A 143,032-nucleotide genomic window follows, 5' to 3' on the forward strand; every position below is an offset into this window, starting at 1 on the left:
GAGTACCAATATCACCCCCTGCTGGGGGAAAGCAGTTACTGCCTTGTGATTTGTCCCACACAACATAGAAGTGTATAGTGGTAGCAAACACCTCACAATACAATTGAAGCTGTAAAGAAAATAACTGAAACTAAATCCCTCTGAAGAACAGGTTTTAACAAAACTGACCAAAACTTATTGCAATGCACTGGCATTGCAGTTGTTTTGCCAACATGCTGTTGCAGAATACTAGAAAAGCAAGGAAAGTTACACTTTGGTTGGATTAACCCACTATGGATTCTTGCAGCAGAAATAGGCTTTTGGGGACACTCAAACTTTTTTTCTCCCTCTCTCTCTCTGAGCCTCTTGGCAAGGTGATGTCTGAAAACGGATTATGGTAGACTTACCCTGTAGTTTTCTGATTTCAATTGCTTTCAGAAGGTCTGAGGATCGAAATGAGTGCAAGTGATCTACCATGTGCAGGGTTTTTCACTTGCACAGGAGTTTTGATCAAAGTTTCTATCAGACTTGCTGGTGTTTAAGTCACATACATATTCTCTCTGGACCTCCAGCTTTTATAAGCCCATATGACTTATCACCAAATCTATAAAACTTAAAAACATTTAGAATATTTAGGAGATATATTGCAAGTATTTGACAGTTATTTTATCTTTTCAATTAAATAGATTATATTCAGGCAACAAAACTATCATCTTAGAAGCAACATTGTTCCTACATACTTTAAAACTTAAGGCTTCATTCAAATGAGGTTTTATGGCCAATTTTGATCTCCCTTTGCATAATAAAACCCAACTGAAAGTTTAAAGCACTGTTTGAAAGCTATCCATGTAAGATGAATTATAAAACATACTTGCCCTAAGCACAAAGCAGCAGCAACGTCTGCAATAAGGAGAACACTGTATATACTAAAGTATAAAAAAATGATACTCTATCAAGCTGTTGTTTTTTCAGCTAAAACCTTTTTCCAAAGCTGGCTGACAGTTCCCTTGTTCAGTTTTAGAGGACATCCATCAAAATCAAAAGTTACAGAATATTACAGAACATAAGGTCATAGAAAACAGCTGATATATACGCTCTACACAACTTTAGATTGAAACCATCTTTGTGAGGACATTTTGATCACAGCTTCAAAGGGTTGCTGGGTTAAGGTTTGAGACTTGGTTTGAGGACTAAGGTTAACACTTAAGGTTAGGTTATCAGGGAATGCATTATGCCAGTAAGCATCCTCTCATCTTCATGAGGACAGGGATGTAGCAACAAATGTGTGTTGGTATGTGCAAATTAGAGAGAGGCGCATCCATGAGTGTGTGTGTGTGAGACAAAAACAAAAGAACAGTGAAGAGTAGGATCATGTGAGAATTTGAGAAGAAGCAGTGTTTGTGTGCGGAGTTTGTCCACAGGCAGCCAGGCTGCTCTCTCAATGAATGTTGCCTGAGGTGTGCCGGGCCTCCCGCTGCTCCCCGACACTCCAGGCGTCGGTGAGCAGGGAGGTAATTTGCTGACACTGTGTCGCTTGTGATAATTGGGGAACGTCAGAGTGCTCGCTCACCTGTCTCTGCACAGGTGCTAGGATGTCATCGCCCACTGGAGAGGAACAACTCTCCTTCCTCTATCTCTCACCATCCAAGCAGCTGCTGTTGATTGTGATGTGAGGAAGAGGAACAGGACGAAGAAAAACATTTAAAGGTATGTTTAGTTATTTATTGTGTTCACCATCTATCTGAGAGTGGCGGGGAAAGAGGTGCATTTAAATTGAGCCATCATAAAAAAAAAAGTTATTTAAAACAAATGTCAGATTAGTCAAGTTAAACATGAAGTGAGGGGGCCACCTGCAGAACAAGGCAAAAAAGAGCAGCAGACAAACCACTTGGGACTAATGGTTCGTCAGGCTAATATTTCCTGTCTCCGCTGAACCCTGAAGGAGAGGGGGATTGGTTGGGGGCTCACTTGTCGGTGTGACGCTGGGGAGAGGAGGAAGACAGGGGAGGGTCACCTGTAATGGTAGAGCTCTACATTGTGGCCATTCCACACTTATTACACCATTTACAATTACTGCTACCTATCACCCACTCCCCCACCTCCCCAAGAGGCCAGTCTTAACCATTAGCACCACAACTCAAATGAAGTGGATAATTGTGTCTCTCTGTGGCATATCATGAGACAAGAGAATCAGACAAGAGGGAGGAAAGAGAGGCACCAAATGAGAGAAACAGGGAGAGAGAAGTGTAGACACAAAAAGAAGTACAAAATTTAAAAGTTGTGGTGTAATCACAATAGTTTAGACTATCAACATTTAGGTTTGATAGTTTTACTTTAGTTCAGATTTTTGTAACTAATGAGTTTTTGTGTTAAGGAACAATTAAATGACAGCACTTAGCAATTGATGCCTGAAAATGCCTTTCCTTCAAGACTCTAAGGCAGGTGTCTCCAACCCTGGTCCTCGAACACTGCTGTCCTGCTTGTTTTCCAGATATCCCTGCCCTGCTCATTATCAGAGTCAGGTGTGTTCAGCCAATCAGAAACTCAAAGGGCAGGAATAGTTGGAAAACCTGCAAGACAGTAGCGTTTGAGGACCTGGGCTGCTTTAAGAAGAGACTACCTGACAGAATACCCTGATATCCAGTTTATTGCATCTTGCTCTTTTCAATGACAGCCTTTAAGTGCTGCTCTTCAGGACATTTGTACTAATGGTTTTGCTTTTATACTGCTCAAATGGTTATCGGTACACAAAAGGTGGGTAAGCACTTCTATCAAAGCCCAGCATTCATGTTAAATGATGTTTTGCCACATCATTGGGCCCCACAATGTGTATAAAGCTGTGCCATAATGCATCTGCTGGCCTCATGACAAACAACAGCATTCTCTAAACCTGACAGTGACCTTAACATAAGGCAAAGTGTCAATTAAGAACAAAAGTCTAAATGTTTAATAGTAACTACTAAATATATAAATGTTAAATAGCCAGTAACCTTGTCCTTACTGAAGTGATAGGACCAAGACTGCTGTACCACACTGTTTTCAAAGGCTATGCACCATGTCAATCAAATTTTTGTCTACAGTATCATAAGTTATTATTCAAAGTTGTGTATTTATCTTTGCCAGTCACTCACTTTTTTTTCCTAACACACAACAATTCAGTAGAACTGGCTACTGTGTCAGCCATGTTTTTAAACATGTTTTAGGCTCGACTCTTTTATACCCAGGACAGTTAACAGGGACAAGACTGACCTAGCAGCAAAAACAAACACATTCCTCAGCTGCCCATAGTGTGTATCCCAGCTTTTACTTCTCATAAGTCATTTCCAAAAAAAAAATGCCAGTGTCATGATACCTAAATTATGATTTTAACAGCCAAACCTGTTTAAGTATCTCGATAGTAATGATAAAATGATACCAATGCAAAAAACGAAACCATCTGGAAAAGTAATGGATTTATAGATGACATTACATGGAACATAATAAACATAAAACAAAAAACACTTAGACAATGTCAATGCCATGGAGAATTTGGAGACCATAAAACAACAAAAGTGATTTATGTTAGTAACATTAACAGCTTAAAAGATATAGTTAAATTTGGTGATGGTGAAAACGTTTGTCACAAAAATCTAAATAAATAAATTAAAAAATTCAGGCACATCTGTCAGCAAGGTGCTTTGCCAAGTTGGACGTGTTGGCTCCTTTGGTTTGCATTAGGTTTGAAATGTTTTGTACCAGCTTTACAGTGTCCAGTGTTTATACTTGCGGTGATAGCCAGCAGAATAGGCCAATATTACCTGCTGGTACAAAAGTGGTCTACTACATACAACAAACAAAATACATGTGACCTATTTCACACATACAAGCTGCTAACCCCCCCTCCATCTATCTACATGTGAAGAGTAAGGTAAAGTAAAAAAATTAAAAACATCTTTGGCATACAAAGATAGCACTCTTTGTTAGAGCGGTTAATCCTCCTGGGTTTTTCAAAGAGCTCCAATGTGAATATAGTGCTGAGTCATTTATTGATATTCACAAACATGCAGCTAGGTGCCCCCCATTCAATCTCTTTTCTCAGGTTAGTTTTGACCTGACAAACATGAAAAACAGTGATTTAAATAAAGTATACTCGATCTTTGATATTTGACTGAAAATCTGATATTTGACCCAAAATATTGTATTTTTAGTGTATAACTATATTTCACTTACCTTCTTCATAGTTGAAAACAAATCTTTCTCACAGTTAATGGGAATGTGGGTGACTAGACCTGCCGCAGAAAGGATGTAGAGGTTTGGGTACATTTTGGCCATTTCATTTTTTTACACTGGAGCTACATGATCTGAGCTCATGTCTTGTCCTTCAGAGATTAGCCAAGTCAGGGCAAAAGAGCATACAAGGCACTGACACATTTGATGTCATAATAAAATTCAAACTGCCAAGACAGATCATACAGAAATCAATTCAGGTAATTTTCCACCTTAAAAGATTCTCAACCATGCTTGGTAAGGTAGAGTCAAAGCTTGAAGTCTGGGATTTGGAGCAAGTCTGGGTTCCATCTTGACTTGCAATGCTGGAAATCTGAAGATGACGCATTGATATTACATTGGGGCCTGCTGCTCTTCAGCACTCTCACTACTTGGCCAGTACTTGACCAACTGGAAATCAGACATAAAGCTTGAATCTAGTTTGATCTTTGTTTCATTTTGTTGTTCTTTGTTTCTCTTGACTACCACTGTAATTTTACCTGAAATTAACTTAGTGGAATTAGCAATGCATAATGCTTTGTCTCCACCAAAGTCAGAGAACAATGAAACAATGGGAAAAGGAATTACTATACCCTGTAGTTGCAGCTATACTTCTTTTTTTTACCATGAAAGCTGCCTGCAGCTTCCAGAAAGAAGCATGAGAACAAAAACCAGTTAACATGCCCACTCAGCCTGAAGTAGAAGCACACATACATAGCACTGCCTGGTGTTGCATAGCAGGGTAACTTCAGTTACTAAAACTGTTGTTAAAAGTATTGATACTTAAGGTATTGTACTTTTTTCAACAGCTGGGCATTGCAATACCTTTATAGCATTGGTATAATGTGCAAAATACACAACATGCTCTTCTGACCACAGCACAAGAGCCAATCTGAGATAGTGAGCATTTTCCTCATTGGTCAGTCCAATCCTGTCATTAGCTGACCTGGCCATTTACAGATGCTTGGTTCCATCTTCATAAAAAAAAACAAAATCAATCTTGTATCTTTCTACCTATCTGGTTATGTCTCCAGGTGCATTGCCCTCAAGACAGGCTTGTGTTACACTTAGAGAACATGCCAAGTGAAGCTGTTACTAAACACAAAGAACATCTGAGACCCTCACAAGTTACTACCACCATGAATCTAATCTTGCCTGCTTTAATGACATAGATTTTGCACCAAATAAGTTACTGATCCTTTTTCTTGCACTGTTGTCCCTCAGGTACTACAGCAGAAGGGCAGTGGGGCCAACAACCTGATGCATATTGTCCCTGGGGATGCCCAAGTGGCTTCAGGGTCTAAATGGGTCTAAGGACTTGTGGATCGCAAGAGCAGCTTCCAAAGCCTGACCTGTTACCATCTTCAAATGGGAAGCCTGCCACTGTGCATCCTCATTCAAAATGGAACACTTCTTATATTTTGCACTTAGGGTGGGAAGAAGAATTCATTAATACAAAAATGAACCAAAAAAAAGAGATCCATCTCATTGTGTCTCTTGAATGCTAAATATATGATGAAGGCCAAGGATTTTAGGGCAAGCTCAGACAGACTTGTCAAACTTTATGTCATTACTATGTTTTGCCTTAGCACAGTTGTCATGTACAGCCTGTACCCATATAAAATATTAATTCTGCATAATAACATTCAAAGGGGAATAAAGCACAGAGTTAATTATTAGTAATGTGTATTCAAGACATCCCTCTTTTTTCAGATGCACCAAAATATTCCCTGACAGTTGCCACTTGAAGGAAGTGAATCCCCATAATGCTGTGTTAAAATAGCAATGACAATCACCAAACAGTGATGCAAGTTCCACGAAACATCTAACCTACATTTTAGAGCTATCAATGGCAAATCCACTTGTACTCTCCACTTTAACTTTTCCTTAGCTTAGAAAACTGTAACCCCTCGTGCACTTTGATTTTGGCAGACACTAAACCACATCAAAAATTAGCATGAAAATGGTCCTAAAAGTATATCTTGAAAGCATCTAGCATTACGTGGGTCAGTTTCTCCAGTCCAATATTGTCATTTTTCCTTGATAAACGCTTAAAGACTTTAGGGCAGTGGGAGATGAATGTCTCAACTAAGAATGTCATAAATATATTATCATTAAAAAGATTTTATAACCAACTTGTTAGCAAACACTTGCATACTTACACATTTAGCAGGCAGAGTGTAACATAAAACAAAAATGAGCTGAAAGACTAAAACGCTCCATAAAGCTAAGGTAAACTGCACAACTGACTTTAAATCCTTTGTGTACTTTAATGCTGCTGATTCCCTTCACAACAGTCATTTAATCTATATTTATCAACATGCTGAGTAGTGAAGCCTTAGGCAGCTGTCACTCAGCTCAAATGCCACTTTTGAGAATTAAGGAACCATATAACTCAGTTTTATTGTCAAACTATACACTATACATTGAAAAATGTGTATGGCCTATATATATGTTCATAGTTACAGTGTGTCTCCATATGTGCAGGCAGACAGCAACACCAAGGTCAGTTAATTTGGAGTGGTTATGTTATAAACCCATCAGGCGTCAGTCGGAGGGGGAAACCAAGCTTGCCTCTCTGATGAGGAGAAATGCTATCTACTAGACAATAGATATCTCATTTACTACATTTCTGTCCCATTTCAGCACACTTTGCCCAGAGGCTACTAATATGCATGTTATCCGACTGCACTGAAGGGGCATATGGAGTTTGTGGTGTTGGGGGTGTGAGAGCTTTAAACGGAGGGAGGGAGGCTGAGGCGAGACGGACCATTTCAGTGTCAATTTACAGCAATTCCCGCCGTCAAAAGTGAGAGGGGAAAAAGTGAGAGTACTTCCCATTTCTAACCCAGATCTTTTAGTTTAATTCAATTGAACCTTTCAATACCTTATTTATGACACACAGGAAGCATTTGCCCTATTGCATTATGGGGAGTGGTTAGGGATAAAGAGGTTGATTCTTTAAAGCTCTTTAGCACAAAAGGAGCTAAAAGCAGATAAAAAGAGGAGTGTGTTTTTCATTTTGTTCTGTTCTGTATGGGAGGAAAGGATTAACTCACTTCATACTGCTGCATGTATGTGTTCAAGAGGCAAAACAAACGCCAGCATTTAACAAAACTCTGACCAAGGCTATATTTGTCTTTTTTCATTCTGTCAAAATACCAAAATATATACCTTACACTTAAAAGTTATCAGGTCTGTTAATCAGTGGATCAAACAGTTTTAACTCTTTAGATATACAAAAAGTTATACATTAAAGCCTAGGTCCTCAACCCATTCTTTAATCTTAGAGAATTTAATAGGCATGTTGTGATAATAAAGAAACTGGTGGAAGTGATCATTTCTCTACAGAGATGAATGTAACCGCCTGAAAAGGTAGAGAATAATCAATAAAACAGAAGAAGTCACATACATGAATAACAGGTTAAATGTGATTGAACAGTTCCATGGCCAGTAATGACAAGTCTGCATATCTCTTTTCCAGGAATCTCAATCAATGAGCAGTCACTAATGAGTGAGAAGCCTGAGTCTGAGTGGTATATATATATATATATATATGTATATGAGAGATTAAATAGTGACTACTAGTGTCTCTAAACCCAGTGTTCCAGATCAGATTATGCACTCCCTACACAGGCCTATCACCCAGCAAAACAATGAAACATTTTCTTACTGAGTAGCACCGCCATGATGGCTCCAGGCACTACCTTTGTCTCCATCACAGTGCAGCGATGACTAAAATCTAGCATTGTAAAGCAATACCCTTGATTTCATGCAATGTGCCGGATTATGGATATGAATTGTACGCTCAACTCTTTTTTTTTTTTTTTTTTTTTTTGTGTTCCAATTTCCAAATTAGGATTTTCTGCCTTCGTAATGACAAAGTATTCTCTTAGTTAAATCAATGGCTGCTATTTATATAAGCAATAATCCTTCACCCAGTACTGAACTGCCAGAAAAGAAGGATGATTTTTAAAGTAATGTTGCAAAACAAAAGGAGACACTAAATGAACACAAATTGGCCTCTCTGTCTTTCTCAGTGTACATCTTTGAGAACATGGTTCAGCTGGTCATGAAGAGGAAATGAAACAGCTGTTTAAGACAGCTCATTTGGTAAATAACCCATAACACCACATTCACTACCAGTTAAGCTTAAAATAAAATGTTCAAATAACCACCCCTCCCTTCCCCAAGTAGCAGCTTATTCCTCCCTGTCTTGCATTTCAACAGAACAGGGCATAAATGCCTGACAAGTAGGCTATCATCCAAGAGATCATTAAGCACAAGGGTTGAAGTGCCATCTTCAGTGCCATGGCAACAGGGTTGAGAGATGAGATAAAAACAATGCAAGGCAGGAGGCGGGGCGGGTGCTCAATCGCCACTGATCGATGGATTTCTCTCTCTTGCTCCCTTTAGAGGCCAAGCACAGGAAGGGGAGGCCAGAACAGGGAGGACAGCAAGAGAGAGGAGGGGAAAAGGCCAAGCAGCTTTAGTACTTCATAGGTGCTCTAACAGTGGGAACTGTCTCCTTTCAAAGTACAGATCGTTTTCTTCACAAGGGTCTAATTGAACATGTCAAAGACTGCATTTGCATGGGAATGATTATTTTTACTTTATAGCAAGGCTGAGCCAGAGGCCTCGCATCTCTACCAAAGAATAGCCTCTCAACACTCACGCAGGGCAGAGAAGGGGATACAGTGTGGATGAGTGAAGGCGTTCTGAATGAAGTTACAGATTCTGAATCAAAACAATAGACTGATAGTTTTACAAAATGTTTTTTTAAAAAAAACGTTCAGGATCTTACAAATTTGGGTGCATCTGACAGCTTCTGTGTTGCAATCCAAATAGATGAGCCTCACTGTACTGTAGGTTTTTGAAGCATAAGCACTTTTGTGTGTGTATGCATACACTATCTATTTACCTCTTTCTACATAACAGCCGTTTTGAGTGTGATAGAGGTGAGCTGAGAGGAGCGAGTGTATTATCTTTTGCAGCTGTCAGCACTGTATGCGGTTTTGTGCCGAAGCTCCATGGGGCTCCCACTAAATGCCATCAGGTTATGACTGTGGTTGTTTGCTTTTTTAATTATAGCAAGAATGCTTTTTGAAGCGTGCGATAAGCACTCCATGACTCCCCCTCACATTAGGGTTGCGTGCATACACAGAAACACTACTGTGCACAGACAGACACACACACAAACATGCAAAACACAAACACGCCCGGTTTGGGAAGTTGTCTGTCTCTCAACATGTGCTAATCAATCTGTTGAGAGCAATCTGTCAGGAAATCTTTAGCTTTAAACAACCCAGTGTGAATAGGGATGAGGCCCTTTCCATGGGGCAGGGCACTGCAGGGACTTAGCACTAGCTGTCTTTACGCATCCCAGAGTGTCAATAAGGATTATGAGAGCGAGCTTTTATCTCTTCGAACACACAGACCAGTCACTCATTTAAATGGATGAACAATTCAGGTCTGCTCAATAAATTAAAAAAATATATACTTCCATAAATGCATTCAAATCCAAACTCCATTCAAATTCCACCACCATATGCTTAATTTAAGATCTAATCTCCCTTTTTCTATTTCCACCTATTCATAGAAGGCAAATCTTTGTACACGTAGTTGTTTAAGACCTCAAAGGATAAACACAGACTACCTATTGTTGATGGCAATGCACCTTTATCCTCAACTTAAGACCCACAGTTCCTTTGAGAGTGCTCCTGGCAGATGCCGTATGCAAAGCAGGTGCACTGAGGGAAACATGCCCAACAAAAGAGACATTATTGCATTTCACAACCTCCCAAAAAAGATGAGCAGAATATTAAAGGTGACACAACTGTATTTACACATCATTTCAATAGACCTAAAATAACCTAATTTCTATCTTGCTCTATCAAATAAAAGGAGGCAATAAAATCTGCCAAGAGAAGAACAAATAAAAGCAAATTTTGACATTTTGCTTTTTGACGCCTTCCATTTATAGGTCAGAGGAAACACCAGCCGACCTCTCATTGTTTTTTAAATGCCATTTTGTAAGGCTGGGAAGCAGGAATTAATTAATGCGTGGGTAGCTGCCACTGTCAAGAGGCAGCACATTAAAATCAATGATTAATAAATTCAAAACACACAACAAACTCAGCTGGGAGATGAAAATAGTATTGTGCGCTCCATAGGAAGCAGCCCCAGTGCGTGTCCTCCCACTGAACAAGGCGTCCACTCAGATGGCTAATGGAAAGTAGCCAGTGCCAGCTGTGTGCCTGTGAATAAAATCACTTTAATTAAAGGAATTACAATGGAAAAGGAACCAGGGATGTGTGGAGTAGCATCGACAGGAAACGGCCTCTCATGATACACACATATACACTCATATTCAAACACAAACACACACACATACACACACACACACGTGCACATGATGAAATCCCATAAAGACTTAAAAGAACAGAGTGCCTTTGTGCTCGCATTATTAACTGGGCCTAATCCACGTATGCTCTATTGTACCAAAAGCTCAAAGATGTACTCCAAATATGCCCCGCTCAGTCTACATTATAAGGCAAGATACAGATGCTTCAGTAATGTCTGGGAGTGTGATACCCACTGAAGAACAAAAACAAATGGCTTGAACAAATAAATCCCTAAATACAATTTCATAAGGTATTTGTTTGCTTAAGCAAGGACAACAAAATTAATGACAGGCAAATATTAGATCCTGCTGGTTTGCCTGGGGGAAAATGGTAATAAGACCAGTTTTATTTAACTTTTTATCAAGCGTGACATGCGAATGAAGCACTTTGCCAAGGATTTTTAGAAGTTCGGGGTCTGCCACAAAACCATTTTCAGATCAAGATGCAATTCACAAATGGCTTTCAGCTGACCGTTATTGGAAAACCAAAATGTGTGACTTCATTAGCACCAAGAATCAATGTCATACAGTACGCAATGTGTCTTTCCCTGCAGTGGGTGGTTGCTCAGTGACTGAGCAAAGTGACAACATTTTGGTACATAGAATACGTAATGTAATGTAAAATTGTAATTGCAGTGTCTGTTTTCTGTCTCTATGTAAACAAATTGCTGTACTCCAGCAATATTCACAAACCTGTGTCCCTGAAATACATGTACAATACGAAAATATTTCCCCCAATGAATGAATGAATAAAGTGCTACACTTTTGAATTCTCCAAGAGGTGACTGAGGTGGCTGGAAGGCTTAGAAAGTGCAGGACTGCAGAGACTATGTCTCACAACCAGACTCCCACCTATGGTTAGGTTTAGGCCACAAAAGGTTGGCTAACGTTTGGAAAAGATCGTGACTTTTGTTTAATGCAAATCAACACTGAATATCATGTCAATGAGAAAGAGACATATTTCTTTAGCCTTAACCAAGTGAAACTGTACTGTAAAACTGGATATTTAGGTTAAAAATGTATGTTGTCTGAATATTTTATTCATTTAATATGAACATTTGGCCAATGGCCAAATTGACAAAATCAACATTTCTTTGTTTAATATTTCCTGTTGCAAATTTGTTGAATATAAGCATACTTTCTAGAAGACAGGGTTGTGCAATAATTTATCATAACTTAGTATCCTTTATCATCCTAAGCTGTGATCAAATTTTATGTCCACTGCCATATAAATTTACATAATAATGAGGGAAAATTGAGTGATATTTGGGCAGCTGGTGATGGTATGAAGTTGCCTGAAGGAAGAAAAAAAAAGCACCTCGAATCAAGTTAACCACGAAGCTAGTAGTCAGTGATTCAGACATTGCTGATACCATGTAAAAGGAAAAATTAGTTGCACAAATCCTCAACGATAAAATGCTGATGTTTACCATAAATAATGTTTATCATTTCATTTTAGGCGAGGATGTTGGGAATACTAGTTTTGTAGGCATTTGGTCATAAACCAAAGACTGTACAGAATAGATTTTTGAACTCATTATGGTTGATAACAGTAAGAAATAACAAATCCCCTAAGTTTTTATACCTCATCCTGAAGACTATAGATGTTTGTACAAAATATGTTAGCAATCCATCCAACATTTGTAGAGATATTTCAGTCTGGATCAAAGTGATAGGTCTACTACAGTGACAGTGAAGGTGTTAAGTTCTCATGAATGAAGCACAGAAATATATGAGCAACACAGATACCTTAGTTTGTGGATAAACTTAATGGTTATTCAGATGCACCCTATCACTATAGTGTGCATCTGATATGTATCGCAATCGAGTTTGCAGGCTTCACTTCATTAGTTGAGAGCAGGTGACAAACTCAGGTGTTTACAGAAAAATACAAGCACTTTGCTTTCTTTCTAGATGAAAGTATGTCATTTCTATGGTGTACAAGTTTTGGTAGACTCCACAACTAGGCCTTTGGAGAGATTACTAAAACAAAAATGCTAAGAGATATGGCTTACTGCAATGTGAATTTGAAGAAAAAAAAAGAATATCCCCAAAAAACAGAGGTGGACATTAACAGTTTAATTAAAGGCATCCACTAAATCTATAACAAAACAATATACAATACAATACAATACAGGCAGGTATAACTGGCCTTAAGATATTACTTGAAAGGATATTATCTGGTATTGTATACTACCATAGCATATTTGAACTACACAATACAGAGACATATTCAGACTGAAGAATATGATTATGAACAGAACAAAGTAGAGTCATTTTATTCCCAGCTGTTATATTATAATTTGTGACATTGTTTTTTAAAAAAAAAAATAATAAGGTTCCAAATTTGGATTTGATTCGAACTGAGCATATCACTTTAATTGAATACCTTTTTCTATTTTCATTTACTGAATTTATGCCCAGACTGTGCAATAGAAGAATGATTTACTCACAGATAAAATCCTCATACTTTACATTAATTACAGACTATGTACAACCTGAATCACAGCCTGTGTTTTAACTTAAAATAATGCACAAACATAAATTTTGTTCAAATTATTATGTTTAGGCAAGTGAGGCTCCTACTAGTGGCTGGACAAAGCTGGACTGAAAGACCACACAAATGCACTCATCATGGCAGCAAAAGAACAAGCCCCAACTACAAAGTGAATAGAGGCTGGGGTCTATCACATTATGAAGGGCCCCACATGCAGACTGTACAAAGAGGGCCCTGAGACATTTCAGGATATAACAGTACGGTGTACAATGCTAGCAGGCAGGGTGAACATATAATGCCACAACCAAGTGTACAGAAACACCTGTACCTAGTATGGGCTGGAGGCCCTGAAGTCAAAATGGGAAACACCCCCAAACATGATTAAGAATGACCAGGCTAAAACCCTGTGGGTCTTCCAGATTAGGGATGCAACAAGCAACTAATTTAATAATCGATTAATCAGTCAATTATGGCCTCGATTGATCAGATTTTTACAAACATAGCATTGGTGGACAAACAGAAGAACAAAGGCGCAGTTAGTGATAGATGTAGCAATCCCAAGCGATAGCAACATTTGGGAGAAGGAACATGAGAAACTTGAGAAATACCAAGGGCTGTAGGAAGAGCTCGAAAAGATGTAGAAGGTGAAGGAAACATGAAGTCAGCATATTATGCTGTTAGATTCGGGTGGATTTCCTTTCCATTATAGTTTATTTGCTGCTTTTGTTTTAAATTACATAAACTAGTTGTAAATACACAAACATATATAAAACTATTAAATAACAGTAACTGCATTGATTAAAATATATTAAATATATGATAATCTACATTTACCTCTTGTTCATCTGAGACAACCCTGGTGGTAAGGGTTATGCTTGCTCTGCCATACCTTGTCCTCTACTTTTGTGAGCATTAATGTCCAAGTCTTAGGTGTGACTGGAGAGAGTGGGTGTGTGAATATTTCTCAGGTGGTGACTGGTCACTGGCGTGGAAACATGATGTTATAAGCTAACACCTCTCCTCCCCAACGTGGGGGCTTCCTTCTTTCCAGTTTTCAAGAACCAGTGGCTAGCATGTGTGCACTTCAGTGTCAACTATGTTTCTGTAAATAGCTCTTGGTGGTACAAGTTTAACAGCCGGAGGGGGGACGTCAACCTTTTTATTTCGATGCCTATTTTCTCATGCTTTTTCTTTGATCAGGAGATGTCAACTTTGTCAACACGAAAGCAAAGAAAAGAACTTGTGCCTATATGTTTTGGTTCTCTCTGGTACCCAAGCTTCAGCAGAGAGGCTATTTTCACACTGCTGTAGATACAACTGAGCACTGTGCTGCAGTCTGCTGCTTTCCCCTTATCTCTCCACAACACACAACTTCTTTTATTTTTTTAAAGACATTTAACCAGGGTGTTGGTCACTAAATTACACTATCATCTTCAAAAACAGCACTTTTACATAATACATGTAATATTTAAAATAATGCTTTTAATCTTGCATTAAAAAAAAAAAAAAAAAACAACTTTTAAAAATGTCTTTCCTATTGCTGTTTATAGCCATCATCAGAACCAGTTCGCTTTACTATTATTTCATTTGCAGCCCAGTAGACAAACAACAGGAATTGTTGAGCTATTGTTTGAGAAACAGAGAACTGGTGTAAGATCCACAATGTATTGTCCTCTTTTTTTTAATAAAAAGAATTGTTGTGGATAGAAAATTACCACCTCTAAATTTTATACAGCATACATTTTGACTTAGCAAAAGAAAGCAAATATTAAGTACAATAGCACATAACATTAACACGTTCTCATATCATGATAACTAGGTTAAGACCATTTTGATGTGCTGTGTGTTCTTATTTAACAGTAAACTACTAAAGAGGTACTATATGTAAAACTTCGTCTGAAACAGACTTTAAGACAATATGAGTGCTCACCAAACCAATCCAAGCACGACTAATACACAAAAAAAGGAAGTGAGAGAAGTTTGAGTTTTTACTGCAACACTTTATACCACTTAGGATCAACACATCAACAATTAGTTGTTTTGTTTACCATGTAATACTGTTTTATTTTCTGATTTTAAATATTAAGTCACTGACCTAAGTGGAAACATAAATGTCATGCAAAAATGGTAAACTTGTGGGGCATATTCACAACCACATTACTCATTTAGATTTTAAGCTCAGCTGGGAAACATATTTTATGCAAGAGGATCAGTTGTAATTGCTAGGCAGAAAACTAAGCAATGACTGTCAAAAAAAGGAAACAAAAATCAACCACCATTTCTGAATCCTGAGTGAGTCCATTTCTTACCTTTGTCAGATAAGATAATTAAACACCTAAATTATCTTAAATCATACATTTCTCTCAGAATTGGACTACTACAAATGTGTTTTGTTTTTTGTTTGGTTTTTGTCCACTCAGAAAAGAGACCATGAGACACCTTACAAGTGATTGGTGTTTCAAGCGGCCCTGTATTTAATTAGAAAAGCCACAAGAGGGAGGCAGTTGCACATTTAAAACAGCAAGACAGACGTATCAGCATGTACGCAAGGAGTCCCTGGGCATTTCACCACAGATATGTTTCTCACAATCTAAGGAAGCTTCACTTTTTCTAGAGGCTTCTTAATAATCCTCCTTTCAGAAATTCATAATGATAAGAGATTTCCATACACCTCCATGTCTCTCGTCTAATTTCGGGGTGGAAATAGTCCCATGTCTGAGTGCAGAGCTGGTTCATTGAGGCTAATAAGTTCTAATACAAGAAGAGTAGTTAAATCTGGCTTTAAGTCTGTCATTAAAACCACTAACCTGGTCCATATCATCATTTACTGGTCATCCAGGTGCTCTGCTTTTCCTGTGGAGAATTCCCATTATATTGGGGATGTGCTGATCCAGCTGTAGCATGAACCTTGAGATCAACTGAAACTTGGTGATGCAATTAAACTCTGCCTCCACCTACAAACATATTGTATTTATTTAGTATTACATATTTACTTTGTTTCTTCAATGTAGATATATACAGTAATCATACATGACAATATGACAAACTATGTGCATAATCTACAACAAATGTAAACAGCTTTGGCAGACCATTTGCCATCAACCTCACAGACTGAAGGCATACAATTCGATTCAGTTCAATTTATTTGTATAGCTCCAAATCACAATAGAATCCTCTCAAGGCACTTTACATAGAACCAAACAAGAGATGTTAAATTCCTTTTTTTCTCTCTTGGTCTGCTACAGCATCTATGTCTGCATGCATGTCTTGCACTCTCTTAATGTAACATTACCCAAGAACATATTTTGAAAATCTTGTCCTACATCATCCTCCAAACCTGCTTGAAAAGCCCAAAAAACACAAGAACTCCAGGTTATAAGTTGAGGTTTTAAACACCTGTTTCGTAAGCATTGATCATTTTATGAAAAACGCCTGAAAACAGACAGGTACCCAAACACGAAGCTTAACTTAAAAGTCAACGGCCCCAAAACATTAACATCACAAGGTGTTTCTTTTAAACTCTCCCTAATATGTCAAGTTGAGGAAAAGTTAAATAACTTTGGAAGTTTGTTTATACAACGTTATCTGCAGTGCTAGGGAGTTGACATCCCTGTATGTAAGGGCTAATGTTAGGTAACTTTAATGAAGTGTAGTTTAACAAGAAAGTTTAAGTATCTAGAGGTTGAGTCATTGCAACTGGATGTCTAATCATATAATGTTCAACATTCTACTGCTATAAACAGCACGTTTACTAGACTCCCTTATAGACTGCTGCTAGCTAGCTAAGGACATTGCTACTAGCAAGTGGCTAACGTCAATGTTAGGCGACTATTAGCATTAGCTAGCTAACGGCTAAATTACGAGTTAGCTAGCTGGTCCGGTAATTAACGACATTACCCATACTTGGCGATAAATGTGTGCTAAAACCTTCGATGTTACTTTAACCACAAAGTAGTCTAAAAGAAACACACTTACAGACTTGTTTCAAAGCGGCCATAAGATTTTCAGTCGCCAAATTGGCGCCATTTTTAAGATTCTAATACCTGTCATCCTGCTTACCTGGAAAGAGCTTCTGCGCGTGCGCAGCGTCCTACTATGGGCACCTACAGTATATCACCTAAAGTGCTAAAGTGGTGTGGAGCCAGAATAGACTTATTTTGGCATTGAAAATAAAATTTGGCAAAGAGGCACTGGCATTTTAAAAATGTAGTGACACTAGAAAAAATGAGTAGTACTAAAAAAATGCTTTGTTTTTATTATGCTGTTCAATGAGAATGTTTTGATTTTTGCCTGGCGTTGAAACTATGTCAACCCATCAACTGTGTTGAATAACAGTCCTTTCAGAAAGTATTCACACCTCTTGACACTTTATGTAAATAGAAGTTTTTCGATCCATTGATTATCTATACTCGTTTATTCCTATTTTAGAGTCACAGGGATCTGCTGGAGCCTATCCCAGCACTCTTTGGGTGAAAGGCAGGGGTCCCATCATAGGGCCACATAGAGACAAACAACCTCACACACTCACACTCACTCCTATGGGCAATTTTAGAGTCACCAATCAACCTGACATACATGTTTTTGGACTGTGGGAGGAAACCAGAGTACCTGGAGAAAACCCACGCAAGCACAGGGAGAACATGCAGACTCCACACAGAAAGGTCCCTGCTGGGTTTCGAACCAGGAGCTTTCTTGCTGTGAGACAACAGTGCTAGCCACTAAGCTGCTGTGCTGCCCTGCAGTCCTCCATTTCAAATTTACAAAGCAGTAAAATGTGCAAAAAGTGAAGTGTGAATACTTTCTAAAAAGACTACATATAGGCTACAGTAAATTCTACTTAACTGATAAACTGGCTGTCAGATAAAACCTCAATTCTGGGGAGTTTCAACATGAACCAAACTGTCACATTATTTTGTTTCTGCATTGAAGTGGAAAGTATATCACTACAGACAATTAGACCAAATGACATTACCTGATGCCCATAATGCTGCATGGGGTTCACACGACTCGTGAATTTAGATTCAAGGTGTGATGTTGGCTTTCAGGAGTGAATTAAGGACTAATAATTAATTTAAGGGATTCCTGTTTCATAGTATCAGAATTTCAGGTTCAAAGAAAATTTGCCATATTAACTTATTTACTGTTACGTAGCCTAGCTTCTATTGTACAACACAAATGGCGTGGACAAAAGAGAAACATGTTTTTATGAGGCAATACATTTCAGCAGCATCAGAAATCACATCCTCCTGAGTGACCATATGGCACTTCTCTGAAACAATATTTTTTAGTTGAAATAAACACTTTCACTAAGGGAGGATTTGCTGCAGGATTGTCATATTGGACTCCATTATCTGTAGCTAGAAATACCTAATTAACCATGCACTAGTATTATATTACAACTGTAGTACTGCTGCAGTGTTGCAGTACATTGACCACTTAACATGTTACAGTATGTTCTTCTATCATGGACAGCACAGTACTATGTTTAAAATGGTATCAAATGGACAGTAACAAAGTAATTTACCACTTCCAGAACCGTGGTGCATTACTTTTAGCATGGAATAAGTGAAAATACCATCCACTACCATCCTATTACCGTGGTACTTTGTTTTAAAGTAATGTATTCAAACAAACAATAACACACGTATATATAGTGGAATAAATATTGTGTGCACCTCCAAGTTTTTAAGGAGTGAAGGTGACGACAGTACATGGAGGAAGTCACACTCACACATGAACATCATGACTTCATTACATACCAAAATGGTGTGCTACGCAATTCTTTAAAAGGTTAAACACTGAGTCACACTGAAAGTCATAATTTTAAAGAACTGCCTGTTTAATTCACAAAACTGTCTAGTGGAAAATATGTAGCAGCATTTTATTTAAAAACTCAAATATAAATCTTACATTTTGGTGATGGGCAAACAAATTGCAGGAAGGGATTTAAAAAAAAAAAAGTTAAATACAATCAACATTTCAGCTTCTGAAGCCTGGCTGTTCACTTGTCCATTTATGTAGCCAAGCTACTGGTCCCAAAGCAAAACATGGCCATGTTTTGGCCAATAAAATGACCAGTCATACCAAATCACACAAATTCATACACTCATGCACACACTTCACCCTCCATCATGCAAAGCCCACTTTATAGCAGCACATAGAGCCAAATATGACCCTAGAAATAGTTCTGGGCAAATGAGGCCACTAACAATAAAAAACATATCACTAATATAACACATCATCACATAGAAGCTACAAAAAAAAAAATGTCCACTCAATTTGGCCCCTGCATAGAAAATAAAAATGGCAACCATTAAATGTAGTCTGGCTAGTAATTAATGCAAGTATTTTGGTGCATTAAAATAAAAAAATAAATCTCCTCTTGGGCCACCCTATCCCTGCTTGCCCCTTGTTTTGCATTTCATCCAAACTAGAGGGTTAAAAAAGGTAGAATTCCTATGGGGATCTGCCTACATGTTGGTCAGTGTATCCCCAATTCTTTTAAAATCAATGTGTGGATCCATTACAAAGAAGTTAAATATGTCTGTATCAAAGTTAATCAGTACAACTTTTAAAAGACAAAATATTGAGTCAATCAGTGTTTCTCCCACCAAAAAAAATAATTTTACATAATGTGTAATGGTACTGTAAGGGCCAACACAACCAAAACAGAGTAGCATATCTTCCCCTCACAGCTTTAACAAAGAAATCTAATTATGATTTGCTGTTGTCTTTTCAGTTTCAGTTTCTGTTTCGCTACTTGGAAGTTGGCACTGTGGGGATCGAGTATGCATCATTGGTCTGATTTTCAGCGTCATAGCATCCACTTGGACCAACTCTTCAGTCTTCTCACTACTCAGGGGTGGAGTCAGGATGCCTGAAGGGAGAGGATAGTTTCCATGATGCTCCAATTCTGCATCCTGGTAAGAGTAGGCCTTGTCCTGTAAAGAGAAATATGCAGAATACCTCTCACTAGAACGCAGGTGTGGTTGCTCTAAAATATATGTCACATAGTTATCAGCGCATGATGTTGTGACATGGAAGAAAACAGGTCCATTGTTCAAATTCTTTCTAAGTGAAGTTGTACTCTGTCTATCAGTTAAACTCATGAAAGTGGACATTCGCCCATTTGCTGAATTGTGACACAAGGAATAGATCAGTTTTTTCAATAGTTTGCTAAACCATTTTTGTACAAAATATTCAATGTTCAATATTTTTACAAGCATCAGTTTTCTTCATGATAACAGTTGCGTTTATCCCTGAAAATTATGTAGCATATCTATAAGGCTTCAGCTAAAGTGGCAGCTTCAGACATGTTAAGTTGAAGCCTAAATGCTCCTACGCATTTTAAGGTCACTTTCTAAATTTGTAGATTGACAGAAAATGTCAGTGTTGTCTTCTCACTGCAATTCTGTCACTTACTAGCCATGTCAGGTAAGGGGCATGGGACTGGATATTGTGCATATCATCTGCAGGAATTCCTGGGAATGTTTTCATAGGTGACCCGCCAATCTCCCGCAGTGCCATGGCAAATGGCACCATCCACCTCACACACTCCTCAACGTCCACCCTCTTTAGAGCTGTGGGGGCAGAAGGATGAATAAAGTGATAAGCCAGGGTAACACCACATAACAAAACAATTAAGTATGTATATATGATCTAATCAAAATTTCACTCAAGAATGGTGAATCTACAGTTGATTTTTTTTTTTTTTTTGTACCTGAAACATTTTCCACCAACTCCAGAGATGAAAAGTGAAATAGGGCTGAAGCAGCGAGCACACCATTAGAAAACTCCAGACAACGCATATCTAGCATACACAGGTCCAGCAACTAAAAGAACCAGAGAAAAATGACAAAGGGAATTCTTACAAAAACAGAAAACACGATTTGAAGGTTTAACATTTCTGGATCAACAGTACTGTTTTGCTCATCAAAACTACACTTTGCAACTGGTGGCACTGTAGAGCAGCAACAAGAAGGAGAGAACCTGATAATGGATGTGACTAAAAGCTTAACTGGTGGCAATGTGAAAGCCACAGATCATATAAAGTGACTTCTGCATAGGTTTCACAGTTTTCAATCAATGTATTTTGCATACTTGAAATGTCTAATAAATTTGAAAGAAAAGATCACCGATAACTACTACTAGTTATAATATGAAATTAAACAGTACTGTGTAGTCCTACTTAAAGCCTCAAACTTCTGTCATTCTGTATTAAAACACAGGAGTAAAACAAACAAACCAACAAACTAAAACAAAACTCAAACCTCTGCTATCTGTGTGAAGGTAGCTTGGGGGTATCTGGGGATGAGCAGTTCATCTGTGTCTTTGAGGTAGGCCACCTGCATGTAAACATTGAGCCAGGAGATGGGAGTCTGTGGGCTGAGACTCCACTTAAGCTCCTGTGTTAAAATAAGAGAAGGATAAACAAATTCAAGATTTTTCTGGGGCTGTAAAAACAGAATGACATTTTGGAGACATGCATTTTGTTTATTAGATTATTTCAGAAAAGGAAGAAAACACATGCTGTTCAACATTAGAAATTTAGATAAGAATGATTAATTACATTCTGAGGTCTGCCAAACTCTCTTTGCTGAGTGATATTAAAGTATGTAACATGGATCAGTGAGTAGTTTGTGCGTGTTCTTTACCTTCATAATGATAATTTCCATACTGAGAATCTCATCTTCAGTGCAGGCTTCATCTGTGACATAGGCAAACTGATAGACCTTGGGAGGATACATCTCCTGGAAAAGGAAAAGGGAAAAAAAAAAAAAAAAAAAAAAAAACACAGGAGCATTTCAACAACCAACCATACAAACCAACATATTCTGAAATGTCGCTGAACAAAGGAAATGCAAGTGAGATGTTACATCTAAAGCAAGCTCATCACAAAAACATCAAGAAAGAACTACAGACAAGTGATCAGCCACTGATTGTGGTTAGTCAACTCTACATCCTGTACAGCCTAACCCTTCATACCTCTACTTTGGCAGCAATGAAGAGACAGGTGATGCCAATGAGCTGCAGTGTTGATTTGAAGACATTTCTCTGTGTGGCCATGAAGCGATCAAAATAGTCCTGAGCAAGGTGGTATGTCTCCCTGTGCAGTTTGTACACCTCACTTACCTAAAACATACATGCATAGAAAATCACTGAATTGTGGCCTCCCATCACTTCAAACCATATATTGGTCAGGGTTATAAACTGGTTTGCTCGTGAGTGAACTACAAGTATGACGTTATGTCAGGATGTTAGTTATTAAACAACAGATGTAAAGCGGCGAGGCTCGTATCAAGGCAATACTTTGTTGCTATTAATTGGACAATAGTCATATATATTAGTGTCCCTCCAATTTTAAATTAAAGTAAAATGACAGTTAATTAGCTTTGGGTTTTGTGTGTATTTCCACACTATCTTTAATAAAAACATACAACCAAGAGATTAAAAGTTTCAGATGTGGTTAAAGGCACAGGAAACAAACAAATGCAACATTTACTTTCTTCCTCCACAGATACAGCTGAAATATTCAAAATGAAAGTGATTATAGCTGTGGAGAACAAGAAAATATTAAAATAGTGGTGATGGAGACATCAAACGGACCTCCATTAGCCAGTCCAGGAGAACTGCCCTCATCTTGGGCTGTAGATGAGGATGCTTCTTCATCATGTGGACATCTCTGATATAGGTCTTATCCTTCTCCAACATGTTGTTCCATACCACATCTTTACTGGCCCAGCTGATTAACAAAAGAGAGATGGACACAATATTTTAACAGAATAAGGATTCAGCTTTTAGATTGCCCTTTTGTTATGCAACATGTGCAAAGCTGTGTCATTTGCATTTACAGTATAGCTTTCCTTGGTAGATACATAATGCAGATCAGGCAGTACAGAGCGAAAACTTTTCAGTCAGGTTCCTACATGGCTTTACAGAGCTGTTTTATTTAGGCAGGAACTGATTAAAAGGTTAAGGAGAAAAGACATTAGTTGACAATGCAAAAAAATAAATAAAATAAAGATAAGCCCAAGTCTTATCTTACAGACAGGTGACAAATTAAATAGAAAATCAAACCAAGATATTTACTGCTTTTAGCTTTGCTGACCTTGTTTTAACATGTCGATGCAAAACTTATTTGCTGTGAGGTAAGTCTTTAGATATAAGAAGTGCTGAAGACAGAGAGAAAAAACATACAGTACATACAACACCAGTACTCACCACAGTGCAGGGAGTGGTGCACAACGCACAGGGGTTACAAGTATGTTGTTAAAGCTGTAGTGGGGGAAGCCTGCGTTTATCAAGGAAACTGGCTGGTCCTCTTCCTGATCAGGTGTGGGGATACACCTGTGTGGACTTGTGTAACAAGCATCAGGACGCCAGCTCAACTGCACAGGAAAAAGAGTAAAGAGATCATATAACAATAAGAGGGCAAGGTCGCTGTATAACTTGGCATAATATACTGTTGCATCTAAAACAATGCAGTGTTGGGACTCAATAGGTGGGCCACGGACACATTAGAGAACTAAGGTGTGGGGTAAGTCATGGTTTGACACCAACCTCACAGTCACGCTGCTTCTTCTTAGTCATCTCTGCTACCTCTTCATCCAGATCTTGTAAATACTAAGGATCAACAAAAAAAATACGTTTTATTTCTATGCTATTTGGTTTTCAAATAGCACAGAGCATGAGAGTGTATGGCAAGTGGCAGAAACTGAATCGTATGGTGGGAGTGTTTTACTTGGCAAGCACTAATAAATGCCATTATAGTCATTTACCATGTAGCTTCATCAGGCAGTGATACTTTGAAGCAAAGAACACTTAACGTGCAATGATCACTATATGAGGCACTTGCTTTATGTTTGCTGATGGACAGTTGTGGGCAAACTACTCACAACAGCAACATCTGCCTTCCTCTTTCTCGACCGTACTGTATTTGACTTGGGCACCTCGGGAGCAACAGACTTCGGTTCTGTCTCTTCCCTGTAACAAGCACAAAACAACCCCGAAGCTGTGAGTCCCCAAGGGTCAACATATATGATTCGACAAGCTTAGATACATCTAATCTGGTCAGAATAAGGGCTTATAGCAACGAGCTAATGAGCGTTAGCCGGACAGCTAAAGCTCCATCAACTCAACTTTTCTTTCTGTCGTCACACTCTTTGATTGACGCGCTTCAGGAAGCAATTAACTCAATAAGCGCTGAGCTTACCGTTTTCCTCTCATTATACTCTGAAGGCCTGGTGTCCGTCTTTGAGTAAACCTGTGGATGAGAAAGGTTGAAGCTTTATTTTGGGTCTAAAACACATGGATATAACGCTACTCCCAACCCCCACTCGGCAACCTACTTCTGACAAAGCCCAAGTCAGTCTGGCGCGGGCAAACAGGAACAGTATGCAGTTTTAAAACTCGAAAAAAATGTACCACATACTGCATGAATATGACTGCAAGTAGTCGATGTTCAACAACAGCGACTGCACTATCTGACTAACACTGTTAATCTGTGTATTTTAAAGAGGAATCTGGTTATTTTCCCTGCTAATTTTGGACAGCTGGCTTGCCACATAATGGCCGAACAACCCGGCACAGCCAGGACGCCTATACTCTCTATTCATACTTTAGCAGAAACACATCAACGCCGAGCACGCAGTTAAAACACAAGACACTGAAGTATAACCGTCCACAACAACTTTTGATTCGCTATCCACATCCAAACCTGTTGCGGTTCTTAGTTAGCATGTAAGGGGTAGCTAACCTTCGAAAACAGCTTCGCTCAACAATAACGTTTGTTTTCACCCACTCACCTCAGGATTATATCCTCGAAGTTCACTCGTATCCACTTCTGAGAAATTAATCTCAATAAGATGTAAACTTGCCGGCTGTTGTTGAGAGTCGCAGGCGCCGTGAAGGTGTCCAGGCCGGGCTAGTTCCTCTGAGCTGGCGCCTTGTAGAGAACAGATGACTGGGAGGAGTAGCTTTAACTTGGCGCTAAACCTCCACCCTCGCCGCCTCTTTAACGTTTAATATCAATCCACTCAGCCGCAGTTTCACTCGGATGACAGACTGCACAGCGTGTGTTTTATATGTTTGCTCTATATTTGGCTAAATAAAAGGAAAATTATGTTTTTAATTTACCCGGCAAAACAGGGGGCGTGGTTACCACGGTGACAGCTGCAGGGGCGTGGCTTCTGAACAGGAAGTGTATGATACCGCGTGGCTAGTCTGTCAGATGTAAACAAAGTCGTAGCTCTCTGTATAAAGCGCAAAATACAGTCTAAAGAGACCAAAATCCTGTGAAGTAATGTCGCCTTTTCGTTCTGTGATCTTCACAAATGCTTGCAAACCGCTGTCACCGTCTAATATTTAGCAAAAAAACTAACTAAGCCAACTTGGGGATGCTGCCGGGATGCACATTTCCACCACGAGTTGCCATACTTGCTTTTATAACCCCCACAGCGACCAGGCAACTCTTGTCAAAATGCGTCGTTACTCCACGTAGTAGGACAATATCAAATAATCATTTGGTTTCTGCACTACCAGTTTAGTAGATTTTGATGCCGGTGTTCATGACATTGTTTGATTAAATAAAATTGACCTTCGGCCAGTCACGTGATTTCCATGTTAAAAGTCAAAAACGAAGTCTGTTTTTCCTGGTCCTTGCTTGTTCCAGAAAAACAGGAACATGACGTTTTTCAAGCTTTTTGGGCGCCTTAAGTCCGTGGTTATCGGAATGATTCATGTTAAAGCCTTACCAGGTAAACTAAGACTATACTGGCCTGATCCCACTGTACTAATTTGTACTTATATATAAAAAGCTCAAAGTTTCAGGGGTATTTAGTTGAAGCCATTTTAATATAGAAAATGACTGCAATTTAATGTTAAACATGTCTTTATATTATGAATATAAGGAAAAAATGCAAGTTGCATTTTTCTGATGCAAGTTAATTGAAACTACTTGAGCAGTTTAATCAGTAAAAATACAAAATATTTTAGCAAGCTGATAATGTATTTTGTGTAAAATAACAAACTAGTATCCATAACAAATATATACTGCAATAGCACATACAATATTTCTTTCTGGAGCTGAAGTGTAAAGTGAAACGAAATGCAAGTTCTTCAAATTTGTATTTCAGTACAGTAGCTTAAAAAAACTACTTAGTTTAACTGCACAACTTTGGGAGCTATAATTTGTGATATCTTATTCCATATAAAACCAAGTTTCTTGTCTGTCTTAGGCACCCCTCTGGGTTGTCTGAAAATGTCCCAAATCATTAAAGAAGCGTGCAGTGAGGCATCAATCTACCAGGATTCGGGGATTGTAAGTTGTTTCATACTGTGTGAATTCCTTATGTGTTTGAAGTCTTTCCAGGTGAAGCAGTAACGATTGCTTGTAAACCCCTCTTTCAGGATGGTCTGATCATTGAGAATATGCATGACATCCCATACTCATTCTCTGTGGGGCCAGAGGTGTGTACCTGTATGACTGCAGTGTGTGCAGCTGTGAGAGACGTCTGTCCACTCCTGCCCCTTGGAGTACAAATACTGTCTTCTGCTAACCAACAGGCCATTGCCGTAGCTCTGGCTTCAGGTTCAGTCCTATTATCAATTCATTTATTATTGTGCTGTATATGAGGCTGTAATTATCTGCAGCTAAAGCATGTAGTGCAGAACAAGTCTTTAATCATGTTACAATTTCAGTTGCCAAATTTAAAAGGGATTTTTATATCAAACTTTACAGCAACTTCCCTTTTCCAAATTAAAGTGTGTTTATCAGTGAAAGAAAGTGCTGTGTGTTTGTACTCTGAAGAATGGCTACCAGGGTCTCAGACACAGCAAAAACATACCTTTATTTGAAACAGTGGCTACTAGTTAGTCAATCATAGCATTATAATTTGAATGCATGGTCACAGGTCTGGATTTCATCAGGGCTGAGGGTTTTGTCTTTTCTCATGTGGCTGATGAGGGTCTCCTTAATGCCTGTGCTGGAGACTTGCTGAGATACCGCAAGCAAATTGGAGCAGAGCATGTGCAGATATTCACTGACATCAAAAAAAAGCACAGGTGAGATCACTATCTTTACAGATTGATTTGAAAGTAGAACCAGTCACACTGATCTGCAAATAGACCTGAATGAGTATGAGAATTTACATCAGTTGGAAATACATTTTCTCTGATGATACTGACATATTTCTTAGTGGCAGAACTCATTATTGGTGCAGTCTTTTACAGCCACTAAATGCAAATATTTTTCAGTAGCTTCATAATTAATTTGCTTGACCCTAGCTGTCAGATAGGTCTGGGAGCATTCTGGCAAATTTAAAGTTATAGTTTAAAAAAAATCAGAGCATCTTTTATCTAATTTTATGACAGATGAAGGTACCGTTTTGGACTTAAGTGAATAGTTCAAATTCTACGTTCGTGTTATAACAAACATTTTAAGAATTAAAACAATTGACCAATTTCATTTTGACTTTAAAATGCTTTTAAATGTACAGGCAGTCTGAGAACTGATATATTTTACTCTATATGTGTTACCAGCTCCCATGCCCTGACATCTGATGTGAGTATTGAAGAGACAGCACGTGCTGCCGAGTTCTTCCTTTCAGATGGACTCATCATCACAGGAGCGTCCACTGGTGTTCAGGCTGACCCACGGGAGCTCAGAGGTACTGCCAGAAAAATAGCCCTTATGATGTTTTAATAAACGCTAAAAAGATACTGCCAATTTGACAGATCACCAGTCTATCAATGGGCTAATACATAGGGACCATGTCCTTCTCATGGCAACACAAGGGCTGCTATTTTAAGTAGTTTCCAATACAAGACTAAACTCTTAGAGCTAAACAGGCTCATAATCGTGTTTTCCTACTGCCAAGTATGCTGACACACAGGAGAACAATTACACACACTTTCTCCCCATCCCTGTGTCTTTCCCTGACATGCATGCACTTGCTCTCTTGTGAACACAAACATGCAGGCACTGCTACTAGGCATGCAGTCAGACAGAATGGAGTTTAGTCTACTGTGACCTGAGATTACCAGGGGTATCAAAGCATATCATCCTTACGTCCCGTCTCACCATACCACCATACAACAGACTGTGGGTGACATTAGATATCTTCGTCATATCCAGATTTTGAAAAAAGCATACTAGTTTAACATGTGTGATTCATGTGTCTCATGGATTTGTGTAACCATTGACAGCAAGTTTTTGTCAAAAGCTGTTATGCTTTCTTTGCTTTTGCAGAGGTTTCCCAGGCTGTGAAAATCCCAGTGCTGATAGGTTCTGGAGTGACCTATGAAAATGTGGAACTCTACCTTGATGCACATGGAATGATCATTGGCTCTCATTTCAAGGAGGGTGGCCACTGGGCCAATGCAGTCAACCCAGATCAAGTTAAGAGGTTCATGGAAAAAGTCTGTGACCTTCGAAAATGAAAGGAAAGCGTACATTCAGTTTTCTCAAAAAAGATTATAGAGGGTACTTAGGTGTTACATTTCATTTACAAAGATCTAGAATGTTTGTCTTTACTGCCAGAGTCAGTATTATTAAAGTTTAATTAGTCATAATGGTCAAATGTAGATTTAAACAAAAACTACATCATTTTTGTCATAGTTTTGTCCTGTGTGTTTTGAAAAGTTCTAAAACTTGTTTTGGTGAAACCTGCAGCACTTTCACTTGTTTGTACTGCCACATTAAAGACTTGCAGTCACCATCTTTAGAAAACAAGATTTATTTCAATATTTTTTTGTACATTTGATAAATACACACAAATTAAAAAAAACATAATATTTGACTTTATTCATACTCCAAAATGAACACTTTGTGAACATAAAAAAGTGAGTACCTGCTGAAAAATACATACATGCTAACATATTCTATACAAAACATGAACAGTGGTTTTGTAATTATTCCTTAAGGTGACCCTAAGTCAAAAACAAAAGGAATATATTATTTTAGGACATTTTACTTTTCAAATGACATGAATTTTGTACAGATCAATATGTGTACGAAATGAGCTTTTAATATGTCTGTCACAAAAATATCTAAAGCTAAGGCACATAATACATACTGAATACAACCAAGGAATAACCAAGCAAAATGTCCTACAGTATTCTACAGGTTTGAAAATTTCATATCTGATAGTGTCACACACTGTAGCAATAACAGCACCTTAAGAATATCTTTTACACACCTGCAGTTTCAGGTAAACCCTACCCCTACTTATACTAAACAAGTCCAACAACTCACCTGCTCTTATATATAATGCACAAAGGCTTTTACTTAAAAGTAATGTTCATGTTTCTTACTCATGTATTTCAGCCTAAGAGACTGGCTCTGTCAAAGGATCAAGCTTCATTGTTCTCAGTGCTTCAAGATACGACAGTTGCAGTCCAAGTTGCCTGCAATAAGATCAAAATGAAAACCTGTATTTCTAAGGTTCATTTGGCAGATATTCAAATATTTTACTGAACACAAAGTCCTCTGTCTTGGTTGAGATGCAGAATTAACTATGTGAGGTCAAACAGTGGTGGAAAATCTGAGGAATTCTGAGGCAGTGCTGTGGTGGAGGCAACTTGAGACTCTCTCATAAGCAGCATCATAGTTCATGTTCAGTAGTTATAGAGGCGCTGGCAAGGCTGCTTGAAGTTCCCGTAACGTTTCTCTGCTGGGCTGAATCGCAGCTTAGTCAGGTTCTGCCGGTGGAGGAAGTTGCGGCTCAGCTTCTTCCGTTCAGCCCGGGCTGTAGCCCTCTGGTCAGCCAGCAGCTGGATGTTGCAGGGCAGAGGAATTCCCCAGGCAGCCAGACGCCAGGATATATGCTGTCTCACTGCCACTGGCCTGGACAGACACAGGGGAAGTGTTACTGTATGTGCTGATGAAACTTTAGTGAAAAAACAGCATGTACCAGCTTATTCCAAATTAGGGTCACAGGGGTCTGCTGGAGCCTATCCCAGCTCCCTCTGGGTGAAAGGCAGAGGTACACCCTGGACAGGTCACCAGTCCATCACAGGGCCACATAGAGACAAACAACCTCACACACTCACACTCACTCCTATGGGCAATTTAGAGTCACCAATCAACCTGACATACATGTTTTTGGACTGTGGGAGGAAACCAGAGTACCTGGAGAAAACCCACGCAAGCACAGGGAGAACATGCAAACTCCACACAGAAAGGCCCCTGATGGGTTTCAAACTAGGAACCTTGTTGCTGTGAAGCAACCCAAGTTAAATCCCAAATGTGAGTACACTTTTGCAAGGTTTTGCAGCCTTTCTGGGGGGGGGGGGCAGCAGAGTGCCAAAGGGGGGCTTCACCAAAATAACACAGCATTTCTCTGCAATGCAACGTCTGGCAAACTGGGTTATCCAAATACATGCATGAAACAGTACATACATACAGTGGTGGAATGTATCTAAGTACATTTACTCAGGTCCCAATCCTAAGTATAGTTTAGAGATACTTGTACCTGAGTATATTCATTTGTACTTTAACACATTTCAGAAGCAAATATTCTAATATACAGACATTTTATTTCTGCATAATGAGTAGGTTTAGTTTTGATCATGTACATTTTAAGGTGTACATTAAAGTGTAAATCGTTTATACTGTTACATTACATTGTAGATTCAGGGCATTTTTACATTGTAGTACTGCTCTTTATTATATATATAGATAGACTAACATAGATATTAGTTCTATCTGTGCACATATGGAACAACATTTAAGCAAATAACTTGTACAGTTTTCTGCATTTTCCTTTGCAGGTCAAAGTGGCTCTTTACCTGTGAGATCCTAGTTAGTCCCATTCTAAATATTGCAAAAGACAACAGAACAGGTTGATGTTGTGATTTTCCATCTTGCTGCAGTCTTAATCAAATAATAATAAATAATGAAATAAATTTTGAACTTATCACTGGGTTTATGGACTTCACTGTTTCCACTTAACCTTGGAACATTCCCCTGTTTAAGAGGAGGATGACATAGGGGTGGAGTAACTAATAGTCATCTTCACTTATTTTACAAACTGTGAGTGGTGTGAATTGGTCTGTGGTTATTCATTTTCAGTTCAAGCTCTAAGACAAATGTGTGTGTAAGCTGGAGGGTGTAAATGGAAAGTAACCTGGAGGAATCCTCTTCATCCTGGTCAAAGCCTATCTCCTCCTCCTCCTCCTCCTCCTCCTCCTCCTCCCCACCACTCATCCTGCATTTCATCTGGTAGACAGACATGCTGGGATGCTCAATCAGCAGGTTCTCGAGAGAATCCACTTCAGGGGCTGATAGTGGCCCGTTCTCTGCATAAGGAACATCCCAGTTCAAACAGATCAGTTTTCTTGCCAGTAGAGGCTGCACTGTCACTGTCAAGACTGTTTTATTTCATTAATTATTTATACATGTAAATAATACATTGGTGTGCCATGAGCAGCGTTTATCTCTCACCTGGGAGATTAACTATGACCCATCCTCCCTCTTCAAACTCCATCAGCTCCTCATAGGTGTCATCCACTGCCTCCAAGTCCTCATCAGCATTCCCAAGCAGATGAGAAAAAATCTTTCCAATCATATTTATGGCTCTACCGGTATCTGTAAATCAGCAACAGAAATGCAATGAATCCATATTTAAATGTTACAGGAAGTAATTAGTTAATACAAGTAACCTCCTCTCTAACTGTGTCTTTAGCAAATGGTTGAGGCTGTCCCAACCAATACCCAAAATATGTGTCAGCAATAGATACCTACTGTTTCCACTGTATCAACAACTTAGATTACATCAGCCCAGAAACCCAAGCAGCCTGAGTTGTTTTGTTCAGTAGGTCAATTTAGAAGTGAACCGGCAGAGACAGCATAATGTTACTCAAGTAGCTGAAATTACATGGCTTGGAGCAACATTACATATTAAGTGACACTGTTTGATTGACTGCATGTTTACTAGTTTCTACTACAGGTTTGTATTCCATCTCTTAAGGGTACTAGCTAATTGTTATTGTATACAGCATCATAATACTCAAATTGAATGAAAATAGTGAAGAGCTAGTGAAAAAAACACATTTTTTGCCATCCAACACACATTACTTGTCTAATTCCTATGTCAGCTGACTGCAAATTATGAATCATGCTCAACAGTCATTTTCCTGCACTTATTTAAAGTATCTTCAGATACATACAAAATAAATTCTGAACTATGGCACACAAGCTGCACGTATTAGTACCTTTATCTTGTTGTCTAGGACAAAAATAGACTGACAAATAGAAATGCCTGCTTCTCTAGTGTCACCAGATCCTTCCTGTCAACAGACTGCAGGTCCCTTCATGACACACAGATCAGATCAGAGCAGAGCAGATCAGATCAGAGCAGAGCAGATCAGATCAGATCAGATCAGATCAGATCAGTGTGTGCTCTGGGATTAATGAGTTTCTCCATAAAACACACACGTTACAAAACCGAAGACATTTAGTCGAGATAACAAAAAAGGCTGCAAAGATGTGACAGCCAAGAGGAGGGTAGTTAGAGAACAATAGACTGTGGTTAACTCTGGCTCGGGAAAACGCCAACATGAATCCAGATGCACAGACACTCACGTCTGGACTCACCTGAGAAAGAAAAAAAAACGGATTTTCCTCTAGGAGCAGCTGTTACACAGAAACGATCTTGCGGTTTCAGACTTTGTTTTGATCGCACTTGTTTATCTGCGAGTCCTCCCTGCGTCCTGAAACGTCACACCTTAACTCCGCCCACCGGGACGTGTCGAGTGTGCGTCTGTCTGCGTCATGTGTTACAAACACATAATACACACTTTTATTTTCAGGCGGATTGGTTTGTTACACATATCAGAACATAATATACCGAGTCTTTGTTTACATTTCTATCACAGAACATTCATCCTTTGTAGACTTCAACACTAATGTATGTAAGATTACTTTACACTCAGTGGAAAAACGTATTAACTGGCAGGATACGTGCAAGGCCATACAGGCGCAATCTGTGTGGCACACTTTCATACTAAGGACCCCAGAAACTATTTTGAACTTAATGCACATGCGCAATGTGTGTGTGTTTTGCAGAATGCGGAATCAAACCCGTAAAATCCAAAACGTCTCCCTCGGCACATTGACACTGGCGTAAAGCTGAACGCATGTGCGGAGCAACGACGGCTGATTCATTCCGGACACAACTGAGGTGAGACACTTATGGGTCATATCAGTCGTATCCAATACACGACCCTCACGTTCAGCAACGAACCCCTCACGCCAAACTTCATTCAAAAACCGGGCAATTTAGATACAATTAGTGGTGATTTTAGGACCAAGCGCCAATAACAAGTTCACCTGAGCTACTATACGAAATATCGGCTGCCACGTTGACATTCGGCGCATACTAAGTTTATTAGTATTAGACAATTGTCGTCCAATATCCAGATGTATTTAAACATGCTTGATCTTGGTTAGAACAGGTGTAAAGACAGAAAAAGACTGACAGTTAATTTAATATCTGTCTGCATTGCTAACAAGGCCTTTTAAAACTAAAATCGAAACCAAATTGTAAATGTAAATCGAAACCTAATTTGGTTCTTTATCTGTCCTGTAATATCACTGTAGATAAAAGAGTATTAGAAATGAATGTGAAAGCTAATTAGTTCTTGAAAAGAAATTGGACCTTTTTCTTTCAATATGTGTACTATTGTATACACAGCAATATGCAGCACATATACACTGTTCCCAGATGACAAAACCTAATTTCTTTGAACACAAAGTTGTAGGTAGAAGTGATGAGGGTCCAGACCCCCAGCGGCCCCCAAAGGCCCCAGGTTCACTGCACATCAGTATGTTGAGGTCATTTTCCAAATGTGCACCATTAAAGCCTAATATCAGCTCATTTTGTGGTCCTGTCTTGTGGAAGAACATGTAGGTTGTGTTGATAGTGGCCTGGTACAAACATTCATGAATCAGTATAGTGGCCTGACCTTATTTTGTTTCATGATCATGATCAACACTTCACCTTGTTCTGCTTCAGTCATCTGAGGAAATCTGTGTCATCATCATGCTCACTGTGAGATAATAAGGGAAGCTGCAGAGGAAAAAAGTGTCAGTAAGAAGTTGCAAGTTAAGTTTAAGAAACTACAAATGTAATATTAAATATTTTTAGCGACTAGATTAGGTTTGGTAGTCAATAGATGCTGTGTCAATGCTCAGCTCAACTCAGTATATGGAATAGATGTGCAACTAACTCTTTATGGTGAAGACACCACAATAGAGCTGCCTGTCCACTCTCTTGTCTTGACAGTACTTCGGTGCAAGGATGCCTCCACGCATGGATGATGTGATGCGTCTGTGCTGTGAAATATCAGCCCATGATCAGATTAAGGTCGCAGTGAAAAACTCCACCAAAGGAGCAATGGTGGCAGGGGGAGGTGCCTTTGTAGGTGGGCTGCTCGGTGGACCAGCGGGGATTGCTATTGGTAAGAATTAATACTCAAACTAAAAGTTATTGTGACCTCCACATTTCTAAGGTGGACATCACACACTGTAGTTCACACTGACAGCATGCAAGAAAATACAAAACACTGAGTAGGCTGTCATTCACAGACAAGAGCTTTTGAATGTCAACTGATCTGAGATCTGTATTTAAGGCATGTCCAATGCTTTCTGTTTTAATAGTCATCCAGCTGAATCTGTAGATGTGCAAACTCTACGCCACAGCAGCTTGTTGCCAGTCTTTAAATAAGCATTTGTGAAGTTTAGTGTCTGATTGTCACAAATAATTTCTTTTAAATTAAAGACACCACAGCACTCACTGCAACCTGTGTGAGTGACCTAAACACACAGACATCATGGTGTAGCTGTTAGATACAGGAATTCCAGCCATTGCCTTTTAATGCTAGATGTGTTGATTGGTGTTAGCCTGTTTGTAATGTAGTTGTTCAAAGTAATACCTTTTAAATTTACTGCACTATCACCTGAAGGGTGATAGGACCTTTGAACCTTCAAATCATTCACAGCGAAGCGTCAACAGCCTGGAATGTCTGCATCAAACTGTGGGCTGTTAATGTGTGTATGTAATAACATCAATCAATATGTTTTAGTTACACTTACTCCACTGTCTTTAAGCCAGTAAGTGTATCCACAGCTATATATATATTTTAAATATTGGTTTATAGTATCATTCTACTTGTTTATAACTCAAAACTCTAAGTCAGAAATCCATTATTAGAATTCATATTCACAAAAATTTAATTTCCAGCAAATTGGTCCATCAGCACAGTGCAAACTTAACAGGACTGTTTGGACCCAGCTCTGCGTCACCACACACACATATCCCACACAAACCTCCGATGAACTTGCTTGGTGCTTCCATACTTGATAACTTTGTCAGCAATGTAACCATTAGCTGTTGTGACATTGATTAGACTAACTGCTTCTCAGTGTAACAGTGGTTTCAGTTGTCTTCAGGTCTCCAAAGTAGATCAGAAATGTGCTGTGTATTTATCCACTCTCCTGTCTGTCTCCAACAGGTGGAACAGTAGGTGGCCTCATGGGCAGCTGGCTGACCAGTGGTCAGTTCAAGCCTCTGCCTCAGATCCTGATGGAGCTGCCTCCTACTGAGCAGCAGAAGCTCTATAATGATGTTGTGGCCGTTTTAAGCAACCTGGACTGGATGGACGCAGCCCAGCTCATTGCTCTTGTGATGGGCAATGCCACACTGCAGCAGCAGGTCACTGCTGCCTTACTAAACTACGTCACAAAGGAACTCAGAGCAGAAGTGCGTTATCGAGACTGAGTTGTGGATAGCAATGGACTTTCAAGGAGGGATAGGTCTGCCAAACACACCCACAATCTATTACAGCATATTTTTGTACTTTGCTATTTTAATCATGACAAGTTAAATTGCACCATTACAGCAATTGGTAATGGTGATGGTAAAACGCAGAAAGTGTTTCAGCCTTGTTTTTCAGTGATGTCTGTGTCTGTCAGAACTGATACACTCATATTGTCATATTATCAATCTAGCTACCTACACAGGAAACCTCGTGACTGTAATGAATGGAAACTGACCTCAGGACAAATAATGTTTGGTTTGGTACATTTTATTCTCCTTTTCTCTTAGAAATTGTTTATTCTGGATTAAAATATAATCTCTTTGCTCATGCAGTTTGTATCAGGCTATTTATAATATAATGAACTGAGCAAACATTTTAGTTTCTTTAGATTTAGATTCTTATTCATCATGTAATATCATCAGAGGCATCTGATCAGTCCTAACAAGTTCAAACATCCAGCCAGATTCATAAAGATCTTCCATTACAACAAGGAGTCCTGCACCAGATGGTGTGGCCCCCACACAGCCGTCACCTGGCAACTTCACCAAGATGCTGGAACCATGTCCCTGCCAAGAACCCTGGACATTGTTCCAAGGAGAACTGGTGCTGTTTTAATAGCAAAGGGTGTTTGCACCAAACATTAATTTGACTTAGTTTTTTTTTTTCTGTTAACTTAGTATGAAATAAAATTTTAAGAAATGCATGTATTCATGGCCTTTTTTGATGCAGTCTTTCCCTTATATTTAGTACCTACACCTGCTTATGAATTGGAAAAAAACACAGCCATAATTTGACACATGTTCTGTACAACATGGCAAATCATATATTTCTTGTAGAACAAAACTACCACTTAGTATTTTGAGCTTTTATTGCAGTGAAATCTTTAAAAAATCTCCAGGATGGACATTTGATCTTAGTTTTGTTAGAAACACTGCCCCGAAAACTCACTAATGAATTTCATGCTCAAACATGTCTTTCCTAAGCCCATACCTCGCTTGACGTTTTTGTTAAAATAATCATAAGAGATGAGTCTTGAGTCTTTGTAGATAATCTGTCCTGCAATCTGTCCTGAACTTTTGTAAAAGTTCATCACCAGGAAAACAAGAGATTAGCACTTGGTATAAAAATTGACAAGGTAGGTAAAAAGCAGTGGCCAATATATTGAAAAATGCAGACATTCCTAAAAGAGATGAATGCTGGTTGTAGGTGTCTAAACTGAGAGTGAATGTCAGCTGTAGTATAAAATAATGTGGTGCTTATATTTAATAGTATGTCCAGCAGCAGTTATTTACATAGCCTCCCCAACATCTAATCTTCGCTTTGCAAGATGTAATTTGTGCAAATGATATGTGAAGAGTCTGCTGCAGGACAGGGACAGGCAGAGAAGCTGAATCTAATCTCTATAGATCTAATGTGATTTAGAAATAAAGATTGGGACGGTATCACCTACACTTTGTCCATTCACACCCTGTTAGTAGAGGGAAGAGCTTACAAGTGTCCCAAGTGAAATGACTTAGTGCTCATAGGGAAAACATTAAAAATATAAATCAACTCAAAATCTCTGGTTCAAACAAAATTAATTCTAAGATATAAAATTGTAACAAACATGATATTCACTATGCCTCAATTTTCTGTGGCGTTGTAGCTTCTCTGAAACAGCAGAAATGAAACAGACTTGTCTTTGACACAGAATCTTTCTGACTGAAATCTTTATCCACTAGAGGGCTTTGGGGTCCATAGTGAAAGGCTGCTGTACACAAGGTTCAATAATCTATATTGTATAATTATATAATTAACAGTATACCAATCATGTTTTCAAATAAAAGCAAAGACTTCACAGATTTTTTTAGTTTACAAAGGCAATTCATTTTATTTGTATAAACAATTGGATGTGGATTTTGAATTTATGTTACATTCAAATAGCAGTAACACATCCAGCTTTTTTTTTTTTTTTGCAAATGCAGCATGTGTGTGGCTCAGAAAACAGTGGCCTCACACTGGTTAGAAGGCACAACAGTAACAGCACAGCTCAAGGTCTGTCGTCTTCAGATACGACCTCCCCCATTGGGACCATAAACCACCTGATGGATGCCAAACCTTTTAAAGAGGTGGAAATGGTAGTTAGACTAGCAAGGTCAGCATCAGTTCCTGGGCCTAATGGTGTTCCCAAATGGCTGTAATGAACACGCTCCAGATGCACTGTGGTTTTTGTGGCAGCACAGAACAGCCTCAATTGTGGAGAAGGGCACAGGGATCTTTATTCCTAAAGAAGAAATGTTCTGTGGACGGTTTAGGCCAATTTGCCATCCCTATATAAAAGGTGAGATTTTCTTTAGAGGGTGTCGATAAGAATGGCCAGCCTGAGCGTCTCACAGATAAATCCAAACTAAACCGCTCAAAGGAACAACAAAATCAGGTTCTTTTCTATAGATTTGTTCTTCTGTGCATCATGTCACATAAGACATTCTGCCCATATGTGTCCATGTTATTGTAATTCAATACTGGGGTAGAGATAACATAAGGTCTTTCCACAGCAAAACTTTGTTCTATTAGGCATTTGGGCTGGTTGTTCTCCTGGAACACAGCTGGGATCTCCTGGGCCTGCCAATAATAGACAATCTACTCATCTTAAAAGTATGTGAAACCTTATATCCTACAAGATATAAATAGATAAATGTTATAGGCCCATAATCATTTTTAAAATGTGGCTTCAACTTGGTAAAATCACACATCACAGAAAAGCTTCCCAGGTCCAGATTGAGGTAAAAAATTCAGCTGACATTTGGGTACAAACCTTATTTGCTGCCTTGCTAAGCATTAGATAGGAAGATCAGTATCATGCTGTCTGTTTAATAGAAAGCTATAGGCAGAAGACTGTTAGATTAGTTTTGCATTAAAGGCTGGAAACAGGAGGAAGCAGCTCACCTGGCTCATCCAGTGGTTAAAAAAAAAAAAAAAAAAAAAAATCCACCTACCAGTATGTCTAAAGCTCATTCAATAACAGGTTATATCTTGTTTCTATAAGTCATAAATTGCTGTTTTATATAAGGTGTCATATATTAATATTTCTTGGTTGGGCAAAATAGCTTCTTGGAGTTGAGGGACATAACAACCTTTAAAGCCCCAGTGCTTTGGAGGTGGTGGTTCAAAGACTTTTTCTCACCACTGGACTGAGCCAGGTGTTTATGCCAGGTATCACGTATGTCAACAAGGACCCTGATGAAAGTACATTTTATAAAACATAAAATACACAATACCTTATGAATTATAGAAATATAATCAGTGTGGCAGTGCTCAGTAATATTTAGGCACCGTGTGGCAGTGCTGTGGACTGTATGAATAATATTCTACTTAAAGGTTCTTAGTGTTCTTGACAGTAAGAAAAGTTCATGGACTTAAGAGTTAAGTATATATTCGGGAAATCCCATCAATATTAGACAGTGATGTCCATTATTTGAGTGTCTAAATTCTACATGTAAAGTTTATGCACAGTGTGGCTCAAAAGTTCCCACAAGGGAACCAAAAAAATAGCATCCAGTCTAGTTTGTCGTATCAACAATTCAAAGCTGTGCTTTTCCTCCTGAGATGACAGATGTGTAAAAGTGGTGAAATGAGTAAGTATTGACATTCAAAATTCTCTTGTCAAAATCTGATCTACCTGTGTGATCTAATTTTTCCCTAACAAGTGCAAAAGGGGTGAGAAGTTCACGAAAGCTTCACACTTAAACTCATTCATGCTCGATTTAAATAAGAAAGGCAGGATCCATGCAGCAAAAACAAACCAATTCAAGACTATATGCTGCAGAACACAGAAACATTCAGAGCCTCTCGCCCCCAGTCACAACATGTCAGCTAAGGTGCTCAGTGTGAGTACACACACACATACACACATTTCTATCTTTGTGAGGACACTCATTGACATAAGGCATTCCTTAGTACCTTACCCTAACCTAACCTTTACTATCGCAACTAAGTGTGTGATGATATATCAGTCCTTACCCTGACATAAACCTAATTCTAACCTTAACCTGAAAGCCTAGTCTTAACCCTCAAACACAGGTTTAAAAAAAAAAAAAAAAAAAAAGAAGATGACCGGCCAAGCGTCCTCACTTTGCCAAAATGTCCTCAATCATAGAATTAGGCTTAAGAAGGTCCTCACAAAGAAAGAGTACACACTCATACAGATAACACAAGGTAGGTTTAAACCAGTGACAGATTAGTAAAGCTATATGTGAAAATACATTTCACTTCATTGACATGTAGAGTAAGTCAAAAAAAAAAAAAAAAAAAAAAGAATGTACACTGTACAATACATCGTTTCCAATCTAAAGTGAAATCAGGTGAATAGACTGAAAAAAATGCTGGTGCTGTGCAGTGTCTAAAACTGTTCAGAGAGGAGATCACACAGTCTCTGAGACACAGAGTCCCGGCTGGTCCGGAGGGTGAGACGATACATCTGAAGAGAAAAACTCTTAGTTACAGACTCAGTATACAATGTTGAATACAGAGATGTGTCTCTGTGCGTCTTTACCTGTGCTTGTGCATTGGGTTCCAGTCTGAGGAGGCAGCCCACCTGACTGTTCTTAGTGTGAATGACTCCAGCTCCTACAAAGTTTTCAGAATTGGGATCCACCCCATCCAGCAGAGCTACACCAAAACCTAAAATCTGCAAAGGAATTTACTTAATATCAAAAGCGTTTATCTGACCCAATCAGTAATGAATAACTGTAACTATTTAAAAAAAAAAGAAAGGAAAGAAGTATAATCCTTGGCTCAACTCTCACTCCTGCACAGCTGTAATTCTAATCACAATTTCACATCTGTGGAAAGTTGTCATTGAACTACAACTGAGGTAACATTGTTGGTGAGTGTGAGATAAACAGTGTTATCTACCAGGAACCCAACTGCCCCATACAAATAAATGAAATCGCAGCATTTTTTCATACTAAGGCTAAAGCTGGTCTGAAAACAACTTCAATGATCTTGAGTCTGGATTGTTTTGTAAAATTCAAAGTTATATATGTTCTATCATATCTGAGTGGTTAAAGAGCAAACATGTCAGAAGTATGTCAAAAAGCTCTAAATCTACAGCCAGAAAGCTGGTTGATTTCCACAGCCGAGCAGTTTCTTCTGAAGAACTTCTTTTTTACCTTGGCCTTGATAACATCTGTGTCCATCGGGTGTTTGGCTTTGAAGATTTTCTGAACTTCTTGCTGAGGGCTGAGGACACAGAGAGCATAATTACTCATTTCCAGAAGCAAGGGAATGTTTTTTATAGGATTTTACTGAATCTGAATTTAAGACTATGGAATCTGTTTTTAAATAAATGATTCTTCTAGCAAAGATGTTCCACACAGTTCACAGAGGTAAACTACAGCACAACATCACATCGGCAGGAAGTTACTTTACCTAGCTAAAGCTGATATAACATGCTACTGAAAAACCACCAAATACAACACCAGCAAGAAATAAAAAACTTCCTATCTGAAGATCCAAATCTTAATGAGAGCTTTGGAGCTTGGAGAATGCAGGTATTTTAATCCACCTGGAATCAAATCCAAATCTACCTGCTACTATATCTGAATCCAACAATTAATCACTTAATGGGTCCATAAAGTGACAAAAATGGTGTAAAAAGCCTATTTCGCCAAGTTGAGGTTAATGTGTTAAATATGTGTTTTGTCTAACAAAGATGTTTGGTTTACCATCATATAAGACTTTCACAGTTTACATGTTCACATTTTAGAAACTGGAACAATTCTTTTTCAGGCATATTATAGTACCCATTCTGATCTTCTGATTAGAACATCCATTTCTGACCTACTCTGACCATACTTACTCAATATTGTGTTTTTCTGATATTCGGATCAATGCTGAGGAAATAAAATGAATTGATAATTAAAATCATTAAAGGAAACAGCCTTTGAAAGCTGCAGTTACCTGCTTTTCCTGACAGGGAGAAATGCAGTGCTGATATAGATTTATATGCATGTAAATGTAAAGTGAGCCTTACGCTCCAAGCTGTTTCCAGCGCTGGAAAAAATCCTGGGATGTCATTTCTGTGGGCTGAAAAAACTTGTTGAGCATCACAGGGAGTTTCACTGCAATGTTCTGAAGAGCTCCCCCATATCTGTTCACACACATGGTCAGAAATGAGCATATATGTAAGTAAACAAATACCTTTTATAAATAAGGTGTGGCTTCTGACACCAACCTGAATTGGATATTTAGAACTGGCGCATCTGTGAAATCTGACACACACTCAATGTTGAGGATCTGCTGGACCTGAGCCCCACCTTCTATTACGGGGTCTACTGCCTTGCAGTGGACAATTAGCTGTGGAGACACTTGTTAAGGATGCCACATATACTTAAATGATACTAGCAGACATCCTAAAACACCTATAGCAGCTTTGTAAAGTATTCACAACCATTCACTTTGTCCATTTTGTAGTGCTGGGAGCAGTATATCAAGACTCAGAAGTGAAGATTAAAAAGATGCCGACTAACAAGCAGTACCAGTTCTTGTTGATTTAGTTACTTGCTTTAAATAAGTCTTGTGTTTTCTATCATCTAGAATGATTCAAACAAGTCTGCCCCAAGATGCTACCAAGCAGTGGAAAGGATATGAGTCTTGAGTGTGTTCTGGCTGGTCACTGATGAGGAGAAGTTGAGGAACTGGGTAGATGTCTTGTTGCCATAGAAAACATACATGCGACCTGAGGTACAAAGCAGGCAAACTGTTCTGAGTTCATCCTTTTCAACTGATCATATCTGACCACTGCCCACTGGGTTTAAAATGAGTTACATACTAATCACATTTCATATATGATCCTTTTCATTATTTTCCAGTGCTAGCCTGTCAAAACTATCCTTTCAAATCATCCTAGTCAGATGAGAGTTTCCAAAAGAGAGACATTGTATCTTCCACCCGAGAGAGAGCTGGAGACACATTGTATCATAAAGCTGCTCACCCAGGTTCTGTCTGTATTCAGACTTCAGCCCAATCTGCAAAAGCTGGTTCTCATAAATGACACCGTTGTTCTTGCAAACAAACCTGAAATTTACAAGCACACAATTGAGATTTATAACTAAGACTTCCATTTTCTTTTTTATTGGAAGTATTTTCAAAGCTGGCACTTGGTCAACCCATCTGCATGAATAGTGACAGACATACAGTCACAGTGGTAGAATATTTTCTTAATATTTCAGCAAATAAGAAAGGTTACATTCCAAAAAAGGTGTTGATCCTGCAGTAGGTTCAACCACCTCTAAACTTAATGTATTTGACAAAAGCTCACAGTTTGATCCCACCTGAGAAAGTTTTCCTCAGAAACATCTACAGATGCAGGTGAGGAGCTGTCAGAAAACACATCGACAAGCAGACTGGGTCCTGCTGAGGGGGTGGAGTTTAGATTCAGCAGGTCCGTCAAGGGGTATGTGGAACCCTAGGAGAGTAATAGCAGCAAACAGTTTTTAAAAATATGTACATAGTAATTGAATATACCACAGCGTCAAGAGAAACAGATAGTTAAGAGGAATTAACTGTATTTAAATCTTGGCTTTCTAAAGCATGACGATTAAACACAAACTGAAAAATAAATTCTCCTGGTTTTTCACTAACTATGACTTTGTGTTGGGTATTTCACACGCTGTCAACATAGAGCCGGTGTTATAAAATTTTTACTAAACTTTTTTGGTTCACTCTTTATTTGAACACCTGTGTGGTCACTGGCTACTCCAGCACACTCAAATATTGTATTTCTGGGGTCTGCTTAGCGTTAGCTGTCTCTCTTCCATAGGGCCAGATTAGACCATCAAAACTCTGTATGTTAGTTTGCGATAGAAATGGTGCAGACTAAGGCACAAAGTGAGTGAGTAACATAAGGAGTGTTAAAATCACATATAAACAACAGACCTATGCAGCACCCAAAAGTGCCCAAAATGTGTCATTAGAGGGCTACAAGTAACACAACAAATTGTTTTTAATGCCTGGCCCCATAGACATTACAGATCACAGAACTGATGAAATATCATTTCAGTTCAACTCACTTTCATAGTTTAGTTTGATTCTCTGCAATTACTGAACATATAAAAACAAATCAATCAAAAGTTACTGTCAACTCTGATTATGTGTAGAATGATCTTTTTAGTTCTCTATTTGAAAGTTTAGAAAAGTCTGAAAAAGCATGAATGAACATGGATAACACTTCCAATAACACTGGACAGGGTCACATTCCTTTTTGTAAAGACAAATTATTGACTTGCTATTGCAAAACAGAAGTTAGCGACCAACAATGATGTAAATACAATGTCTTTTCTCGTTGTTCATATACCATGGTCCCAGCAGAGAGCACAGCAGAGAGCATGATGGGGGTAGAGGGGGCAGGGCGGGGTCTGTTGGCTATAGGAGGCACAATGGGCTCTGCCAACAGTGCAGGAAAACACTGATGGAGAAGTAAAAGAAAGAAAGAGGTGACCAAGTATAAAGGGGTGAACATGGGAAAGGAAGGAAAATGACAAGTGAAGGTGAAGATCCAGTTAATACTAAAGAAGAAAATAAAGCCAAAGATTGTAAAGTTGTAAAGAATATGCAGAACATGACTGTTGTGTGGTGCAGGCTTGTTGTAGAAATTAAGGATGAATGTCAGTAGAACGCAGGAAATTCTTAAATGTGCTTCTTCATTTCTGTACTTAAAGGATCTCTAATAAAAAGCTCAAGCTTTTACTGCTGACTTGGACACCACTACTGTGACTTACCTTGTCTGTGGCTTCATTCTTCTCACTGTGCTCAGTGCTGCCATTGACATTGCGTTTGGCATCGTCCATGTCAGGCAGGTTTCCTGGGCCCTTCTTCTTTTTCAACTTCGCCAGAATTGAAGACTCTCTCTCTGGGAATGGAGGCATTTCTTCTAAGACTGTGGCCTGTGGAGGGGCAGAGAGTCCAATAATGGTCTAACACATGACCAACACAGACAGCTACTGTACCATTTCACAGTCAGTAATGGTGATGTTCAGTTATTTTAGTGACCTAGAGTTGTTGCATAAAATCTTACAAAGCCATATAACACCACAGAGTAATTAGATACAAGTGTGAGCTCATCCTATCCATCAATATCAGGCAGAACCAGGCATATTTTAATGGCTCACTATTGGCTAAAATAAAGCAAATCCTTTCTTTACTGTGTTTTGGCACCTGAACCTGATCGGGTTGCAGCACTGCTCTCTGTAATGACAGGTTGTTGCTAATTAATGTTAATTCAGTGAGTAAAATGACAACATTGTTAAACATGTTTGTTTGATGAAGGCACTCTCTGCAGGCTATTATCTGTAAAGATCATTTGTGAAGTAAGAAGCTGCACTGTGTAACACCTCTGTACTATTAATTCAATTCAATTCTATTCTATTTGTATAGTGCCAAGTCACAACACAATCAATATTAGAGTAGGTGGTTTCTGTACATCCAACAACAAGCAAATGTAAAGCACATGATGAACCAACTCTGAATCCATCAAATCTCATAGGTACAAAAAAAAAAAAAAAAGCCAAAATGATGAGGCTTAGAAGTAAAATGTGTCCTGCTGGTGATCACCAAATATTCAGGCTAATGTTTGACCTGATCCCTTTCCTAATTTCACAGAAGGTGACAATCAGAGCAACACTGCTCAGGCTGCTGTAATTAATTACTGCAAATGGATGACGTGATTGCTCAGAATCAATCATTGTCATCAGCCTATTTAAACACTTAACTTTGAACAATTTATTTAGTAGTTGACAGCATTAAAAATGACATCATTAAAATATGTCATCTTTGTTGTGTGATATAGCACACTGACTGTCTCTGTCTTATAAAAATGCAGTAATTTTTTCATTCTAATATTAGCAGAGGCAATAATGGTAAATTTGTGGACAAACCTTCATAAAAGATATGACATGATTTGCCATTACTGTGATGTTCATGTATTAATTTCAGACAATACAGCAGATTTACTGTGTGTAGCATTTTTTTTGCCTTCAAAAGGGGGTCTAACAGGAAAAAAATCATTGTCATAGGAATGGCATCCAGGCAGAATAACACAGAACACAAAGTGATTGAAGCAGCATTACCACACCTAAAATAATTCACAGTATAACCCACCATTCCGTCTGTGATAGGAATCTACAGACGTTTACTGCAGAGAAAAGTGTGTGTGCAACTGAGACTGTCCACATCCTGCATAATTCACTAACCAGTATGTCAGTACTAGCAATGCTGCTGAGCCTCAGGTACTCGACAGCTCTTTGTTGAAGTTCTACATCAGCATTGCGGAGCTGGCTGTCTGAACGCAGGACGTCTTGGATCGTGGCTTTTACTTCTGGAAACAAGTTAATGAACTTGATGTAGGCTGAAAGCAACAGTGCCCGGGTTGGCACAGAGCACAGGTGGAACTTGGAGTGGAGAAGGTTGAACTGGACCAGAGGACTGCAGGAGAAGTCAGCACAAAACAGTAATAGTAAAAACTCTTAAGACTCAGGTCCACTCCAAAAAAAATTAGGTGAAGATACTGTTAACTTTTAAGACAATACATTGGAGTCGACAACATTTAATGAAAGGTTTGGTAGATGTATATACAATTTAGAGAACAGTGGATGCTGTTTGTACCTGGAGCGTGAGTCACCAGCAATTAAGTTACCAAACTCTCCCAAGATGTAGCCCCCAACTTTAACCAGGTTCTCATGGCAGGCGGGAGCCTGTAGAGCCTGTAAGTGTTCACAAAGCATGACAGCATTCGTTCAGGAAGAACATGGAGGAAACCATAAACCACTATGTACTGCAAGTACAATTCTGAATGGAATAGCTACAAAACTGGTTTCCTACTGTGTGAGAGCCTTGAAATTTTTTTGGAAGTGAAGCATGACTTTAAACTGCATTGATAAAAACTTTTAGCTGTGAGGAACCACTATTACATTACTGCTGCATCACATTTCTTTGCACTATTCAGTGTGTTAGTCTGAACAATAATGGAGTGATTGGAAAAAGAAACGTTTTTAAAGGTCCATGTGAGACCTGGGTTGAATGCTACAACAGGCTTTCCACTTGCAATCTATGTGACTGAACCCATATATGGATTTCCACACAGTATACCTAGTTCCAGCCCAACCCCACTTACTCGCATATTCAATCCTATTACTGCACACACTAACATGTTAATCTTGCAACACTGAGAGCCAAGCTGATCTGTGGCATCATAACTCTAGACCACCTCATGCCCACCTCAAAGACGGTCTTGGCAGCATAGCCTTGGACATCATCTCGATTTATGACAATCTGGATGACACGATACCACACCTCCTCACTGACATAGTCACCGGCGATACGAATGAGGTTTAGGATGGTGTCCACATACCAAGTGTAGTCCACAGCATATTTTTCTGCCAGAATAGCCACCTTGAGCACCTGAGGAAGAGAAGCAATTTGCTGTGGGCAAGAGCAGCGCACTGAGGAACTAAATGGTGTAGAGGCCAGCACTGATGACCCACTATCTCCTCTCTGATTGAGTAGTCTGCAGTCTCCAGGTAGCTCAGCATCTCTGCCACAATCTGCTTAGCATTGCTGCGGTCACACATGGCGTAGAGCAGATCCACAGCCCGCTGGCGAACACTCACATCTCGTTCAGTCTGTAAAGAAACACATAAGCTGTCACAGGTTTGGCTAAGTGCTTCTCTGTTTTTTATTTTTTTAAGTATTGAAATGAATCTTTAGAATTTCAGACATATTTTTATATAGAACACGGCTGGAACGGTGCCATGGACATGACGTTGCCACTGAAAGATAAATCTACAGTATTACTGCCAATAATGTATCTGTGTAAACAGGATGTATCTAAATCCTGTGAAGATTGAATTATTCAATTATTTATGGGAAAATTTTACAAAAAAGTTCTTGAGTAATATTTGTTTATGTTGAATCATTATAAATATTCATACTTTTACCAACAACTATGTAAACAATTAGTCATTTAATGAGAAACTGTTATGGGGATGGATGATATCAATATACAAACCAGACCCTGAAGTTCTGCCTATTATGCCACAGCTCAGTCGAACCAAACTTTCAAATCCAAGCAAAGACAAATTAGCTAATTTTGAAAAAGCCAGCTGCTGATGGCCTCACCTTTAGAGCACTGATCACAGTTTCCATGTGCGTCTTAACTGCCTCATGAGAAAACTCCGAGCTGGCCAGGGTGCACATGCTCTCCAATGCCAAATAACGAAGGTTGGTTTCCCTGTGCTGCAGAAACTGGCCTAACTGGTTGCAGGCTCGTACCAACAGGGTGGGCTCACTGAGATAAGACACAAAAGCTAGCAGTGGTGTCCAAATGCCAACACATACTTCACCATCCAAAAACCCACATCCACAAAACACAGAAATGTGAACTAGTGAAAGCCGGGTTTGTCATGTGACCTTGATTAGGTTTTAAAGACAAAACATAACTTTGTCGACTACAGCCATAGCCGGACTGACAACTAACAACAGCTTAGAAATAAATATGCTTTGCTAAGAACCTATTCAGCCACCTAAAAGTAAGCTTCCCCAATAAATTCATCAGAATTTTCTGACTTCCCTTTTCCAGAAAAAAACCTCTATAACTCAGATATTGCAGGAATTCAGTGAACCCAAACATGACCAACCTGTCGTGGTGGATGATGAGGGAGATGGCTTCAAACAAAACAGCATTCTTTGCATTGGAGTGCTGGACCTTCTTGGACTTGGGTGGCTCCTGAGCTTTATTAAGGATGGTCTCTAGACACTCCGTCAAACGGCTTCGCAGTGCTGCATCCTCTGCAACAAAATAGCCCATGATCTTAACACCCTCTTAGCCTTTACTTTAATGCTTATAAACATCATTACACTTTAAATGGAGTCCACACTGATGGTTTACTGCTTGGCGTCCAAGTACACAGAAGGTTTTTGTTTGCACGCTGGTGCCATCTGGTGGCAAAAATCACTTCCTACAATTTTAAGCCGCCTTCTTAAAGATGGGCTCAAATTTATACTGTATATATGATAACCATTCAAAGCATTCCAGTTTTGCACATGTGATTTGAAACAAACTCAACAAAGAACTTGCAGAAACAGTAATTACAGTAATGTTTTAACAAATTTTCTTTTCTTTTTGAGGGTGAGATCATGCCTGTGCATAAACAAAACTGGAGGCCTACTGTGCATATAAATCGCAACCCAAAGTGAAAAACATCTGTAGCAACACCTCTAAACCTGTCTTACTTAACTCTGCTAAAGCCTATGAAAAGTGCGACAAAGTGTTCAAACACCCATCTGTGCAAACAAAGGACACAATTTTTCCGTGCAGAGTAGTCAATTAATGATAGCTGGGACACTCAGCTCTGGAAAAATACTGTGATAAAAAAATGCTGTTTTGAGAAAGTGGGCAACAGTGTATTCTAATGCATCAACGTGGGCTGACATTTGAAGATGCTGTAGGTGTACATTGCCCTTTAGAGGTATCGGTGCACCTACAGATCAGCTGTTTCCTGCTCTGTGCTTGACACATGAAATTGATATTGATCTTACTCTCAGAAAGTAAACAATGGTATAATTGTGCCAAAATGGTGATTTATTCCTTTAATTGCACGGTCTTAGGAAATGTTATTGCTCTCTATTGGAGTGGAACTGCAAATATTCAACCTGAAATTATGCTTTGCTGCAAACCTATACAGAAAATGGTTTTACAGCAAAGGGCAGGTCAGAGGCTCATCGATGAGATGACACACACCCTTCCCAAACATCAACTATGTGTTCTGTGCCTGTACGTCAGGCAAGTTGACTTGTTAATTAAACTCCTGTTGGGACAGGTTTGAAATGGACATAAAAAAATGTCTAATATACTACATACATGTATAAAAGAATAGGCACAACAACATGCCCAAAGAAGCATAATTCAACTTTTCAATGTAGGGAGTTCCACTAGAGATGGCTCTCTACTATATACTACATAGGTAAGTACTGCACTAATACTGGCAAGGTACAGTTTCAGAAAGCCTATGGGAGACCCTGAAGAAAGGATAAAGATGGGATTACTAGAACCTACAGTTATATCTTATATCTGACCATTAGTTACCTTGTGGAGAAAGTCCACCTGACAGCAGAATAAACAACAAAAAACAGTCTGTTTTTGCAATCTGGCTAAGACTTATTGAGAAATTTAGCTGTGGACCAAAGTGTTGTGTTTAATTTAAAATAGTCCACACAGATTTATTAAAAAAAAGGAAAACAAAAGATTTAGAGAGTAGTAAATGTGCAACATTTTCAATCATAGTAGTTTACACTTTTAACCAGTCTATAGTGATGAGGTTCTATTCACTTGTAAGGTAATGGAACTGCATGTTTTATATTTTTTGCAGCTAGAAATTTAGGACTGTACTATACCATACCAGGTGGAGGGTAGCACTGTAAAAGGCGCAGCAATTTCACAGACAACCATGGTGCAGCAACAAAGTAGTATGTATAGTCCTGTAGGTCGATGGATGCAGAAGTCACAATCTGGACAAAAAAAGAACAAGTTGAAGTGAGATTTTCCTCTTGACCTCAGTAAGATGAAAACATAATGCAGAGTTACAGAGAACACCAACCCTACTAAGCCTGGCCACAGCCAGTGAGACGGATGTTTTGAAATCATCTGGGCTCTTCTGGGCCAGAGTGGTAATAAGGCTAGTGGCAGCTGTAACCACTCCCTGGAAACAGATACAAATACAGAGCTGAACAACATTTCATCATCCTGTACAATGGACAGAATGAGTAAACCTTAGGACAGTAAGACATTAGTGTGGGCTAATAAAATAGATGCTGTGTATGTACTATATACCACATGTTAAATTGTATACAAAAAACAATCAACATATCATCTTGTACTGATTGAAAAATATACATTATGTGCAATGTTGGACATCAATCAAACTGCAACTCTACTGCTAATTAAACTTTACAATGAAACATAGTCTGCTTACAACCTGTACATGGGCACAGTCTTACTAGGTGCTGGTCATTAAGCAGGTGGACCACTCGTGCTGTCCATTCACCCATGGGCACCAGGTCAGGAGATGTCCTGTTGAGACGTAGCAGACATAGTGCCGCACTCTGTTTCACGCTGTCCATGGTGTCCCTGATAGACACAATACAAAATCATTCGTCATAATCCAAAACACAATATACAATTCAAATGGTCACTGTAACAATTTCAGATTTAATACTTAAATAGAAAAGCTACATCTGTAACTGCTTAATAATATTTTCCCTTTTTGGAGTTTTGACTAAAGTCAAAAGAGGGACATCACACTTGCAAATAAATAAAGGGGTTAATTTCTGCCCTATTACACCTCTTGCGCTATAAGCATGTTTAGCTGTTGAGAACTGTTGCTGTGACTGACTCAGGCTCCTGCGTGCCTAAGAAAGCAAACACATACCCTGTCAGAAATGCAGCAAAAGACAATCTACTGGTATCTGATTTTACAACACAACCATACCAAACCATAATCTGATCTAAAACTATATGAACAGTTTCAATAGTCCTGTGCTGTTTCCATAAAACATACAAAAGCATCTGGCACCTGGAGCGTATCTAACAGCTCACTATGGTTCTTGTTCCATTACTCCACCGATCTGCACTTACTCATTAAACTTAAAGCATAACTACACCCAGCCTGTTACTGTACTGTTATTTTTTTCCACATGCTGTACAGCAGTCATTTAGTGCGGTACTATACAACTGGAACAGACCACATGCGACCCCCCACCCTCATTTAGTAACAAAGCCATTACCACCACTTACAATGAAACCTACTATATATATGTTGCAATTACAGAATGTAACTACAGTGAATAGCTATTGTGGAAAAAATGCTGACCATTCAGGGTAGACCAAATAGAATTGAAGTAATGGAAATCTTCCAGATTATAGCTTTAAGCCAAGAGCTAATTTGAATACCATCATATGTAATTACTTTTGCTACAAAACACAGAAATTCCTTCCATTATCTATCCTGCTTAGAGGGGAGCTGGAGCCAATCCTAGCTGATGATGAGCAAGAGGCGGTGTACACCCTCATCAGATCACCAGTCTAATCACACTCACAGTCACAAATTAACTAAACCCACAAGTCTCTAGAATGCAGGAAGTCAGAGTACCCAGAGAAAACCCATGCAGGAACATGGAGAACACCCTAACTCCACACACAAAGGCACTGATTGCCCACAAGGTTCAAACCCATTACCCTTCTTGCTTTGAGGCAACAGTGCTAACCACTGTGTCAATGAACCACCCCTTAACCCAAGAATTTATATGGGCAATTTGTTACACAACTTAGGCTTTTTGAGAGACAGTTAAAATCTTTTAGATTAATGTCTATGTACAAACCCTGCCACCAAAATGTTTGGAATTTCAGAAGCAAAAGCCTCAGCCATTTCTCTACTGCCCACGTTGGCAATGCAGTGAAGGGCCAGGTTCATGAAAGTAGGATTGCGGCTGGCCAGGTCATTCTTAATGGCATTGTTGATTAGACGGATCAGGTCACTGTTTGAGTTCACCAGCACTGAGATGAACAGGTAACCCTGAAGGAACACAGAAACATTTTTTAGTGCAATTATACCACATAAAGTAGTAACAAACACTGCATCAACTAATTTGCACACAACCCTTGGTCATATTCTGATGACAATTTCACACAAATACATATACAAATAATGTGCATGATGAATAATCCACATGCTTTCAACCTTAAGACACTGGATGAACATGAGGATAAACTTACAATTTGTTTTTCTGTGTATTTGTTGGAGCTGAGGAGGTTAACAGCCTCCATGTGCCCAAAGTCGATATCATGCCCCAGAAGAAAGATGAACAGCAGCTTGCAGACATACTTTTTTTTACTGTATCCATCCAGAGCCTTGTCTCCTATCAACACGTGCAAACACACACACAAAAATAACCCACAAAGACAAATTTGAATGTGTGTATGTGACAAAGGCATTGCCCAATGAGCATGTGAGGATGGACTGCAAAAATGTGTTTTGTCACTTTATTACAAAAGGGTGAGAAGCAGAAAATAGGAAGTGGGGATTTGGCTGATGCCACACAGTAACAGAAATAAAATCCATCCTTGTTACAGTTTAATTATAAATTCCTTGCACATCATGGAGGATCTCCACTACTACTAACAGTTGTCATCTGAAGAGTTAATCACACAGTAAAGGAGTAGAGGAGACTATATCAGCATATATTTCATTTTTCTTTCTGTCTTTACAGGAAGTTAGAAAATTGGCCATTGCACAAGGCCCCCTTGACTGTAAAACATAGCACTGTACTGTGGGTCCTCTATGGCAACATAAAGGACAGTGTAACCAGGGTTCAGTCAACTCCTGCACACCTTTATTGAATAAATATGCAACTAACAGAACATGGACTGGCAACAAATGCACCAAATTTCCACTGTAGTTAATGCAGTTATAAATGAAAGCAAATTATTAATGAGAGCAGTTATTAATCAAAGCAAGTCTGAATTTGATTAATTTTCAGATGGAAAACTGAAAAAATTGGAAAACCCTTTCCCAACATTTTTACTGATCTGATTTAGACAATATTTCAGGTATTGGTCAAAAATGGTAGAATCATAGGATGGCAAGTTAAAAAGCAACTATGCATTTTGTCACGCTTTTGTCTTAGTCTTCAGATAGTTTGATTGCAGGTTCTGGTGTCAAGCAACTGTTCTGCCCAAGAACTAACCAACAAAACACTTAAACACAATAAAGGGGCAAGGATGTGTGAAATTAAGTGCTTGTTATTTGTCATGAGGTGTATGCAACATCCTCTTCCCTTACCTTGGTGTGTACTAGTTGGTGTGACTGGGGCAGGGAATTTTTAGAACTTTTGTGATTTATGTACAAGGAAAAGACAAGTGGAAAAAACAGCCACCAGAAAAAAAAGGTCAAACCTTATCATAACGCAGGGGCAGGAAGAGCACAGAGAGAATATGACAGAATAAAGAGAGGCCAGAATCCTGGGCACTACAGGCAGAGCAGACAACTTCATGCTGGAGGAAATTAAGTACAGGTGGCATGGAACAGGTGGGAGGAAAAACAACACCAAAAGGAGACACACAGCCACATTTGCAGTGTGTGAATTTTTAACTGTGCAAACAGAAAAACATTAATCCATTAAGAAAGACTGAAGACTGAAGTCCACAACAGAAAAAAGGAAGTGAAAACAGTCACATCATGAATTAATGAAGTGGTTTAACAGCAACAGGAAAAATTGCAACATGTAAAGGTTTCGATCCCATAACACACACATATATATATATAAAATGCTATGTATCAGTCTTTGGAAGGAATGAGAAGTTGCCATCTTGTGATCATCGATATTGTATGTTTTATTACCTACCTTTAAATTTGGAACGAATATTGGCCAGTTCTTTGTTTATCCTCTTAATCTCTGCCTCTTTACTTTTACCTGCAAATAGAGAAAGATATTGTGCATATTATGTAGAGCTGTGATTAAACATAACTGTCAATAAATCATCATTATTCCTTGTTTTGCACAGTTTTGCTCATGTTTAACTAGAGGAACAAACTTTACTGTACTTGTCATTATGGTGTATATGACTGGTTGATTATCTTTGCATTAACAAACAGGTGCACACCTCTATCAAATAGGGCACTGAATGAGTATCACACACTAAAATCCTTAAAAGTCATGACTACAGTTTGTTTGCATCAAAGCACACTGCATTCACTAAAGGAAAAAAACTGACCCTTTCCTGTAACTATGACATAGGTATAATTATGAAACCTCCACTTCATAATTTAAAAAACTATTAACTAGGACAGCTGTATGAGAATATGATCTTCCATTTACACAAAAAGGATCTGCAGTAAGGTGTAAGCACTGTTGTGGGAGTACAGTCATTTGGAAAAGGACACATGTCTACAAAAATGCTAACAACTATGTTTTGGTGTCGCAGCAAGCAGATCCAAAAAGATCTGTCCTCCAGTTTTTGTCTCTTAGAGTGAGCATCAGCTTATAGAAAACACTTCTGCTGTAACTATTTTACACAGCTGTGGAAACAGTTTGGGCCCAAGTGTACCTACAGACAGTATCATATCCTGAAGGTAACTGAAATTATCAACAGCAGCTGGCACAGGACGACTGAAGAGACCAGCAGATCAATCTAACATCAATATCTTTCAAGATCTCAAACCAAGAAAGAAATAAAAGGAAATGTAACCAGGTGAGTTGCCTCTATCCATTGTTCTATTTTCTCAAGTGAGGATTACTGCTCCCATTGTCCTCACATGTCCTTCTCTCACAGTTTTCACATAAATATGTCATAATTACTAGACAGCAGTTTTCTTATAATACCGAGATACAGACCATATAATTACAAGATCTGTATATAATAATTATGACGATGCTTTCTCATAATTATAAGATTAGAAATATTATTATGGCATATAAAAGTCAACAAATAGGGATTTTTTTTCCTTTGGTGGGTGTAATGTGTATTTTCTACTCTGATGTAGGATTGTTTGTCTTTCTTAAACATAATTATTCGGATTATTTGTACCTGAATCATATTTGCATGTATTGACTATAATGGCAGTCAAAACAAAGATGACCGTGTAAACGTGTAGCAGCACTGAATGGACAGTGAATATATGATATGTATGTGTGTGACCATAATGGAAACTATAATTATGTATCATTCTTGTTAAACCGACAGTCACATCTAGTAAAGCTCCTCAGCTGAAACCTTGAATAATCAGGAAAAGTTAAAAGCCTGTGTGGGGACTGTTTTAAAGTTCATTTAGACAAACTGGCCAACCAGAAATAAAAATACACCTGAGCTGTTCAGATCTTATCTGAAATTTCTCTCACAAAGTCCGCTGAAAAACGGCCACTTCACAAACATTAACTGTAAATGCACTAAGGTGCGATTTGCTAGATTCCTGTGAGGAAAGAGACTGAAAAAGATAAAGTATCAAGGTGAAGCAAAAACACTAGTAAGCGATAAAAATGTGAGTTTGGCGCTATCGGCTCTCTGCGCTGCGGTCCACGCCCTTTGAAACGGCGTTAGCAACTGGAAGCTAACGGCTAACTGGGCTAGCCCACCGGCTAAGTGCTTCTCTAAACGCCTTTTTTAAAGTTATCAAAATTGTGGGAAACATTAAAAAGAGCAACGCGCAGGTTTCTTGACATGTTCTCCTCCCCGCCTGCAGACGGCTAATGTCGGTCAAAGCTAAACCAAGAAGAGTCTGGATGTTATAAACAAACTTACAGTTCCTGATGTCAGAGATGAACACGGCCAGGCCACGCATCCCGTCCCCTTTAGAGACCGCAGGCATTTTACTCGCTCCCTGTTAAAGCGATGTGCTCTCTCCTTTAGTTAAACTGAGTAAAGGAACTTTAGTTGTGCTTGTTTTACAAAAGACCCAGGAAGCGCCAAGTCGGTGATAAATGACGGAGGCAGGAACTAGACAGGCGGCGGCTGCGTCCGATTCCGACCAAGCTACGGCGACAGCCCAGCGGTGCCGCGTCCCAAACATGTGCGGTATAAACTGAGCCTGTGCTTCCTGTAGGAGGAACTTTTAAAATTATATATTTTTTTAAATTTATAACAAAAGAATATAGTCGACAAACATACAACCAAAGCAAGCATTTGCAATTAAATTAGCGAAGTTTAACAAATAAAAAACGTTGTTGGTGAGATCAGAAAACAATATTGCACTATTTTTTTCGTTTTCATTTTAAGGGAGAAAAATAGATCTGAAAAACTGTACAGAAGGCTAGTGACCACACAGCTGTAGGTCTGAAACTTTGAACCAAAAGGTAGAAGCTACTTTAATAATCACATTGCTTATTGTGCTTTACCTAATTACCCTCATATGTAATTAAAAAAAATTGAAACTACATTGCATCATTAATTGAAATATACTTGAGGCTAGGAAAGTATTCTAAAGTGGACTTAAAGGTTGCTGGTGTGGATCTTTTCATATTGACAGTAATATAGAATAACATCTTTTATTTAATTGTAAGTTTGGACAAACCATTGGGTACACCTTTAAGCTGTGAAATGACAATTCAGCCTGACACCCAGAGAATAAATCTGAGCATTATTATAGACAGATAGATTACATTGGGCCCACTAAATCTGGTCCACTGCCTGCAAATCAGTGTTTAGTGGTGGCCTGGAGCTGTTTCTATTACAGCTTAGTACCATCTTGAGGTTACATTATTTAAGCACACCTCTGTTCATGTAACAGTGTAATGAAGCAGTTTTATGTTGTCTCAATGAGAGTTGATTATTTCATCGTCCACAGCTTCACATTTATGAGATTGTTAGGTGTCAAAAAGACAGAGACTGGACAAAAATCAGGAAAAATGGCAACAAAAAGGAAATGCAGCCCAGGGGCAGCAGATTGGTGGATGGGTGATATTCTAGAAACTGACTTTAAGCATTCAACTCCCAGTATATTTCTGCACTTAGAAGTTTTTTGTCAGGATCAAACTGCAATAACATAAAAAAATAAACACAGTGTTTGGCAAACATGAACTTTTGAGGCAATTGTTACAGAATAAAGGTACTTACACAAAGGAAACTGTAGCTGTTCAGAGTGCATACAGTTGTAACTGCTGGATCTGTATCAGACAGTACCATTAGTGCTTTTATGCAATATTTTTGACAGATGTCAGTGTGTTTCTGCTGAAGTGTTGATGAATATAACTATGTTGAATACATCTGCTTAGACATAAGGACATGCCAGTACACTGCCAGTTTAAGATGCAAAATATTTAACCAACTTAAAGTGCATTTATTCACCTGAAGGTGGTCTGTGTGTACTTTCCCCATAGAGCCTAATGTATTTGAAAACTTAGAGACTCTAATAATACTATTGTGGGCTATACATAAAATTTTAAAAATGATCCCCTTTCTCACTGTTCTATTGACTCTGCAATTTTGTGCTGTAGGGACTATAAACCATCTAGTCTTTTCTATTAGTTAAAGTACCACCAAGGATCCAGTACAACCAGTAAAAGGCAGTGTTCTTCTTGCCAAAAAATAATTACAACTAATATCTTATTACTGAAATGGATTTTCTGCTTCACATTAACTTTATTTCACTCTTGTCCATAATATTTTAAAAATTATCAAACATCCATTCCCTTTTACCAGTTTAAGTAAAAGGCCAGCTTTCAATATTCTGCTTGCAAAAAAGTGATTAAAGATATCTTGATACTGAAATGGTTTTTTTGAAAATGAATTCCAAAAACATGTGTTGGCAGGCAGGGTGTTTTATTGTGCAGCTGATTTTCACCTGTATGTCCTGAAATGATATAATATATTTCTTGATCAGATCAAGGTTATTTACCACTATATCGGGCATCAGCAGCATGTCAGCAGTTGGACATAAATGTTTTTCTGTGGTTCCTCCTAATGTACTGAAGGAAAAACTTCAGTACTGAAAGTTGGTCCACAGATGGCGCTCACTCCAAGTTGGCGTTATCACCTACATCCGCCCTGTCATGGACAAACAATCAACAGCAGCTCTTAACAACAAATCACACATTTCAACACAGAACAACCGTAACAATCCTCTGTAACAAAAGACAGAAGAGAAATGATTGCTTGGTATCTATCTGCCCCATATAAGTAAAGCAATTTTTTAAATTAAAAACTATTTGTTTGTTTTACTGTCAGGAGTGTGACACAAACTGAAAACACTGTCTGTGTTTACCCTTAGCCATTCAATTGTAGCAGACCCACAAGCTTCCTCTGGATATATAATATTATATTATGCGTAATAAGTGGCATTTTATTTGTTTGGCTGTCTCTACTGAAGTATGCACCAATTCTATACAACAGGCTTAAGGTAAACAAATTTGATTTTACAGGTTATTTGGCATACCTGGCAGACCCATCAGCCTTGTTGTCAAATGCAGATTGGCCACTGATTCTCAATAATAAGACCTGGGGAGGGAAAAAAGCATAGTTTTGGAAGTGAAGTGAATTTCATTTACATTGCCTAATATCATAAATTTGCATCTGGGTGCAATACTCTCACTGCTTAAGAGCCTTGACCCGGATAAGGAAATGAGGAATCATAAATTGCCAGTCAACATGGCAGGACCTGAAAGCTTACAAGATCTAGAAAGTTTACAATAACCTTTTTAGACAGAGTGGTGTGTTGTGTGTCTTATCTTCCAGCCTCACTTATCCAGTGTTCTTATGTAGTCTCCCTTAGACTCTGGACTCTAAATAGATTTAAGGATGACCATGCATTCCTCCAGCCCCATAAAGCAGCTCTTAGTGATAGTTATTTTATACCAATCTTCAACTCAGTTGGCCTAAACTGAGAAATAGCAATAACATGTAATGGACCAACGTTTAAGCTGTAGTGGACTGTGTTGGCTCTAGAATATTCAGGAGTGGCGAATGTGGCCTTGGTGGTTACACTGTAAACCAGTCTGATATTGACAAGACAAACAAACAATCAGCTTCTTAACAGTAATTGTGAGCCAGGTTCTAGCTTTTTTTTACTACATGCTGATATGAGGGTAAAAAACAGGTTACACCATAGCACTTTGGAAATAAAGCAACTTCACTACAATGCTCAGTCAGCATGTCCATGTTACGCTTGTTTCACTGCTGTGACAGACACTGTTTCAACCATGAATGTATTAAAGCGACTGTGTTTTCCAACTTCCTGGAAGGTTTTACAGATATAAAACATCTATTGATTAAAAATTCATAATAGAAAGAATGATAATTCACCTTGTTTGAGGTGTCCTTTACATTTAATTCAGAATTTTAAGCAAAAAGTAATACAAATATATTAATAAAATGCTGATTTCTTGGACTTTTTAAAATAGTTAACAGTAGGTGAAACTTTTTTTTTTGCTCAACTGGAAAAAATGACTCAGAGCTTGCGCTTGTAACAACACAACCGCTGCATATAGTCAGTGTTACACCTATTTTTAAACCATGAATTATAACATTTGCATCATATGTGTATCACAGCAACCAGATTACAGTTGTGACCACAATCACAATGACATCATCCTCCCATACAGTCATGCACACAGCTACGACCTGTCTTAGTCAGTAGCAGCAGCTTGTGGTCTAAAAGCAGTGTAGAGAGCTGGTTATAGCATTAATGGATCTGTCTAACTGCATGAATACAGATTGTGCCTAAGCTAGCCACAGCTATAGGTGTTCCAACCTATGGCTATGGTTACAATCAGAAACAGGCTACTCCAAAATGCTATATCATAATAAAGTTTAGTCTTTATCAATCACAGGAAATGTGAGACAACAAAAAAATTACTGGGAGGGAATTTAAAATTAATTCTGAAATAAATTATTCAGTGGCTGTGTGGTTAAATCAACATATCATAACAGGCTTGTTAACTGTATATAACAGGGTACAGGTTTATGAGGACTGCGAAGAAAATGGAGCACAAGTGATTAGATGCAAGGATGCAAATACATGATATACATGATATGAAACTCTACAAGGCTGTTTTATTCCCCAGTTGCCCTATGACCATGTAATTATGTATTAATACAATGCTCTTTGAGTGACAGAATTACTGCTGATATATATTGATACATATTCAATATTAAGCACAGCAGATCACATTGTGGGTGAACATTGGGAAACGTGGAACATGGGAAACACTGATATTTTACAGTGTATGATTGTCTACCTACAGAAAGTGTCTAATTCAGAGGCAATATTTTTCAGATGATGTGCAGTGTGGGACTCCTACATGCAAAAACTTTGGGGAACTTTCCTACCTACCTACCTGTTTGCTTTATGGGCCCCTCAGGGAAGTTCCCTGACAGTCTTGCTAATGTGTTTCAAGAAAAACCTTTTGGGAACCAGAGGAGAATGGAGAGTTTTCCCACAGGTGCTGCTGAGGTTAAAAAATAACCTTAAAGGAATGTCTTAAGAACAAACATGACTTTAAATAATGTACCAATAAAGTATGTTCAATTGAAATAGAAGCTGTGGGGATCATTGATGGAAGGATACTGATTTTCTGAGGTGCAGTCAGATCTGTTTTTTGTTAGTAATAATTGGTATTAACATAGAAAATATCACATATTCTACTCTACAGAGGTAATCTCTGTACTGAAACACTTAAGTATATTCAAGATTTTATTCTTTACTGATGCTGGCTGAATAACACCAGCTCATAAAAAAACCTTATCAAGCAAGACTTTGAATATTTTTTCCCACCTCATTGTTTGATTGGGTTTTAAAAATATAGATTTGCTTGTGAGGTTTAGTTGTGCTTAAACTTAATTTAGTGACTCCTGGAATGTAGTCAAAATTATTATTATTTTTCATTTTTATGGATTAGGCACTTCCTTTTTTTTCCTTTGGGCTGCTCCCTTCAGGGGTCACCACAGCCAATCATCTGCCTCCATTTAACCCTATCCTCTGTATCCTCCTCACCCACACCAACTATCCTCATGTCCTCCTTCACTACATCCAAGAACCTCCTCTTTGGTCTTCCTCTAGGCCTCCCTCCTGGTAGCTCTAACCTCAGCATCATTTTACCAATGTATTCACTTCCCTCCTCTGAACATGTCCAAACCATCTCAATATTGTCAGGTGCAGTCGTGGCCTAATGAATAAAGAGTTGAACCTTTAACCTGAAAGTTGCAGGTTTGGGTCTCAGGACCGGCAGGAAATGTTGGGGTGAAGGGAATAGCCCGCGCTCTCCCCAACCTCAATACCATGACTAAAGTGAGACTCTTGAGAAAGGCACCGAACCCCCAAATGGAGAGTGTGTGTATCCCTAAACCAGACGACATTGCTGGTCTCACCACTGTCTTGTCCACCTTTCCTTTAATTCTTGCTGACACTCTTTTGTCACACATCACACCTGACACTTTCCTCCACCCATTCCAACCTGCTTGCACACATCTCTTCACTTCTTTTCCACACTCTCCGTTGCTCTGGACTGTTGACCCTAGGTACTTAAAATCCTCCACCTTCTTCACCTCTACTCCCTGTAACCTCACCGCTCTACTTGAGTCCCTCTCATTTACACACATGTACTCTGTTTTACTGCAGCTAACCTTCATTCCTCTCCTTTCCAGAGCAAACCTCCACCTCTCTAGATTTTCCTCCACCTGCTCCCTGTTCTCTCTACAGATGACAATGTCATCTGCAAACATCATGGTCCACAGAGATTCCTGTCTAACCTCATCTGTCAGCCTGTCCATTACCACAGCAAACAAGAAGGGGCTCAAATCCTTGGTGCAGTCCCACCTCCACCTTGAACTCCTCTGTCACCCCTACAGCACACCTCACCACTGTCTTACAGCTCTCATGCATGTCCTGCACCATTCGAACATACTTCTCTGCCACTCCAGACTTCCTCATATAAAACCACAGCTCCTCTCTCGGCACCCTGTCATACGCTTTTTCCAAACCTACAAAGACACAATGCAGCTCCTTCTGGCCTTCTCTGTACTTCTCCATCAGCATTCTCAAAGCAAATGTTGCATCTGTGGTTCTCTTTCTTGGCATGAAACCATACTGCTGCTCACAAATGCTCACTTCTGACCTCAGCCTAGCCTCCACTACTCTTTCCCATAACTTCATTGTGTGACTCATCAGCTTTATTCCTCTGTAGTTTCCACAACTCTGCACGTCTCCGTGGTTCTTAAAGATGGGCACCAGCACACTTCTCCTCCATTCCTCAGGCATCCTCTCACTCTCTAAGATCTTGTTAAGTAGCCCAGTCACAAACTCTACTGCCACCTCTCCTAAACACTTCCATACCTCCACAGGTATGTCGTCAGGACCAACTGCCTTTCCACTCTTCATCCTCTTCAACGCCTTCCTCACTTCATCCTTACTGATCTTTGATACTTCCTGCTCCACAACAGTCACCTCTTCTACTCTGTGCCCTCTAACATTTTCCTCATTCATCAACTCTTCAAAGTATTCCTTCTATCTTTCCGTCACACTTGTGGCACCTGTCAACACATTTCCATCCCTGTCCTTAATCACCCTAACCTGCTACACATCCTTCCCATCTCTGTCTCTCTGCCTCGCCAACCTGTATAAATCCACCTCTCCCTCCTTAGTGTTCAACCTACTATACAAATCCTCATACGCTCATACACTTCACCTTCACTTTACGCTGCATCTCCCTGTACTCCTGTCTGCTCTCTTCTGTCCTCTCAGTGTCCCACTTCTTCTTAGCTAACCTTTTCCTCTTTACAAACTCCTGAACTTCCTCATTCCACCACCAAGTCTCCTTATCTGCTTTCCTCTTTCCAGATGACACACCAAGTACCCTCCTACCCTGATCACTTTAGCTGTAGCTGTTCAGTCATCTGGAAGAACCTCCTGACCTCCCAGAGCCTGTTTCAGCTCCTCCCTGAAATCCACTCTTCCTTTTTCAACTTCCACCACTTGGTCCTCTGCTCTGCCCTTGTCCTCTTCATCTTCCTCACCACCAGAGTCATCCTACACACCACCATCGTATGCTGTCTGGCTACACTCTCCCCAACCATTACTTTACAGTCACTGATCTCTTTCAGACGTCTGCACAAGATGTAATCACCTTGTGTGCTCCTGCCTCCACTCTTATATGTCGCCCTATGCTCCTCCCTTTTCTGGAAAATGTGTTCACTACAACCATTTCCATCCTGTTTGCGAAGTCTACCACCATCTGTCCTTCTGCATTCCTGTCCTGCATACCAAACTTACCCATCATTTCCTCGTCACCTCTGTTTCCCTCACCAACATGTCCGTTGAAGTCTGCCCCAATCACCACTCTCTCACCACTAGGGATACCCTGAATCACCTCATCCATCTCCCTCCAGAATTTCTCCTTCTCTTCTAACTCACATCCTACCTGTGGGGCATAACCACTGACAACATTCAACATCACATCTTCAACTTCCAGCTTCAGACTCATTACCCTATCTGACACTCTCTTCACCTCCAGAACATTCCTAGCAAAATCCTCCTTCAGGATAATTCCTACTTCATTCCTCTTTCCATCCACACCATGATAAAACAGCTTGAAGCCTGATCCTAATCTATAGGCCTTGCTACCTTTCCACCTGGTCTCCTGAACACACAAGATATCCACATTCCTTCTCTCCATCATATCAGTCAACTCAATAGTTTTCCCTGACAAAGTCCCTACATTCAAAGTCCCTACTCTAAGTCCCACACTCCTGCCCTTCCTCTTCTCTCTTTGCCCACGAACACGCCTTCCTCCTCTCCTTCTTCGACTAACAGTAGTCCAATTTCCATTGGCACCGTGTATCAGCAGCACCAGTGGCGGTTGTTAGCCGCGACCGATCCGGTATGGAGGTCATATTTGATTTGATTTGGCTTAAATTTTACGTTGGATGCCCTTCCTGACACAACCCTCTGCATTTACCTGGACTTGGGACCGGCACATGGAGACACTGGATGGTGCCCCCCTGTGATTGCATTTTTTATGGATTAGGCACGGATTTATTATTATTATTATGCCCATTTTATTGTGGCTTTTTTCTGTTGTTTTGATCTGTTTCTGTTTCTTGAGGAATGTATTATAAAGTTTCCTATGAGAGACTGGAGCATAAGGCTGAATAAGGTTGTGTAAAAAAAAGGTTCCAGGCTCTGATTGGGCCACGTTTTGTCAGTCAAATAGGGCCACACTGACTGGATTATGGCGTAGCACTCAGACGGTGAGGGGAGGGCGGGTTTGGGTGTTGTCCCTGTGTCAGAGCTGTACTCAGGATTCCCGTTTGAGATACAGCTCATTGCACGACGCGTTACCTCCGCTGCCGCACCATCTTGTGAAACCTCGGCCGAAAACCTCTATCTAACGGACCACCATGGGAGTCGAAGGCTGTACCAAATGCATCAAGTACCTGCTTTTCTTCTTCAACTTCATCTTCTGGGTAAGCTGATTTATTTCATATACACTCGATGTGCGTTTTCACATCGTTACGCAGCGCTGCCTCCTCTTTTGTCGTTAGATGGTTTTGGTCCGTCTAGGATGGCGATGCTTGATCCATAAACATCAATAGTACATTTCACATCTTTAATTATTCCTTCTGAATAATAATATGGCAGGTTGTACAGCAGTGCCGGAGATCATGGCGAAATTCTTCACACCAAATAAAGTGGTGGTAAAGTATATGCAGTTAAATGACTACGAGACCGTTCAGGAGGTGGATAGATTTATAGATTCCCTAGAGCTGGACACAACATGCCGCAGGAGAGACGCGTCTGTGTTCGGTCAGCATGAAATGAAACGGAGACATTAGCGTGTCTCCACAAGTGAAAGCGATTGTATAAGTTTGCTGTGGCATGAAACACGCGGTCCCCTTTCTCAGTCAGATTTTAGACCCATGGGAGAAAGTTAATTATGTAATGATCTGATCAATTGGCAAAATGGTTGGTTGGAGCTCTGCTGTGCCAAGGCCCAGGTGGTGGGTGGGAGCAGACACGGACTTTCTTGGGTTTTGAAAATGGCTTTGTTTAGATTTTACACCCTTCCACCCAACTTATAGCCTCTCTCTCTCTCTCTCTCTCTCTCTCTCTCTCTCTCTGTGTGTGTGTGTGTGTGTGTCTGTGATGGTTTCCATTTGGTGGGCCAAGGCCCTGTAAGGGATCATGGAAACATTTGTGGATGTTTAGCTTTTACTGCTCATGAGTAAGACTTGCTGCATAGCCCTCCTTTTTTTGGTGCTTTCCTTTTAGCTTCTTTAAAATTCAGCAGTCACAGCCTAAATCAAAATGTTTTTAGTGTCAGGAAACCTGATGGGCTGATGATCAAATGTCTGCTGGGAAACAGAAAGAAAACAAGCTTAAGTTGGGAATAAGACAGAAAATAACCTCATACACTGCAAGGAGGACATATTATTGTGTTGTTGCTGAAATATTGAAATATGATTCAGAAACTCTAGTTGGAGTAAAGATTTAATCCATTTAATTGCATATGAATGTCAAAACACTGCACAGTGGTCTATAATGATCTGACACAGGAGTATACAACTCTCACAACTCATAGTTGTCACAAATAGCTATTTTTCATTGGAGAAATTTTAAGGCTAACAATAGAAATATAGCTTTAAGAATGTGGGCTTGCATGCATTTTATTGACTAACATACATATGATATCATATTGCGTTGCAACAAAAAGTTGAGTCCAGTTCAATTCTTTGCCTGTGCATGTTGGCACACCTGTTGGCCACAGCCTGGCTCCATTGACATAAATAAGAGGACTGAGTTTTGCCATGCAGACCCACCTTTGGCCAAATGTGTAAGGCTGATATGTATGTATCATATAACAAGCTGCTTTTTCCCCCCAAATTATACTACCTACTATGATGTGATGTGCAGGGCTGTGTTTAATATCAACCCCAATAGCAAGCAGAGGTTGGACAAAGCTATAAATGGAGAAAACAAAAAATAATGGGTGTGCCCTATAAAGTCTGTGGCCATGCAAGCGACTTTGTGAGGCCTTAAATCTGCTCCTGAACACAAAGTGCAGTTGAGGCTAAGAGGGATGTCATTAGCTTGGTACATATCATGCTTCCTGGTATCGCCTCTGTGTAGAGAGAGTCTGGACACATTAGATGATGTGATAGTGCTGTTAACCCCATAGGTCAACATGCTGCAAATAGATCCATCAGTTTAAAAGTATTATCATCAGAAAATCAGGAAGCCAGTGTTGGGAATTTTAAAGGGTAGCAGTCAACATTTTCTCCATGTAAAAGTGCAGTTTTATGACACTGTATGTTACTGATGAATCTGTCTATTATATATTTTTTAAGTTAAGGGTCAGTCTAATTCAGGATTGATACAGGAGACCCTTCATCTCCGCTGCCATCAGCCTATACATCACCTTCGCCTGTATAATCCATATGAACTGGACTGTTAGTGATTACTTTTATTACTTTTATTACTTACTTACTATGTATTACTATCACTACAAGACTGTGTAAATTTGCCCTCAGGGATTAATAAAGTTTGTCTTGTCTTAATAGATTTCTTAAAAAACCAATGAAAAAACCATAGTTTCACAGTGAGCACACTATCAATTCTTCAGATATTTTGCTTTGTCTGACACAACCGACTTATATTAAATACATAGGACAGAGAAGCACAAAATCACAAATGAGGATTAGACTTGTTATTACAATACATAACAATTAATTATGGAAGTGGTTGCAGTTACTGTTGACTAATTAATCAACAAATATAATACTTGTATCAGCAGTATCAAATATAATAGTGTCAAAGTTTTTTCGTAATGTCGGACATTTGTCGTCTCTTTTTAATGCCTCCAGTTTTGCATGGCCCTCCAGGCACAGGTAGGCAGATGTGGTGAATAAATTATTATAAAACCAGGCCAGCAGGTTTAAATACAGTCAAGGCTGTGATAACACAAGGCAATATCAGCATACAGGTACTGGCGGGTTAAGGACAAATTGGTAATCCAATCAGTCCAGGGGAATACGGAAGAGACAAAGTCTGTACACATACAGAGAATCAAGAACAGGCAGGCAAAAACTGGCAGACAGTATAGACAATAGAGGGTGAAACTGGTGAGATCCCAGCAGGCGAGCTGGTGACAATCAGGTAGAGGACATGTGGCCAGCAGCTGGTGTACATGTATAAAGAGAAGTGAGCGTGCAGGTGTGCAGGGCAGTGTCAGTGTCTGTGGACAGAAATAAAATCCAGGGACATCTGGAGACTGGGTGAAAAACTGCAGAAGAAAGACATGAGGATACTTGTCATTAGGCTGATCCAACTTTAAATTTAGGTGCATAGTCTTAATATTTGTTAACCAGAACCTCCAGTATTTGGATCAAATCTGTAAAAACTAAGGGGCATCAGATTACAGCAAGTAGGCTAGCTGTTAATTCAGTGTACCAAATGCATATTTACCTGACATTAAGTCAGTATAAAGAGCCGATCAAAGTTAGATCAAAGAACCCAGGGTTCACAGATCAGGGCCAAAATAATTAATTGGTAAATAACTATGTCATAGTTTCTGCATTTGGAAACGTTTGGTGTAAATCACTTTTAGCTGTTTTTTAGAAAGTAATAGAATTCTTAAAAATTATAATAATGAAAAAAACGAAAATGGGAAATAATGACCTGTAGGGCATGTGTGTGTGACTTGAAATGCAAAATAACCATGGATAAGAAGCACTGCTAATCTACAGAAGAGTCACTTAAAGTGATTGTGCATTACAGCATCCCTCTGGATCCTGTTTTGTTTTTAAGACAATAGCCCTTTTAGTTTAACACTGAAGAGCTGTGTGAGAGGATCTGTCAGAGCGAACAAGTCCAGTCCATCTGAAGAGTTGCTTTGACTGTGATATGCAGTTATTGAGTTGTTGGCTCTGGAGGCCTCGTCTTTTAAAGAGGACCTCCTGTTGCCATAAATCACACTGGACACTGAGAGGGTTAAGAGGCTATGCGGGTTGGGGGCAGGGAATCCTGTGTGTGGTGGTATAGGAGCTTTATGGGAACTCCAGACAACAACCCAACCCCCCCCGTTGCACTCCTCCAGCATGCCAAGCTTTCTACAACCCTGAGAACTCGGGGCAGCAGGCAGAAATAGACACCAAAGGCAAAACTGAAAGAGGAACTTGACTATGCTGATCTCACATATTTGAATGGTGGAAATTCATTATTTTACATAATACATAGTACATCTTTTCACCCTGGCTCTCTTAGTAATGTTTTTTTAATGTTTGAACTGAATTCAACGAAATCGGATGTGTCCAAATTAAATTACAGTTTTATCTTCATTTCCACTTCCTTGTTTACTGGTTTTAATCAGCTGATTTACTATTTTAGTTCCAAATGGTTCCCAATAAAAATGTGTTAGTCATGGAAAATGAGGCAAAGCCACACCTAGATGAAGAATCAAATCTTAAATTCTGTAATGTTAAGACATTTAGTGCTCAGAAATGTCCTGGTAGCTCAAACAGGAGTACACTTGTTGGTTACTGTTTTCAGCTGTGGATGTGGTGTGCTAGTGAAATTTTATGGTGGCGGGGAGGTGTTCGCTGGCCTGAGTCAAAATAAACTGCAGCGTAATGAAGAATGTTGTCGTTGAAAATAAGCTCAGTTCTGATTGAGGCCAGCATGCAAAGAAATCAGTTCAGCTTACTCCAAGGCATTTGGTCAGTTTTTGTCAATTTCATGTCATGATTTGTGTATCAATTTGTATGGATCACAACCCCGTCTAACACAAGTACCCAGGACACTGAAGCAGAGTATACCAAGGTTTATTAAATGCAGTACAATGAATGAAATGTGGGTCGTGAATTGTAGGCCAATGGTGAAGAGTGATGATCCAAGAAGAGTCGGCAGGTGGTGGTTTCTCCGACGGCCAGTACTGGTACCGCCGGGCTGGTCCTCGGAGATGGAGGTGATATGTCCGTCTCGGGTCCGCAGAGCACTATCTGACGGCGTATGGTTCCCTCTGTGGCCTGTCAGAGGCCGGACTCTCTCCAGGCTCGGAAAACAGGAAACAGATAAGAGAACCAGGTTAACCAAGAAAAGACACAGAACAGCGACAGTACTCGTACCTGAACCTCCTTCGGAGCGGAGATCCCGGTAGGTGCCTGCTTAGTGTCCACGGACAGTCATATAAGAATCCACCAGAGAGAGAGCGTCCCCCTCGTCGAGTCTTCTCCTCTTCGTGGGAACAACAGTACAGAGTACAAGAGCTAGCTCCTCCGAGCCGTATCCTCTTGACAAAACAACAAAACCAGAAAGGCGCTGGGCACACTGGCGATTCCTCCGAACCCCAGTTGTGCAGGACGCTAACTGACTTCCTCAAGAAGCGTACACAACAGACGCCGAAAAAGAATGAAAAGTCACTTGCCGTAAACTGGAGATTCCTCCGAATCAATCCAGACGTCAAGCACCCGAACACGAATAGCTGAAGCGTGAATCCTCACTGGCGTATGGCGACAAACAATCCGGCGATTTGTGTCCCCATGATCCCTGCTATTTAAGCAAAGGACCGCAGGTGACACAAATCAGCAATCAACTATCAAAGAAACTGAAAACAACCAAACCAGTTCCTGTCATGATCCTCAAAAATAAAACAAAACAGGAAGTCCAGACTGCGGATCATGACATTTCATACTAAATAAGGTTTGAAATTCTGCCACCTTGCAACCTTATCTCAGCAATCTTCCACTCTCCAGTGTATATTATGTTCACTGTAGCCTATACAATAGGATGTTGCCAACATTTTATTTGATTACACACATACTCCACATTCAGATGCTTAGCGAACCATGTAGGCTTAATCTCAAGCTTTCTTTTGTTTGTATTCATCTCTAAATAAAACTACAGACTCATATTTGTGTAAAAAGCTCTAATATTACTTTATCTTAAGATGTGTTTCAATGATTCTATTGTGAAATTAGTCTGAAATAGTTTAAGATCTGTGGTTGATCCACCTGACTCAAACATCCCAGAGAACTTGATAATGTCTCAAAAGACATATTATGGATTTGTGATCAACAAACGTTCTCATAGAAAGTAATGATGGGTTGTTTGTGTGTTGGACAACTCCCTGAATCTGTAGCTATTGTGGGACCATGTTCCGGGTTCAGTGGCTTTTTATTGTTCTTTCAGCCACGTACAGTGAATATAGTGCAGTGAAGGGAAACATCGTTCCTACAGGAACAATGGTCCTATGTAAAACAATACTATTATACTGATTTTTGTAGCTGTGTGGTTGTTTATCTCTTTCTATGCAAGATTTATACAACTGCTGTAAATGAAAGCCTCTCAGAAATATATTTAAACCTTCCTACATTTCAGTGACTCATCTTGGGTAATTCACATGTTAAGGAGGTGGGGAGTTCCCTCACAGGCAGTAGTCAGTCTGCGGTCCTGATGTCGCTGTGTGTGTGTTGAATTTCTGCACTCCTGCCAGTTATGGTGTTGATCTGGTTGCTAGGCAGTTGCTGGTCTGAGCTCTGGAATGGGCCTCAGTGGAGAGGACGAGGACAGGGAGAGAGTGGGGGCGGCTGAGCATGTTTTGGTTAAAATCTTTTCTCAGAAACTACTGTTAGCTAGATTCATTTAGATATTCTCTTTGGCTACATTCCCTGTTTTAAATGCATTCATGTATAAGGTTTATAAAACACACATGTGGGGCAGTAGGGTGTCTGCTGTGCCTGCCAGGGGTTTATTTTGCTGCTGCTGTGTGTAACAGGGTTTGTTCCTGTGTGCTTGTTGAGGTAAATGTTAACTCTGGTTATATTCAGCATTTCTTTGTCGTAGGCCAAACAAGAGGCCCCAGGAAGGTGTATGTCAGTGTAAGCCATCCTAGGGAACAATACATTTACGAAAGCTATACCTTGCACTATGTGCAGGGTTTCCCGTAGGAAATTGGTCAGCAGAGGAAGTTAGGAAACAAAACCTGGAGTGGTGCAGATTATAGCTCCCTTATTCATTGTGTGTTATCAGACGTAAGCTGAGATAACCCTCTTATAAGTAACCAAGATTTAGTGAGACATTTTGGAAATTCCCTAGTTGCTTTCTTGCAGTGGATTACTGTAAAGTTTACCAAACTGAGGGTGAATAACTTTGCTTGTCAATTGAGTGGTGTCAATTCTTTTATGCAATTTTTGGCAAGAAAGCAAATGGGCAAATTTTCCTGATGGTAAACTTAGTGTTTTTTACTATTTCAGCAGAGACACTCTCTGACTCTCTGTGCAGTGATTGCCAACAGGGAGTCCTGGTCTGTTTGTAGTGTTAGAAAAAAATGCAAATATGTGCTGTGACATCCTGGCTCGGGACCCTTGTTTCCAGTAAATGTAAAAATGACACAAATAATAAAAATGTAAGACATAATGAGAACAACGTAGTGCATATTGAATGAAATGAAATGGAAGAAGAACTACATGTTTTGTGTTGTGTTGCAGCTTGCAGGAGGTGTAATCCTGGGTGTGGCCCTTTGGTTGAGACATGAACCCAAGACAGGAAACCTGATGGAGCTCAATTTTGATGGCACCCAAGCACCCAACACTTTCTACATAAGTATGTATCACATCTCTACTGTCTGTCTCTGCCTTCACACTGTCTTTGTCTCATGGAAAATCACTTGCTCAGTTTGGAGTTATAAACTGCCTAGTTCATAACTGTATCACACGAAGAAGATGCGTTTCTTCCTGGCATTTGTGCTCATTTGCATTATTTCCGCATGACAATAGTGCCCTCCACTAAGCAGGCCCACTTAGTGTGGGCGTACCACTGTTACGCAGTGGTGCTTTTTCATCGAGAAACGCTTTTAAAAGGGGTTTATTTTGTGATTTTGTCATATGTACTGTTGTGACGCCCTATGTCCATGTCAAAGTTCAAAAACTTGTGGTGAAAATACGTTAAAATGCTCATTATATGTCAGAAATTCTGTTTTCAGTCCACTCCATGCTTTTGTATCTACAATTTTTGACATTCATAAATGCACCTCCACTTCAAGCCTCAGCACCAGGTCCAGCCTCATCCAGCACCAGAGCATGCACACTAGGTGGTGTCTTGTATGTGTTTCTGTTGTTGCAACAGTGCAAATTAGGAAATGTTAGACACCACCAGGAAATATGATTTATATTTGTAGTCCTTAGTAGTACAAGGCATGCATTTTTTCACTCATGTCCAGTTCTCGGCAGTTTCAAATTTATTGGGCTACTGTGTGGCCAATAAATACTTTGTATAATCCCAAACTTTAACTGTAAGTATGCTATTAAAACATTTTCTTGTCCTATAACAGTCAGCCTACACATAACTATTTCAGTGATCAGCTGTGGTGGTGACGTTGCTAAATAAAGAAATAACACACAAGTCTCATTTGACTTAAACGAACATGTTTATTCTTGGCTCAGAAAACAGACTGTACACATGAGAAAAAGTACAGGATCTTAACTACTCTTTCTCCACTGGTCTATCTCAACAGAACTACAATGAGAACAAAGTCAGTAATGTCTTCTCTAAATAACAAATTCCAGTTGAACATAAACGTAACTGAAACACTGAGATACTACAATCTCAAAAACAGGTGAGTCTCATGTCAAAAATTACTGTGGTCAGTGGTTAGTACAAGAGGTGTTTTGAAAGGGATTGAGCAATAATCCATTCATCTCAGTAAGTTGTTCTTCTGAGAGCAGGCCTAGCAGCTTGTCTTAGCATGTAGTTTTTGACATTATCTGCACAGAAACATTATCTCTAATCTAGTTGACTATTTCTAATGTTACAGCTCAGAAACAGAGTTTAGAAGTTGTATTAAGAGTTATGTGGGAGCTTGAAACTTCCCCTGGTTAATGTACAGCTTTCTGCTTTATATGTAAAGTGGCTGCTTTTTGTGTTTTGTGCACTGGTGTGCAGGTGCTGATTTAACTTTACTGCCACACTACTTATAAATAACATATCACTCATGTTTCTCTGTCCAGCTGCATATGTGGATCCTAACAATAGCAGAGTTTCGACTTGGCACTGATGATTAATTTAGAACAAAATTGAAATTGTGAAATGAAGGCGGTCTTGTAATTTTCAGATCAGATCAGAGGAACTTTATTTACATCCAACGGGGCAATGCAGTTTGCAGTCAGGCATGATAAAAACAGTCATAATGTTGTTCATCAACAACAACACAGCATAATTTGTCTACAATTTAGATAACTATCGTAAATATAGTAATAACTGTCTGAGGAGTAAAAATATGAAGTGAAAAGATCCACATTACTCTGGCACAGTCCTCACAGGGGCTGTAGATTACTCTGATACTGATCAGTTTTGCTGAAATGGTGTGGATATAATTTATTGCATAAACTGATGCACAGCACAGTTGCTGACATATGAGGCTAAGTACTACTGGTGTGATGGAACTAATGTTTACAGGCAGGATAATATATGAGGCCAATCACTGCAGTACTCAGTATACTATTACTTTGATTACCTTTGTACATTTTACCACAGATAATTATTTGACATTTTACGTTTTTTATTTTCCACCTATTACTGACAGATAATCTGAAGTACATTACTTACTGTACATTACTTTCCTGCTAGAAATTGAACCTGAAAACAAAAACTGTTGCCATTATGTTGTTTATAGGTCATATTAGGTTATTCACTCACAGGTTCAGACACTGGCCTAAATTTCAAAATAAAACTTGCCATTTAATATATGCTGGAAAATTCTTTCATCACAAAGGACACCATGATATGAAACAGGGTTAGCTTTTTTTAACTTAAACAAATACAGTGAGGGAAATGCTACTGGAACAGTACAACAGTATATTAAAACAAGTATTGGCATATCACTTCTTTTGATGTCATCGAAAACAATATATTTTCTTGGTGATATATGTAATGATAGGTTCACATTAACTATTAATGATTGGAATAAGTGGATCTCCTTCTGTGTATAAGGCCCTATTGATAAAGATGAATGTTCTATTTATTATTAATAGGTTAGATAAAATATAAGGTCTTTCATACGACCTAATAAATAGTTATTAACCTCTGTATCTACAGTGTTTGAGATTTTGTTTTTTATAATAAATTAGTGAAAAGCTGAAAAGTTATTTTTCATAGTGACCTGAGCTCTCACAGTATTTGTTGGTGACATATCATTTCTGGATTTCGGAGATCGGAGTAATGTCAAGAAAAACAACAGAACAGAGCAGATATGCTGACTCTTCTGCTCTGTCCAGCTGAAACTGATTCTTAAATTTGATATCTATGCTTTACTAGCCTGTGTGTACCATGAATAAATATCAAGCTTCAGTAATATATTCGTTTTAGTATTTTGTGGGAAAAACACACTATTACTGTATCATCTAGTTCTACTATATTTATACCTACTCGCCATCTGTCTGGCGGTGACATTATCACAAGATGAGTTCAGCCTCATGTTGTAGGTTTAAATACACAAACATGACACTCACCGGAAATATAATGGAAGAAGTTCACAACCATAGATTATACATTAGATTGAGATGGTCTCTGAACAAAAACATACACACTCATCACACATCTACTCAAAACAGCTGTACATCAAAGTGTGTATGTAACAAACACACGTATTGCTGATATTTCAGTATTAATTCATTCATTAATTAACAAATTCTCCCCATATTTCTAACTCAGATTTTTTGGTATCCCAGAACCAGAAGATAATATTAATCTAATGTAAACAAAATGGTGACAAGAATTGTAGGCAAGACGACATATATAATTAACAGACTTAAATTTGAGACTTGTCTGTACCTTATTCAAAATGTTTTTTTTTTTTTGTCATTTTAGTTTTGTAATTGAATACACAGGTGATTAATACTAAATAGCTGCTGATTGTCCAGTCATTTGTAGTGTTTTTTTTGTGCATTTGTGCACACTTCTAGTGCAGAACAGGATGTGCAGCCATGATCCTCAGTAACCTGGAAATGAGATATTACACTGGGGTGAAATGAATTATGATTAAGTGGGGCAGATGATGACTGCACTCATGAAGCCACTGTCACCTCTTAAATCAGCACACAAAAGAGAGACACGATTATAGGGACAGTGCTTAAAGTTTTCATTCCTAGTGGGATTGCACACTGAAAAAAGTGGAACTAAAAGGAGACTTTCTAACAGCCGCAGTGACTGCATCCTACCCATTGCATAAAGCCTCCCTCTTATTCCGAGGGGGGGTGGGGGAGTCTAGTCGGTATAGGAAAAAATTCCTCACTGGCCCTCCCTTGTCCTCCTCTTCTCTGGCCCCAGCCTGTTTCTTTCTCGCTGTGAAAGTTTTCCTCTTTTTCTTTTTGCTCCTCTTCTCTCCACTGTTCACTGCTCACCATTGTTTCCCCATCTGGTTGTGGTTAGTGTTTAAGTTGCGCTGTCTTGCTTCTTATTTTTCCGTTAGTCCGTCTCTCCCTCCCCCTATCTCTGTCTGCCCAGCCTCCCCACCTCCCGTCTTTGTCCCCTGCTACCATGAACTTTTTAACATGGAGTCCGACATCTGCTTCTCTCCTTTCTCTCGCCATCACTGCTCTCAGACGCAGTTACCCACTGGTGACCTGTCTCTAGCCTTTTTACACAATTACACCTACATACACTTCTACTACCCTGGATATCACTGTAGTCTGTTCTCCAATTCCAACTTAAAAAAACAACAGAAATGAACTAAACTACAGCTGAATAAGCTGTGGAAAGTATGGTCGTGTTTTTGTCTTGTACAACTGAAATAAATTAGGTTTCAAAGAGGTTCTTTTTAAAACTTGACGCTCTCTTTCCTGTTGACTCATTGATTTTCAGTTAAATCTGTTTTTTCAATAGCAAAATATTTGAAGGTTCACTTCTTTCCATGTTACATAATCATTATAGCCACAAAAATGGTGGTTGCAACTTAGAGGAAACTAATCTTGGTCTTGGTTTTTTTTTTTTTTTAATCAGAAAAGCTGCAACACTGTGTCTGACAACACAACAACACACCAACAGTCGCTGCTTTAGTGTTGTCTCCATACACACAACACCGCTCTAAAGATGAGTGGAAAGGATGAGCTGAATTGTGCAGTGTGCAAAAATTCTGCTGATTTTCATAAACATAATTAACATCACGATCACCGTATAATTGTGTAAACATACACTTACACTGGAATGTGGTGGTGAGGGGATTACAGCGAGGTAACCGCAGGCAAATGAATGAAGATGTCACATTTCTGCAAGTTTGTGTTGTGCTTGTTCAACAGCAGTTTGATAAATAACTCATATCCATTACTGGCAGATCTTGTTGCACTTAAGGCTAAGATACATTGTGGTTGAATCTAGGAAAAAATAACATCCGTGGTCTGCTCTGCTCTGCTCTACTCTGCTCTGTATGTGTGAGCAGTTTACCCCACCCTTCCGTGCTCCATGTGAAGGGTCGGAACAAACACCAATGCTTGGCTTGACTTGGTACATCTCTAGTCTGCAGGTTAAGAAGCATTTATGTGTCCTTTTCCACTCTCTTTATCCCAATCTGAAGTCAAACTGATGTCCTAACACCATTGGACTGCAGTATTAATAATCTTCTTCTTCTTAACCAGGCACAGCCCTGCTTAGTGGACGCCATTGGGCACTCGCACTCCGGTGGACTGCAGTATTAATAATAAACTACCAAAAAATAACAGGGACCAGAAGGCCACAGAAAGGAACACTTTGATTGTATAATAAACAATAGTTGGATGATCTCACCTACACACCTAAAAGCATCGGGTTAAAATATTTAGAGGTTTGTTGTTATATTGTCGTCATTCTTTAAGGGACGTTACACCTGTCCTATACTGAATCTGCAGCAGTGCCCAAACAAACAAAAACAATGGACTAAATTTCAATAGCATATGTGGATGTAGTTCCTTTATGTGTATGTTTATTATAGATTTTTAATTCTCTATAGATATATATCCTATTATCTATTCAATAGATTGGAACAGACCATGTACTGATCATCCCAAATTATAAATTGTATTAACTTTGTTGATCCATTGTCTTATGAGAACTAATACGGCCTTTTTCTTATCCGTCCACCTTGAAGTCCACTACGCAGGTCATGCAAAACACTATGTTTCCATCACACTGTATCCCTGCAAATGTGACCTGAAGGATGTATTTAATCCTTCAAGTCTGTTTTCCTTTGGTTTTCACATTTAATGCCATTGATTGTGTTTTGGCCCCTGGGTGCTTCTAGAACACAGTGTGGTGCCTGAACACATGCTGTGTAGACACAGATGAAGGATTGAAGCTGCCGCTGTGCTGTCTTGTTTTAACTGACTCCTGTGTAGACATGATGTAGGGCATTGTTGGTGTTGCACTTGTTTGTACATGGAAGTTAACATTCTAATCCTAACAATATTTCCACCGCCACACACCTGCACAGCTGCTGCACTAAGTGACTGTCTATGAAATACTGAAACTCACAAAAATTGCCCATCCCCAAATGGTGTGGGTGTAGGGTCAGATGCTGTTTGATAAATTTGAAATCTAATATTAATAGAAATTTAAAGCAAACCATTTCTTACTACTACTTATTATTACTTTGTAACACATTGTGTGGTCTATTTATTTGTACCCTCGAGTCTTGAGTCTGATGATCATGACTCATGCTTGTGCTTCAGTTTTGAGAGTTACGTCATCCATCAGCTCTTCTTCAGATTGTAAGGGAGTTGCAGAAGGCCTGATGAATGGAAGGGCATACTGGAAGAGGATCCACAAGAAAATTAAATCAAGACGGACATGAGAGGAATTTTAAGTAAATGGTATTATTGAGAGCACAATTTTTGAATGAGTGACAGATGAGTGGTGGCGTGGCAAGAGAGATCAAGATTGCCAAACATCACTTGAGGACTGTGTCAGCCTGGGGAGCCACAATATAAGAAATGGAGGCAGCACTTGGTCAGTTGCCAAGAAATCAATTTATAAATTAGCCTTAGTGTGTGTGGGTGTATTTATGTGTGTGTGTGTGGCTCTGTGGGTAGGAGAAGTGGCATGGGGTGGGGTGTACAAGGAATGGGATCAGTTAGTGGTCCAGAATCAAATTATGTCTGAGCTGACAAGCAGGAGTAATGATGCTGTGGCACAACACAGAGCTGCATTCCCAGATCAACAAGAACAGAAAAAGACAGTGGGAAAATGTCCCGGTGCTCACTGACATCTATATAAAATATTCGTACTTCAGTTTTTCTGCTGACGTCAATATTTCTATGCTAAAAAGTGATTTAGTTGGATAAAAACTGAGCTGGGCATTTTATTTATGTAGCTCCAAAGTGTCCATTGTTATTTATAAAGAAACAATGAAATAGTTAATGATCTAAAAAAAAAAAAAAGTGGAAAAATACATAAATGAGATCGTGTAAGATCATTTTAAAATTAAAGGTGTAATAATTAGTGCAGTTATTTGGCAGACATGGGTGTAATATTCATAAAAGAATTATCATTAGTGTGTGATTTAAAAAAAAAACAACCTTAGATTTGTGTTTTGTTATAAAACTGAAGGACTGGTGTGGTGGCGTGTGAGGGGTGCTCAGAAGGTGGCATCCTGAAATCTCACCAATAGATACAACTGAATCTTTACCATTTACGCTCACACAATGCTCCTTTCACCAGTTGCTGCTTTCTTAATAATAATAATAATACTTTTATTTATGAGGCGCTTTAAGAACAGCAAGAGCTGACACAAAGTGCCGTACACCAAAACAAAGAATTTACATATATATATATATATATATATACATACATATATACACACATACACACACATACATGAATAAGAATTTTAAGAGTAAGTTAAGTAAGTTAAAAGTTTTTAAAAAAATAAAAACAATAAAAACAGTCCATGATCACTCCATCACACCGGTCCAAAGGCTTGAGTATACAAATAGGTTTTAAGTTGTACTTTGAACATAGCTAATGTAGGGGCTTGTCTTATGTTCAAAGGCAAATTGTTCCACAGCCTTGGGGCAGCAATAGAGAAAGCTCTATCTCCACGGAGCTTCCTCCTCGTTTTTGGTACCTCAAGAAGCTGGAGGTCGGCTGATCTGAGGGAGCAGCTAGGAGTATAAGGGTGAAGGAGTTCAGTAAGATAAGGAGGGGCAAGACCATTTAAAGATTTAAAAACAAATAATAAAACCTTAAAATGAACCCTAAAAGACACTGGCAACCAGTGGAGTGCAGCCAGGATTGGTGTGATGTGCTTGTATTTTCGCGTTCCAGTTAAAAGACGAGCCGCCGCATTTTGGACCAGCTGGAGACGTAAAAGGGATGCCTGACTAACCCCAAGATACAGAGCATTACAGTAATCAAGACGTGATGTAACAAAGGCATGAATTACTAGCTCAAAGTGCTGCTGTGACACTAGAGGTCGTAGTTTTGCCAAACGCCTTAAGTGAAAAAAAACGGATTTTACCACTGCACCGATTTGCTTATCAAATTTAAGATCCCTATCCATTTTGAAACCTAAATTAGTGACCAGTGGTCTAAGATATGATGTCAAGGGACCTAGATTAACACCGGAAGATACACTAGAGGCACTAGAGCCAACCAACATTACTTCTGTCTTTGCCTCATTAAAATGAAGAAAATTTAACGCCATCCAGGCTTTAATGTCATCAAGACATGCGAGCAAACGTGCAATTGAGAAACCCTCCTTTTTCTTCAATGGAAAATAGACCTGGGTATCGTCTGCATAAAAATGGAATGATATGCCATGTTGTCTAAAGATGTGACCCAGAGGAAGCAAGTAGAGGGAAAAAAGTAAAGGACCCAAAACGGAACCCTGGGGAACCCCGGAGGACAGGGAAGCAGAGGAGGATTCAAAGCTGGCAAGACCCACAGAGAAAGCAGATAAATCAAGAAGAATAAGAACCACGAAATCGCCAGTATCAGAACAAGTAAAAATATCATTAAAAACTTTAATTAAAGCTGACTCTGTGCTGTGGTGTGGTTTAAAACCGGACTGAAAGATCTCTAGAATCTCATGCTCATCCAAAAACGCTTTCAGTTGAGCATAAACAACTTTTTCTAAAACCTTTGAAAAAAACGGTAGTCTAGAAATAGGTCTATAGTTTGCCAACACAGATGGCTCCAGACTAGGTTTCTTTATAAGTGGTTGCACTACCGCATGCTTAAAATTAGAAGGAACAACACCAAACGATAAACTACTGTTAATAATGTTAAGGACCAATTTGCCTACACAGGGAAAAACTTCTTTAAAAAACCACGGGGGAGCTGGATCACGTGGGGAGCCTGAGGGATTCAGAGAGCCAACCACATCCTCTAGTTGTGACATAGATATTGGTTGGAATTGAACAAAAAAGACAAGGAACAGACACAAAAGGAGCAGAAACAGGCAGTGAGATAAGAGACCTAATAGTGGCAACCTTATCCACAAAAAACTGAAGGAAGTCATTACACAACTCAACAGAAGCTTCTAAGCAAGTAGACTGTGGACCATGAAAAACAGAATCAATAGTGTTAAAAAGCACTCGTGTGTGACAGTTTGAGGAAATGAGTTAGTTTCATGCTGAGTAATAATTCATTTAATTTTGTTCTATATACTGCTGTAACAAGTGGAATTTCCCCAGTGTGGGACAAACAACAGAGTTCATCTCATACTACCTCATATTTTTCAGCATGTTACTACCTCCACATAAATACACCTGAACACCATTAGCTGTTGACTTCTCAAATGAGTCCAGACTTTTTAGCTGCAAAACCACATGTAATTAGTAATCAACGACCTCACTCAAACAAGCCTGCTAACCTGCCAGGTTTATTTTCAAGGTTACTGCAATATGTGACACGCACAAATTTCAGTTATCAAAACTTCCAAGAACAGCAGAAGAACAGATGTGACTTTTTGCAAAATAAAGCAATGACTTTTTCAAAGGCCAAAGTGCTACTGAACAAATTCAGAAAAAATAAATATTTGTATTAAATTGCTTATTTGTGCTTTTATATAATCAAAGAACAGCTATAGTATAAATATCTTCCTCCTCTGCAGTGCTATCTCTCTATCCAGCTTTTAGCCTGGCCCACTCTACACCAGACCTTTGACCTGAACTTTTATTGGCCTATTTCTGCTTTTCTCAGCTCTTATATTTGGAAAGACAGTGCATAGGAAGAGGGTTGAAACCATAAACCTCCTAAGATTAATAGAACTAAGAAGTAGAGCTGAGAAATTACATGATTCTGTAGAGACAGTTGAACACATTGTCAAACGTCTTACTGTCTATGCTGCACTCTCTCCATCTTCCATAAAGTCAAATATTAACCTGCACTCATCTGACAGCAGAACACATGAAACACATAAAGGCCTGTACAGATAGTTTGAAGTGTGTGTGAGGAAAAAAAAAACACAAGTGCAGGACCTCTTTTATGCCATGGATGAAAATAAAATTCACTTATGGAGGAGGATCTTTGTATAAGAAAATACAAAGCAAGTCCCTGTGAAAATAACAAGAACATGACTCACCTTATTCTACTGGCATAAAAACAATGATGCACCCCCTGCTGTACATCACATGTTACTGCATACATGTAGATATTTTAATAGGGTGAAGAGCTTTTGCAAAACTTCAATGCCACAATGGATTTTGTGGTTTTTATTTGAGTAACTCAGGTTTACATTAACTTGCTTGACTTTCAGAAGTAGAATCTGAAAGCATGCTAAGTTTGCCTTCGAGTATACCTGGATGTGTTGTCTCTGCAAACCTGAAGTTTTGCCATTGATACTAACCAGTCCATCTACGCTGTCTGTTTGCCCAGGTGTCCACATCCTGATTGCTGTTGGTGCAGTGATGATGGTCGTTGGTTTCCTTGGTTGCTATGGTGCCATCCAGGAGTCCCAGTGTCTATTGGGAACTGTGAGTCACAGTCACATTTAGTTTCATTAATTCCTATTTTGTCACATCAAGTAATCAAGTACAACCTGAGTTAGCAGAATCCTTAAACAGACCTGTTGTCTGATGTTTCTCTTCATTTCTGCAGTTCTTCACATGTCTAGTCATCCTGTTCGCCTGCGAGGTTGCAGCTGGAATCTGGGGCTTCATGAACAGAGACACTGTAAGACTGCAAGAATACTAGGGGTTAAGATACACATGCAACATTGAGCACAAATTTACAGTAAATACTTTTCAGGTCTATGAACAATTTGTAGGCTACTTGACACGTGTCTGTATTGATGTACAATTCTATTACTCTATGCTGTCATGCAGTGTTTTATGTTTTACAAACAGCAGGAGTGTGCCAACAATCCACTTTGGTTTAATTGGAATTTCTGTGGAAATGTTGAATATAGCTCACCATTTCTTTTAAGACACTTGAGTCATCGCTACAGCGTTGTGTTTGTGGAGGCTGATGGTAATCTGTTCGTCGTATCAGCCCTCCTGACATAACATGCCCACCTCACAACAAGTTCTTTGTTGTTGTTTTTGGTCTGAATGCCTTAGTTTTTATTGAATGCTGGGCAAGGACAAAGCAATTCACGAATACTCAGAATGCACTTTCCTTTGCAGGTGTCAAGGGAAATGATCAACTTCTATGATAATGTGTATGACAACGCCATGACAGAAAGCCTCAAAAACGAAAAGAAAAAAGCTGCTGGCACTGTGCTCAAGGCCTTCCATGAGACGGTATGAACACAATATAAATTATATAATTTCTATTTATCAAAATGACATTAAATGATATTGAAATGAAAGTAAAATAGTACAGAAAAGACAATAGATATTTTATCAAAACTGTCACATTGGGTGTTCACTTCAGTAATGTTGGTGCACATGTCAAAACTAGAAAAAGTAATTTCGGAAGAAATTACGTGGGAGAGCTGATACGCTGACAAAAATACGAGGAATATTTTAAAGTCAAAAAAGCGGACGAAAGAAAAAAGTGCCAAGGAAGCAAAGAAGTTGACAAAGTAGAAGAAGTTGAAAGAAAAGGAAGGAAAATGAAGTTGAAAGTAAAGAAAAAAGGCAAGAAGTAATCATGAAAAGAGGGGCACTGAAGAAAAAGACAGACAAAGAAGAAAGTACAGGATGAATAAGAAAGGGTTGAAAGGCAATGAAAGTAAGAAAGAAAAGTGAGGAAAGAAAAAAGTGCCAAGGAAGCAAAGAAGTTGACAAAGTAGAAGAAGTTGAAACAAAAGGAAGGAAAATGAAGTTGAAAGTAAAGAAAAAAGGCAGGAAGTAACCATGAAAAGAAGAAGAAGAAGTATTTTATTAATCCGCAAGGGGAAATTAAATTGTTGCAACTGTTACTAAAGACTTCCTGAATCTCTCAGTCTTGGTTTTAGGAGGAATTAGTCTGGGGCCGAATGAACTTCCCATTCGCCACAGTTCCTCATGAAGTGGGTGGGCAGAATTGTCCAGTATGGAGTTGATTTTGTCCACCATCCTCCTCTCTGCCACAGCCTCCAGTCTGTTGTTCCAGTCCAACAACAGATTTTGCCTTCCTGATCAACTTGTTTAGTCTGTTGGCCTCACCAGCCTTGATGCCACCTCCCCAGCACACAGCTGCAAAGAACAGTGCACTCGCTACTACAGACTGATAGAACGTCTTCAGTAGCTTGTTGCACACGGCAAAGGAACAGAGTCTCCTGAGGAAGAACAGTCTGCTCTGTCCTTTCTTGAAGAGTGCATCTGGATGGAGACAGGGACTGGGGTCTTCCTGCTCCTCCTAAAGTCCACCACCAGTTCTCTGGTTTTCTTAATATTGAGCTTTAGACAGTTGTTACACCAATCAACAAAGCTTTTTATCAAGTGAACTCACAAGAGGGGCACTGAAGAAAAAGACAGACAAATAAGAAAGTACACGATGAATAAGAAAGGGTTGAAAGACAATGAAAGTGAGAAAGAAAGGTGAGGAAAGACAGAAGGAATATTAAGGAACTAAAATAATCAAATAAAGGGGGTGAACGGCCTGCCTACTGAAGACAGCATGGCCAACAATGGTGCCTAAAGCAATTTGCCATGAGCCAAGTGCTTGGTAAGGAGTGAAAGAAGTATGAAAAAAGAATACAATGATGTGTGTCACATCCTGTTTGGAGGACATAGCCTCCAACATGGCCCACACTAACAATAGTCTCCATGTCTAACAGCAGTGGACATTAACCCTCTGGGGTCTGAGGGGGTTTTGGGGGCCTCGGCAAATTTTGACATGTCCTGACATTTGTGCTTTTTTCAGTGTCTTTTAAACATATTGTCTGAAGTCTGATAACACTGTAATCAGCACAAAATTGGCTGCAATAATATGTGAGCAGCAAGTTTAAACATGATTGTGTTTTTGAGAAAAAAGTGGTTATGCATGGTTAGAGAAAGGCTACAATTTTTTACTCACTGAAATAAGACCATAAAACACAAACAGAACATTGGTTCACAAGACTTTGGAGACCTGCATGTTGTAGGCTAAAGTGTTTACTTCACAGTGTTGTGAAAGGCATCTTGTTCACACATTCACAGTAAACAATACACTGATTTAAATTTTCTAAGACACTTTTTGTCCAGAAAGGTCATATGCAAGAGTGTCTTGTGGTGTCTGAGGATGAACAGTCAGATGAACATGTGATTTACCTGAGAAGACGAAAGACGCACTGAACGACCAGACAAAGACGCGCATAATGAGCCTTTCAGTCAAAGTAGATGGGACGGATTAGTGCAGCACAATACAAAACAATGAGGAGCCAAACGATCCTCATTTGAGTTAAAATCAGTGTTGTTACTCTGAGGACAAGCTAAACTATTTGTCTCTGTGTGGAATATAAGGAGCGCTTCTTCACGTCCGGGACGCTCTATCATCCAAACGCGCAGAAAAAGTGAGTAAATTCTATGATGAAGTTTGATATTTTGTGTCATTTCTCGCGGGTGTGCACATATTTACCTGGTTCACCTGAGATTATTTACATGTGAACAGTGAACAAGGCGGGACCGCATTACTGTAATGAGGTGAGACGGGAAAAAACGGACTTCTCCTTACGTTCATACGGATTAAATCAAAAGTGATGATTTGTTTTCGACTTGAATTCTTTCACTCAAAAGAAAACATTTCAAGCTTTCTAGCCATATAATTCTTATTTTTATGATCCAAGTATTCGCTGAGATTCTGGTTGTTTTATTTACGCGTCTGTGAAGAGAAATGGCAGAGAGACAAGGCAGAGATCGCACCCTGTCGGCTTTCTTTTTTTAAAAAAAGCACAACGTTTTGTTGTTATTATGATGGTATACCACTAAAACTAGACCCTTTACAGATTTGAATAGATTTCTTTTATCTGTACGATCAGAATTGACGGAGTAATTTCAGTTTGTTTCGGCCTTATCAGGAAACGATGCGTCAAAACGCGCCGGCGCTTGCGTCGACCCCAGAGGGTTTTAAGCAGCCAGTCGGGTTTAAGCAGCCAATATATATATATATATATATAGCTCGGTGGCTCCACACCAGCTAACGGGGCTAGGCTAGCTGGCTTTGACATTAAGCAGCCAGTCAGTCTAATTAGCAATCACAGACAGCTGCTCTGTTCAGCTACTGCTTTGTGTTGATCTGTTGCTATGGTGACCTAAGCCCAGAGTGGGAGGGGGAGTGACACAGCGCTTTACACACGCTGAGTGAATGAGACGCTAACAAAACGTCACCTCACAAAATGGAGGACTACAGAAAAACTATAAGACCTATCGAAGTAATTCTTTCACTAACAGTGTCAGGAGGCTTCAACGAAGAGACCGATCCACTTTTTGTGAAGATATTCCAAAAAATGAACGATTGGTGGCGAGTTAGAAACAGCCTTCGTTTGTGCTCTTCCCCAAAAATGCGTAGCTGTTTTAGAATGGGAGTGAATGAGAGATTGAGCAGTCACTCTCTGTCTGTTTGGCCACGTTGCGGAAAAACCGTAGCAAAATGAGCACAGCATTGCCTGAAAGAGGACAAAAATCTCTACTACTTTTGAGAAAATGGTGTATGAAGAGTCAAAGTTGTGGCCGTGACGGCGAGTTAGAGAGAAAAATTTTCCATAAACTTAACAGCTTCTCCCGCTCTAGCGATGACGTCACCCGCTCTAGCCTGCTAGAGGATTCTGCAATACACACCAATGGAAAAGTTGAAAAATGAGCAAAAACAGCTTAGAAATCAGCCAGAAATCAAAAAGTATAAAAGATATCAAGAAGCTGACTTACAGACTAAAAGTTTAAAGGGTCTAGACCGGTTTAAAGTTGAAATGACGTTTCTAGCCCAAAGTATGACGATTTGGGAAGCTCAAATAAAGAGGAAAGTTTCATGGAAGTTGAAAGTTTTCTCCATAGAAAACCATTATAAAAAAAGGTGAAAAAAGTTGAATAAAAGAAAAACTATAAAAGATAAAAAGAAGAAAAGTAATAGCAGAAAAGTCCTCTGAAAGATGCACGTTTTGAAGTTTGAACGGAGTTTCTAGCCCAAAGCGTCTGGAAGATAGCGACCGAAGAAAAGGGCGAAATAATAATAAAGAGCGAAGATAACATAAGTGTGAGAGCTCAGCTCTCCCACTAATAAATAGTAAAATCCCTGGAGGAATCATGTGGTAGTTGGGAACCTTCAGCAGAGCAGCAGGTTTGCAAGTGACTCAAAATAAAACAATTGCACAGTCAAGATTTCCTGCAGAATATAAGTTAGTCATGGGAAACCTGACAATGTGAGCTATGACTACTTTATTTCTGTATGAGCAGTATGAAGAGAACAGAGAACACCATGAATGTTTTTATATCATCATTATTATCCCTGTGTTGTTTTTGTGTTTTAGCTGGACTGCTGTGGTAAAGGCCAGGGGACCACTTTTCTGACATATGGTACAGACACACTCGGCATCACCAACTTCTGCCCCAGCAGTGGAACTTTAATTGTAAGTGCAATCAGCCATCTCAACTGTCTTATCACCACATGCAGCTTGACCAAACAGGTTGTGTTGTGATGTTGTGGTCAGACTGAGCTGAATAAAAAGCAACTCCATTGTGGCTCTGCTCTACTGTGGTACCAGTTAGGTTGTGTCATAGTCATTTTTGATGGAGTGTTTCGGGGCTTATTCAATGTCTTGCTGAAAGCTACATGAGAAAATTGATACTTCTCTAAAATGTGTACAAAGTTTCAAATCACCTAGTCTGAGTTTAACAAAAGTTCAAAAACATTCTTTCCAACACACTTTAAAATCACTAACAGGTTTTATCTCATCTATTTAATCTACACACAACAGAAAAGACTTGGTCTAAAGTTAAGAAACTGCTGTTGGACAAGACTCTGGAAAGTCACTGCTTCTGACTAATGTCTGTAAGAAATATTAGGCCAGCTGACTACTGCATGTTGAAATAGTGTGTTGAAGTAAGAGGGATACTTTCTCTGTCATTAACCAAGTGGTTGTTGTTGTTGCCTTAACTAAATTAGAACAAAAGCTGGAAGAAAAATCACATGGTTGAGGTCAATTAAGAAGTGTTTGACAGTGAATTTGGCATGTTAGCTATCCATAATAATATTTGTACAGCACATCCATCCATCTTCTATACCCGCTTTTCCTGTTCAGGGTCACGGGGATCCGCTGGAGCCTATCCCAGCTCTCTCTCGGGTGGAAGGCAGGGGTACACCCTAGACAGGTCACCAGTCTGTCGCAGGGCCACATATAGACACACAAAGACAGACAACCTCACACACTCACACTCACTCCTACGGGCAATTTTAGAGTCACCAATCAACCTGACATGCATGTTTTTGGACTGTGGGAGGAAACCGGAGTACCCCGAGTAAACCCACGCAAGCACAGGGAGAACATGCAAACTCCACACAGAAAGGCCGGGATGCGAACCCACGACCTTCTTGCTGTGAGGCAACAGTGCTAACCACTCAGCCACCATGTGTACAGCACATATTATGCTAAAATAGTTACAGTCACTGTGTCTGCAATGTTAAACAGATTTACATTTTATTTCCAGACTCTAAACAATCTGTGATTCACTTTTTAGCATTTGAGCAAATAGTCCACTAAGCAGTTAGTAGATTATTTAAATTTCATCACACATTATACCCGGGTGTGTTGCAGTTAGACTGAAGTCTCTGCAAACCTGAAGTTTTGTGTCTTGTGTTGCGAAAATGTTTGGAAACTGGCTCATAATTCTTACACCCAATCAATCAAATCAAACCTCACTTGTTGACTGAGACCTGATGCACAGTTATGACAATAAAACAAGATAATCAGAGTTTGCAGCCAAAGAAGCTGGTTATAGGAATAACTGTGGAATAATAGTTAGAAGCCAAAGTAAAAGATTTTTTCAGTACACACACAGCAGGACATTTTGGTGTTTTTAAAAAGAATTCATGGTTTTTGTTTTGATGGTTTTTCTTTGCAGAGTTGCCACATGAGGATTCAGATGTTGTTCTCAGATAAGATTTACCTGATTGGCATCGCTGCTCTGGTGGTAGCAGTTATTATGGTGAGAACATGAAGCTGCACATCATGAACATAAACCTTTCAACAACATTGATTCCATCAGATTTATCCAGAAACCTGGTGGAGGCCAAAAACCTCCCAGAGTGTGGTATTTACTGCAGGATGGTCGTATTAGCTTGCGTTAGTTTTGGTTGACCTAATAAACTGACACGCAGTTGTGTGTTGTTCCATGCAGCTCTCTACATTACTATTTGGTGTAAACAAATGTATTGTTAAAACCTTCTTCCTGTTTTATGCTAATCTAAAGTAATGACTCACTTTTCATTCTTCCAGATCTTTGAGATGATCTTTAGCATGGTGTTGTGCTGTGGGATTCGCAACAGCCCAGTGTACTAAAGCGATGGGCTGCCAGCTTACTCGCCAATGAAGGAAGGATGACCTCAAAATTCGTCTCATTCTTTTTCTTTTCTTTTATAAGCAGGAAACGTCACATATTTGCTTGCTGGATTTAGTCAGCTCTTTGAGAAGATAGTGCCAGCCATCCTCCATTGAGCATTTTAATTACACTGTCAATGAATTTTTGTTAGTCACAGATGCTGTTACTCAAATTTGAACAGTGCTATCCTAACCTGATATGTAGATATTACAATATATCACACAGATCACATAGGAATTGCATTCATCAGTCCTGAGATTCATTAGTTGTTTACTGCTTTCATGCCTATGAACATGCTCTTTAATCCTTGGTTTTCTGGATGCTTTTTCACTGTTTTATGTATAAACTGTATATAAGTATATATATTAACAGTGCTTTATGACTGCCTGAGCATGAATATTGTATTACAGTACGTATTCGTCCTGCACTCTGCTTGTTTGTCTTGTCCTAGACTGAACCAGATGATGGCGTAAAGTATGTGAGCACTGGTTAAGCTGTTGGCCTTATTGTGTCGCCCATCCCCGTCCATCTTGGAAGATGAAACCAAATTTTAGGTGATCACATCATGTGCTTGTTGACAGACCACATATTAGCTGCTGCTCAGCTCTGTGGGGAATGGACTGACTTTTGCTTATTTGTAGAGGAAGTGCATGATAACAGCAGGAAGATCCTTGGTTTGCTGTTGTGAATCTGTCTTGCCTTGTTAGGTCCAGTGTCATCTGACCAAGTTTTGTCATGGTAGTCTCCAGCTTCCCAGCCTATTCATTTTCCTCAGTGTTATTTCATGTGACAACAGCAGTAAGTATAGATGCCCATGGGAAGGCCAGAAAGGAGTACATCAGGTCTAGGACACCCAGGGGTTTGCATTAAGCTTTATGCCGTCCTGCTTATGTTGCTTTGTAATTGGCTGAGCAAGTGTATTTGTGTGCACATACAGAGAAGGGAGGGACACAATGTCATGAAAACCTGTGAAATTGAATAGAGCTGCGACTCAGACATGGAGTATGGACATATGACAGTAAATGCATGTTCAGACATTTTATAAATTGTGCCTATTTGCTTTCTTACTGAAAAGAAGATGATATCACCAGTGCCACTTTAAATATGAAGAAGACCCAGCAGGTGATTGGCTCTAATTAGTCATGTTTGATGTCTAGTATTACAATTTCCAGTTTCACAAGTTCCTGATTCTGTTTTTCAGGTCTGTTGTATTAACTTAGAATTTAAACGCATTCAAGAGTTTGTGTCTGCTCCCTTCAAGTTTGTTTTTTAACAGTCTCAGGCTAATTGCATGGCAGAGGGCCAACACATTAACAGCTACAGTGTTGATCATAAATCAGTCTTTACTGCCTTTTGATCAGAAAGCTTTTCCACCATTTTGTCCCATGGTCTGTCTCGTCAAGATCCAGCTGCCATTGATAATGTACAACAGCACGGCACTGCAGCGCTCTAAGTTTCTCGCACCATAAACAGACATTAAAATCGTATCATCTTGTGTAACCTTCCATTATATCACAGCGTTCCTCAACTAAAACTTTGTCTTGTTAACATCTCACACTTAAACTAAGAAACAGTAAAAGTGTCTTCTAAAATATTGTACTAATGAATATAATGAAGGCTGTAGAAAGACAATGTATTCCTTTTTTCTCTTTGTAATGTGATATCTTTGTCTGGTACGTCATCAAAGAAATCAGGAAAGAAGGGTGGACGATTTAGTGGCAGTGCCAACCGAGGGGCAGCAGCTAGTTTCTCCCCAGAAATTATTCAAAAATAAATATGACAACATGATGAGGATACTAGCTGTGCTTCTCACGGTTCTGTCTGTGTTGCTGCCTTTTGGATTTGACAACTGCTGCTCAGGACCCACTGCCTCTTAAATCTCAACCCCTCTGTACTATTCTAGACTTTGGTTTGCCCAAATATAAAGGGATTAAATGTATTTTACAAATAGTCATGTGGTCTTGTCTTTTTCTCTGAGGATCAGAAAATCAAAAGTGGAAATCCAATTTAAAGGATGCTAACATGAAATGGAAACCTAGAGGATGGCTAAACATGACTGAAGCCAGTTACTGCTGAACAAAAACAAATCAAAGGTTTAGTTTTGTTTATGATAAATGAGCAGGGCCCTCATTAGTTTTCTGTTCGCAAAGAGACTTGAGCTACCAGATTTTTAACCAAAACCAGTGAAGAAAAACACAAAACATCGTTTGGCCTTGTGTCTCTTTTGAAACTGATTGATATTTTGTTGAGGGCATTAATTGGTTTAGCTCTTCTATACCTAGTTCACTCCACTCCTACTCAACTAACATGTACATAAAGGTAACACAGACAAAGCAGCATCTTATTGTACATCAATAATACGGAAAAAACTTTACATGAACAAGCAGTTTCTGAAAAATTCCATCTCTCTCTGAAGATATTTACCAAACTTTACTGCTGACATGTTAGTGAGTCTCAGTGGATTTTGAAGACAATTTTAGTCAAATCCACAAAGTATAAAAGCAGCATGTCATTTCAATGTGATGCTTCATTACAAATCAATAGATGCCAAAGAACCATGGTCAATTTATCAGTGTTTTGAGTTACCTTTTTTCTTGATGCTGACAAAATGCCTAATGCATGGTGTCCATCTTTGGATACAATTCATTTTATTCCATTTCGGTTTAGCTATTTTGAGTTCAACAAACCACGTGGGGCCAGTGTCAGTAGTTGCTCTTATTCAGTTTCAGACTCTCTCAATCCAAGATGGCTGATTGTATTAACCATACACACAATACTTCAGGCATATCTGTAAAAACAGAAAAGGTCAACTCAGGAAAAAAAAAGTGTGCACTGAAAACTGTGTCTAGTCTGTGTACCTCACAATTCAGCAAAATAGAAACAAGAAAGAAGGATATACTTGTCACACATCTGTCATAATTATATTTTAATTTCTCTCACTATAGCTTATGTGACATAACATGCATGGCTGTGCTTTGTCCCTGTCTCAGATTTAGTTATACTGCCTCCAATAACAACTGTCACTGAAGGAAATGATTCATTTCGATTAATTCCTAAGAAATAATGAAGCAGCTTCAGTTGACAGATCACAGGGTGTCTAAGTAATCAATATAGGACAGGGATAAGATAGGATTACCTTTATTAATCTCTATGGGGAAACTCATTTTCTATCATGGAGAGCAAACAACAACAAGACACCAGAAAATGAGGACAGATACAGTAGAAAGTACAACATACAACAATGAATAATGACACCAGCCATAGTCACTGTCTGGGAGTGTGCTATAATCCATCACAACATCAATACAGAATGACAAGTGTCAATGCAAATATGCAAATGGCAAAAAATTACTATGCTGCCCCTGGCAGGTGTCATATTGCTACAGCATAATTCAGCATCAGGAATATTGCTTTGGCATCAATCAATGCAAATACAGTAATTAACTACCTAAAACTATATATAAAAAAAGCTGTTCAGTCAGTCAGATAATACACTACAATGCAGTATTAGTCCCCAGCTCCTATTAAGATGTCTAATAGCTGCAGACCTCTTAATGGACCTCTTAAATCTTTTTATGAGGCATCTGAGTTAGAAGAAAAAACATTTAAAATAGGACTACTGATATTAAATGAGCTAAGCTTCCTAGGGTAAAACAGAGTCATCATGTTTACCCAAATAAAGTTTAGCTATCAGTAACTATAAATGCAAACAACACAGTAACATTTTTAGACTACATTCAGCAGCACGCGCAGTTCTGGATTTGGCCACCAGGCAGTGCAAGACTAAAATAATTCAGCATCAACACAGTTCATAAGAACAATGAAACAAGGGCTGGTTCCACCATGAGCCTTCAAAACAACATCAGTCATTCTTGCCATAAATGTACATGAGATACACAGCATTCTACCAAATGTGATTTTTTATTTTATGTTTTAGTGATGGTCCTCAATTTCACTTTGTTTGCAATCACATCTGACCCTCTCATGGCCTGTATGGACACACCCTTTTATTTATTCAGACTTTCCCTTTAATTTGAATACTACATATTCTAAAATTCATTACACCTTACTCCGAGGGCTGGATGAGGAACAATTTAGAAATTTTAAATGTTCAGTTTTTCTCTTTGATCTCTACAGCCAACTGGGAACCTCCTACTCTCCTACTCTTTACTAGGAAAAATGCAAACTAATAACTCCTCTGTCAGAATTCCTGGGAATGCTAGGATGTCCAGCAGCTCATCAAATGAACATGACAGCCTGTACAGGCTGTAGGCAAAAGTTATTACTGGAAAGGACAGGATGCCATTTTATTTTTCCCTACTTTATTGCATCTACACACAATAAGTTTTTGAACATGGGCATTTAAACACATGTATCGTGGACTTTTTCTTTGACATTACCATATAGAATAACAGGGTATTAAAATTCTTACTTAGAATGAAATGATATATTATAATGGGGATTTAAGATGCACATCTTACAACCTCCTGTTTTCTCTTTTCTGTTGTGTTTAGATCTGTAAATGTGGGTTTGAAAGCCTCATCTCAAATCAACAGCCTGCATATTCGCTGTCTGCATATTCACTGTCTGGGAGTGTGTTCTTCTACACCTGGTGATTTCACTGTTTGGTAGCAGCTATAAACAAAAGAGAAACAAATTACATTCTACAGGTATGGCAGAGAAATGAAACAGGCCAAGGCTGAGTGTGTACTCTAGAATACCTGATCTGTCATCACAAACCTCCACAGAAACTTATACGATGTGGAAGTAATGGAAGTAGGACTCTAAGATTTAATTAAACTGATGGCTTAGATTAACATTTTGAGAAATAGGTTCAGTTCCTTTCCCACTAAAGCCTAGAAATGGTTAGTTGAGCTTATTGTAGCTCACAGACTGAAAACAAGATGGAGTCACTGACAATGCAAATATATGTCATATAGAGATAAACCAGAGCTTGGACTACTCATTAAGGTTCTTAAGGTTCTTAAATTGGTGGGGTCATTAATATCAAACATAACAGCTGACTCTGGGCTCTGGGCCAAATGGAAAACTAGATCAGTGATGGTGTTTGATTGTTGTGCCAAACAACACTGGCCCAGGTCCATTTCACAGATCTGGGTCAGAACTTATGGGGGGTGAAATTTTTGATGCATCCAATAGACAGGTGTAAGTTTCCTAGACCCCTCTCTCTGTGGTGCTTGTTTATCTCTACACATCATTTTTCAGCTGCCAGTTTGTGTGATAAATAGCTGACAGTATTAGTCCTGGATGCTCTGAATTCCAACACCCACTCTATTCCCTAATGAAAACCAGCTCTGCCTTTCTCTGCAGTGAAAACACAAAATAAATTCCATTTTTAAAATAACTTCAAAAATGTCGGATTTCATCAAAAATCTCATGTCAAGTGTTAAGTAACTTCAGTATAAGATATTTAGCCTGATAGGCCAGTGGTTGGCATCAGCTAATATTTACTGTTATGACCATGGGGGGAGTAACGTAAAAATAGATGAAGAATATGAGGAGTCAGTTTGTTCAGAGTTTCAGTCTTTTATTTCCAGGTGCAGAAGCTTAACTATAACTTCATGGAGAGACCTGAGAAGATTGAACCAAATAGATCTGACTCACATAAAATCACAGTACTACATAAAAATGACCTAAACCAAAAGTTTAAACCCTGAGCCGAACTCACTGCCAACTGATTAAAAAAAACAGTAGAAAGAATGTAATAAAAAGCAGCAGCCCTCCCTTATGAGGCTGCCAGACTGCTGAAATTGAGATACAAAAAAAGGAAACTAAGTAATTTAAAAATCATTGATTGACTAAAATTTAACAAAACATCACTGCCTTTCTGACAATAACCTGGTAGCCTCATACAGAAGTGGTGTGGTTTAAAGCCTGGCAAAATAGGATGAGTCTAAATATTACAGGCATGTAGCACAGCAAGTATTCTGCAAGACTTGTGAAGCCGCCCTGTGGTATCTGGCACCAACATGTTAGCAGCAGATTCTTTAAATCCTGCCCTGTTGTCTGTCTGTTTGTCCCTCTATCAGATGATACTCACCACTGTAGCATAACAGTTTGTCAAGGACTCTCAGGTATTTACGCTTTTCCATTTCTCATGCTGAGTACTGACTGTTCACTTACTATCTGATATATCCCAGACGCTGGTGTGTTATCTGGGTTATCTGTGAGTGGTCAAAATGTTTTCACTCATCAGTGAAACTCACAATGAAAGCCAGAAGAAGTCACTAAGAAGCCTCAAAGTATAACCCCTCAGCCTTTCTATACATTATTTGCACACTTTGCATATCTCCAAGAACATGTTCAGCTTCATCAGACAGTACTACAAGGAATGACCGGGAACTTGAACACATATAAACATTTTGTATGAATTACACATTCACTGTTAACGCATATTGCTATCAGTGAAAAACTCATCCCACCTTGTATAAAAAATCCAAACTAGCCCTTTAATTTGTTGGACCTTGGTGTCATCTTGGCTTTTGAAAATGAACCCCTGGTTATGTTAAATAGCAAATGTGTTGAAAATAAATTACATTACAATTACATTTTAAAATGAAATCAGTTGAACAAATTGAGATTTTGTCTGAGACGTCATTTCTTTTTGCATGATTTCATGTTAAAAATAATTTGTTACTAAATAAAAATAAGCACAACACTGCCATGATGTGCAATATGTATATGTGCAAACTCTACTACAGGACTAACTTGTAAGCTAGAATGACATACAAAAAAAAATGCATTTGATTGAAACATTCAATGTCTGTATTGGCAGCCACTGCCTTCCATTGAAGAGCTCACAGAACCCAAAGTAAAAGCTAAAGAACGTAAACTCACATTTATACAGTCTATTAAAGCTGTAATTGGTGAGATTATGATGATTAAAATACTGTTGGAATAATATATAATTAACCCATAATCAAAAAACTGGATTGTGTTTACATTTTTTGTTTGTCTTTGTCAGCTGAGAACAAAATAATGTCCATCTTACACTGATGACCTTTTTGTACACATTCCTGGGTTTATGAAGTATAAGAGGTCATCACCTATGTACTGTAAGGGAGTGAGTGTGTGTTTGTTTGTGTGCTGTTACTAAAAATACCAGCAGAGATCCTTATTGCTGCAATATACTTATTGCATCCACACCCAAACTGAGAGCCAGTGGTTTCTCCGTAGGTTTGTGTGAAAGCTTTGTGGTCTAAGCTGTGGCAGGATTGTTTCTGAGACAGGCTGCAGGAATCTCTCCCCTAAGCCTCTCTGTTCCTGACATATGAGTCCTCATACTCAGACTTAGTTTCCCAGACCTCCCCCAAGAATTTCTCCTGTTAGCTTTGGGTAATGAGGTTATTTCCACATTCCTTGGCCCTTAAACAACCGCCCCATCAACAGGAAAACTATACTTCTTTTGCAATCATTTCTCTCATTGATTCTCATTTGAAATGTTAGGAAAGCAAGTTGGCGTTGCAGCCAGAAGGGAGTAACTTCACTTATTTGTGTACACATATATGTCTCTGCTTTTCATGAGCCTGTATTCAACTTGTCCTGTACATCAGTGAACTTTTGGAAAGCTTTAAAATGATGTCACAGTGTAGTTGTTTTTCTTACACACTACTTCAGCTGACCCCAACTCCACCCTCCCTCCATGTCCTGTTAGCTCCACTCATCATTTAGGTTTAAAGAAGAGCAGTTACCTTCAACATCTTTCACAAGATACAGCCATGACATCAACTTTCACTAATACGGATGACAGATATACTGTATTGTGGAACAATAAGCACAGCTTTTAGTCATGTTGGCCTGACATCACTGAAGATTCAGACTTCAGTCATTTTTGTTCCTGTGCACAGTCTCTCCAAAAGTACAAGTACACTGCCAATTAGGATGAATCCTTTATTCCTTTATTTCGAGCTTTATTCTAACAGCATCAGCAGGAAAACGTTTCCGCTGATGCAATAGAAAATGTTAAATATAATGAAAAGTGTGTCAATAAATGCATGGAGCAGAATCTTGCTCATCTGCACGCCATAAGGCTTTTTTGCCATGAAATTTGCTAAAGATACCCAAGGTGCCCAGAGAATGACACCTAGTTACTCTGTTCAGAAGCTCTTAATCTTGTTTAAACTCAGTCTACATGTGAAAGCTTTGTGCTGAACCTGCACAGTCCCTTTGTCTGTTTTAGCAGCCCAACAGTCAAACTGCATCAACAGCCAGTCTGGGCAGGAGGTGGACAGACCCGGTTCAGTCTCGGCTGTTAAAACCTTGTTGTCTCAACCACCATGTTTTAATACATGTTGAGTTTTAGTTGATCACAAGTCACAGAAGCTTCTTAACTGCTGCACTGACATTTTGATGAAGCCACAATTTTATGATCAAACATTTTTCTGACAAAATCTAAATAAATAAATGTTACTGGGAGCATCTGGGTGCATCACCTGCCACAGTGTATTAGTTGTTCATGCCACTGGGAGTCACTAGAGTCATACATCCTACATATTCAGCTCCTCAGCATCATAAACATGCCAGTTATCACAGATGGTGGAGTTCACACACAGGTGGAAACAATGTCTCCAGTCATCTGAGTTCATCAGACCTGCCTGTTGGATACAAACCATGCAATGTTCTGCAACAGCCTGTCACTGTGTAAGTATGTGGCAGCTATAAGCCATCGAGCATAGTGCCTGAAATACGAGTTAGCCTGAGGTGACTTCCTGTGTTATCCACCATGAATACAGAATTGGGGCATTGTTATAGCATCTTTGACACTAATCAGGACAAGACTGATACAGTTCTGCAAAATAATACACTTTATTTACATTTAGACAGGGCGGGGTGGTGGCTGTGACGCCAAAGTCCAGGGTTCATAATATATTGTGGTAAATTTGAACAGTTTAGATCATATTTTGTGCTAATTACATGCAGATCTACAGTGTATGTAATAGCTATGCCATGTCTTAAGTCATTGCATTAACCAGGATCATGATCTTCTCAACGTTTGAGCTGCCACACATATAATAACCCTGCAGATATCGTGATGCACGTTTAGATATTCCTGCTGACTCAATAGACCTACCAACATTTTTACAACCCACCGCCCCAGAGGGCGCCCAGAACCATGGGTTGCCCACCTCTGTGCCAGGCTAAGTTAACAAAATTTCTTCTATATGCTGATAAAATTTCTCCATTAGGGACCTGAACATAAAAGTGATTTCTGGGAGCCATAGTTATCCATAGTTAGAGTTATCGTTAGATCCCAAGACTGACTGTGGAGACTGTGGAGGGAGGTAAAGTGCGTTTCTCCTCAGCCTAACCTGAACCCATCCTTCACCCTAACCCTACCCAGTGGTCTTTTATGATGCTTACCCTGACCTAACCTTACCCTAACCACTGCCAGTTATTTCTGCCTACTCCTGAGACTTCGGATCTAGTGTTTACCATTTTGGTTGCCCCCCCAACCCCGCAGGTCCCGCCTACAGACCACCGAGCTGCTGCCATTTCATAGCGGACACCCACACAACGGATCCAGTCACCGGAGGAGCCGAGTCTGTAGTTTCAGACCTGCTGGTTCTCCTGCTTTTTTCTTTGCGGGGGTCAAAGTCTGTTTGTCTGGGAGAATGAGTGTAGCGATGGCAGAGGGCTGTTTTCTGTCCGCCCTGCGGCCCAACTCCTCATGCACCGCTTATATGGTTCCCTCGGACGGCCCGTGTCCGGACCCAGTGGCTAAAGCCAGGAGGGTCCGGGAGCAGGTCCGGATGCGGCTCGCTGAGAAGAAGTCCCTCTCCATGCCCAGACTGGACGACGTGGGGGTCGGATCAACAGGTGAGCAACACTAAACTTGGTGTTTAAATTAGAGTTATAGGGAATGAAATGATTTTAGACGCCCCTCAAAAAGAAGAATACAGCCTGAGTTTGTACTATAGGCTTTAGTTGTGGTTTTCTAGTTGATAAACTCTACAGGTTCATGCGCCTGAAGCTGCTGACCTGCCATTAAATAAATATTATGCAATAACATGGACAGACTCAGAATGAGACAAAAAGGTAACACAAAATGAAAAGTGAAGAGCCCAGGAAACAGGTTACTAACGTTAATAATTCTGTGTTGAGGGGATGAAATGATTTACGGTGCTGCCAAAGGACCATATTCTCATCCTTCATCCAATTTCATATCCACTTTCTTACATCTTATTTTAATTTAATTGACTTTATTTGATTTCAATTTATTTTATGTCAAATGTCTTTGTTTTTAAATGCTCTTTTCCTTGCTTTTAATGTAATTACATGCCTTGTAATGCACTTTGAATTGCATAGTGTATGTATGGGGCTATACAAATAAATTTGCCTTGGCTTGCCTTTCTTAATGTCATTCTTGCAGAGGTGATCTCTGTCCATAGTGATACACTGTGGATGTTATAGCTGAGTGACTCTAACAGGCTTTACTGCTGGAATAAATATTATTATTATTTCATAATGCACTGCTGACAGTACCCAAAACAAAAGTAGAGTACATATGGAGATCTTCTGGAGACGCAGTTGTGTTTCCTAAGAAAGTGGAGTTGTATGTATTTCCACACACCAGACAGGACTTTATTTCATTCCAGATGTTTAGAAGAGTCAGGAAATGCCTTCACAATGAGGGTGAGTGATGTCAAATGAATTTCTGGGTCTTTTAAAGTTTCCTTTCTCCTGTTAATAGGACGCTTACTGTTTCTCTATGACTGAACTCTAAAGTTGTACATGTGAGGCAATAACTGGGGCTAGCTACAGACTAGACACTTAAACTGTAGAATAACTGATGAGTTTAATATTCTGCAGATCTGGGTTTTGTTCTTCTTTTATTCCAGTAGGGAAATACACTATAATAGTATCTGTGACATGGCAAAACCACACAGATGATGTTTTCTGTCATGCTTTTATTCTGCAAGGGTGTTAAAATGTCTTTGTGCTTACTGACACATTTACGTTGTTGGGTATTGTTGAGTAATTATACTATATATTGTGTTTTTAATCAGAATATGTTATTTCATTATTTCTTTATCTCGTTCATTAAAACTTTCATCCCCATTAGCGCCTCTTTTTTTTAAGATGTCATGAAAGAAACTTGATTTTATTTTCTTTGTTTGTATTCACTCATTGAACTTAGATTTAGTTTTGCAGTTCAATGTGACTCAGGGCATGTTAGGACTGATGGGGGGTCTAATGAAGCATGCTATCCAGTTGTAATTGTAATGCTCCTGCTACTTTGGTTTGCTCTGGCTCCCCATGTCGGTAAGATACAGACCTAATTAGTCAGAATTTAGATAATTAGACAATTTGACAGTAATTATTTTGATCAGAGGGTGTCCTGAAACAAAGATAGTTGCAGAGCAGATTAACTATCACTTAACATACTGCCTGGAATAGTACATGTATTGCAATGACATGATAATTCATTCAGGCAAGACCATTCCTCTGAACAACAACAGATGTGACTGTGATGGTAAATCTGTTACACAGACCGCATGCAGGAAACAGATGTGGAATTTTGCAGTTCCATTTCATCATTACGTTTTGTCGTTAGAAAATTTTGCAGTGACTTGACAATGACCAACTAAATAGAGACTCAGCTGTGCACTCCCTCTGGCTTACTTTAGTATAATAGCTGACACATCATGGTGAGGATGCAGAAAGATATCTGTAACATCCCTGTGTTACAGATAAGCATCAACATGGGTGGGTGCTAGTTATTGTAGCCCAGTTTATCAGAAACTGTTCAGACCTTTGTCATCACAGGATTTCAGTGGACAGACCGCTGAGTAATTTCTACTCAGTGGGATGTTTACAGTCACTGTCTATTCCTGGATGTCAACTGACTTTACAAAGCCACTGATTTAACAATTTTAGTTTTTTGATAGGCAGTGACAAATTTCTAGATGTATAAAATGCATTGGGAATCATATACACATTTAAGCAAAAGGATATGTAAAAGATGTCTGATGTTTTTATCCATGTGTCCTCTTCTCCTTATTCGCGTATGCATTGTATGCTATGAGAACCTGTGGGCGCGTTGTTTCCTGGTCATTTCCTGTTATTTTCTCTGTATGGAAGAATCATTTGATGACGTCAGGGTGGTTGTGAGGCATAAAGGCTCACAAACTGAACAAGAGTTGCTTTTCCATTTATTAAGAAGTAAAGCCCAAAAGTGATGATTAAGCAAGCAGATCCAACACAGGAACACGTCATGGTGTCTGTGCTATTGTTTGCAGGTTTATAACAGCCTGTGAAGTTCAGATGATCCACATCAGTATAATAAGCACAAGCTGGAGAGTCTGAATGTAGGAAGGAGGAAGGAGCTGCCCAACCCCCCATCCCCTTCCCCCTTTATTACTGCTACCCCTTCTTCAGTCTGATAAGCCAACTTGACCTCAGTTTAACCAGTGACTAGTAGGCTTATGCAAAATCTTATTTTTTATAGTTTAACACATTTACAAGTACAGATGCAGAATGAAAGCAATACATGTTTAGAATGATACAAAAAATGTCAAATTCAAATATTTTTTGCTTAGGAGGCACACTATAAAAGTGTGTGTGCTACACTCCTTTTCATCATTTTTCATTTAATTTAGTCATTTACAAAGGTAATGCTCATTGACCCAGAGTCCCAGTGTTACCAAGTTGGCTACAGGACAAACATGTCAGTGCATACTGTAGAGGAGCAATAACACTTTGCAGTTTTTAAAATAACGTAATGAAAACTAACGTCCAGTGAGTGCTAAGATGCCTAACTTCTGGACTGGAATACAAACTAAAATGTGTGACAGGTCTACCTAAATGTTTAATGTGGTAAAGGGACAGGCAGCCTAAAATGCTAGTGCTTAAACATGGTGTTTGAAATTCGAGTGCTTCAGTCAAGTTTCAGGTGAAAAGGCCTAACCTTAATAAGCTGTCATGAGATCACAGTTACCTGTTGTGACCTACAGTAAGTTGGGAATTTGTTTTGTGTAGCATTTGAAGTTGAATGGAATTAGACTAGAGGGAGTTCACGCAGCGTGGTCTGAATTCAGCATAGTTTGGATTCAGCCAAGCGTCAATTAAAATGAAAGCAAAGGAAACAGATGGAAAGTGTGATGAAAGTGAAGCAATTCATTCTTACAGGGAAATAAGGGCAGTCTCAGGAGATGCTGGTGTGGATGGGTGTGAATTGCACAAATGTTCACGCCAGTCTTTACAAGCTGATGTAAAAAACATATTGAAAGAGAAATGCAATTTAGCTGATGTGAAGTTTGACACACATCCTAAGCTCATTTTACACATTGTGTGTGGAACATTCCTTTCCAATCTGCTCTTCACAACATGTTATCAGTATCTATTTTAGTCTGGACTGCACCAGCAGCTGTTGTGTCTGATATTTTTCACAGGGCCTTAAAATTTGTGGGCTAAACATGAGGAAAATTGGATGCAGTTAGATCTGAATATGGCAGCGACTGCACTTCTACAGCACTTCTTCAAAAAGTGGATGTATCATCAGAATCTCAGTCTTGTCTCTGACCTTGATTTTCTTTTCACTGAAAAACATCTGAGGTGTTTTTATTTCACTGCCTGACGTACTAAAAACTTCTTATCGTCCCACAGTTGTGGGAAAAAAGGTGCGTCTGCGTATGAGATAAGATGCAAAAACAACACAACCAAATAGAAACACAAACAATAAGCAAAAATAAGAACAAACAACACAAACCAAACCAAACCAAACCAATGGTCAGAGTCAAACATTCAGTCCAACATAATGACAGTAGTCACTATCTACACACAGTGCCACCCTTCTTGCTTTACTTGCATGAATTTTGATGATTGCCATGAAATTTACTGCAGATTAATGCACCTTTTCCAATTTGGATACTCAACGCTCAGGTCAGAATAGTGAAGGAATAGTTTGACATTTTGGGGAATATATTTATTCTTAATTCTTGCTGAGAGTTACAACAGTGTGTTTACAACATACTTATATCTGTATCCTAGCATAATTTAGCATGTAGACTGGAAACAGCCAACCTGGCTCTAAAAGTAAATCTGCCTACCATCTGCACACTGGAGTCTCCTGGCATCCTCACTGTTACAAAAAATTCCAGGAGAAAGAAAAACAGAATGTCCTGTAAAACCACCACTTTTCTGTATGGATTGTTGTGGGCTTTAGAGGTAAGGTCTTTATAGGTAGCTGATGTTGTTAGAAAGTTGCCATACGAGTTCACCATAGCATAACTGTCAATTGTTGATCCTATTACCATCATTTTGTGCACATCCTTAAGCCAGTTTACACTCGTGTTGGAGACCAAGGTGTTGGAAAACAAGGACTGGAGATGAATTTGTAATGAAGATTGAAAGTGCTGAGAAAACATAGTTGTTGAGAAACATTTGGCTAGATACTGTACCACAACCCAATCATGGTGAAAGACACACATAAATCACTGAGTGGCTTCTTGTTTTGGAGAACCCAAAGAGAAAACAGTCTCATCTTAGAAGATGGGCTAAATCCCAGTCATAAAACTCTGAGCGAGGAGCTGATTAAAAGCATACTTCAGATAACAACACTCCCATATTGCTGATTTCTCTTGGTATCTGAGTGTGTCATTTTAAGGCTGTTCCCCAAAGTCATGGGCCAAACTGGGAACTAAGTTCCTTGAAACTTTGAATTAAAAATTTGAATGTTTTACTAAACCAGGTGTATTATACTCTGAGACAAACAGAAAAGCCGAAGAGATTATGTTTTCCTTACTTCATGTCCACATTTATGGCTGATTTATTCCAAACTGAAGAGTTTAACTGTCTATAATGTGAAATGACTGAGCTGGAATGATTGTGTAGTCTATCACAGGCAGATTTTTAATGTTATAAAACCAGATTAGTCTTCTCCTTCCAAGTCTGATTTGGAGAAGGGAGACAGTAATTTCTTTTTCTGTGCCTGTCTGTTCTAGGTGATTATTCTGTGTCTTGTCTGTTTAGCCTTCAGCTTCAAGACAACAATGAAGACCACCACCTTTCTTGCAGCTCCCTGCTGGGCAGGATAAACCCTCTGTTTTTTCTGGTTGTGTAGTTTTTTTAATTTGTAATTTGAATTCTTGGGTTACTGTGTATTTTTGTTCACGTACCGTAACTGCTCCATTTAATGTTTCTGTATTTAAAAGTAGAGACATACAGTGAGTATCTGAACAGCTACTAAACAGCTGATAGACATTTCAAGGGTTAGAACTGAGACTACACCGCACACCTTGATACAAAGTCTGGATGCTCGCTAAGCCAAAGGGGAGTTCAGCTAGTTCAGAATCAGACATGTCTGATGTGCTCTCCAACAGTTTCAGGTTTACTAGTATAGAGTTTTAATAGTTAGAGAAGTTCAAACGCCGGTAACTTCCACACTGCACAGGAAACATTACATGGTGAATTTCTGATGGATTTGTTTTGCATAAAGGTACATACATGTACAACAGGAGGTGCAGCATCACTTGTACCAACATGGCAGCTGTGTTGAGGCACCACCAGCCTATGCATTACATGCATGAATGTATCTCTGTGTTTTCTTTATGGTGCTCTTGTAAGAGTATACCTTCCCTGACCTCTGACCTGGTGATGCTTATGTTCAGGCATGCAGCCCAGCTCCCCGCAAAAGCATTTCCTCCCTTCTTTCTTCCATCCTGCTGGATTAGATGTACCCCCACCCCCCCCCCCCCCCATCTCCCTTCCTCTCTCTGTTCAGCTTCTATAATGTTTTGCAGTATAATCTGCCCTTGAGTTCAGGAGTGTTACTGTTTGCACTCTGTATAAAGTTCATTCATCCTTCATTTTCATCTGTGAGACCTATCGACTCTGTACTGCAACAGTTCTGTCCTATTACTGTTATACAGACACCTTTAATGTGAAAAGTAGTTTTCCACATATTGCTCTTCCTGTAACTTCCTATAAAAGTAATTATGACAATTTCTTTGTCAAATTTGACCATCCTGTATAAAGATTTTCCTGGTTACACACTCTTGTAGTGGCAGCTAAAAAAACCGTCCTTAGACACACACACATACACACACCCTATTGCACATTTAGGATTTTGTGGTGTGAGGCTCAGCCAAGGGTCAGTCACACCCTGAAGAATACAGACATTTTTTGTACAAATAAACTATCAGACATACTGTAATATTGACACTACACTGTGTATTTGTATGTGTCCTTAGGTAGAATTAAACTTTTATACATATATACAACTTTCATTTTCATATTAACTACTTTATTATTGGGGCTATTAACTCCACAACATGGCCATCCTCATTACAATCTATCATCCATGACTTCTACTATTGGCCATATTGCAAAACAACTCACAGCCAAGTTGTTTGTCCAGGGTGTTTTTTTCCACAGATGATATGTACAGGGACTGTAAACATGATAATAATTGTCCCAAATGGAAGAAATTCTCGGGGCTGTTCTGTGTGATTGTAGAAAGTGGCAGTATTTTGACAAAAGAAATAGAAGGTGATTGATTCCTTTTTATTTCCAAAATGAAAATAATTCTGTGTAATCCCATCACTGTTTTACACACTTCTAACCCATGAGAGACACGTGGTTCAACGAAGTGATGAGCTAAGCAACATGGACGTCTGTCAGCCACTGGAATCGCAATTTAGTGGTAAAGACTTTTTGCTGGAACAGCTTTTGAGAAGCTGATTCAAATGTGACACACAGGAAAACCATTATTTCTCTATCTCTTGTGAAACTATATGCAGAATAGTAAAAGAACTGAGTGCCATCTTTATGGAGTCTTTTCAGAATGACCACATTGCCTTGTTCTATACCTTATTATTGGGGTATATCTGTAATGGTGTGTTACTGGGGAGAGTATAACAAAAAGCCATCAGGAAACAGATCCTACAGATGCTGGTCCAAAGCTGGTCTGGGACGTGCCAGCTTGGTGCAGTTAGGGACTTGAGATGAGGGAAGGTGTTTAGCCTCAACCACAAGAGAAGAAATGCAACTCCTAATAATTCCAGAGTGGCCTTATTTAAGTGTTGCCAAGGGTACACATACATTCAGGAGTAGGCTAGCTTTGTTTAGCGCTTTTGAGGGCGGCATTCCTGCAGCGCTGCGGGCAGTCACCAAGGCGAAGCTGGTGACAGTCAGTAATTCACAGTGAAGTGCGGCCCTGCCTGTTTCATTTTGGTTCCCGACATTATGCATGTTGAACAGGCATAATGTGATGTGTGGGTGTGGATTTGGGCTTGTTTAAAGGCGAATGAAACTGAGCTGAGTAATGTTACTAAACTAGATTACTAAACTTTCTCAACACTGATGTTGAGTCACTCTGTGTTAAACTGCCTGCTGTCTATAAGCTTCACCAATTGAAAAAGCCTCTCTGGCCCTGGCCAACAGATCCCTTGTTTGAATTACTTTTGCTCTCATTCATCATAATAATAAAACTTGACAATTTAGGTCATTTCTGCTGCCTTATCAGTACAGAATAACATCAAGTAACATTTTGGATATAAATATAAATATTTTTTGACACACTGGCATAATGATCAATATCACTAATGTGTTATCTTTTTCCTCTTTGTCTAGACTACAGCCTTCCTGAAGCGAGGTTTACCCACACACATGGTTTCAGCTCCAGATCCATGATACAAACACCCAGTCGCGTAATGGCTGTGAGTACAGTCTGCCAGTACTGCATTACACTATAACACATGCAATAAAACACCTAAAAGAACAGACTAGCACAGATCAGTGCATGAATACTGTATGTTGAGGACATGTTTAGTGTATTTAGATCAACCATGGTGACTTTTTATGGTATTTTACATTGTGTGAACTGAGCTTTACAGTGGGATTCAGTGAAGAAAGCTGTAAGTTTAACTGACAGTCTTCTTTGTGGAGTTTAGTCTGGTACTCCAAAGACACAATACACACACAATCAGGTTTGGAGACAAAACAGTAGTATCTCAAACAGCAGTGGTTTAGCTGCTCTGAACTGTATTAGGGGTGGGCATAATAAGTAATCGAACCATTCATCACTAAAAAAATGTATTACATTCTTGGTGATGTTGCTCCTAATTCCCTGTGCTTTATTATTTGGATTTGGATTTTGGATTATTATGTATTATTTATTATTTCACATTTTATTTATTTCATTAATTAATTTCTGTGAATTTTATTGTCACTTATAAAAGTTTAAAGGGTGTTTCAAAGGTCCAAATATAAAAGTCTCACAGCAAGACAAGAGTGCTAGTTACAGCCCTGGAAGGAGAGCAGCTACTTCTCTAAACCAAAGACTGACAGAACAAAAGCTGTCAGACTGTCTCACGGGTCTAAACAAACAGCCATGACAGTTAAAATTAATGAGGAGTAATTGAAGAGAAATGGTAAAATTATTACATAAACTATGAGTAAATATCATATCATACTTTAAAGAAATATATATTGTTGGTTTGAAGTTTGACCTGTGGGGCTGAATTGTGGGATTATTAGAAACAGATGTACTCATTCTTAGTTTCACTTCCAAATAAAGTGCTTTAGATATCTGGATTTACTGCTGACTTCTTATAATAGCTCTGGTTTGTTAATGGTTGTTAACCTTTTATTCAGATTAAAGATCAAAGAAATTTAGAATGTGATTTATTTATCTATTTAATTTAGAACTAAACTTTAACTGTAGTGATCTAAAACATTAAAACTTGATGGTTTATTCGTCGACTGGAGAGCTGTGACACACATCTTATGACACACACACACACACACACACACACACACACACACACACACACACACACACACACACAGTAAGGCTGCATTGTGTGTGAATAACGTTTCCTCTCTGGTCTAATTGTCTTTGTCCCCACTCTGCTGACCAAATTCAGAACAATGTAAAGACTGAAGGAAAATATAAACAGGACACGCTGCAATACAGACTCTGGAGAGAGCTTCCTGCTGCCTACTGTAACCCTGTTTTAATGAAGAAAAGAAGGAAGAGCTGCTGAATGTGAAACATCTCACTTTTTGCTGTCCCGTCTTGTTAAACTGTTAAACGAAGAACCAATGAGAAATAATAAATAAAGTTCCTCCTCGTCTGTACTGTTTCAGCTTCTGTACAACACCTTCTGCATTTATCTTTGCCTGCTGCTGTGTGTTGGCTAAACTTTTTATATCTCCCCACACCACCCACCCTGCAGGTCCCCACAGGACCACTTCACTCTGGTTTCTCCTCACGCTCTGCTATGGAAACCAGTTCCAAGGTGAGCCATAAAGGGACCAGCATGGTACAGAGTAACTTCCAGGCCTCCCCATCACACAGCAGAAGCAGGCGCTCTAAGTCACTGTGCCAGGCAGACCAGGATGGGTTTCCTGTCTCTGTGTTGGTTCCTCCAGAGAATCCTTCCCACCGGATCACTGTGCCTCCCTCCAGCACCCTAAGGCACAACCTCAGTGGAGTACTGGCCCAGGACAGAGGATACTGGCAGGATGAGGAGCTGCCGTGTCAGTACACATACAAAGGCCCCTCTCACCGCACCATCAGCCGTATCACCAACAGACAGCAGCACTACCAGCAGCACAGCTCTGCCTTTGGCCAGGATGGCTGGGTGGGGACTGGCAGGGCGGTGCCCATGGCTGGGGAGGGCTGGGGAACACAGTGGCAGAAGCATGTGTCAAGGGCCAACCATGTCATGGGGACAGGGCAGTATCAATCCTCACTCAACCGGGCTGCATCACTGCACAGTTTGAGGAGTGTCGGGAAAGGAGTGGATGTCTTGGATGGAGCATCGATACACAGCAATGATGCACTGGCTGAGTGAGACATCTTATTTATGAATTTTCAAAGATCACGGCCACTAATGACGTGGGTCAACTTAGTTGACAGAAAAAATTATTTATTGTTAAAAAAAGAATAATTAACAGATTAATAAGTTCTAAAAATATGATAGGCTTCAGCCATAATGTGATTACAGTCTCAGTCATACATGGTTCTGGTTACTGTCAATATATAGTCTTGTGTGTGTGTGTGTGTGTGTGTGTGTAGGATGCAGAGTCTGGACATGAGTACAGCTGTCAGATATCTGTCTGAATCAGACACAGCCTTGCAAGTGCTTGGAGCTGCGTATATACAACACCAGTGTTACCATAGCAGCAATGCCAAAAACCAGGTAACATGCGTGTTCTGTTATATTTTATTATTATACTATAATTATATTATTTGCAGTATTGATCTAATTATTTATTAATTGTTTATGTGATCATTCATCTGTGTGTCTGGGTGTTGACTTCTGCACACAATACAAACAGGTGGTTCATTCACAATTACTTCAGTTCAGTACTTTACTACAGAACTGAGGAAAAAAGAAATGTATTTGTAGAACATGCAGTTCAGACATTTTTATCAATCACAGTGGTGTTATAGCACCACCATTAGATCAGTTGACTCATCTAATCAGTGGAATTTGGTTACTTGAATACTGGGCATTATGGACCTATCGGCCAAATTTGTACATTTGGAGTTTTGAGATTCACATGTATTGACCTGCCATAGTTCTGTGAATCTCGGCTGTCTCACTGTCTTCTGTCTCTTCATATCAACCCAGACCCACTCCTTCTTGAAATCAGGGCTCTGGGGGGACCACACCTCCTGTTATAGGACTAGTATAGTTAACATATATGAAATCATTTGGCACATGCATTTGATTTAAGAGAATTTGTGGCACCACCAGATCTCCAACTTAATGATATGAAAATTTGGTACTGCTTATTTTCAGGACGTGTGTTTTTTGTTGGATCATGCGCCTGTGTGCTGTACTTGATTCTTTGTATGCTGATGATGTGGATTAAATTGCGTAATTGGATGTGGATTAAATTGCGTTTCATCTGTATGCTGTTTGTTGCTCCTGATCCTCAGGTCCGTGTTCTGCATGGCATCCCAGCTCTGGTTCAGCTTTTCTCCAGTGACAATCTGGAAGTGCAGCGTTACGTCACTGGTGCCACACGAAACCTCATCTATGAGAATTCTGACAACAAGGTGGCGCTCATAGATGCTGGAGGAGTGACACATCTCGTCAACATCCTGAGCGAACCTGACGACGAGCTCCGAAAAACCATCACAGGTGCTCATAGTCTTGGTTTCAGACCAGTTTGAACTATGCTTATGACTTTATTTTTGTAATTCAATCAAACAATCCAGGTGTTGGTCCTTATATATATTTTAACTGAAGTATACATTACTGGTTTGAATTAGTTATTCAGACAACAGAATAAAAACATGTTGTGGCTGCAGGCGTCCTATGGAACCTGTCCTCCAGAGACAACCTGAAGGGGAAGCTGTCCAAAGATGCTTTATCAGAGCTGACAGAGAAAATACTGATTCCCCTGTGCAGCAGCATCCCATTATCGCCATCAGAGAAAGACATCTTCTACAACACCACAGGCTGCTTCAGGTGACTCCACGTCTAACACATTCAGCATTTCAATTTGTCACCACATTTGTTAATTAGCACTAAATAAAAAGTACAACTAATCCTTTTTGGGAAACCGATTAAATAGGAAATAGGACAGGAATGCTTGCAAAGGTTTACTACTAACTATAATAATTTCCTTGTTTCTCACAGTTTCATCTGTTAGATGACACTACACTAGTAGCAGAACATTGGAAGCCATTAACCTTTTCAGCTGCTATTATAGAGATGCCATTGTTGAAGACAGCCATAGGAATGAACCAGAGTCAAGAATAGAAAAACGTGGCTGTTTTTAGTGGAAACTACACACTGTGATCTACTGAACCAGACCTTTATTCTTGGAAACAGTTCACTCAAAGGTTAATTTACATATAGCTACTTACTGACTTTACATCGCACGACTTTGATGCACAAAATGGTTGCTTTGTTTTCTCACTGGACAATTTGAGAAAACAAACATTTAAATCCGATCGTGCATTTTTATCACATGGGACTGAAGTTACTGAGGTTTCAGGTTACACCTTTTAAAGCATGTCTGAGTCCCTGAGGAGTTTCTCCAAAAAGCCAGAGTAACCTTTAAATGCAGAAAGCTCCAAAATATAGTCAAAGTGGTAAAGGGAATAAAGAGAGGTTCATCGGGTTTCTACTAAAAAACTAAAAGATCAGAGATTCATTTTTCTAAAGCAGCTTTACTGAACTCCTTTCTGATAGCATTGTCTGGATTTCATTGTGTGTGTGTTTGTTTGTATATGACTGAATAGAAACTTGAGCTCAGTGAATGAGAGTACAAGACAGAAGATGAGAGAAATGCCTGGCCTGGTGGACTCCCTGGTGTCATACATTCAACAAGAGGACAGAGCTGATGACAAGGTAACTCTGAACTGTAAATAACAGTGTTTGATTTAAAGGCACTATGCTCATTATGGCCACAGCACAGCACACTGGTATGCCCAGTAAAACGTCAGTAGCCATGAGTACCTACAATGTCAGTTGGGAATAAAAGGACAGAAAAGCAGAAGTTAAACAAAATCAAAGGACCTCACAGCATCTTATGACGATATTCAGATTCATTTCATGTTTTCTTACTTTGAGCAAATCCCATGACACAAGACCAACAGTGTTAGAGCAGCTCTCAATACTTTTTGACTTCGCTTACTCTGCTCATAGGACTCAACCACAAGCCCATCGTTTTCTACAAGCCATGTCCTGATCACATTTTTTTATATATGCTTTTTTTTTTGTCATTTTAGGTGTTTTGGAGAACAATGGAACTGTAAGAAACAAAAGAATAAGACATTTATTATTGTTTTTGGACTTTCTGTGAGATTTGTTATAAGAATACCTCCAACCTTGTTTTGTAAAACAGTGCACATCTCAATTTCACTAAGTAATGGTTGCAGTATCACAATGAGTATACAGGGTACAGGGATTTGCATGACTTGTTCATTGTGGTTTGGCATATTTCAGCAGGCCATGAGTTGGATTTGAACCACTGTTAACAGGGAACAGACCAAAAACTTTAGTAAACTTTAAACTGACTGTCAGATGACTGATAAACACGCTGCTTTAAACCCCAGTTTGCATCCTCTCATTCTCTGTCTTTCTTTATGTTCAGGGTTTAGAAAATTCATTGTGTGTGATGAGGAACCTGTCATACCAGCTGTACCTGGAGCTTCCACCCTCAGTCCGACGTCGCCTGGAGGGCCCGACGAGAGCTTCTGCCTCCAGGGACAGTGACGCCATAGGCTGCTTTACGTTGTATAACAAAAAAAACACTGAGGTGAAATATATCTCACTCATAAAATAAACATCTGTCACCAATTATTACATCACTTTTCCCAGTAATCTACTTTAAGGATATTCACGTCCTTCAGAGTTGTAGCAATCAACATTGTGCCCTGAACCAATATGATCCACACACTGTAATGACACACAAAGGTGATAATAATGTCAATGTTATGTTTACAACCCATTGTATTTCCCTAACAAAAATGTATTAATATTGCATCCAAGCTCTAAGATCTATAGTAATCTGAACATTAGCTCCATAAATCCAGTATTCATTTTATTTTTACTTCTTAGTTATGATACCAATAGATATTATATGATTTAGCAGATATAAATAATAAAAGTGAGTGGTTTGTTTCTTAACTATTTGCACTTGTTAACAACTTGAGGCTGGAGCATCAATTGTGATGTGGGTGTGTTTTAAATATTCTAGTGATAGTGATACTGAAATATGTAATAAAATAATAGAAAAGTAATCAGCTGTTGTGTAGCTTAAAGAACATGAAAAGCTAGATGTTACTGTATGGGAAATTTCAATTTTCTCCCTCTCACCTTCTCCACAGCAGCATAACCAGAACGTGTCCATACTGTCTGAGATGGCACGACAACCTAAAGGAGCCGAGTGGCTGTGGCACCCGAAGGTGGTGATGCTGTACAAGCTTGTTCTGCAGAACAGCAACATCAGCTCCACCAGTCGGGAGGCTGCCATAGGAGCCCTGCAGAACATCACTGCAGGAGAGTCCAGGGTAGGATCTCAACATTCTGTGCACATATCATCCATGCTTGTGTGTTCATATATCCAAACTTATCTGTCAATAACAGCATATAAACACCAAAACAAAATCTCAATACGGGCTCATGTGATCTGTGCCCTTCTTCACCAGTGGTCATCGGTGCTGAGTAGCGTGGTGATTGAGCAGGAGAGGATGCTGCCGATGCTGCTGGATCTCTTAGACACCAATAGTGACATGGAGCTGAGGCCTTTGACTGGTCTGCTGAGAAATCTGGCCAAACACTCCACCAACAAAGACCATATGGGTAAGGTAACTAGTATTCTATGGGGATGGCCACTTATAGTTTATAGTTTCCTACAGATACACATCTTTAGTTCTGACATTGCTTAATCCAGTCTGTGATTTCAACACTGAGTATGTTCCTTCATGACTGGGGTCATTTGTGGGCACCACATCTGGACCCATGAAGGAGAGACAGCTACTTCCAGTAGTGGAAGTAACCCGCTCCATTTATTCTAATTGCTGTAATAAAGTTCTTTTCTCTGATCTCGGTACTCACACGATGAAGCCATTAAGAACTGTGGTTTTTGGCAAAGTGGCAAATTGGCAATCATGGCATAGTATACATTTTTCTAACCATTCCCAAGTCACAATCCAGGAGTTACTGTTGCAATTCCTTAAAGTCAAGGCATGTGTGAGAGGCAGGTTAAAAAATTGTGAAAGTGAAGATATCCTGACTTTAACTTTGTAATACTGGTCAAGCTTCAAAAAACACTTAAAAAACCTGTCAGAGTCACAAGTTTGACGAATATTACATTACAAACGCTCACAGGCTAAGTAGATTATCTGAAACACCTAGCTGACAGAGGTGGACTGAAATTGCTGAAAGACCTGAGCATTTATCTAAAGCAGTCCTATAAGACAACCACCCTTGCTCTATGTCTTTGCAGCTAAGAATATGGTGTGTGCTCTGGTGGCCAAACTGCCCAGTGATGGTCTTCAGAAAACGCCATCCAGTGAGGTCGTGGTCAACATCTGTGGAGCCCTCAATAACCTGGTCACCTGCAGTTCCTTAGCAGCACGTGATATCTCATACTTCAATGGCCTTCCGAAACTGGTGGGCATCAAGACCTCCCATGATAACAGGTAGGACCAGCTACTGATCCTCAAACACTAGTGTGGTACAGAGAAAAAACAGAACTGCTGCCTCAGAAACCAGAACAAATAAAAAAGCTCAACTCACAAATGTTGTCCAGTCTATGCAAACTGCTTTATTCTAAAAAAAAACAAAACATTTCTCTATGCTCCTCTGTACAGTATCTCAGACATATACTAAAGCTGTGACCCCTCCGCACTGTTTGTTTCCTGTCTAGGACTTTGGTCACACAAAAATGTTCCTGTTAGTTAATTTGCTTATCTTATTATGCTCTGGTATTTCCTCTTTATTTGTCCTCCTCATTTCTCACCGTCTGTCACTGTGTCTTGGTTTAGCTCTGGGAGTCTAAAAGCTGCCACAGCAGCCTCAACAGTCCTCTGCAACATGTTCCAGTACACCAAGCTGCACAGAGACTACAAACTGGTGAGATCCACAGCTGCTGACACCAGGACACCAAATTATCCAAATATTTTTTACATATGTAGCCACCTTTGTTGAGAAAGACAAGTGAGGGCTATGGACACACAACAGGTGTTTGACATCAATCATCAATTTGTTTCTAGTAGAGAGCATGGCCCCTCATACTTGACCCTGGTCAAGCCCAACCTTATCCACCCTTGGAAAGCAGGCGGGGTCAGTACTCAGATGGTTAACCACCCCTGAATACCAGGTGCTGCAAGGAAGAGTTGGGCGCTGAGCTGACAGCTGGTCCCTGTAAAAATAAACAAAACCAAACAAAATAAAAAAACTCTCAATTGCTACAGAAATGATGAGCATGTCTGTTGGAGTGACCTCGTCGCCCAATGTGCTCACCAGCATCAAACTAGAGAGCACGACAGCAGCATTAGTATCTTAAGACGATACTGAAACAAATGTTTTAGAAACAAAACATTGCACGCTTGGCAGCATCCTTCCAATCATTCATACCTTTAAATGCTTTTTAAATACAAGGCCAAATTAAAACCAGTAAGATCATTAAACCGATAAAACTGAAATGAAAAATGTATATATGGCACCAGAATTACACATATGCTCCTTTTAGATTCCACCAGTCCCTGAGGGAAATCTGTTTTTCAGTCTGTGCATTTTTTCAAGAAATCTGCCAGTTAGAATTGAAGTTGACCAAAACAACAAGCTAAAACTGGCTGAAGCGCATATCACCCCTTTCACATTATTTTACATATGATGAAGTAAAGTTAAATGTCAGCTTGCATTTGGAGTTAGGACTCTGCTGCTAAGCACCTACCGATACAACTGTGTGCGCATTGCCATAAAGCTTTCTGTGCAGGAAGCAAGTGTTTTATCTCTTTCTGACAGCGGTGCAACCACAGGAACACCAGAGTTCACTTGGAAGGACATGAATGTGCGGAGTTTATTTACAGGTCTTGGTAAAGAGGAACTCTCAGTACAGCTGAAGCTGTGAGGGCTGTTAGAGTCTGGTCCAGTGCTGGTGATTTGTCTGTGGTTTTCTCTTTTGTAGTGTTAAGAAAAATGGACCACTTTGTCAAATGCATCCATCGTATGAAAGAGGCATTGTCTGACAGTTACTAAAAGGCTTTGGTCCTTCGTGTTTGGGGCAGCCAGAATTCAGTGATCTCTACAGTAGTGTCAGTGTTCTGTGACCTGACAGTCATACTTGCCAACACTGAGACATAGAAAACAAGAAGGAATTCAAAACCACAGCAGGACATCACTTGGTCCGTCCTCAGAAAAATTTGAGGTTCAAATACAGCCTGGCGACTTTAAGAGAATATGAGGATAACACTGTCTGCAAGACCACAACAGCATTTTAACTAAAATACAGAGAATAAAAAAATGAAATTTTCTCATAAATCTGAGAAATGTGGGAGGTTTTAGTCTGCAGGAGGAAAAAGGGAGAGGGTAGTGGAAAAAAGGAGTCTCCCAGGAAAATTGGGTGGGTTGGCAAGTACTGTATGCCGAGTCACCTTATTAGATGGTGCTGGGAACCTCAAGTTAAGACTCACAAACAAGATCACGAGTCTTTTAAAACTGTCTTTCTGCATTTTCAGGGTCCAACTTAACTTCTACTTTAAATGAAGATATTCCACATAAAAAGATGTTGCTGAAGTCAAGTACACCTTGTGGTTAGACTCATGAATACAGAATACAAATTTTCAATGAGGACCATCATATAAAAACAGTCTTAACAGTTATCTAGACAGTAGCTAGCAGAGCAACATCATAGTAGGTGTGTGTTTGTACTTTCGCTGTCAAAAATGTGTGGACTATTTATTAAACCCATAACCTCCTAATCTAACAACATGGCTGAGGAAGGTGTGGATGAAGAACAACAGCTGTCCACCTGTTCATATCTCGGCTTGATAATCTGCGGACTTTAGAGCTGCACTCTCTGCCAAACAAACAGCTAAACTACACAGATACGACAAGAGCAGTTATACACTGAGACACAGAGACAAGTGAAATCTGACAGGTGAGATAGCCACAGCAAGCCTTAGCTGAAGCTTAAATTATGTCATTTTACTTACTATTCCCTGCTGTCTGTAATTCAGAATATCCATTTTAATGAATCAAGAACTTGGTAATGCTCTGTGAAATGGTATTTAAATACAAGCATGACAAAAAAACATCTAAAAACTCCTGCTGACAAGCTACAATTTGGCGAGGTTCATTTTTATTTCTCATATTAATGTCTTAAATTTCACATTCATATGTTGCTTTATCTGCAAATATTGAGGATACACACTTGTCTGGAATGACTGCTGTTGTTTAAATTGATTATTCTTACTGACTCCCACTGACTTACTCTGTTTGTGCTAAGGGATAGTAAAGACTTTCATCACTTAGAGAGTATTACAAATATGACCCAAGAAAACAACATTGCACTTGTATTCTGCTTTGCTAGGTGTGTCAGTTAGTTACAATAAAGAGCAGAATACATGGGTGTGACACTGTCCTCTAAACCTTCAACTCCACCAGATGGTTTTCTAGTTGATGCCTGCACACATCTGTTTTTTTTTTTATCCCACTTGACCTACACTCCTCTCTTCCCATTGGTCCTCTTCCGCCCCTACTTCACTCTGCTCTGAAAGCCTGGACCTTGTTAGCTATCCATGCCTTATCTAGGGATACTTGGCTTTGTTATTGCAAATATTTTCTCTGTGGTTGATAGCAATTAGACTGTAGAGTTACGGTACTAAAGTTCTTCTTATGTCATGTTACACATTGGGAAACCAGTAATAATGCAGTTTTTACCAGAAACATTTTTATGATTTTTAAATGTGCAGTGGAGCATTCTGAGAAAGCAGCAATAACCAAACTACATTAATAACAGATCTCGAGTATAAAAATCTACCCAGTGTGTTTTTACAATGGACAGAGAGACAAGATACTGGAATAAAATAAGATACTGTCTTTTGGGTTTGATAATTCTCAGGATCCATCAATCCAATAGTTATGTCCAGTTCTCCTCAAGGGTCATGGGAGTGAGGGGGTGGCTGGATCCTATCCCTGCTGACACTGGGTGATAGGTGGTGTACAGTGGCTGCCTGCTGCTGCCAGAAATAACAGTGATGAGAGCAGTAAGAGTAAACGAAAACACTGTGAGGTGGTCGATCATTTTCTCTGGGTTCATCACCTCCAGCAAGCCTTCTCACATTACACATTGTAATTTATTCCAGTTTCAACACAAAACATTGGTTCAAGCAGTTTCAAGCAAGTTGTTTGTTTCAAAGAGCTGATTATATCAGGTGTTCAGTGACTGAAGAATAAAACCATAGGCAGTGCTTGATGACTTTTTTACAGCAAATGTTCCCAATTGAAACTGGGAATGAACTAAAATATCAGCAAACTATGATAAAATACAACTACGAACAAATCCCACCAAGTTTATGAAGCTGACAAAGTGAGTGCCTGGGGTTTATATAATATTTAACATTTTATCAGACTATTCCTTTATTACCTGTTTTTAAAGGTTGCTAATGGTAAGTGGATCTAATTGTAAATATTTTATAAGCTTGATTTTAAAGATATAACAAACCTAAAAACCTTTACTTTGTCTGAATGTAAGGACAGCCTTCTTCTACATTCTTGTGCTTTATCTCCTGAATACTCTACTTGTGCCTGTCATTGCTGGGCTCTGGCACAGGTTTTGGTTTATGAGCAGGAATGCAGAAAATCTCTCTGAGAGCAGGTTTGTCTTTGTACGTTCTCAGAGGAATAAAAGAAGAGTTTGGTTAGGTGGGCTTGGCAGTCGCTGAAAGCTAAAACCCTGCAAGGTTGTGAGGACAGGTCACAATGTTCTTACAATGCCTAAATGTGCTCACAACAATGGTTTTGAACCCAGATTTGTCCACATGCACACAGACACATACACATACAGGCAAACATTAGCCCCTGCCAAACCCAACCTAACACAGCGAACAGGAGCCATGTGTTTTTCTGGCTGCTGGGTGGCCATGACGAAGCTCTAACTTTTTATAGATATCCTGTTTGCCTCTCCCCAATCTTAAACTGTTCACACTAATCCTGCCTGATACTCCGACTGTCTTCATAAGTCATAATATAAACAAAACATCTGCGGAAGCAGTAGTAGTAGTCGACTATGAAAGGCAAAACATTTCTTCATTCATTTATTAATTTAAATACTTTTAACTACACATGATTTTGTCATCTAAGATTCACAGTAAATTTGCTGATTTACCCCAAGCAGAAGACCAAAATGTCTGGGTGGGTCTGCTGCACTAGCCATTCAGTCACCAGCAGGTGGCAGTGCAGAAAGAATTTTTAGTCTGGGTGCAATCACGTTGCAAAGTTGTAAGTAATCTTTTTGCAGTAACAATGGATCATGAAAGGTGACTAGAGCCGGATATTTCCGTCTGGAGCTGATGGAAACAAAACATTTCCTTTTCCGCATGTTCCATTGGCACAAGCGATCAAAACAATTAACCTGTACTACTTTAACAAAATGTAATGCATAAAACAGAACTGTAGATTTCAAATACACAGCAGACAAGAAGATACATTTGAAAGCATTAAGTGACTGTGATTTCCCAGTAATTTGTCTTGAACATCCTTTGCCCTAGCTCCAACCACAGATCTCTGTGATGTCTAACAATAAACTAACCTGTGGCTTTACCCAACCTGGCTGCAGACAAGATGGCAGACCACCGACCTCAGCAGGACATTGTTGATACTAGCTCAAAGTCCTAAAGCTCAATAGGTTTTAGGGTTAAAGATAACCAGGCTTCGGTTAGGGTGACTGTGAAGGTAACTACCTTGATGTAGATGGTAGGTGACAACACCAACTGAGTGTAAATGTCCAGTCCAATCACTGCATCATTCTTTGGGAACATGCTTTTACATTGTTTTTCAGTATTTATACTGTTTTTATGGTTTTCAGAAAGGATTTACCAGACGGGACTTCACAGATGCAACCATCTAGACTGGACCATGTTACAAGATTCGTTCAGCGCTTCTGACCTGAGGAAAAGAAGAGGAACAAGAAAATGATTTAATGAGATTTTTTGAAGTGTGATGTAAAGAACTTCATGTTAGCCCTTTTTGAAGTGGTTGTCTGTTTAACTTGGTGTAGTTTTCAGCAGATAGGCTGTGATGACGGGAGTTTACCCATTGGAAATCCATGCCTTGTGGACCTCGCCCCCAAGGTGACTTCATACTGTGTGCAGGTTTGATTGAGTAACACTAACTAACTGAATTCCAGTTATGTATAAATCTTTATTCAGTGATGGAAGAATTATTCAGAACTTTTACTTAACTAAAATACCACATTGTAAAAATACTTCACTACAAGTAATTCAAAACCTTACTTAAATAAAAGTAAGTATCAGATTAATTTACTTAAAACACTGAAAGTAAAAGTACTCACTATGCAGGAAACGTCCGTGTTTTACTGTTATACGTTATGTTTTTGAATCAATGTCACTGCTGCATTCATGTAAATGTTGAACTTTAACGCTGTAGTTGTTTATGGTTGCACTAATTTTAGCAGCTTCATATCCTGTGAATAGCTGAACCTACAGCAATGCAGCATCACAACCTACAAGCTGTCACATATTTGTAGTGCTGCTGTCCAGTGAGTACAACCTATCTTATAAAATCAACTTTTCATAATAGCAAACCTGTTTTCAGTTTTGTGACAAATGCATGTTTCAGAAAATCCAATGGTGTTTTTTTTAATAGTTTATCTCCACCCTTAATGGAAAACTTACTTTTTCAGTTTATCAGAAAAAAGATATGAAAGATTGTTGATTGAATAGTAAGTATTAACTAAAGCTGTAGTGGAGAAAAAGTACTTCAGATTTACAAGTACAGAATTGAGTAAACGTGTGTAGTTACATTCCTCTGTTGTCTTTACTCCTGTAGCCATAGGTAATACAAATCAGTAACTCTAAAACTGAAGACATTTTGATGTTTTTAGTTTAACTTTTTATTTTGAAATGTTTTAACAGTGCTTTTTGCATACACAGTAAACTGACTGATGACAGATTCCCAGCCTGAGTAATTATTCCAATCCAACTTTGCACAGAATATAACAGAAATTAACCACATCACAAAAATGTGCCTGATGCCTCACAATAACAATAATAACAATAACCTTAAACAATATGCTATGTTCAGTGGAAAAGCTGAGAACAAACTGGCAAAAATAGTAGTGTTATAAAAATAACAGATACTCCTACAGCCAAAGTAATAATCTTTCAATTGTAGAGAGGCTGGTACGACGGACAGTGATGGGTGAGGTCAGAGAGGCTGGTGTGAAAGAGCAAACAGAGATTTCGCTAGAAGGACGTGTGGGAGAGCGCACTCTAACCTTCAAACCTGACAGAGGATCCTGCAGACCAGCAGACGTCTCAGCACTAAACTAGCAGGAAGTGAGGGGCTCAGCCTGCCTGGATCTGCAGGGTGAAAAATTGGAGCTTCAACATAAAGACCACCCAGAAACACTGAAACAGAAACACTGAATATTAGAGAGAAAAGAGACAAAGACTAAAACTGAATTAGATTCCCCAGTTTTTACATCAGATTTTAGGGCATTGAGTATGAGGAGACTAAAACAGAAAGAGCATCACTATTTATCAGTTTAAAATTGTGTTTTTATTGTCCCTCTTAAATAAATTCTATCATTGCCTTCCATATTTGCAGTCCACATGTCATCCAGCTTACTGTTGTTACTCCACACTCACAAGGCTATCACCACCCACATTTAGTGTCATATTTACAGCTTGTTCTGCTCCACCAAGTGATCAAAAATGAGTTAGACATAACAGAACCTGATTGTGCATGGTGCTATGAATGTTGTAGTAATGGCAGTAAGTATGCACATTGTTAATTACTGGCTGATTAAGCTCAGCTAGACCAACTCTGTGGGTGCAGACATGGACATTTTTACACAGTGGTGGACAGTAACTAAAAACATGACGTCTTACAGGAAATTGCTGTCATGAGGTCACTTGTACTTTGAGTGTTTCCATTTTCTGATACTTTATATTTCAAGGGAAATGTTGGGCTCTTACTCCATTGCATTATCTGGAAGCCACAGTTCCAACTTTGCAATTAGAGACTGAGTGGATATTAGATCAAAGTCCATGTTTTAGTTTATTTATTTCAGAACAAATGTCTGACTTTTTGAAATAGGATTTCCATATAGGTTGGATAGATGGATGCTGCACAGATGGATCCTTCCTGCCCTCTTGTGGCAGTGCTATTAACCCTAACATCAAAGTTTGACATTTTTGTCTTGAAATTTTTAGTTTTGGAAAAGTTTATTGCTGCTTAGTATGTCTTTTTCAGAGGTAACTAGACAGCTAAACTTGGCAGTGGGGTGATATGTTCACAGCAGTTGCTACCCAATATAAACAACTCTCTTCAAGCAAGTTAGCTAGAAGAGGAATATGGGATATAGAACAAAAAAATAAATGAAGGCAATAGGTCTACACCTACCTATATACTACAGTACCTACTGTACCAACCTGTTGATGTACACTGCATTGCACTGTAGATCACAAGTGTGGGTCACATACAGCACATACAATGGACAGCTTAAAGACATCTTGGAAAATGTTTTGTAATGTTAGTGTCCTTGAACTCTGCTCAGGAAATTGTTGAACTGTTCCTTTTACCACATAACCTGTTCATTGGAACAACAAAGATAAAGACATCTTTTTCTTACAGTTTAATATAAAAACATGACAAATGTCATAAAACTTTGCATGAAAAACTTACAAAATATCATAATACAGTTACAGACTAGCCTTGTTAACAGTAAATACAGATTTTCCATGCATTATCTATATGGCTCATATACTTATTTGTACTGGCGTCATATTCTTTGTGTGTCCAACATACTTGGCATTAAACCCTGGACAGATCGCCAGTTTGTCACAGAGCTGATACACAGAGACAGACTAACACTCACATTCACACCTATGGGCAACTTAGAGTCACCAATTATCTTAACCCAAACTGCATGTCTTTGGACTGTGGGAGTAACCCAGAGAAAACCCACACAGACATAAGAAAAACATGCAAACTCCAGGGTTCAAATTGCATTCAAACCTGGAACAGTGCTAACCACTGCTCCACCGTTCTACCGCTCAAAAAAAAAAAAAAAATCCAACACATCTTTCTTTTTTGCACTTATCAGAGAGAGCAGATCGGAAGTTAGCTGAAGGAGGTCAGACATCTGTTGATTTGCAGCGTGTCTTTTCTCTGAAAGTAAAATATATATGGAAAAATGAGTGTAGAGCCATGTTGGAGTCACTGTGAGACTGATCTTATAAAAAGGTTTCACTGAACGTTTTTTAGACTATAAATGTACTGACCCAGTATATAACTATATATACAGTAGGTTTACCCTCCACCACATCCTGAGTCTCTGTACACAGTCCGCTGTTACTTCTTACAGCTGTTCTGACAGTTTTAGCCTGAAGAATTTTTACTTTCACTACAGGATTACCTGAACCCTCCAGGGATTAATAAAGATCATCTCATCTCGCTTTTGTGTGTCTGTGGTGCTGCTGACTTACTGGAGCTCCAGCTTTAGCCGACGCAGCTTGTCATGAAGACGATCATTCTTCACCCTAATAGGACTGTCGGGGACGAACCAGGCTGCTATAAACTTACACACCACCACAACATGCTGAAGAAGCACACACACAAGACAATGCTTTAACTGGCTTCATCAGTCTAAATGAACACTGCTGCCTCACCCACATTTGCAGTACAAACCTCAAACAAGATGACGAAGGCAAAGCGCACAGCCAGAACCAACCAGAACTGTGAAGTTAGACTATAGTCCTCAGCACTCCTATAGTCTCTGTAGCTGCACACAAGACATTTGGCCAGTTTATAGTTTCCATGTGTGACCACTCTATACTGTCTGTTTGGACTCAGCAAGTCGTCTCACCTGCATGATGTGGCATTGTAGCCATACTCTGTCTTCATCTGTGAGTGCTGAAAGTCATTTTGAATTCCAGTGTGATTCAGAAAAGCTGTTGCCAGAGTGTCATTAATATAGCCTTCCATGCAGCTGAAACAACAAACAAACATGAACAGATGTTAAACAGAAACTACACTGGGATGTGTTATCAGGTACCAGCTGAAACATGACTGACTGCGTGAGAGTGATTCCATTAGCACACGGGCCATAACGGTAGCGATAGACGAGGCGTGGAATAAAGTCTGATGAGACTCCAATGACCAGACCATTAGCCATCACTGCCAACACACCGATGGCCTCCAGTACCTTCGTCCACACACCTGCAGAGAGAAGAATGCACTGTTAGATGAATAAGAAAAAAACCTGCTACACACCTAAAGTTGCTGTGATTATGAAACTGTTGGGAAACAAGCAAGAAAAACAAACTTTATATTTTCATACAGGTTGGAGGACCACTGCCTGTGTTATACATCAAACTTGGTCAACACTGCACAGAATTCAGAAGCTCTGCACAAGATACTGGCTTTATAAAGGCCCAGACGGTGGCACTATGACATACTGAAGGTCTCCTGTGTCTGTTCAAATATTGTAAGTCAATTCTTCAATTAGATTTGAGTTTTCTATTTGCTCTGACATTTGATGGCTGATGATTCAGTGATGTGTTGTATCAGCCTATTCCACTCTGACTCATAAAAACAGACATATCTCACCGATGTCGTTTGTCTTCCTGGGAACCAGCCGGCGCTCCAGGCGGACCATCTTGATGGCATCCAGACGGATCTCAAAGATGTTGTTGATGAGAGCCAGCAGGGGGGCAAGAGGGAATGCTGCCACAAATATGGTGGTGAAACTGAACTGGATCACTGGAGAGCAGAGTAAATCAGTGGGGGGACAAAAAACAAAAAACAAAAAAAAACAAAAAAAAAAAATCAGACAATAATTTCACTACAAATGTAGGTTTTAATTTTGGTTTCCTCTGGAGTAGAAATCTTGTAGATAATAAAAATACAACTTTAAATACCAAAGAATAGACTAATATACTGTAGATAAAAGTTCTAAGACAGGCTTGTTCCATCAGTAACACAACCTAACACAATAAGAAATAATGAATATTGTCAGCGTGCCTTATATATTTATTCATACATCCATTATCTACACCCACTTATTCCTAACCAGGGTCACAGGGATCTGCTGGAATCTATCCCTGTTCTCTTTGGGTGAAAGCAGGGGTACACCTTGGACAGGTCACTTTATATATTTAATATATATAAAATATATTACGAATAAAAATATAGTTGCACCTAGCAAAAACTAATGCAGTCCAATAAAGTGATAATGTCAGGTATGTGTAGTGAACTATGTGATCATTTTGTAGGATGTTTGTGCTGGACTGCATTATACACAGGTGTTTTTCTTAATCGGCCAACACTCACTGATATGAATGCAGCATTATACTGCAATAGGTTTAGCTAGGTGTACCTAACGAAATGACTACTGTGTGCCATATACACAGTATGTATATATATTTCAGCTTTGATGGTCAGGGGGAGATTGTGGCCCTACCCATCTCCAGGAACTCGTTGAACAGGCTGAAAGCGTCTGTGTTGGTCAGGTGGTAGTTACGCAGCCAGTCCCGAAGTTTGCAGATGTTACATGGTTCAACACATCCATCTTCATTACGGCAGGTCTTCCTGTAACAGTGACCGCACTTCCTCTCCAGCTTCTTTGCAGCATTTCTGCCCAGACAGCGCTTCAACCAGCTGGAAAACCCATGAATGAATGGAGAGTCTGACATGTTGACACTGTGAGACAGATCTGGTGAGGTCTATGGTGACAATGCCTGGATCTGAAGACTAAGTCATTACCAGCTCCTGCTTTACAAAGATGTTAAATAAAAACAAGGCAGACTCACGGCACAGTGAACTCAAAGATGTTGTTGATAGTCTGTTTGAGCACCATGATCACAGCCATCTGGATGAAGAGGTCTGTCAAACAACCACTGGGATGGCACTGCCAGACACAGAACACGTATAAGGGTGCAGATCTGCCAAATGAGCATCTCAAAACTAATTACTGTAAATCTCCTCCTCACCTCCTCCAGTCTCCACCGAGCGATGCGCACGTAGCTTCCTGGATGGCCGTTTATCCTGTAAAAAAAAGTTCTACTTCACACTGACATTCTGTATTTTAACCCTGTGAAATTAAGGTTATGCTGCTGAGCTACACTCGTTCAAATGAGCCAGCTCCTCTGTTTTCACTGTGGCACTGTACATGCTACAGGAAAAAGCAACTCAGACTGAACATACAGTGCTACTTATAGCTCTATGTAACAACCTGCTGCTACTGCTATCCTGACCGTTATCACATTCTTATAAATCTATCTGCAAAATGTATGGTTTAGGCATTCTGAGACAAGACTTGGTTTGTAAAGTTTACAATCTGCAATGCTGCACCTGCTCTGCTCCATGCACAATAAAGTAGCTAAAAAAAAATTTAAGGAAAAGGCTTCATCCACTCAGTGCTTATGATTTTATGTGGTGACCTTTCTAGAGAAATATTTAGATTTCCCCCGAATAAAAGACCGATAGTTACCTGCCCAGGAAGAAGGCAACATAGAAAAGTGAAGAGAAGAGAGTGAAGAACTGAAAGGTGAACATCTTGACTGTGAAACTCCTCTCTGTGGCAGCAAATGAGTTTGTCTCCTCTACACACACACACACACACACACACACACACACCACACACACAGAAACATGGAAAAATACTTATCTGCCAGCAAGTGGTGAGATTTTTGACAAAATATCTTAGAATATTTGATTTGGTCAAAAAATAGTCAGAAATGTACAGTATATATGTTAAGTAGACTTCATTGTCTTACATTTATAATGAAAAACATCAGTTTTTTAAATTGTATTTCAATGCCTTTGCACTGTATTTATCATTGATAGGACATATTAAATAAGGCATCACACTTTATTCTCACCGATGGCACACAGCTGGAAGGCGACCGATCTGTTTATCTACAGGTGGTGGTGAAGGAAAGATGTCAAGTTGATTAGTACAGGATGTGATTATGCTTCATAAATGCAGTGATATGATATGAAGCTCATCTATTCATATAGAAGGGCTAACAATAATAGCACCATCTGTTGTACTAGACATTGCTGTAGATACAGTAGCTTATTTGGCTTTATGTCTGTATGTTCAGAGTGCTGTATTATTCTCTTGGGACCTCACACTACTTCATGGAACTTTATGTTCCCCCAAATGAATTTACAGGGTTTCTTCACTTAAATCCTCAATAAATAAAATTATTTATGGCTAGAGAAACCGTACCCGGGTCATGATCTGAATGGTGATGTAGTGCAGCACAGCTCCCAGCAACACAGCCACAGTGTTGGCATTTTCTTTCACAAAATCCCAGTGGCTGCTCTCAGACATCAAAGCTGCAGCCACCACTCGAAACACCACCAGAGCAAGAGCAAGACCAATGATGATCACCAGCTGAAACACAAACACACATAGACATGTCTTAATGCTAAAACACCTGCTGTTACTGCTGCTGTCCATCCACATTGTTTATCTCATCCCATTTTGCTACAGTCTTTCTTTATTCTCCTTTCTGTTGAGCTTCAATCTAATTTGAACATTTTTCTGTGTTATATTAAACTGCACTCATGTTCTTAAAGCAGCAAATATCAAGATCTTTCAAGATGGCAACACAGATGTCATCCCATTGAGTTTCAATTGGCCTGTTGGTTGTGACTGAGCTTGATTTTATAGATTCCTTTGACAGTCAGTCACCAGTGATCTGTGAACATCTCCTCCCACCAAGAGTTTTCTGCGAAATACATTTCTTCTTAACACCTACGTATATTGCATACCACACACAAAAGCTTCATAAACACCACACCCATTTCTAAGTATTACTCTACAAAGGGTTCAGTGCTGTATGGGTGTCTTACCATGAGTGTTACAAGAATAAGGACCAGAGTGCTTCGCAGGTAGGAGTGCCTGAACTGTTTTGGTGTACAGTTTTGATCGTTGACTATATCCAGAATCAATTCCTCCTGTTAGCACACATGCACACAAACACACACAAACACACAGACATATTATCAATATCTATGCAGTGATGAAGATGGGTAAGTGTGGGTGAACGCTCCAGAATAAGCCAGTAAAAGACTTTGAGAAAACTCTTTCCAAGGTCAAAAGTTATGTGGCCAAATTAAGGTCAGTAAAATTAGCAAAGTAGCAGTAAAGTAATATACATCGATATCTGGTGATCTAAAGTATCTGCAGTAAGAACATACTGGGGTACCCTTCGTTCACCTAAAAAACTAGATTCATTAAGTGTAATTTCCACCAGTATGATTCAGCTGACATTTCCACAGCCTGTACAGTTTCACAGCAAGCAGGCACTGAGTTTGTCTGGTGCTGCTTCTTAAACATGCAGGCTGCAGTTTGTGTTTACACTTCTGCCACTAACATACAGGTCTGTACAGTGTCTTAACAGCAGTGTGTTCGTTTCCTGTCAGAAGTCATTTTCTACAGTAAATAGAGGATAAATGTGGTGACGTGTTTATGTAAATCCTAAATTGGGCCTTTTAATTATATTCCGGCTTTTAACTTTACATGGGACATTGGAAGCCAGGCCATTCATCTCCATGTATGCACATTTCTGCCCAATAAACGCTGAATGCATCAGTTGAAGGCTCTCAGCTGTGGGCTGACTGGACCCAATCACAGCTCATTTGGGCAAGAGGAGGGGTGCAATGAATATAATCTAATAATTATGCAGACAGCAGTACTTACCTCTTCTTCAGACCAGTCAAAGACCTTCCACTGACAAACATATCTGGCTCTGGTTCTCTTCCAGAACTCAAGGAACAAAGTGGCTGAAAACAAACAAAAAAAAACCAAAACAAAACACAGAAGTAACCAGTTAAAGAGGATCACAGCAGATCACAAAACCATCACATCAGATCAGGTACTCACCCCAGATCGCCATGAACATAGCAAAGGCTACAGTGCCCTCATTGTCAAACAGATGGCTGACCTGTGTGGATATAACACATCATGTATGACATGAGGAAGGAAAATGACGTATTTCAGTTATTGTAGTAGGGGACCCTAACAATGTGGCATTACAAGCTTAAGACCAAAAAGAAACATATTTAAAAGGGGCACTGACAATTTTACATACGACAGCCAGTTTACTTGTAAAACAATTTGTGTGTTTTCTTTGTAATTTGAAAAAAATTCTACTTAAGTTACACACACACTATAAAGATTTGACTTAAAACATCATAAATATCAGTAAAGCTGCATTATAGTGTTTTCGGCAATCTGAATCCAGATCTGGGAATATATCAACCTCTGCTTCTTTGGTCTTTCTTTTCTATTTGTTTCTCAGGCCTGACCCAGAGTCACCTTTCTATTCCAGGATATGTGTAGATGATTAAGGTAATCATTATGTTGGAATGACAACATGATAAATACCCCAATTATCACTGTGATCACACAAAGTAATGATGTGATCATTATTACTGTTTTTGTGTGTTACAAACCAGTTTAAGTGAGTTGCATTCACATATACATGCAGCTACATTCTGATGTGACTGGACAGCAACTGATTGTCAGAGACAAGAGGAGGTTACCTTAGCATAGGTGCAGGTGTCTGACAGCTGCCATACTTTGCACCTGTTATCACAGCGAGGACACATCGTGATGTTGGACTCACACACTTCCTTACTGAGGACACAGACACACAAATATTGCAGAGTTAATTAAAATAAAAGTCAGGTGCATTGTGGTAATTACTCAGTTTCTGCTTTTCTGCATAAACATTATCAGTAGGAAGGGTTTGTTTCTCGTGGCTCAGTTGAAGTAATATGTTTTCAACTGAACTACTGGAAGTCCCCGAAGTCATACATTTTCCAATTCTAAACACATTTAAGGGGACATTACAACAACACAAAAGAACCATTTACCACATAACACGACTTTTATATACAATATATCTGTATCTGACTCACATGAGAGGATTGGTGTTGAAAAAGGCAAGTCCGTACAGGAACACAACAACACCCAGAGCAGCAGCTGGAATCAGCAGCTTGGTGTACCAGCTCAGCCACAGGTAGTACAAGGCCACCTTCTCTCCAAAGTAAGATCTGCATGGAGGAAATTAAAATGCTCCAGAAAAATGCTTGCAATATGTCCCTAGAAGCATCAACAAGAGGCAAACACCAGTAAGACCTCCCCCAATTCCTCACGCAACTAAGGACTAAATGAGTACAACACTGTGACTGTCTGAAAATGTGCTCTGCTTTCCACAACAGTATCATTTATTGTGAATGACAGGTAGTAAGCTTCAGGGAAGTGCATGAACACTTTAGACTTTAATGCAAAGGGATGACATGTCATACCATTGAGTTGGTTTCAACAATACAAGTCCAAGCACGGTGACTATTTTTAAAATGAATATAGCTGCACATATGGGTTTATATCATTTCTCCTATTTAACCTGATTTCTGTTGACATGTAGGGAAACTATGCTTTTACAAACAGCATGGATCATCCCACACATCTGACTTAGAGGTTTCTAACGCTGATATTAAGTCCACATATTAAATACAAAATTATACAAAACTGCAAACCCTCTAAAAACAGGAAGTGTATTGTTGCTGTGGATGCACTGACTTGACTTCGCTGAATGGTTGTGCTGTAAACAGATGTGACCATTGAGCCCACTTCTTCCTCAGCTGTTTCTGCTTCTTTCTCTGAGAATCATAAAACAAAACACAGACATTGTGTTTTGAGCCTATGCGATGATTTGCTAAGAGTCACAATAATATTAAACCATTTGGCCATTCTTGTTTTTTACTCTGAACAGCAGAAAGAAAACAACAGTATTTCTGTTTTATAACAGAAAGAACCAATTGAAACTGAGCATGTTGTATCAAGACCTCCAGACTTTGGATCAAATTGCTTGTCAAAAGTAGGCGTGTGATACTGAACGGATTACAGACATTGTTAATATGTCAGATGCATATTTAATGTTAGAAATCTTTTAATCAACATGTTACATTTTCTTTCAGTATATATACATTATTTCTCCTGTGTATATTAAACATCCTTGACATCTTTCTTTACAGACGAATTCAGTTCTATATGTGATATTTGGATCATCTGTCACCTGATGATTAATATTAAAGGAATCAAACTCACCTCATGGAGGCAGAACATTGTTTCAAAAACGTTGTTCTTCAACAGTTCGTTCAGGCTCTCTGAAAGAAGAAACACCAACATTTCTGCATGAAAGGCTGCTGTGTTTTCTGTCTCATATAACGTGTTTCATAGCTGTCAATATTCCTAGTGTGATAGTGTACACAGATTAAACAAGGAATCTGATCACACTCACCTCCTGTGTTGATAAAGGTCTGTTCGAGGATGAAATGGACAATCCGTATCCTAGAGATACAATAACAGTTTAAATGAAGTAAGTTCATCTGCAGAGTCAAACTGAGCCTGCTTTTGTGACTTTGTGTATTTCGACTGTACAGGTGCTGGTAACCACCATACAATTACTCATCTGTCTGTGTATCTTTTCTTCTCTTACAATTTTTGGGCTTTTTGCATTTCCAAATACAAACTCACACCATTTGTAGTGTTGCCGTAAGTGAAGAAGGCAAAATCCAAATACACCACCCAAACTTTCAGAGATGTTGCATTTAAAACGTCTTTAACAAAGAAGAGAAAAAAAGCCAAAAATGCTGCTGTAAATCCTGGCAGTTAAAAGAAATAACTTACAGAAGACAAAATATATCTATATATATATATATATATATAGATATATCTATATATATATATATAGATATATCTATATATATATATATAGATATATCTATATATATATATAGATATATCTATATATATATATATATAGATATATCTATATATATATATATAGATATATCTATATATATATATATAGATATATCTATATATATATATATATATAGATATATCTATATATATATATAGATATATCTATATATATATATAGATATATCTATATATATATATATATATATATATATATATATCTATATATATATATCTATATATATCTATATCCATCCATCCATCTTCTATACCCGCTTTTCCTGTTCAGGGTCACGGGGATCCGCTGGAGCCTATCCCAGCTCTCTCTAGGGTGGAAGGCAGGGGTACACCCTAGACAGGTCACCAGTCTGTCGCAGGGCCACATATAGACACACAAAGACAGACAACCTCACACACTCACACTCACTCCTACGGGCAATTTAGAGTCACCAATCAACCTGACATACATGTTTTTGGACTGTGGGAGGAAACCGGAGTACCCGGAGTAAACCCACGCAAGCACAGGGAGAACATGCAAACTCCACACAGAAAGGCCGGGATGCGAACCCACGACCTTCTTGCTGTGAGGCAACAGTGCTAACCACTCAGCCACCATGCTGCCCATATCTATATCTATATATATATATATATATATCTATCTATATCTATATATCTATATATCTATATCTATATCTATATCTATATATATATTGACCCTCCAGGTATTGGGTTTGTTTTTGACCAAACCAATATTTATGTTGCTGTCTTTAACGATACAGTGACGGAGAGTAACACGACTGAAGAAACAAGACAAAAGAAAGGAATGAGGAGGCCTGTGCATCTGTTTTCACTGTCACCATGCACATTTGTTTCTAATGTTTGTCCACCAGGCTAATCATCCCTCCAGACGCTGATGATATAATGCATAAGCACCTATCTTTGGGTTTCCATTGCTTTAATTTCTTGTCATTTAACAGCTTTTGTAAATGCAGTTATGAGATTATCGGTTGATGTGCTGTACTCACTACCTGCAACATTCAGATTCTGGTTCATTATCATTTCCACACATGTCCATAATGTACACACAGTCAGGGCTGTGTGCAGACATTTTGGGGGGCAACCCTCTCACAATAAAAGAAGTACAGTAATCAACAGCCATGTGAAAAAGAGAGTACACCCTCTTTCAGTTCTATTGTTTTTAAATATCAGAACATCAAATCATTTGGTCCTTACCAGATTTTAAAATGAGGTAAACAACATATGACCAACACCATATGACACAGTTTACTCAAAAACAAATCCAAAAAGCAGAAGTTACTTAATCATCACAGGATTTTCTGGAGAAATCAAATTTCCATTTGTTGAGCTGTTGTCATGTGTTGTCTGGCTCAGCTGGTTCAGAGATGATTTGGTTGAGAATTGCATGTAGCGTCACACAGCTCTGCTGCACAAACATGAGCCAATAAAGCAGGTGGAGACACCCACACAGTCTGTGTGACCAAGGCATGTTGATATGCACATGTGTGTTTGAATCAGAGCCCTGTATGTTTTCCAGAGCAACAGCTGCTACAGCGCATGAAGCACTGGGCATAAACTGACCAATTTAAAGAAAGTATTTTCTCCACCCCATTTATATCAATGCAGCTAGGTCAAATAACAGGAACGCCTCTGTGTAACTCTATAGTTCAACAGCAGCACAGCCTGCAAAATGAGTACACACTTAAATATACATCTATGTAAAAGTTTGATTGAAAACTGAACACTATCATCTATCAATACCTGACACCTGTGTGTGTAGGTGTGTGTGTTACCTGGTAGTCTGAGTGACAGCGCCACTCGTTTCTCCACAACAGTTGCAGGAGTCTGAGACTTTGAGCAGATATTGGTAGTCTTCAAACATCTCGCGGGCAGCACGCAGGCCGTAGAACACTTTGTCTTCATGGTAAAGTGTCTTACAAGCACAAACACCACACTCATTAGTGGGTTAAAGTTTACCTCATTTATACAAAGATTTATTGGCAATAACTAAACAAAGCCACCCCAATGTTCTAATTAGAGCTGCTGGCATCTCAGAAGCACAGACATGATATCTAATGTGACATCCAGCAGGACATATATGAGGCTTTTGATTCATACAGTCATACTTAGTATTCATCCTACTTTACATTATCTGTCAGGTCACTGTGTGCTAAAGGGACTCACGGTGACACTGATGTTTTTCTTCTCGAGTTGCTGGATGAAGGCTCTCTGTCTCTGAGCCTTCTGGTCTTTTTCATCATCCACCTTCTGGGCCACCAGGACATAGTCAAATGACCTCTGGGTGGGCTGTTTAAACACAAAACACCCCAAATGTTGATGGACACTAAAGGATGAAACAAGAAGTCTTTGACGATCATTACTGATTGGACTTTTACAGATCACACTCCTTTCAGATTTACAGTTAGGTGTCCATGCCCAAAATGCTGTTATCACAGCCACATCACTCAGTGTCTGGTCAGCTGTGTGTACACGAGAAAACAAGCACACAACTATTGCCATCAGTTTTCATATGAACAACTGTGGTCAGAGCTATAAATGTTATCCAGGAGAGACTGTGTGAAAACAGAAGTTACCTCCCTCTTTGAACAACATCATGTCCCCCTCCTGTCTGTGATGTTCTGCTGTTTAACCAAACTCACAGCATGAACAGTCACTGCAAACAAACTTTGGATTTCCACCGTTATTGCACAGCACAACTTATAAACTATCTCAGAACAAACATAATGTGAGCTTTATAGATTACATGATGAAGGATAGGATACGGGCACAGTGGAGAGGTGGTTAGCACTGTTGCCTCCAAGTGACAAGGCTCCAAATGTCGTGCAAAACAGAAACTTTGTTCTTCTTTTTGGGGCAGGAAATTTAGAAAACCTGATTTTCCAGCAAGCTTTCTTCCTGGAGAATGTAGCTTTTCTTACCACACATGCATGAAATCTAGTTTCTTATCAGCTTTTCACGTGTGCGCATGTGCATGATGCATGCGCTGATATGCCAAAATCAAACTATGCTCTAAAACAAGATGTAACTGATATAGTTCAGCATTATAGATGTTTAGGCATTTGGTTAGATAGCCAATAGGCAGTGTCAATTCTGCTCATAAATTAAACACTCAAATTGATTTATTATGCTGAAACAGAACTTAAACAACTGAAAGAGCAACCCACTATGCTGTCCACATTATGGAGTCATCCTGTATGTTCACACTGCTGCTTCTGCTCTTAAACCACTGGAGCAGTTACATCAATTCATTACACAAGGCAGCTATAGTACTCACCAGCAAGTTGCATGAAAACTCTGCTGTCAGTCTTATCTTCTATGACTAATACAGTTCAAAATAACCTTAAGTCTGTTTGCATCTATCCATTATCTACACCTGCTTAGTCCTCTTTAGGGTCACAGGGATCTGCTAAAGCCTATTCCAGCTCTCGGTGGGTGAAAGGCAGGGGTACACTCTGTTTCTCTCTATTCTCACACTGCTCTGCCAGTACTTCAACACATACACACAGCAAAACAAAGTCAGGACCAAAACAGTGTCTTTTGTTACTCCTACAGCCATATCAGATCAGACAACTATTATCAGCAATTAATCAGCTCGCTCAGTGCAAACACGTGTGCCAAATAAAAACAGACCCCTGTAAAACACACCTCTGTCTTGTCTACATGTTGTATCTCGGTATTCATGTTTGTTTATTATGTCCGTCAGCTGCTTTCTGTCTCAGGAAACACTTGTTCAGATGTTTTCACTGTAAATGTAAATGTAAATCTATAACCTTGATTTGGTGAAAACACCAAGTGAGGTTTCACTCAAGTTAAACTCAGATCAGGTCTTGTTGTTCTCCCTCACTCCCTCACTGATGAAATAACTGACAGATTAAAAGACAGGAGTGGATGTGGGACAGTAAACACTGAGCTCCAGGTACATGTTCATATAATATTTAAATATGACATCAGACATGAACAGGTTCATTATATTATCGTGAACAGTGAAATAAGATAAAACTCTGTTCATGTCTGATGTTCCATACCTGCTCAATACAGACTCAAAGAGTCTTTTCATATGCTCAGACAGATCATGTGTTTGTTACTGCCCACACCCTGCCTTTACTTATCTTGTATGGAAAGTTCAGATGAGAAGAGGACAGAGAGTTAGTGGATTCTTACCGTTGAATGAAGTAAAGGCTCTGTGCTGTTGCTGTCCTGTCTGTCAAACAGCTCGATGTCTTCCTTTAAGACACAGATCAGGTCAACATTACAACAACACATACATACAACACATACAACAGTACATCCATGTTGTATCATACTGAGTTTGTGGTCTCACATTACATACTTACAGATAAATACACTTTGACCAGCCTAACAATAAAAGAACTGTGTTTAAATACAGAGCTTAACCCCAAATTCCTTATGAAGGATTTTTGTGTTATCTTTTTATGTTTTCTTTAACTTACTGGAAAAATATAAATAGGTTCGCTTCTACCAGATGCACCGTTTAGTGTTCTGTGCAAAGGGCTCGCAGAGTGCAGAGTGCAATAGTGTGGTTTGGTCTGCCTGTGTCTAACTACTGTATTATTTAGAAACAAAAACATCATACAATTTTGAGACTGGAACCATGAAACAATTACCATCATTTTTATCTGAAAAATAGCATAAATGAGAAATCCATTTTCAAATCCTTTATCTGTTGATTATTTTTCTTTGGACTGATTAATACTTTAGCTCTAGTGGCCCCCAGTTACTGTTTATTTCAACACATATTAGAGACACCTCTCAGTCACTGCTTAGCAGCTGCACAGACTCCTCGATGACATTCATCAACACTTCTGTGAAGCCCTGAACACAAACTGAACTTTATCACTTTCAAAAAGGAGAATTTATTACAGGACTGTGATTCACCTAAATACATTATTTGCCAACTCCAACATATTTATTGACAGCTGCTGGAGCGTCTTTTTGTGTGTCAGATATATATAACAGATATTCAGCAGCCTTCAGGTCCAGACCTGCCCAACATACTCAGCTCATCCACTGGTTTGTTTTGTTCTACGGCCTTAACTCTCAAACACTATTCACAGCATAATCCATACCTTTTACAGCAGACACAGGTTGGTACGTTGGCCTAGTTGCTATTCTGGGAGAGCACTGGCTCTACAGTAGTCCTGTCTACTGCAGTCAGCTTTTACTATGGGTGTGACTTTGACTGCTCCCGGTGACAAACAGGTTTCATTTCTGACTTGCTCAGCCTACACACAAACATAAGCCACATCATGTGCCATCGCTGATCTTCACACAGCACCCACTCATTCCTCTCTTGGTTTTCACCTTGTCTCTTTCAGCACACATGCTAAACACTGATTCTGAAATGAGCCATTAAACTGAACATTTTGAACTGTTGGTTCAAGCATCATGTTTATCAATTTTCTAACATTTTACAAACAAATATTAATTATTTGACAAACAATACAAAGCTCAAATGTTATAGGCCTGTAGGAATAAAATGTATTTCCATCTACGTATTTCAGTATGAATTTGATGATGCTGTATACAGCCCGTCATGTTTGGTGCCTGAGTGTCAATGAAGTGAGGATGAGGACTTTAATGTGAATCTGCACGTGAATGAACCAGTCCGATAGTGAACGATGAATATGCCAGATGTATTAGAATATCTAATGATGGCTGCTGGGAACATTTGTTAGCAGGAGCGAGATTGAATTAAAATGAAGCTATGAAATCAACACTTATAGAGTTAAATTAAAAGGAACAGATAAAAGAAGTTTGTTTAGAACATGTTGGAGGTTTTTCAACAGTTTGTAAAATAAACTGAAGTTAGAAGAGAAAAAATAAAGTTTGTGTTTACCTCGAGAGTCTTGAAGAACATGTTGGACGATGATGCGAAGTTGTCAAGTTTGCTCACAAGAGAAAACTACATCCAACTGCTGTGTCCGTTTTGTTAACGTGGGGACTCGGTCACGCCTGCATCATGTACATGAACCAACTCCAGCTGCCACAAGCAAACATTCAACTTTTATTCACCATATAACTCTGCTCCTCTCTTCACTTCCGCATACTTACCGTGGCGTCTGTGCATTTTACCTCAACAGGTGACTCTGTGCCATTTCACCTGGAACCGATGACGTCACCATCGCCACGAATGGACGCGGCAATATGACGGTGCGTTCACGTTCCACAGGGAAAACTGTAACATTCCTACTACTCAGATGCACCTATGACATACTGTTTAGTATTCAGCATATTTTATATCTGTCCCTCTAACCACAAATCATCACCTACCTCCATTAACTGTATATAAGAAGTCATCATGAGTCAGTTATCAGCACAGGTAAAGTGTGAGAGATATGACAATCTAAAGAATAATTCATTTTACTGAAAATCCAAAGAGAAAATTGCAAATAAAGTATTTTAAAAATCATATCTATCCTTTCATTTCACATCAGATTTTTTTTCAATGAGAAAAAACAGATGATCATATATTTGTTTTTGAGCTATATAAGAAGAAATGTACAAAGATCAAATCTAGCTGCCAGTTATTGAGCACATGCTTTACATCTATTACATGGGCCACACATTTATCTGTCCTTTCACCTATAAAGTAAACAGTAAGACTGAATGGGTGTGGTGCTTGCATGTTCATGTATTTCTAATGTCACATTTAATTTTAAAACACTAATTATTTTCATGCCACACTTAGATAATTAGTTAAATTAATAACAAAGAAGTTGGGTCTGTTCCATGAACCAGATTGATCTGGAGAAAAACCTGGAGCAGGTTTATTCACATCAGGATTAAGCTCAGAAGTGCTCCAGTTTTACCAGCAAAGCTGCTTCTTCAAACCTGAACACACCTCACATATTTGTGTTCTAGAAACCACTACATCCATCCCTCCATTATCTATATGCGCTTATTCCTAGAGTCACAAGGATCTGCCGGAGTCTATCCCAGCTCTCTTTGGGTGGAAGGCAGGGGTACACCCTGGACAGGTCACCAGTCCATCACAGGGCCACATAGAGACAAACAACCTCACACACTCACACTCAATCCTATGGGCAATTTAGAGTCACCAATCAACCTTTTTGGACTGTGGGAGGAAACCGGAGAACCTGGAGAAAACCTGGAGAAACACATGCAAAGGAAGAACACGTAAACTCCACACAGAAAGTCCTCTGCTGGGTTTTGAACCAGCAACCTTCTTACTGTGAGGCAACAGTGCTACCCACTCTCCACCATGTTGCCCTCAGAACATAACCCTCTTTTCATATTCTTGAGTATGTAACCAACACAGCAAACTGCAGGAGGCTTTTATCTCATCTGACCATAAATGTAAACGGCCTTTCCATCACTTTTCTTTGAAGGTCACATGCAAATCTCCCTTTGAGTCACAGTAACTGAACAGCGTGACCATTCATTTCTTGCTTGGAAATAAAACGATAGTTTGCATATGACCACTATAGTTAAATGTGTTGTTGATAATGGACTACTTTATACCAAGAGATTTTTCTAATATTACCATACATGAAGTGGTCAGACCATGAGGAACACCTGTGAACATAATGCAGCTTAATAACAATTGTTTATGGATCAAGTCTCACATCCACATTACTGACATACAGTAATGCAAATGTGTGTATGAAATCTGTCATGGTTTATAGACAAAAAGCCACGAGGCAAATTTAATTAGGTTTTGACTATATGAATTAGCAAGGTGGAAAAGAAGCAGGACAGTGGTCCTCAAGAAACATGGCTGGTCATCCCTGCTCCATAAGATAAGTGATACAGCTTAGATAATGGATAAATAAATTGAAATATAGTGTATTTCATCACTTGACCCACATAATGTGAATTTAGATGTAATAATTTACATTTGCTCTCAGTGAGACTGTTTTTTGTAAAGTTATAATTTTTAAATTTTACTCGTAAACTTTTAAGGTTTTTAAGGATGACACATGGGATAAGACAAATATTTTATTTAAGATTGAAACTATTCCAAATCATAGAATAAGACAACAAATCTACTATCCCTACTAAATTGGATCTTCTCATTGCAAACGTGATGCCCTTGTGGCAATCCTTTTATTGGAAATAAAAATGAAGTCATTTAATAACACATATCTTCCTTCAGTCTTCAGTTTGGCATGATGACTCTCGGGCCGACTTGGACTGAGTGCACTACGGCACACTGTGACATCACTGTCAAGTGTGGTTGCAGGTGTAACAGAGTGCACACCTGTGAGTGATATTGGGTGTGGTCACAGGTTAAACAGGGCAGAGAAAGTCTCCTATTAAGGTACAGTGTAAGAGCTGTTATGAAACTAGCCTGAAGCGTTACCAGCAATTCTTTATGGTAAGATGCTGTTTGTATTGTTATGGCAGTGATAAAGTAACACAGCTGTGTTATAGTCAGTTGTCTTCTTTCTCTGAACTCCTCCTGTAGTTTTTAGCCTTTGTCTTCCTAAAGGAGATAAAACCTGGGCTGGCCTCTTCTATCTTCTTTTCCTCACCACTTTTTTTCTGGTTCTCTTCCTCTGGTTCACCCACAGCTCTTCTTGTGTCTTTCTCCTCTTCCCTCTCTCTTTCCTCAGTCGCTTCTTCACTCTGGTCTTTTCTGCCCCCAGCCATTTCTTTGTCACTGCCCTCACCACAGTCGTCCTCGTCCTCGTCCTCGTCCTCCTCCTCCTTCTTCTTCTTCTCCTCCTCCTTATCATCCCCCTCCTCCTCTAGATGACTGAGGTGCATTCCCCTCTCCTTTCCTCTGACAGTTAAGAGCTGATCAGCAGTCTGTTCCTTTAGCACTCGGTTTGGTCTGCAGAAGATCATCCTCTGCTGGATGTCACAGGATGAATCAGTGTTTCTTTCCTGCTGCAGACTACACAGAAACTGATGAGCAACCCTCTTGTTTTCCTGATCACTGGTATCAGCCACATCCTCCAGACTGTAGTGGGTCCAGCGCTCAGGGTGCACCAAGTAATCTGGGATCCCTCTTTTCTTTGGTGGTGGGGGGCTGGTAGATGGGGGCTGGCTCGCTTTCTTGCTGGGGCATGGAGGCTGAGGGTGAACAAACTCACCATGTGTAGCATGATCCCGCTTTAGCGATGAGGAGGTCTGCTGGGTTACACTGTCCAGGCAGTCAAAGATGCTGTGGCTGCGATCTGAGAAAGCTGAGCTCCCTCCTTTCAGACTGAACGAAGTCGTAGCAGATGGAGCAGAGACCTTTACCTCCCTGTCATCGTCATCATCATTATCATCATCATCATCATCATCATCACGGTCCAGCTCTGGGTCAAACGGAGCTCTGCCAGGCTGTTCCTCAGGCTCAGAGTCATCAGTGGCTGACAGGTCATCCACATCCTCATCACGGTCATTTCTCTGATCACACATCCTTACACAGAAACTCAGCAGCTTGCTCACATCAACAACCTGACAAAGGTGAGATAGGAAGAGTTCAGAACCACAGCAGCACTTAAGAGACCAATACGTTCTAGCTTGTGGCCTTCATTATATCTTATAACCTGTACCATTATACCCAGTGCTGTGCTGGATATGTCAACAACTAACCAATATTGCATTGGTTTATGGCAGTGAAAATCATTTAGTCAGTGATAGGGAACAGGTAAGTCTGGTAAATGAAGTGTGTGTGTTTTCCTACCGGGTTTGTTTTGCTGTGGTACTATCCATGTCTGTTTTGGCCCACAGACTCTCTGGCTCTTTATGTCACTTTGTAAACCTGAGATGTAAAGTAGGAACATTAGAGCAATGAACAGATGCAGAAGAGAAACATCAGCAGAAAAGTGACGATATCACATCTGTATTTCAAACAGTAACTACCTTCAAACTTATAAGTCTGACAAATAAAAGTCACTACCACACACACACACAGACTGCTGCTGTGAATTATAATTGGACTGTCCCAGACAACAACATGCCTGTTTGCAGCGCCGTATTGCAGCATGAGCTAACGCTAGCTAACATGCTCATGCTAATCACTCTGGTGACTGGGTCTATGGAAGGAGCTGAACATCAGCTCCGACCCGTGGCAGAACTTCCCCCCTTCGTCTCTCACACTCCTATACTGAAACATACTTTAACACTTGGTTTAATTGTCCACGTTTACCTGACTCCGCTACAAACAAACTAGCAGTTAGCTCACAGCACCTCTACGAGCCCCTTCCGTGGATGTTTATATCGGTCGGTAACCAGATTAAAGCTTCTTTACCGCCACCTACTGGACTGGAGTGTGACTCACATTCTACTTATATCTACACAATAAAAGTTTTATTATCCCGGGTCTTTAACTTGGGCAAGACATTATTATTATGGTATTATTGTTATGACTCCATCGGACCATTATTATCAAACAGAACATTCCTGTCAGTCTTGTTCAGTCTGCTTTCCTTCTTTTGTTGGCTTTATCCCTTCAGAAAACTAACAATGATTCATTTCGTCATTTTAGGGAACTAACACACAGTTTATATATCTTTATTGCTGTTTTGTTTAAGTCCCGTGAGTCTGTTGATTATTTATTTATTTGTTTGTTTATCTGCTTATGAGTAATTGCTGCGGTCTGTCCAAATGCTGTTTTACAGACTGTCATTGAACATGCCAAAATTGTGTAGCTCCGTTGCTAGGGGAAACGAGGCTCCGCATGTAAACGCTACTCTTAAAACGACAGCTAGTTAGCTAACATAACTTAACTAGCTCATGTTGATCTATCGTGTGTAAACAACATGAAGGGAAAGGAAAACTCCGTTAAAGACGGTTATAACATAAAAATAACTGTCATCCGTGGAAATTACCTGGTAAGATCAGCGTTAACGTTAAGTAGTTTAGTTAACTAATCAAGCTGATGAAGAGTAATGTCAGTAATGTCAGTAGTGACATAACTGTGAAAGAAACTAAATCTGTCTATCCAACCAGGTAGCTAAAATATATAAAAACAATATTTATCGAGGACTACACCTCGTCCCAGCTACAGGTGTCATGGGGGTTCAGTAGCAGACAGAATCTTACCGAAGCTTGAGACACATGAGATGTGCTGGCTGCTTTGACTTTATGGCAAGCACGTTACTTAAATTGGATCAGTTTTTATCTTTAATTCATATATTACGCTTGAATACAAACATTATTATGTGTGAGAGTTGTGCCCTAAAGTCAAACA

General features: G+C 39.3%; 10 protein-coding genes across 24 annotated transcripts in view; 5 read left to right on the plus strand and 5 right to left on the minus strand.

Annotated features, from left to right (window-relative positions):
- Positions 1-18,988: 18,988 nt before the first annotated feature.
- ccne1 (cyclin E1) lies at positions 18,989-25,062 on the minus strand. The gene is made up of 12 exons (XM_026293917.1): positions 24,929-25,062; positions 24,337-24,387; positions 24,020-24,107; positions 23,685-23,747; positions 23,346-23,512; positions 22,731-22,866; positions 22,110-22,256; positions 21,779-21,874; positions 21,395-21,529; positions 20,845-20,956; positions 20,547-20,704; positions 18,989-20,065 (listed from the first exon to the last, which is right to left on the minus strand). The coding sequence occupies exons 2-12, from the start codon at positions 24,348-24,350 to the stop codon at positions 19,835-19,837; spliced, it is 1,347 nt and encodes a 448-aa protein (XP_026149702.1). The 5' UTR covers positions 24,351-24,387; positions 24,929-25,062; the 3' UTR covers positions 18,989-19,834.
- A 697-nt stretch (positions 25,063-25,759) lies between these two features.
- On the plus strand, positions 25,760-28,900 carry LOC113122451 (uncharacterized protein F13E9.13, mitochondrial). The gene is made up of 6 exons (XM_026293814.1): positions 25,760-25,879; positions 26,360-26,442; positions 26,532-26,712; positions 27,035-27,185; positions 27,663-27,790; positions 28,372-28,900. The coding sequence occupies exons 1-6, from the start codon at positions 25,807-25,809 to the stop codon at positions 28,560-28,562; spliced, it is 807 nt and encodes a 268-aa protein (XP_026149599.1). The 5' UTR covers positions 25,760-25,806; the 3' UTR covers positions 28,563-28,900.
- Positions 28,843-34,183, minus strand: LOC113122452 (tumor protein p53-inducible nuclear protein 2). 4 transcript variants are annotated; one of them, XM_026293815.2, is made up of 4 exons: positions 34,124-34,183; positions 31,567-31,710; positions 31,250-31,484; positions 28,843-29,967 (listed from the first exon to the last, which is right to left on the minus strand). In XM_026293815.2, the coding sequence occupies exons 1-4, from the start codon at positions 34,140-34,142 to the stop codon at positions 29,739-29,741; spliced, it is 627 nt and encodes a 208-aa protein (XP_026149600.1). In that variant the 5' UTR covers positions 34,143-34,183; the 3' UTR covers positions 28,843-29,738. The 4 variants fall into 4 exon arrangements, with proteins under 4 accessions (XP_026149600.1, XP_026149603.1, XP_026149601.1 ...); XM_026293818.2 differs by having other exon boundaries at positions 31,250-31,421; positions 34,124-34,166; XM_026293816.1 differs by lacking the exon at positions 34,124-34,183 and adding an exon at positions 32,719-32,873.
- On the plus strand, positions 33,012-36,649 carry LOC113122453 (protein C19orf12 homolog). Of its 3 annotated transcripts, XM_026293819.2 has the most exons (4): positions 33,227-33,304; positions 33,879-33,932; positions 34,409-34,583; positions 35,637-36,649. In XM_026293819.2, the coding sequence occupies exons 2-4, from the start codon at positions 33,894-33,896 to the stop codon at positions 35,900-35,902; spliced, it is 480 nt and encodes a 159-aa protein (XP_026149604.1). In that variant the 5' UTR covers positions 33,227-33,304; positions 33,879-33,893; the 3' UTR covers positions 35,903-36,649. The 3 variants fall into 3 exon arrangements, with proteins under 3 accessions (XP_026149606.1, XP_026149604.1, XP_026149605.1); XM_026293821.2 differs by lacking the exon at positions 33,879-33,932 and having other exon boundaries at positions 33,012-33,304; XM_026293820.1 differs by lacking the exon at positions 33,227-33,304 and having other exon boundaries at positions 33,718-33,932.
- Positions 36,650-39,628: 2,979 nt separating this feature from the next.
- On the minus strand, positions 39,629-56,522 carry LOC113122305 (AP-2 complex subunit alpha-2). 2 transcript variants are annotated; one of them, XM_026293551.1, is made up of 23 exons: positions 56,269-56,522; positions 54,375-54,443; positions 52,747-52,889; positions 52,353-52,546; positions 50,973-51,102; positions 50,573-50,674; positions 50,375-50,483; positions 48,614-48,764; positions 48,096-48,264; positions 47,462-47,599; positions 47,196-47,378; positions 46,584-46,681; positions 46,172-46,403; positions 44,702-44,866; positions 44,278-44,388; positions 43,256-43,389; positions 42,916-42,998; positions 42,571-42,660; positions 42,157-42,280; positions 41,956-42,072; positions 41,093-41,162; positions 40,474-40,608; positions 39,629-40,398 (listed from the first exon to the last, which is right to left on the minus strand). In XM_026293551.1, exons 1-23 carry the CDS (start codon positions 56,333-56,335, stop codon positions 40,321-40,323), a joined length of 2,892 nt encoding a protein of 963 aa, XP_026149336.1. In that variant the 5' UTR covers positions 56,336-56,522; the 3' UTR covers positions 39,629-40,320. The 2 variants fall into 2 exon arrangements, with proteins under 2 accessions (XP_026149336.1, XP_026149337.1); XM_026293552.1 differs by lacking the exon at positions 44,278-44,388.
- An 8,218-nt stretch (positions 56,523-64,740) lies between these two features.
- On the plus strand, positions 64,741-91,302 carry cd81a (CD81 molecule a). Its single transcript, XM_026293897.2, has 8 exons — positions 64,741-64,920; positions 71,938-72,052; positions 82,292-82,389; positions 82,514-82,588; positions 83,041-83,157; positions 87,285-87,383; positions 88,876-88,959; positions 89,250-91,302. The coding sequence occupies exons 1-8, from the start codon at positions 64,855-64,857 to the stop codon at positions 89,310-89,312; spliced, it is 717 nt and encodes a 238-aa protein (XP_026149682.1). The 5' UTR covers positions 64,741-64,854; the 3' UTR covers positions 89,313-91,302.
- Positions 91,303-98,847: 7,545 nt separating this feature from the next.
- LOC113122201 (plakophilin-3-like) lies at positions 98,848-120,986 on the plus strand. 2 transcript variants are annotated; one of them, XM_026293330.2, is made up of 13 exons: positions 98,848-99,189; positions 106,945-107,030; positions 108,552-109,168; positions 109,397-109,520; positions 110,267-110,471; positions 110,642-110,801; positions 111,581-111,689; positions 112,435-112,599; positions 113,171-113,353; positions 113,492-113,645; positions 114,292-114,487; positions 114,833-114,920; positions 119,878-120,986. In XM_026293330.2, exons 1-13 carry the CDS (start codon positions 98,985-98,987, stop codon positions 119,917-119,919), a joined length of 2,334 nt encoding a protein of 777 aa, XP_026149115.1. In that variant the 5' UTR covers positions 98,848-98,984; the 3' UTR covers positions 119,920-120,986. The 2 variants fall into 2 exon arrangements, with proteins under 2 accessions (XP_026149115.1, XP_026149116.1); XM_026293331.2 differs by having other exon boundaries at positions 113,174-113,353.
- Positions 120,987-121,292: 306 nt separating this feature from the next.
- On the minus strand, positions 121,293-137,986 carry ano9b (anoctamin 9b). Of its 4 annotated transcripts, XM_026293327.2 has the most exons (25): positions 137,956-137,986; positions 137,720-137,863; positions 136,024-136,086; positions 134,026-134,148; positions 133,635-133,774; positions 131,360-131,409; positions 131,167-131,225; positions 130,639-130,718; positions 129,975-130,109; positions 129,597-129,690; positions 128,935-128,995; positions 128,752-128,834; positions 127,902-128,006; positions 127,273-127,440; positions 126,920-126,956; positions 126,529-126,640; positions 126,029-126,083; positions 125,849-125,946; positions 125,500-125,696; positions 124,647-124,799; positions 124,112-124,256; positions 123,904-124,026; positions 123,726-123,819; positions 123,524-123,636; positions 121,293-123,206 (listed from the first exon to the last, which is right to left on the minus strand). In XM_026293327.2, exons 2-25 carry the CDS (start codon positions 137,738-137,740, stop codon positions 123,173-123,175), a joined length of 2,343 nt encoding a protein of 780 aa, XP_026149112.1. In that variant the 5' UTR covers positions 137,741-137,863; positions 137,956-137,986; the 3' UTR covers positions 121,293-123,172. The 4 variants fall into 4 exon arrangements, with proteins under 4 accessions (XP_026149112.1, XP_026149111.1, XP_026149114.1 ...); XM_026293326.2 differs by lacking the exon at positions 137,956-137,986 and having other exon boundaries at positions 137,720-137,949; XM_026293329.2 differs by lacking the exons at positions 137,720-137,863; positions 137,956-137,986 and adding an exon at positions 136,950-137,024.
- A 1,843-nt stretch (positions 137,987-139,829) lies between these two features.
- Positions 139,830-142,072, minus strand: LOC113122074 (protein TSSC4). Of its 3 annotated transcripts, none has more exons than XM_026293011.1 (3): positions 141,989-142,072; positions 141,524-141,601; positions 139,830-141,294 (listed from the first exon to the last, which is right to left on the minus strand). In XM_026293011.1, the coding sequence occupies exon 3, from the start codon at positions 141,253-141,255 to the stop codon at positions 140,278-140,280; it is 978 nt and encodes a 325-aa protein (XP_026148796.1). In that variant the 5' UTR covers positions 141,256-141,294; positions 141,524-141,601; positions 141,989-142,072; the 3' UTR covers positions 139,830-140,277. The 3 variants fall into 3 exon arrangements, with proteins under 3 accessions (XP_026148796.1, XP_026148794.1, XP_026148795.1); XM_026293009.1 differs by lacking the exon at positions 141,989-142,072 and adding an exon at positions 141,801-141,966; XM_026293010.1 differs by lacking the exon at positions 141,989-142,072 and adding an exon at positions 141,703-141,966.
- Positions 142,073-142,511: 439 nt separating this feature from the next.
- The window catches only part of LOC113122393 (cilia- and flagella-associated protein 70-like), a 10,806-nt gene continuing 10,285 nt past the window's right edge, over positions 142,512-143,032 (plus strand). For all 3 annotated transcript variants that reach the window (XM_026293704.1, XM_026293705.1, XM_026293706.1), the window contains exon 1: positions 142,512-142,673. In XM_026293704.1, the coding sequence (XP_026149489.1) occupies positions 142,602-142,673 (72 nt within the window). In that variant the 5' untranslated portion in view covers positions 142,512-142,601. The remainder of the gene's footprint in view (positions 142,674-143,032) is intronic.

This window comes from Mastacembelus armatus, chromosome 3, assembly GCF_900324485.2.
Source record: "Mastacembelus armatus chromosome 3, fMasArm1.2, whole genome shotgun sequence".
NCBI classification, from domain to species: domain Eukaryota; kingdom Metazoa; phylum Chordata; class Actinopteri; order Synbranchiformes; family Mastacembelidae; genus Mastacembelus; species Mastacembelus armatus.

What these genes read in the sequence shown, in the direction of transcription:
- LOC113122451 (XM_026293814.1), top strand. Translation starts at nt 25,807, where the DNA reads ATGACGTTTTTCAAGCTTTTTGGGCGCCTTAAGTCCGTGGTTATCGGA. An exon ending in TCTACCAGGATTCGGGGATT is followed by an intron (nt 26,443 to 26,531) that starts GTAAGTTGTTTC and finishes CCCCTCTTTCAG; the next exon opens with GATGGTCTGATCATTGAGAA. An exon ending in GACATCAAAAAAAAGCACAG is followed by an intron (nt 27,186 to 27,662) that starts GTGAGATCACTA and finishes ATGTGTTACCAG; the next exon opens with CTCCCATGCCCTGACATCTG.
- cd81a (XM_026293897.2), top strand. Translation starts at nt 64,855, where the DNA reads ATGGGAGTCGAAGGCTGTACCAAATGCATCAAGTACCTGCTTTTCTTC. An exon ending in ACCCAACACTTTCTACATAA is followed by an intron (nt 72,053 to 82,291) that starts GTATGTATCACA and finishes CTGTTTGCCCAG; the next exon opens with GTGTCCACATCCTGATTGCT. An exon ending in TGGTGGTAGCAGTTATTATG is followed by an intron (nt 88,960 to 89,249) that starts GTGAGAACATGA and finishes TCATTCTTCCAG; the next exon opens with ATCTTTGAGATGATCTTTAG.
- LOC113122305 (XM_026293551.1), bottom strand. Translation starts at nt 56,335, where the DNA reads ATGCCTGCGGTCTCTAAAGGGGACGGGATGCGTGGCCTGGCCGTGTTC. An exon ending in TATTCGTTCCAAATTTAAAG is followed by an intron (nt 52,890 to 54,374) that starts GTAGGTAATAAA and finishes ACGTGTTGATAG; the next exon opens with GAGACAAGGCTCTGGATGGA. An exon ending in TGCTCTCTGCTGGGACCATG is followed by an intron (nt 43,390 to 44,277) that starts GTATATGAACAA and finishes TTACTCTCCTAG; the next exon opens with GGTTCCACATACCCCTTGAC.
- LOC113122452 (XM_026293815.2), bottom strand. An exon ending in GGTCATAGTTAATCTCCCAG is followed by an intron (nt 31,485 to 31,566) that starts GTGAGAGATAAA and finishes CAGTCTTGACAG; the next exon opens with TGACAGTGCAGCCTCTACTG. An exon ending in GATGAAGAGGATTCCTCCAG is followed by an intron (nt 29,968 to 31,249) that starts GTTACTTTCCAT and finishes GTGTCTGTCCAG; the next exon opens with GCCAGTGGCAGTGAGACAGC.
- LOC113122453 (XM_026293819.2), top strand. Translation starts at nt 33,894, where the DNA reads ATGAGGGTCCAGACCCCCAGCGGCCCCCAAAGGCCCCAG. An exon ending in GCGGCCCCCAAAGGCCCCAG is followed by an intron (nt 33,933 to 34,408) that starts GTTCACTGCACA and finishes TTGTCTTGACAG; the next exon opens with TACTTCGGTGCAAGGATGCC. An exon ending in ACCAGCGGGGATTGCTATTG is followed by an intron (nt 34,584 to 35,636) that starts GTAAGAATTAAT and finishes TGTCTCCAACAG; the next exon opens with GTGGAACAGTAGGTGGCCTC.
- ccne1 (XM_026293917.1), bottom strand. An exon ending in TCCTGGACTGGCTAATGGAG is followed by an intron (nt 22,257 to 22,730) that starts GTCCGTTTGATG and finishes TGTATGTTTTAG; the next exon opens with GTAAGTGAGGTGTACAAACT. An exon ending in TCATTGCTGCCAAAGTAGAG is followed by an intron (nt 21,875 to 22,109) that starts GTATGAAGGGTT and finishes TTCCTTTTCCAG; the next exon opens with GAGATGTATCCTCCCAAGGT.
- LOC113122201 (XM_026293330.2), top strand. Translation starts at nt 98,985, where the DNA reads ATGAGTGTAGCGATGGCAGAGGGCTGTTTTCTGTCCGCCCTGCGGCCC. An exon ending in GCTCCGAAAAACCATCACAG is followed by an intron (nt 110,472 to 110,641) that starts GTGCTCATAGTC and finishes TTGTGGCTGCAG; the next exon opens with GCGTCCTATGGAACCTGTCC. An exon ending in AACACCACAGGCTGCTTCAG is followed by an intron (nt 110,802 to 111,580) that starts GTGACTCCACGT and finishes ATGACTGAATAG; the next exon opens with AAACTTGAGCTCAGTGAATG.
- LOC113122074 (XM_026293011.1), bottom strand. Translation starts at nt 141,255, where the DNA reads ATGTGTGATCAGAGAAATGACCGTGATGAGGATGTGGATGACCTGTCA.
- ano9b (XM_026293327.2), bottom strand. Translation starts at nt 137,740, where the DNA reads ATGTTCTTCAAGACTCTCGAG. An exon ending in CAACCATTCAGCGAAGTCAA is followed by an intron (nt 130,110 to 130,638) that starts GTCAGTGCATCC and finishes TCCTCCATGCAG; the next exon opens with ATCTTACTTTGGAGAGAAGG. An exon ending in TTGACTGGTCTGAAGAAGAG is followed by an intron (nt 128,007 to 128,751) that starts GTAAGTACTGCT and finishes GTGTGCTAACAG; the next exon opens with GAGGAATTGATTCTGGATAT.